Source organism: Telopea speciosissima, chromosome 4 (genome assembly GCF_018873765.1).
Source record: "Telopea speciosissima isolate NSW1024214 ecotype Mountain lineage chromosome 4, Tspe_v1, whole genome shotgun sequence".
Lineage (NCBI taxonomy): Eukaryota > Viridiplantae > Streptophyta > Magnoliopsida > Proteales > Proteaceae > Telopea > Telopea speciosissima.
In genome coordinates, this window is record NC_057919.1 from 13,336,129 (window position 1) to 13,475,926 (window position 139,798).

The 139,798-nt window shown below is 39.3% G+C and overlaps 15 protein-coding genes, 3 long non-coding RNA genes, 1 other non-coding gene and 1 pseudogene across 24 annotated transcripts in view; 8 read left to right on the forward strand and 12 right to left on the reverse strand.

Annotated features, from left to right (window-relative positions):
- Positions 1-579, reverse strand: part of LOC122657508 — a 620-nt gene extending 41 nt beyond the window's left edge. The window contains exons 1-3 of one of the 2 annotated variants that reach the window (XM_043852226.1): positions 346-579; positions 172-254; positions 1-102 (exon numbers count right to left, since the gene is read on the reverse strand). The exon at positions 1-102 is cut by the window's left edge and continues 41 nt beyond it. In XM_043852226.1, the coding sequence (XP_043708161.1) occupies positions 42-102; positions 172-254; positions 346-576 (375 nt within the window). In that variant the 5' untranslated portion in view covers positions 577-579 and the 3' untranslated portion in view covers positions 1-41. Of the gene's footprint in view, positions 255-345 lie in introns of both variants that reach the window. The other variant, XM_043852227.1, reaches the window with a different exon arrangement.
- An 11,872-nt stretch (positions 580-12,451) lies between these two features.
- Positions 12,452-16,583, forward strand: LOC122657507. Of its 2 annotated transcripts, XM_043852224.1 has the most exons (11): positions 12,452-12,680; positions 13,357-13,418; positions 13,499-13,560; positions 13,644-14,386; positions 14,681-15,041; positions 15,157-15,232; positions 15,335-15,442; positions 15,531-15,659; positions 15,759-15,815; positions 15,902-15,979; positions 16,119-16,583. In XM_043852224.1, exons 1-11 carry the CDS (start codon positions 12,539-12,541, stop codon positions 16,239-16,241), a joined length of 1,941 nt encoding a protein of 646 aa, XP_043708159.1. In that variant the 5' UTR covers positions 12,452-12,538; the 3' UTR covers positions 16,242-16,583. The 2 variants fall into 2 exon arrangements, with proteins under 2 accessions (XP_043708159.1, XP_043708160.1); XM_043852225.1 differs by lacking the exon at positions 15,902-15,979.
- A 13,183-nt stretch (positions 16,584-29,766) lies between these two features.
- Positions 29,767-46,462, reverse strand: LOC122657509. Of its 2 annotated transcripts, XR_006332318.1 has the most exons (3): positions 46,341-46,460; positions 45,973-46,162; positions 29,767-29,778 (listed from the first exon to the last, which is right to left on the reverse strand). It is a non-coding gene; the product is annotated as an uncharacterized LOC122657509 (long non-coding RNA). The 2 variants fall into 2 exon arrangements; XR_006332317.1 differs by lacking the exon at positions 29,767-29,778 and having other exon boundaries at positions 45,904-46,162; positions 46,341-46,462.
- LOC122657506 (adoMet-dependent rRNA methyltransferase spb1) lies at positions 36,969-58,108 on the forward strand. The gene is made up of 11 exons (XM_043852223.1): positions 36,969-37,526; positions 50,196-50,243; positions 50,330-50,485; positions 50,593-50,639; positions 53,773-53,929; positions 54,037-54,098; positions 54,772-54,958; positions 55,040-55,129; positions 56,323-56,468; positions 56,559-56,688; positions 56,953-58,108. Exons 1-11 carry the CDS (start codon positions 37,053-37,055, stop codon positions 57,973-57,975), a joined length of 2,520 nt encoding a protein of 839 aa, XP_043708158.1. The 5' UTR covers positions 36,969-37,052; the 3' UTR covers positions 57,976-58,108.
- A 1,991-nt stretch (positions 58,109-60,099) lies between these two features.
- Positions 60,100-61,668, reverse strand: LOC122658902 (annotated as a pseudogene).
- A 5,605-nt stretch (positions 61,669-67,273) lies between these two features.
- On the reverse strand, positions 67,274-68,877 carry LOC122658903 (isoflavone reductase-like protein). The gene is made up of 5 exons (XM_043854057.1): positions 68,574-68,877; positions 68,331-68,468; positions 67,892-68,132; positions 67,607-67,810; positions 67,274-67,465 (listed from the first exon to the last, which is right to left on the reverse strand). The coding sequence occupies exons 1-5, from the start codon at positions 68,751-68,753 to the stop codon at positions 67,299-67,301; spliced, it is 930 nt and encodes a 309-aa protein (XP_043709992.1). The 5' UTR covers positions 68,754-68,877; the 3' UTR covers positions 67,274-67,298.
- A 1,301-nt stretch (positions 68,878-70,178) lies between these two features.
- On the reverse strand, positions 70,179-72,956 carry LOC122658900 (phenylcoumaran benzylic ether reductase Betv6-like). Its single transcript, XM_043854054.1, has 5 exons — positions 72,670-72,956; positions 72,359-72,493; positions 71,077-71,314; positions 70,616-70,819; positions 70,179-70,396 (listed from the first exon to the last, which is right to left on the reverse strand). The coding sequence occupies exons 1-5, from the start codon at positions 72,850-72,852 to the stop codon at positions 70,203-70,205; spliced, it is 954 nt and encodes a 317-aa protein (XP_043709989.1). The 5' UTR covers positions 72,853-72,956; the 3' UTR covers positions 70,179-70,202.
- A 4,722-nt stretch (positions 72,957-77,678) lies between these two features.
- Positions 77,679-84,554, forward strand: LOC122658899 (transmembrane protein 53-B). 3 transcript variants are annotated; one of them, XR_006332505.1, is made up of 5 exons: positions 77,679-78,437; positions 78,780-78,882; positions 79,415-79,620; positions 80,158-80,561; positions 84,060-84,554. XR_006332505.1 is itself a non-coding variant. In XM_043854053.1 (4 exons), exons 1-4 carry the CDS (start codon positions 77,737-77,739, stop codon positions 80,420-80,422), a joined length of 1,275 nt encoding a protein of 424 aa, XP_043709988.1. In that variant the 5' UTR covers positions 77,679-77,736; the 3' UTR covers positions 80,423-80,768. The 3 variants fall into 3 exon arrangements, 1 of the variants encoding a protein (XP_043709988.1); XR_006332506.1 differs by lacking the exon at positions 84,060-84,554 and adding an exon at positions 81,832-82,253; XM_043854053.1 differs by lacking the exon at positions 84,060-84,554 and having other exon boundaries at positions 80,158-80,768.
- Positions 84,555-85,240: 686 nt separating this feature from the next.
- Positions 85,241-85,480, reverse strand: LOC122658905. Its single transcript, XR_006332507.1, has 2 exons — positions 85,421-85,480; positions 85,241-85,333 (listed from the first exon to the last, which is right to left on the reverse strand). It is a non-coding gene; the product is annotated as an uncharacterized LOC122658905 (long non-coding RNA).
- A 13-nt stretch (positions 85,481-85,493) lies between these two features.
- On the forward strand, positions 85,494-102,247 carry LOC122658906. The gene is made up of 3 exons (XR_006332508.1): positions 85,494-85,553; positions 86,387-86,392; positions 102,236-102,247. It is a non-coding gene; the product is annotated as an uncharacterized LOC122658906 (long non-coding RNA).
- Positions 88,141-89,147, forward strand: LOC122658904 (syntaxin-112-like). The gene has a single exon (XM_043854058.1). It carries the CDS (start codon positions 88,181-88,183, stop codon positions 89,078-89,080), a length of 900 nt encoding a protein of 299 aa, XP_043709993.1. The 5' UTR covers positions 88,141-88,180; the 3' UTR covers positions 89,081-89,147.
- Positions 91,382-93,511, forward strand: LOC122658897 (pentatricopeptide repeat-containing protein At5g66520). The gene has a single exon (XM_043854051.1). The coding sequence runs from the start codon at positions 91,510-91,512 to the stop codon at positions 93,373-93,375; it is 1,866 nt and encodes a 621-aa protein (XP_043709986.1). The 5' UTR covers positions 91,382-91,509; the 3' UTR covers positions 93,376-93,511.
- On the reverse strand, positions 93,373-98,728 carry LOC122658901 (putative glucose-6-phosphate 1-epimerase). Its single transcript, XM_043854055.1, has 10 exons — positions 98,598-98,728; positions 98,115-98,228; positions 97,679-97,792; positions 96,891-96,942; positions 96,161-96,298; positions 95,955-96,053; positions 95,336-95,433; positions 94,098-94,205; positions 93,895-93,976; positions 93,373-93,593 (listed from the first exon to the last, which is right to left on the reverse strand). Exons 1-10 carry the CDS (start codon positions 98,663-98,665, stop codon positions 93,528-93,530), a joined length of 939 nt encoding a protein of 312 aa, XP_043709990.1. The 5' UTR covers positions 98,666-98,728; the 3' UTR covers positions 93,373-93,527.
- Positions 101,261-101,344, reverse strand: TRNAL-CAA. Its single transcript has one exon. It is a non-coding gene; the product is annotated as a tRNA-Leu (tRNA).
- LOC122658898 (laccase-11-like) lies at positions 101,807-103,957 on the reverse strand. Its single transcript, XM_043854052.1, has 6 exons — positions 103,847-103,957; positions 103,607-103,758; positions 103,287-103,531; positions 103,079-103,207; positions 102,041-102,964; positions 101,807-101,955 (listed from the first exon to the last, which is right to left on the reverse strand). Exons 1-6 carry the CDS (start codon positions 103,949-103,951, stop codon positions 101,825-101,827), a joined length of 1,686 nt encoding a protein of 561 aa, XP_043709987.1. The 5' UTR covers positions 103,952-103,957; the 3' UTR covers positions 101,807-101,824.
- Positions 103,958-106,152: 2,195 nt separating this feature from the next.
- On the reverse strand, positions 106,153-107,727 carry LOC122658991 (putative pectinesterase 11). The gene is made up of 5 exons (XM_043854159.1): positions 107,526-107,727; positions 107,268-107,421; positions 106,908-107,096; positions 106,438-106,673; positions 106,153-106,345 (listed from the first exon to the last, which is right to left on the reverse strand). The coding sequence occupies exons 1-5, from the start codon at positions 107,690-107,692 to the stop codon at positions 106,153-106,155; spliced, it is 939 nt and encodes a 312-aa protein (XP_043710094.1). The 5' UTR covers positions 107,693-107,727.
- Positions 107,728-123,969: 16,242 nt separating this feature from the next.
- Positions 123,970-126,348, forward strand: LOC122658876 (tubby-like F-box protein 5). The gene is made up of 5 exons (XM_043854017.1): positions 123,970-123,989; positions 124,168-124,571; positions 124,683-124,770; positions 125,172-125,304; positions 125,390-126,348. The coding sequence occupies exons 2-5, from the start codon at positions 124,188-124,190 to the stop codon at positions 126,060-126,062; spliced, it is 1,278 nt and encodes a 425-aa protein (XP_043709952.1). The 5' UTR covers positions 123,970-123,989; positions 124,168-124,187; the 3' UTR covers positions 126,063-126,348.
- A 61-nt stretch (positions 126,349-126,409) lies between these two features.
- Positions 126,410-128,356, reverse strand: LOC122658992 (proteoglycan 4-like). The gene has a single exon (XM_043854160.1). The coding sequence runs from the start codon at positions 128,354-128,356 to the stop codon at positions 126,563-126,565; it is 1,794 nt and encodes a 597-aa protein (XP_043710095.1). The 3' UTR covers positions 126,410-126,562.
- A 5,676-nt stretch (positions 128,357-134,032) lies between these two features.
- LOC122658375 (CBS domain-containing protein CBSX3, mitochondrial-like) lies at positions 134,033-135,794 on the forward strand. Its single transcript, XM_043853305.1, has 6 exons — positions 134,033-134,108; positions 134,482-134,744; positions 134,826-134,907; positions 135,244-135,317; positions 135,406-135,466; positions 135,588-135,794. The coding sequence occupies exons 2-6, from the start codon at positions 134,493-134,495 to the stop codon at positions 135,728-135,730; spliced, it is 612 nt and encodes a 203-aa protein (XP_043709240.1). The 5' UTR covers positions 134,033-134,108; positions 134,482-134,492; the 3' UTR covers positions 135,731-135,794.
- Positions 135,795-136,220: 426 nt separating this feature from the next.
- Positions 136,221-139,798, reverse strand: part of LOC122658376 (anaphase-promoting complex subunit 10) — a 9,565-nt gene continuing 5,987 nt past the window's right edge. The window contains exons 7-8 of the mRNA XM_043853306.1: positions 136,425-136,529; positions 136,221-136,342 (exon numbers count right to left, since the gene is read on the reverse strand). Of these exons, the coding sequence (XP_043709241.1) occupies positions 136,273-136,342; positions 136,425-136,529 (175 nt within the window). The 3' untranslated portion in view covers positions 136,221-136,272. The remainder of the gene's footprint in view (positions 136,343-136,424; positions 136,530-139,798) is intronic.

Sequence of the window (139,798 nt, forward strand, 5' to 3'; positions counted from 1 at the left end):
AGCCAATTAGGTCCACTGCCAAGAAAGTAACACAACAAAAATTACAGCCACAACTCAGAAACTAAAAGGGTTACAGCACAAAGAAAGAAGAAGAAGAAGAAGAAAAAATGATGAAGCCAATCTGAAGACACAAATCACTGTGTTGGGCAAGTCTTTGGTAAAGTTGAACATGCTTCAAACTTAATCCCCTTCTTAAGGAAGACATCGGTAAGAACTGACTTTGACTGCAATGATGCCCTTAACAAATCCAAACCCTGTTCACACAGTAAAGTTCATTGTTAGAGAGAGTAAAAGAGATGCAAACTTAGAAAGAGGAAAACCTTAGAGAGAAATAGAATCAAATACCTCTTTGGTGCCCAAATGAACGACACTATCCTCCAAGGCTCCGATATCCTTAACATCACACCTATTAAGAATGGCAATACTAGAGATGGTGGACATTGGCTTCACCTCCAAATCATCAGTAATCATGTAAGTTACCACCTCCTTCACATACCCTCCTCCTCCAACAGCGCAACCACCACCATTCGCCACTGTCGAGCCTTGTCCCTCAAGAAAATTCAACGCATGCGCCATCTTCGCTCCACAAGATTTACACGAAACCCCTTCCACGCTTGTCACATAACTCGCACAAGACGAGTAATTACTACGCTTAGGACAGCCATAATAGATGGGCTTCATCGGCTCATTACTCTGCGACTCGCCATTGCCTTCGGAGTCACTCTGCATAAGCTGCATTTGCATTTCATTGCCGCAAGAACTAATCTTGGGCTGTAAAAGCGGGGATTTATCGACGTTTGGTTGCATGTAACGGCTGTCTAGTTTATCTACGCTGGAATAGAGATTGCCGATGCAGCCAGTCGTGGTTTGAGTTGGGGTGAGGAGTCTTACCACGGTGCCCACAGTCATGGTGAGGAGGCTGAAGAGGAAATCCACGAAGTCCTTTCCTGATTCGGCGAAGAGGACCTTGTTTCTCTTCTTGTCTACCAGAAGCTTTAAGCTCATTGTAGTTGCCATCTATGGACGGCTTGTTGTGAGAAATCAGCTCACCAGGAGGAATTATTTTGGGTTCACTTGATTGATGCTTTCCAGGTGTTCGACGAAGGGAAAGTTGCAGAGAAAGCAGACGCCGCTATGACCCATATATATAGTAATATTCATTCATTGGTTATTTTGGGTTCACTTGATTGATGCTTTCAACGTGTTCGACGAAGGGAAACTTGCAGAGAAAGCAGACGCCGCTATGATATATATATATATATATATATATATATATATATATATATATATAGTAATATTCATTCATTGGTTATTTGGGGTTCACTTGATTGATGCTTTCAAGGTGTTTCGACGAAGGGAAAGTTGCAGAGAAAGCAGACGACGCTATGACCCATATATATATATATATATATAGTAATATTCATTCATTGGTTTGTAATAAGTGCTTTTAAAACGGATAGTTTTACAACGGCTAGTCTTATGCCACTATTAATGCTGTTCGATACACTTGAAACCATAGTCAGAGCAAGTTAGTAAAAAGTTATGCTTGTAAAAAGGGAAAATATCATCCCCTCGCCTCTAAATATCCATAATATCAATCCAAAAGATAATGCCTTCCCTTATTTTTTAAAAATTCTATCAATCGTACCCTAAGTGGCTAACGGTGTTAAATTAGTAATTCAAAAGACAATATTACCCCTTGGAGTTAAAAAAGACTTATGAAGTGGGATCCACCCTTTCTTTATTCTTCTTCTTCTCGCTCTCAACTGACTGAGACTCCCATTTTCTTCATTCCTGCACATTGTCGAAACCCATCCCTTTCCCTCTTTCCTTCCACAACTAGGGCTCTCAGTGGCGACGCTTTTATCCATTCCAGAGAAGCAGCAAGCAGCATGGCAAAAAGACCAAGCTTGTGCACCTCCGAATAAGTAGCAACTTGTAGAAAAATGTTGGAAACAGAGAAACCCCTCTCTCCTTCTGCGTTAAAAAGCTCTACGGGATTGATTTTGAAACCCCTCTTTCCCATTGGGAAAGTTCATTATTGGGGCAGGAATGCAAGAGTGGGGATGAAACTCCATCATCAGCATATCTATGCACTGCAATCTTTTTAAGAGTTTTGGTTTCATTGCAACTCCATCCATGTACAATCAGTCCTTAACGATTCATTTCCTTTTGGGTAATCTGTGTGATCAACTCTTCTTTTCTTGGGGGGAAGAATTCTAAGGTTTAATCAAGGTTTCAAACCTTTCTTGGTTTTTAAATTTCACTAGGTTAATTGGTTAATGGGAAAGAGGGGTTTTAATTCATGAATCACGATTCACTTAGCAGTTCCACATCAAAAGGAATTTTCGTTGAGGCTGCCTCATGATTCATGAACCAGAGTCCCTACTCCACCCTATAAATCAAATCAAATCAAATAAATAAACAGAGAACATTAAATGAAGAAAGTTGTTATTTTGCTAACAGAAAAGTTCCAAAATATCTAATTCCTTCTACCCACAAAAAATCCTACTCTTAAATGATCGTGACGACCCTTTTTGGATTTCATTGCCTTCTCTACAACGGTCGGTCGTGGCTTCTCTGGTATGTTTTCTTTCTCCCAATACACCACCTTCATTTGTGGCTTCTCTGGTAGGTTTCCATTTTTCCTTTTCCTAACTTAGTTTCTGATATGGGTTCCTCTTCTTCCTTCTATCTACCGTTTTTAAACGAACATTCCCTCCTATCTCAAACGATACCTTCCATTCCATTCTAATAGGGGCAATTCCCCTTTTCTGTGTAATTCGGTTCTTTAACCAGACTATGTTCTAGCCCTCCCCTTTAGTTTGCCATTTCTCACTCTTATCGGGGGAGGGGCATTCGATTCCCTCGTTCCAATTGGCGGTTCGGAAGCAATGGCTTATGTGTTGATTAGGATATTGGATGAATTGGGTTCTTGTTGATGGATTTCATGGGTTTTGGTTGTAAGTAGATAGATAGCTCTCGTGGGTTAGGACAATTTTCTCTCGACGTCGAACGACGACGAAGCAGAGGGTTTCCATAGTCGTGATGGGGGTACTGGTAATGAAACTTGGGTTAGATTTTCTTCTTCCAACCAAGGTGGAGATGGTGGTTCTTCGGATGGAGAACCTCAGGATGCAGATGGGGTTCGCAGAGGGGGGTGGTGGTCGTGACGGATGGGTGACTGGAATCTGGGTCTGTTGAGAGCAAGGAGAAGAAGAAGGGTAATCTGGGGTTTTAGAAAAATTAGACATGCCCACGCCATCACTTAATGGGGTTTTGTAACGGTTAGGGTTCGGTTGATAGAATCTTTAAAAAGTAGGGGAGGGCATTATCATTTTTCAAAACTTGAGGATTGGATTGATATTTTGGAAACTTAGAGGGGAGGGGGATGATATTTTCCCTTGTAAAAAATAACAGCAGCCCAACCTACCTCGTTAGAATCATCGTTAAAGCTGTTATCAGAAATTAATAACAGTCCATGCGGAGGGATTAGAGATTGAATATGCTCAAGGGGAGTGGTAGGGGTGTCAACCGGTCGGGTTCGGTCGGGCCTAGACGGGCCTCACCAATTTTATAGGCTGCACCGTGTCCGACCGTTTAGGTGTTCGGGCTTGCATTGGGCGGACATGGTACTGTTTAATTTCGGTCGGTCGGTGTTCGGTCTTTAATCGGGGCAGCCTTAATCAAGGTAAACGGGTCTTAAACGGGCCTCGGTCGGGCTAGTGACCTATTTAACTCTAAACGGGCACTAAACGGGTACTAAACGGTGTGGGCAGATAATGTCCTCCTAGCATTGCTCAAATTTAAATATTACAAATGCAATAAAATGCACAACTGCCTTGAACACGAGCGTAAATACCAATCTGTCTGGGTTCATTCACTTGTTAGATTATGGTAGAAGTTAATTAAAGAAGCCACCTTAATTCCAAATGTAATCCTCATTAGATTATAAGATCCCATCATAAAACAAACCCTATGAGGAAACGTGTTAGATTGAATCCACAAACAATTACTCAAAGACTGAAATTTTGATTTTGCGAGACTGAATAGAAAAAAGAAAAAAAAGAGGTGGAATTTGGAAGGTTAATTAGGGTTAATGGTTTTTTTTTTGGTAAATAATTAAGGTTAATGGTTACTTAGTCATTTAGGAGGGTTAGGTTACCTAGGTCGTTAGGGAGTTGGAAGTTGGAACGTTTGCGTTTGGGTCTTTTCTCTTTTGGCCGTTTGAACATGGCTGTGCCTTGGGGTTGGGGGTAGAATAGGTAATAATTATCTGGCTTAGGGGGTCGGGTTTAAACGGGGCAAAAGGGTTCGGGCTCGGTCGGGGCTTTAAACGGGCGGGTCGGTCAAGCACCCGACGGTGCCACCTCCAGCACTGGGAACGACCGTTTATAAACGGGTCGGGCTGAAGCCCGACACGTTTATTAATCAGGTCGGGCTGGTTCGGTCTTTAAGCGGTCGGGTGCGGTCGGGTCTGCCGGTGCGGGCTTGGCATTGACACCCCTAGGGAGTGGGGTTATCCTGGATGGTGTTTGCAAGAGGTACGTCAGAAACAAAAGAAGATGGGAGAAGATGCAGGTCCGAAAACCACTTAATTATTAGGGAAAAATACATTATCACCCTTAAGGTTTGTATTAAATCCAGAACAACCCCCTGTGTTTTTAAATTATACAACCACACCCCTGAGGTTTGGTTAGTTGTTACAAGCAGGCAAGCAGCCTCACTCCGGTATATCATTCCCGTTAAGGGGTATGGTGGTGGTAATTCATGACTTAAAATAACTAATATAGCCTTAGTTGCTCAATCTTTTTATTTTTTTTTAATTTTATTTTAAAATAAACTTAATGGGACCCACCCATCACCATCCCTCCTTCTTTTTCTTTTTCTACGCAATCCCACTGGCCCCACCACCTCAAAAAAAATTTGGGGATGAATACTTGTGAGGTGGAGTTGCAGGTCAGCGATGGAGGCAACTTCAAATTTGGGGATTGTGTTTTCTTCTTCATCTCTATTTAATTCGTTTGTCTTGTGTTATTTTCACTCGGATTGGTTTTGGAGACGAACAACTGATCTTGGATCAAATAGAACACAATGGCCGTGTTCGTGAGCTTCGCTTGCCCCTCGTCTACAACTCTCTGGCCCTCTCTCCGATTGTCTCATTAATCTGCAGGTACGCTACCAGTTGGCATCGATAACCTCTTCAAGTTAGAAGAGATGAGGGTGGCGAACCTCTTTTCACGGAGAAGTCCCCAATGAGATTCAAAAGTGCAGTTTGTTAAGCGTTCTTGATCTTGAAGGGAACCGTTTCACCGGAGAAGGCAGAGAGATTCCTGCACTCAAGAGACTTATGGGTTTGAAGGTTTTGTCTCTTGGGAGAAACTCCTTCTCAGGTCTCATTCCAGCGTATCTTGGAAGTCTTTCAGAGCTAGAAAACCTAAATCTGGAACGTAATAACTTCACAGGGAACGTGCCAAAAGAGCTGATGTGATTGAGAAATCTAACTATTTTGGACTTGAGTGACAATAGATTATCTGGTGAAATTCCTTCCAACATTGGAGACGTGAAGGGTCTGCTGGTTCTGAATATGAGTGGTAATGGTTTCTTAGGGAGGATCCCTAAGAGTATTGGGTCACTTATTCACTTTTGCAGCTCAGAATTCTGGATTTCAGCAGGCGGAACCTCTCCGACGAGTTACCTTTAGAGCTTTCCAGCTTGATGGGTAAAATCCCAGAGCACAGAGACGAGAGCAGGCAGAAATCCAGAGGTTGGAACGGCGGTGCAAGCAGAAATCTGAGAGTAGATCGATGTCGTGTGGTGAGATTTTGGTTTTAGAGAGCAGATCGTCCATGACAGGAAACAGAACCATCTGGACTTCGTTAATGGATTCATGGTGATGGGTTCTTGGTGGAATGTGGTGAAGTGAAGGTGGGAGATAGGTTTTTTCTCCTTGTCCAGAAGAAGCAATGATTTTACCCATAAAAGTGACGCTCTCTTTGTCAAAGCATTCAAACATGGAAGCGTGCTCGATGAAGGTGGAAAAAGGGACCCTGCAGAAGCCTGGTGGTCTGAAGCATGAGAAGTCGACCAAATAGGTTCCAGGAGGTTTTGTAATGAAGCGTTCGAAGGAGAAGAATGCGAATAAACAAGACAAGGGAAGCAGGTGGGAAATGGGGTTCCAATTGTATAGGAAAAAACAAGCTTCCATGAAAATCGCAATTAAGAAAGTAGAAATTCTAATGAAACCGAAAAAAGAGATTGTAGATGCTCCCTCTGAAGGTTATGGGGAAGATAGTCCAGGGAGTAATATGTCTGAAGAATCTGGTTGAGCTTGGAACAAGTTTCCATGAGAGAAGAGTAGAGGTAGACGGATGTGACTGTGGATTGTGGAGTGTGGAGGGTTTCTTTTCTTTCCGTAAAAGTGAATATATTTTGGAGGGAGGAGGTGGGAGGTTAGGCCCTGTGGCATTGGTAATCGCTAGGACACTGGAGTTTCCGGAAAGAAAGAGGATTTTGTAACATAAGGGTTAAAGGGTAAAGTTGGAATTTCTCACTGAGTATTAACGGGATATTAGAAGAGGATAAAGTTAGTATTTAAAATGTATTATTTAACACCGTCTATTCACCGTCCACTTAGAGGGTGTGATTGTATAATTTAGAAATACAGGGGGTCGTTCTATATTTGATACAAACATCAGGGGGTGATAGTATAATTTTTCCTAATTATTAATGTCTTTGAGTAACTTGGTTGGGTCTAGTGTGGAGTTGTTATAAATTATTGTATATTTGTATACTTTAAAGACCAAATAAAATGACAAGTGATGTCAAAAGTTTGTTAGAAAAAAGGTTTTGTTTGGATGAGAGGAGGAAGTAAAAAGGTGAAATACCAAGCTAATGAGGAATTTAGCACGTCTCTAGGGAGGCGTGCACCGAGGGTGCTGCCAGGGGCATCCAGCGGTTGAGTTGTGCCGGCACAGCCCAATGGCTGGCAGCACCTTGGGGGTTCCTTGCTCCCTGGAGACTATCTTGATCCAATGAGTGAGGAATCTTGGAGGAATTCTATTCTCAGGACCAAAAATCCTACTGCCCAAATCCGCTTAAAGAAGGGACAAGAGAGGAAAAGGTGCCAAGGGTTTTCCATATTATCCTCCCATAACACACAAGAGGACTCCATATGGAGAAATTTACTTAGGATTGACAGGGTTGGGATACCATTATTCAAGAACTTCCAACAAAAACCTAGAAATTCGGGTGGATTTTGACTTGTCAAAAGAAGTTCTAAAACTTCTAGTAAAGAGTTATGGTGAGATACCATCCATCATATTCTACTTTTAATCTCCACCACATCAAAGTTTCTTTCTTTACAGATTGTTTATTTTCCTCCCATGCATGCATTAATTTATGGACCATGTTTACTTTGCATGGTCGTGTATGTATAGGGTCGTAACTCTCTCTCTTTCTCTCTCATTCAATGGTAAAAAACATGACCATGTACGTAGACCACCGTGCATAAAACCTTTTGCTTTAACGTATTTTTAATTCTAACATATTTGGTTTCCCTGTTTGTAGGATTCTTTCTCTTATTTTTTGCATTTCATTTTCTTTTATGAATACGTTTAAGTTTCTTTTTTTTATGATAAGATGTTTTCTTGTTTAATGATTTTAACCTCAAAATTTAATCGATTTAAATGGTTAAATTCAAAATCAAACTAAATGGTCTCGTTTTTTAAACCAAAATCTGATTCAGAGTTTAATAACCATTTAAACTTGATTGGTCAATTTGTTTACACCCAGATTTCGCTCCACTCCTTCACGATCGAATAGAGGCACTCGGCCATGGGGTGACTCGACTAGGTGGATTGACCGAAGCACCATGGCGCCTTCTGGTCAAGGTTGGGTTCATCGGCTAAGAGGCAGACGATTAGCATCAAAGATAGTTTTTAGGAGTTAAGACTTGGAAGATGTGCTAGCCCGAACATGGCGGGGATAGTGGCTGATGAATAAGGAGACCGTTTCTTATGGTTACCATTACCCTATAAAATAAGCAGGAGGAGCAAGAAAGGGGACCAATCAAACACATACCAAAACCTGCATTTACTTATTTTTACTTTCCTTTACTGTTTCCGTTTCCTTTTCCACGATGGTGTGAACCTAAGGTTTCTTGTATTTTGCTTTATGCACCCTTATGATTTGCACTGTACATTGTTCACTACGAGTAATTTGAAGTACAATTGCAATCCATCTTCAAGTCTCTCTGTTCTATTATCTTTGAGAAATCCTCAGAATACTGGGGCACGAGTAAAACTCTAGATTGTCGCAACGTAACAGGGTGTCCTATTCCCATTCTAGCCACACCTCGTGTTAAATCCGTGCCCAAAACCCGGTTTAAAACTCGGTCTGACCACCGGTCTGGTTTGAACCTTTTATGTAGAACCGGGAGCGGAGTACGCTCGTGAACTGTGGACCATGATACTCAAGCCATCCCACAAGATTGTTGACCGTGACTCTAGAGAAGTCGTCGAGGATAGGTACATCGACAGAGATAGGGGAAAGTTTGTCTTCGATGGTGCATTCCTAGCATTTCCTTATTTCGAGGATCCGCCCGGCCCTCGCCCGGTGTACCCGTTCCCACTTATAGATGATTGGGAGTAAGTTAATATCCTAATAACTCATGAGTATAAATACTAGAATGGGCTTAGGACCTGATGTTCCTTCTAATCATATTATGGGCCTAGTAGTATAATGGGCCCAATAACTTAAAATGGACCTAAAGACCTAAGACAACCAAACATGACTTAAGACTAAAGTGAGGTAAATAGGGGTCAATCCACTATTCACCTCACAATAGAAAACCTAAATCGTGGAGAGGAAAGGAGAGAAGGAAAGAAAGAAGAAGAAGAAGAAGGAAGAAGGAACGAAAGAAGAAGAAGAAGAAGGAAGAGAGGTGGAACCCAAGCTTACTCTCCTACATTGGTGAGCATTCTCTCTCTCTCTCTCTCTCTCTCACTTCCTAATTTATAGACCTAGGGTTTGGACTTATGAGCCATGAGTGCTTCATCTACCCTAATGGAAAGGCCATTAATGGCTAATCTTTGAAGCTTAGTTATAAAGACACCTAATCCTACCTTGAACCCCCCTTTCACCCTTTCTCCATTTATGAACCCTAAGTTGGGGATTCACCTCCATTTATGGGTTTCACCAACCCTCATGGAAGACCATAGAGGTGTGGTTTGTGGGTTGTTAAATAACATTGATTAAAGCCCCTTTCAAAACCCCAATACCCAAACCCATGAGTTTTCTTTCCATATGTATTTTAATGAAGAAAAACCTAATCGATCATGGGGTTTACAAACCCATGTTGGGTGTGTGCTATGGCACCTTGGTTGGAGTTATTCTCATGGCCAAAGAGACCCCTAAAAACCCCTAAGAATACCCCATTTTAGCCCAAGACTTTGGGGCTGCAAAACCATTCTCGGAATGGCATGAACAAAGAAGACGCACGTGGACAGGCACATGCAAGTGCGGTCCGAGAAACTAGATCTGCCGGTGGGAAGTCCGAGAGGGACAGGCACATGGACAGGCACATGCAAGTGCCAGTCCCTGAGAAAGATCTGCCGGTGGGAGGTCCGAGAGGGACAGGCACATGCAAGTGCCAGTCCCTGAGAACCTAGATCTGCCGGTGGGAAAGTCCGAGAGGGACAGGCACATGGACAGGCACATGGACAGGCACATGATATAGCCTTGCTGTATGTGCCGGTCCCCTATTTTAGCCTTGTTTGATAACTTATGGGGCCCAACTCTTCTAGCCCTAAGGCACTAATCTCTCCCCACGTTGTACACTCTCTTTAGGTTGACTGACCCGGCTCGGGGGCGTATTAGTATACGTGGGACAGTGTACTTGGCATCGAACGCCGATTTGAAGAGCTCCGATCGACGATTGGATCGAGAATCGGTGAGTGAGTTAAGCAAACGTCTTAATTTATGGAATGTTTGTGTGTCGTGTCTTGCGAATGTCATTCATGCATGTGTGCTATAATATATAATTATTAGTAAGATATAGGACGATATAAATGTTTAGATATTGATAGGACTTTACATTCTTGTCTTGCGATATTATTTATTTTACTGCACTATGGTGCGAATGGTGTTGGATTTAGTTATGGGACTCGGGTGCGGTTGGTCTTGGACCGAGGATTCCATAATATGGACTCACTCATGGCATGTAGATCTAGGGCTTGAGCGGGATCCAAGTGCGTGGGTGCTTGGGCTTGAGATTGCCGTACTTGAAATTGCATTAGAGTTGTCCATTGCATTAGGTGGAAACGGGATGGTGACCGACCGACGCCTTCGGTATTCACATCTCGTACTTGTATACGTACGTATGGGCTAGAGGGGCGAGAGGATAGCCGTGACCGACCATATTTGGTATCTATGGACTAGGCCTCGCCTATGCACATGCGTACCTCACTCATACAATAGGTGAATGCTGGCTAGGATAAATGTTTACCCAGTACTATGACCCTTACCGACAGGGGGTTAGGTGTCGGTCAAATTCGTGGGTTCCGACCGTTATTCGGGTATACCCACCCGGGAAGTTCGGGCGCCAACCGTATTTTGGGCCGAACGCCAGGACGGGATTTGACTCGGGGGTTTGTGTATATCTCTTGGTGGAGCCAGTGCAAGAGGCTTCGGCCACGACTCGGGTTTGTCATCGCCGGTATACCATCCGTTTATGGTACCGATGTCGGGGATGCTACCTAAGGTGTTGCTATAGTACTATACCTGACTTAGTTGTGTGTTAGGTGGATAACAATAAAACTATACATCATCATTCATTCATGTAGCATGATTGTAAATTGTATGTGATGTACGGTCTACCTTGGTGGTATGGGACACCTTGGTATCCGTCCATCATGTATGGTTTGCAGTCAACCTCATTCATTATTATTATTGTGTATGTTTGTGTGGCTTAGCCACTCATTGGGCTCGATTGGAGCTCACTCCTCGAGGAAACATATTTTTAGTTGATGCGGTACATTCGAGCAGAGTGGCACACGCATCGAGACTCCCGAGGTGGTTACGTTGATTGGTGGGCTCCGGAGATCGTGGAGCATGGACAGTGTTCTTTGCAATGTGTGTTCCTTAGCGGAGACGGTGACTTATGGCGGTGGCCATCTTTTGATGCACTTGATTATTCATTTTGAATTATAGGTGTATTCTTTTGATTCCTTTCATGATAGATGTATTATTTATATAGTAGGTAATACATAGGTCCTGATTAGAACGAATTGTACTTGAAGGGGTAAACTTGAATAGATGATATTTTATATGCTATCACCTAGCTTCTGCTAACTCTGATGTTATTAATATTAATCCTTCTTTTTTTTTACCTATTATCTGTCGTTGTGAATGAGTAAGTCTTGGGTACTGCATCAGTGATTCTGGTGGTTGGAGAGCGTAGTTGTATGCTCCGGTTGCATTTCCCGTGGTTCAGGGATGGGGGTGTGACACCTCGTTGGCTGAAGGTTTTTTGGCACAAACACAATTTAGATTGAAATCGGTTAAGCTCAATTTCGATTCCAATCGATTCAAAATGACCAATCCATGTTGAATTTCTTTAAGGTTCAGGCTAATTAAGGCCAAAATAGATTGGACATAAATCCGAATCCTTATTTGGAGTTTAATAACCATGATCTCCCTTTGATTGCAAAAGAAGTAATGCATTGGGACTTTGGGAGTTCATGAAACTTATGCAGCCATGGTGGGGTTCACGATTCTGATGTTCAATACGATGCATAGGTGTTAATTTTTTCTTGTTCTTTTTTCATTTTTAGAAGAAAGAATGCCACTCAGTTAGGGGGTGTAAATAAATAGCCGAAATCCGTTTCTGTATCCGTGTCCATATCCGTTTAGCACTATTCGAATCCATTCGAAAGCTAAACGGATACCGATACAGATAGGCTATAGCTATCCGAAAAGTTATATTTACATGTAAACGGATAAAATATTCAATCCGTATTCATGTCCGTATCCGTTTAGTACTATCCGAATCCATCCGAAAACTAATCGGATGTAGATGGAGATATAACACTATCCGAGCTAAATCCGATCCATTTACATCCTTACACTCAATTGCGTCAAACACGTTAGACACAAGGGTATGCAAAATGACGGTCGTAACCCTAGTTCTTCTTCTTCTTTGTTGTCTTATCCCTTCTTTTTTACTCGCTTTTGTCCTGTTCTTGTGGGCACTCGTCTGCCACTCTGCCAGCTTTCACCTTGAAGCCGTTTCTTACCCATTTTAAAACTAATTTACAAGTATGTCCTTAAAGATTCTGTTTTCTCCATCAAATCTCCTTTGTCCGAAGAAGGCCGCTCCAACGGCTACTTTTACAGACAATTCTCGCCATTTAAACCTCCTCAGTTACTCAGTCAATGCGAGCGAAAGGAGGAATCAAAGCGTCTCTCTCTTCTTTCTCACAGCTAACATTTCAGATCGATCAAAGCTCAAAAGCAACAAGAAAGCTGGTGGGAGGATATGGAAAAGCATCAAGTACAACAGTACGACAAGAATGATGATGATGAGTTCTATGAGAAGATTGAAGCGCCTAAGTTTGTGGATTTCACCGTTCCCGATCTACCTCTTCTCGACGATCGTTCCTGGTTTTGTTTGCGTATCGGTGAGTTATCCATTGCTGTTTGGTGTCATTCAGTTTGTTCTCTCCTTTGAATCTCGGGGTATATTATCGTCTTTCTGTTACTGTTTCTCTACTAAAGTTTTGATTCTCTATCCTTAAAATGTTATTTTTCTTTTTTGGCATACTTTTACTTATTTTAAGTACTGATCTAATGCATTGTTTGCTTAAATCTGTTAGAATTTAGGTCGAGCTCTTCTGTATTTTCTGCTGCTCAAGTTCCATATGAGCTTGTTTTGATTTGATCTCACCGGGAAAAAAAAAAGACTGTTCTTGCAGAGTTAAGTCTTCGAAATGTGCTTCCCAAAATCCCTTTTTTTTAAGGGAGTGGCTGTGAGTAATTCGTGTTTCCCACCTTCTACCATGATTTTCTGAGTTTCAGTCTTCTGGACAACAAATCTTTAGGTTCACTAGATTGACTTGAGTTGAGATCAACTTATTTTCGTGTCTGAGTATTGAATTTAGTTTGGTATTCTTCTTTATCTATACAATCCGGAAACTCACTTCTCTTTCTTTAATTTTTTAAGGTTTTTATACTTTTCTTTAGATTTTAGATTGTTTCCCAATTTGTTTTGGGTGACTTGGGTCTGATAACAGATTTCGCTTTCCAAGTTCAAACTTTATGTCTGAGTTATCAATGAACATGTTAATTGTGTTTCAGGTTGCAACCAAAAGCATGAAGACATGGATCCTGATGCTCTGTATAAAAGTTTCGTTCTTCGGGTTAGTTATTTTATCCATTCCTTCTACTTACTAATGTAGTTGATGCATCATTTAATACATAACCTTCTCGAATTATCCAGGTCATGGCAGCAAGGAGCCCCAACTTAAAACTTGAGAAGGCATTAAGTAGACAAGCTCCATGGTATGTGAAGCTTTCAGAATTCAGGATTTTCATTTTTTTCCCCTTAGTTTTTTTTATTAGTTATGTCGTCTCTTTTTTAACAGGTCAAAAACTAAATGCCCACAATCAGCACCAGCAAAATCTTCCAAGAATAGAATATCAAGATTGACTGCAATCGCATTGGCTTCTCAAAAGATGGGTGACAACAAATTGAAAGTTCATCCTATATCTAGGCTTAAATCAGCTTCAATTGTTAAGGCTATGATGCAAACTTCTGTTGCTGCAAAGGCTTTGACAACTCCTACGTATAAAAAGTGCCTCCAAGGTCCAGATCCCTTCCGTAGTGCTAAGAACCCAAAAACAGCTGTTTCATTGACAAAGAATAGAGTGGTCTCAAAGGCCCTGATATTCCACACGCCAAAGAAAAATGAAAGGGTGAAAAATTCATTAACAGAATTACGTGCACAAATGAAGAAGCTTGATATAACCAGTCGGCAAAAGCAGGGGCGTTCACGTATTGTATCATCGAGGTACAATACTTGCAATAATACTAACAGCAAGGTCCCTACTTCAGATCCTTTGAAAGCACATTTAAGTGCCAAAAAGTTAAAAAGCCAAGGTGAAGTTTCATATGTTTCTCATGATTCCAAGGATGGCCAGGCTGTAAAATCTTCAAAATGTCTGAAGACCAAAACCAAAGCCAATTTACCAAGATGTAAGCAATACATCACGCCTCAGGAACGTATTGATGACAACACTAGTGACATGGAGATTGATGGAAAATCAAAGGATGGCTCCTCAGAAGTGTGTTCTGTATCAGGTAGTTCCAGAAATATTGAAGAACCTGGTAATGACAAGCCCCTAATCACCACAAAGGCTTCAGAAAATTTAGATGCAACTCCTACTCAAGAAGAAACAACTCTGATTGGGGAGAATTCGTTAGAAAGTTCAAGCTATGTAACAGCCTTACTTTTCAATTTGAAGGAGAATTTGAAAGAGAAATGTCCGGAAATTCAAACTTCAAAAGCAGGCAATACGAGCCATGAGAGAAGGGGGGAGCATGATGAGGATGTAGGATCAAGGGATGGCTCCTCAGAAGTGTGTTCTGTATCAGGTAGTTCCAGAAATATTGAAGAACCAGGTAATGACAAGCCCCTAATCATTGCAAAGGCCTCAGAAAATTTAGGTGCAACTCCTACTCAAGATGAAACAACTCTGATTGGGGAGGATTCATTAGCAAGCTCAAGCTATGTAACAGCCATAATTTCCAATTTGGAGGAGACTTTGAAAGAGATATGTCCCGAAATTCTAACTTCAAAAGCAGGAGATACAACTCATGAGAGAAGGGGAGAGCATGATGAGGATGTAGGATCGAATTACAAGAATAGGAAAGATCTAGAATGTAATATTCCCAAATGCCAAAATCCCAATGTAGCAGGAGTTGAGAATTACACCATGGAAAGTGATGATAAAGAAAATGCTTCAGTGTCTTTTGATAACAGGTTTCAGCCCCACATCACTGCTTTCTCCATTTATATTGGAATTAATTGGAGTTCTTCACTTAAGTTACATTTTTGTGCTAACAATATACTCTTGTTTGTTTCAAACTGACAACAGGGAGAATAAAGTGGATAATAGCCACTCTAAACCGAAGATCCTAATCAAGAATGAGGCTCATGACAAGTCTCAGAAGGTAATTAATTAGATATACATATTTGTACACTGTTGTTTCTACAGATGGATAGTTCTTTCATCTCAATATCTTGTTATCCAACTGCATTTGATCATGGTGCAGCTCATTCGAGAGCATGGTAAAATAGATTGCTCTGCTTCTGCTCCTGCTGCCCAAAAGTACAAGAAAACAAAGCCAACAAACCCTAAACCTTTCCGACTACGGACTGATGTAAGTGAAACGTTGCTAGAAAGAATCCATTTGTTAGTAAGAAGTCTTTTTCAGGTTGTATCTGATGACATATGAAGCTCTTATATAGGAAAGGGGAATTCTTAAGGAGGCAAACCTGGATAGAAGGTTGCATCTTCTTGATCCTTTCAAAGAAAATGCAAAAGTTAAAAAGCTACATACTGGAAGCTTGCATAGAAGGCATATCACGCAGACTCGAGTGAGTTTCTTATCCTTATTTGCATCCCCCTCCCCCTTCCCTTTTCTCCCTAACCGGATTAGTAGAAGTATATATTGATTTTTTGGTTCATGATTTCAGCAAACTGAGAGGTCACATGGAGGCAACCAAACTGATTCAGAAAAAAGAGTTCAAAAGGTTCAAACTCAGAATCAAAATCTCACATGCTCTATCTAGATTGTGTGTTGCTTAAACTGATAAGACAATGTGCTTTGCCGCAACAGCTGAAAAATGTATACCTTAAAACATCAAAATGTGCAACAGAGACAAAGGTGGTGTCAACCATTAGACAACAAGATAAGGTAACAACAGAATTACTTTTTCCTCTTTGAAGAGGAATTATTTAGAGGTTGATCAATCTGAGACAGTTGAAACCTGACACTTAGACTGCGCCCTTAAAACTTATGACTAATTCACCTTTTTTTGCGGTGCCATTGTCAGCTGGAAGATGCTAAGGAGAGAACAGGTCGAAAAGCAGAGAGCACCTCGAAAAAGACTAAATCACCTTTTTTGCGGCCTCAAAGGTTTGCTTTAATGTCTATGTTATGTTATCATGGAATGTGAGAAACTTCAATCTCCACTAGGACTGATCTAACCATTCTCTTGTGCTTCTGCCTTCGTTTCTGTTGCCAGGATGATGGGCCCAGCAAGTAAGGCAACAACTGACAATGGCATCACAAACACCATCATCAGTAAACCAACAGCTATAAGGTCATGTTCGATGGGTAAAAGACCTGCAACAATTATGTAGGAACCAAACTTTCACAGTGTTCATGTACCAAAGAGTTGCACAAAGAAGCTGTCCGTGGCAATCGCTTCATAATTTTTTTTGCATCTTTTTGTCTTTCTGTAATTTATAGTTTATGCTGTTCAATTATTTCATTGAATTCTCTTATTTCTGTTTCCTCAAATCAAACAATGTATCTCACAAGACTGCTTCATTTTGTGTGCTCGATTGAATCATAAAGAAATCACATCTAGTCGTTGGTTCAAGTATCTAGGAACAAAGTCTAGTACGATATAATCTTAGGGAAAAGTGCTGGGCACACCGTTGGTATACCGTAAGCTAGCGTCTGCTGTGTCTCTCTCTCTCTTCTCCCTCTGAAATTACTCCCTTGCCCCCTCCGGTATGATGCTCTGTCCCCCCCCCCATTGGTGTCACCCACTAGCTTACCACATGCGGGCGGTGTGTGCCTATCTATCCCTCTCCCTCAATCTTATTTGAACAAATATTGATGTTCAGTTTCTCAATAAAAAGGGGTACTCTCGATTTTGGCTTGGCAAAGAGAAACATACTTTGTAGGCATCCGTATTTTGCAATACCTTATTTTTACCACTTGCCAAACTCGGATTGAGCTGAAACCTAAAACGTGAGCAGAGAGGATCTTGGGGTATATACAAAATTTCAGCCCACCTGAACTATTGCCACATGGCAGTTATTGGAGGGCATGCTGTTCTACTACATGCTGAAGGCATGCCAAGGCCCAGCTCCTAAAGTTCAAAAGAGCTGCAAAGAATCAGCCTTCTGACCACAATCAAAGAGATGACCTTTGACCACATGAAATGAGATGCCATCCATTAGATTGTTGACCAAGAAAGAGGCTTATGGAATGCCTACAACACACCCTGATGGGTTTGACAATGCTGTGTTCCTAGAACCGTGGTAATTACTCATTTTCCGGTGGAGATATTTCTTACCCAATTCTCTCAGGCCATCTGGTTGCAAGGGAAGGGATTTAGTTGCAAAATAAAGAATTTTAATAATGATATTTAGAAGGTTTTAGAGTTTGCTATACATTCATATGAGATAAATGATTACAAAAGTTACCACTTTAGTATTAATTTGTTTTCCCCTCCTTTCCCTTTATTGGCCTTGCAACGAGATGGAGCCTCAAGTCTTCTACCGATACCTAGGTGGATATAGACAAGAATCGTGGAAGAGTTCCTTGACGATTAATTCGGAGGGTTTCTTCCATCAAGGAAAGCTTACTACCAAGAGTCAGCATGGTTGGCACACGCAGTCACTACCCAACCTATTGATGGTAGGTTTCACCCCACATGCATTTCACTATGCTTAGTTTTGTTGGATGTAAAATAATTGGGAAAAAGGACTCTATCCAAGAGCGTGGTTCCTGCACCTAGACACCTGATGGGGCGAAATGACCGCCCGACCCCCCATGAAAGGCAGAAATCCTGTCACACCCCCATCCCTGAACCACGGGGAATGCAACTAGAGCGTACCAATACGCTCTCTAACCACCAGAATCACGATGCAGTACCCAAGACTTACTCATTCACAACGACGGATAATAGGTAAAAAAAAAAGGATTAATATTAATAACATCGAGTTAGCGAAGCTAGGTGATAGCATATAAAATATCATCTATTCAAGTTTACCCCTTCAAGTACAATTCGTTCTAATCGGGACCTATGTATTACCTACTATATAAATAATACATCTATCATGAAAGGAATCAAAAGAATACACCTATAATTCAAAATGAATAATCAAGTGCATCAAAAGATGGCCACCGCCATAAGTCACCGTCATGAGAACACACATCGCGACAACACTCTGGTCCATGCTCCACGATCTCTGGAGCCCACCAATCAACGTAACCAGCCTCGGGAGTCTCGTACTCTGTGCCGCTCTGCTCGAATGTACTGCATCAACTAAAAATATGTTTCCTCGAGGAGTGAGCTCCAAGCGAGCCCAATGAGTGGCTAAGCCACACAAACATACACAATAATAATAATGAATGGGGTTATTGCAAACCATACATGATGGACGGATACCAAGGTGTCCCATACCACCGAGGTAGACCGTACATCACATACAATTTCAATCATGCTACATCGATGAATGATGATGTATAGTTTTATTGTTATCCACCTAACACACAACTAAGTCGGGTATAGTACTATAGCAACACCTTAGGTAGCATCCCGACATCGGTACCATAAGCGGATGGTATACCGGCGATGACAAACCAGTCGTACTGGAAGCCTCTTTTGTGCCGGTCTCCACCAGAGATATCGCAAACCCCGAGTCAAATCCCGTCTGGCGTTCGGCCCAAAATACGGTTGGCGCCGAACTTCCGGGTGGGTATACCCGAATAGCGGTCGGAACCACGGATTTGGCCGGCACCTAACCCCTGTCGGTAAGGGTCATAATCTTGGGTAAACATTTATCCTATGACATTCACCTATTGTATGAGTGAAGTACGCATGTGCGTAAGCCGAGGCCGAGTCCGTAGATGAAATACGATCGGCCGGCTATCCTCTCGCCCCTCTAGCCCATAGCGTATACAAGTGCGAGATGTGAATCCGAAGGTAGTCGGTGGTCGCCATCCCGTTTCACCTAATCGATGGACAATTCTAATGCAATTTCAAGTACGGTAATCTCAAGCCCGGACCCACGCGCTTGGATCCCGCTTAGAAGCCACAGATCTACATGCCGTATGGTGAGTCCATATTATGGAATCCCCAGTCAGCAACGCGCCGAGTCCCATAACTAAATCAACACCATTCGCCATAGTGCGGTAAAATAAATAATATCATGAAGACGAGAATGTAAAGTCCTATCAACATCTAAACATTTATATCGTCTATATCTTACTAATAATTATATATTATAGCACACATTGCATGAATGACATTCGCAGAGACCACGACACTGCAAACATTCCATAAATTAAGGCGTTTGCTTAACTCGCTCACTTTGATTCTCGATCAATCGTCGATGCGGAGCTCTTGAATCGGCGTTCGATGCCAAGTACACTGTCCCACGTGCTAATACGCTCCCGGCAGGTCGGTCAACCTAAAGAGAGTGTACAACGTGGGGAGAGATTAGTGCCTTAGGGCTAGAAGAGTTGGGCCCCATAAGTTATCAAGCAGGCTAAAATAGGGGACCGGCACATCAGTGAGCTATATCATGTGCTGTCCATGTGCTGTCCGTTGCTGTCCCTCTCGGACTTTCCCACCGAGATCTAGGTTCTCAGGGTGGCGCTTGTATGTGCTGTCCATGTGCTATCCCTCTCGGACCTCCCACCGAGATCTTTCTCGGGGCGGCACTTGCGTATCTGTCCATGTGCATCCATATGCTGTCCCTCTCGGGCTTCCAGCGCAGATCTACTTTCTCGGGGAGGCGCTTGCATGTGCTGTCCGTGTGCCGATCTTCTTTGTTCATGCCATTCCGAGAATGGTTTTGCAGCCCCAAAGTCTTGGGCTAAAATGGGGTATTCTTAGGGGTTTTAGGGGTCTCTTTGGCCATGAGAACAACTCAACCAAGGTGCCTAGCATACACCCAACATGGGTTTGTAAACCCCGTGATCGATTAGGTTTTCTTCCATTAAAATACATATGGAAAGAAAACCCATAGGTTAGGTATTGGGGTTTTGAAAGGGTCTTTAATTTATGTTATTTAACACCCCTCAAACCCACACATCTACGGTCTTCCATGAGGGTTGGTAAAACCCATAAATGGAGGTAAATCCCCAACTTAGGGTTCATAAATGGAGAAGGGTGAATGGGTTTAAGGTAGGGTTAGGTGCTTCGTAGTTAAACATCAAGGATTTGCCATTAATGGCTCTTCTAATTGAGTAGATGGAGCGCTCGAGGTGTGCTCAACCAATTCAAACCCTAGGTAATAGAATTAGGGAAAGAGAGATGAGAGAGAGAGAGAGAGAGAGAGAAAGAGACTCACTGAGGGTTGATGATGATAGCTTGTGCTCCACCATACTTCTCCCTTCTCCTTCCTTCTTCCTCTTCTTCTTTCTTCTTCTTTCTTCTTCTTCTTTCTTCTTCTCTTTCTTCTTTCTTTTTCTCCTCTCCTCTCCACGATTTAGGATTGAAATGTGAGGTGAATAGTAGTTTTGGGTCTTTAATAACCCATCTAGGCATTAGGTCTTGTTTGGTTAGTCTCGAGTCCTTAGGTCCATTTGTTTAGGAGCTTGTTTGGTTAGGTATAAGCCCGAGGTCTAGTTTAAGTCATTGGGCCATTGGATCCACTTGGGCCCATGGCCCGTAGCCCATGTCCTAAGTTCTAGTTACGATTAGAAAAAGACTAAGCTCCTAAGCCCAAGCCCATTCCAGTTCTTATGCTTATTAATGGTCATGCATAGGCATGAATTATTCGGATAGTGACTTACTCCCAATCATCGTTAAGTGGATAAGGGGCGATTCAAGTGCGGGCCCGCGGATCCCTATCATAAGGAATTCGAGAATATGCTTTCGTGGGACGATTTTCCCCCTTTCTCCGGCGGTGGATCTTTCCTCGAGGACTTCCCTGTTTCGCGGTCGACAATCTCGTGTGATGGCTTGAGTATTATGACCCACGAGGTTCACGAGCGTACTCCATCTTGGTTCTACAAAGGTTTAAACCGGACCGGTGGTCGGATCGCGTTTCAAACCGGGTTTTGGGCACGGATTTAACATCCTCCCCACCTTATAAGAATTTCGTCCTCGAAATTGAGGCGTACCTAGGTATCTGTAGGTGAGGATACTTGACCGCACTTCGCCTTCTCATTAACGAGATGCCCCTTTAATCAATGAGATTGCTCCACCGAACTTTATCAAAAGTTACGATTCGATTGTGAGGATTGCTGTCCTTATAATCAAAGTTCTCTTGAGTAGCTCTTCGTGTGTCAATCCATGACAAGGCGATGTGGCTTTTTAGTCTTGACAATATCAATGTAGGGGTGTACTTTCTCACATCATTACGTAAAATACATTAACACACTTGCCCTCTTTGTCGAGCGAATTACTCCCTTAGTTGGCGGTACTCGCAGAAAACATAATCGGCGTAGCTCTTCCATTTAGAATAAGCCGCCATGATTCGGTCCCTTATCAAATCTACTTTTCCACAAGTGGCTTGTATCAATTCGGACCCTAATATTCTTTGCTAATCAACTTCCTCCCAATATAGTGGTGTTCGGAAATTTCTATTGTCTTTGTGCTTTGAGCGATTGTCATACCTATAGTAGTTTGGTAGCCGTTGTTGTAAACAAACACTACGAGTGAGATGTGCTCATCCCGACTACCCTTCATATCAATGACCAAGCCACGAGCACGTCCTCAGGGTCCGAATAGTCCGCTCGACTTACCATTAGTTTGTGGAGGGAGAACCGTACTAAAATTCAGCGGTGTACCCATAGCCTTACGAAAACCGCCACAGGACTTCAATGCAAGCTCGGGATCACGATTAGAAATGATATCCATCTCCATGTAAGTGAGTCGCATTTTCCATGTATAGCTTATTCAACTTGTCCATTGGATAGATCTCCTTTATTAGGATAAATGTGCTAACTTGCTAAGTCGATCAACAATGACCCAACGACATCAATACATTTAGCTATACCGGGCAATTTAGTGACAAAATCCATAATGATGTATTTCTCTCGTTCGGGAATAGGAAGTGATTACAATAGTCCATATAGTCGTTGCCTCTCCATGCCACCTTAACTCGCTCACCATTGGGTACACATAACCTATCCCTGAACCGAAGGGCGTTATTTTCGGACAGGTAAAATCTGATTCCTCCTGCATCTCTTCTGAATGTCATCTATCAATTTACGTAACTCCACATTGGTATGTTGGGCTTCCTTAATCTTCTCCGATGAGGGTTGTCTTGTCGGAGCGGCAATAACATAGTAGCATCATCAATTAACACTTCCCCCATTCTTACGGCTTCCTCTATAAGGCTCTCATTGGTATTAGAGTGGAGGAAGGGTTTGTGATTTCCTACTAAGTGCATCTGCCACCTGCTGGCTTTGCTTAAATGGTATTGGATAGTGCCGGATAGAGGGGTTAAAACTATGCTCGACTTCCGCTCGGGACTGCTTAGTTATTTAGCTTAAACTAAGTTGTATGGATTTGTCCTCTAATAGTTTCCACCTTACATAATGGTATAAATCAATTCCGGTTTAGTTAATATAAAGTCCAGTGTATATAAGGACCCAGTGAAAATCAAACTACGAGCTTATACTTACTAGGAATAGAGAGATGCAACTATTTCCATATACTTCGTCCGATGTCGTACTCCTAAATTTTGGGTTGAATGACACAAGGCTGTACTACTTTGCTTACCTGGCTTTTCTATGAGGACTTTCACTTCCGATCCTCAATACCTAACTCGACTTTAGAATGAATTGGAATATTGATGGAATCCCCTACTGTTCGCTCCCGATAACGGAGGGACATTGAGGACCCATTACTCACTCATATCTATTGTTGAGCAAGGTTTTGTCGAATCATTGATTCAATTCCTTTTTGTTCTTTTGCGCACAGCTACACTAACACCCGATATAATCTTGTTCATCGACTTAAATTGCTAGATCTATCATTCTCTTTCAACTACATGATATAATCCATACCTCCTAGCATCCGTCCTAAATTATCCTTTCTAGATATCCATCGGTTCGTGGGTGTATAGACATATCGAGATTTAACTACGTGCCTATATATATATTGTTTTTCACCGTCCCTTGAATCTAGACACAATTACAGGGTTTCCTGTTAGACGAGGTCCTGAGCGTACCAGGCCCATACACCAAGCCAATCCCAAGCATTCGGTAGATTTACCAAAGTCCTAAAAATGGCTCTCTGAGAGACATGTAGGGCCATAGGCTTACCAGGTACTTAGGACCAATACTCAAAATTTCTAGGTGGTTCCCAAAGAAAGCCGGGCGGTCGCTGAGGATACGAGAAAAATGAAAGATAATTTCTCCTAATCATTAGCCTACATACAGTCTGCGGAGAGTCTCTCATGATAGCTAGCTTTTTATGGTTAGGCTAATCCCAATTATCATTATATTTTACATCATTGTTATGACTTTACCCTCATAAACCTTAGTATATATCTTCTTCCTCTTTTTTTTTTTTTTTTTTTTTTTTTTTGTAACTCCAGGGTTTAGTATGTAGTTTCTCATCTTTTCTTCATTTCTAAAGCTGGTTTATGTTCTATGGAAGTCCCATACCTTTATTTGTATTATTAAAGCATGTTATCATCAAAATTTATATATTCTCCTTGTTCTCTCGATTCTTGTTTGTGGATAAGGTTTTAATATTTAACCCTAATTTAGAGTAAATCGGGTCGTGTGAACACTGAGTTAGTCCATAAGGTAGAGCATCGCTACGATACCAAGTTGTCACACCCCATCCACGAACCACGGGAATGCAACTAGAGCGTACCAATACGCTCTCTAACCAGAGAATCAGCGATGCGGTACCAAGACTTACTCATTCACACGACGGATAATAGGTAAAAAAAAAAGGATTAATATTAATAACATCGAGTTAGCAGAAGCTAGGTGATAGCATATAAAATATCATCTATTGAGTTTACCCCTTGAGTACAATTCGTTCTAATCGGGACCTATGTATTACCTACTATATAAATAATACATCTATCATGAAAGGAATCAAAAGAATACACCTATAATTAAAATGAATAATCAAGTGCATCAAAAGATGGCCGCGCCATAAGTCATTGTCCCTGAGAGCACATCGCGGACAACGCTCTGGTCCATGCTCCACGATCTCCGGAGCCCACCGATCAACGTAACCAGCCTCGGGAGTCTCGTACTCGTGCCGCTCTGCTCGAATGTACTGCATCGACTAAAAATATGTTTCCTCGAGAGTGAGCTCAATGAGCCCGATGAGTGGCTAAGCCACACAAACATACACATAATAATAATGAATGGGGTTATTGCAAACCATACATGATGGACGGATACCAAGGTGTCCCATACCACCAGGTAGACCGTACATCACATACAATTACAATCATGCTACATCGATGAATGATGATGTATAGTTTTATTGTTATCCACCTAACACACAACTAAGTCGGTATAGTACTATAAGCAACACCTTAGGTAGCATCCCGACATCGGTACCATAAGCGGATGGTATACGGCGATGACAAACCAGTCGTTTGGAAGCCTCTTTGTCCGGTCTCCACCAAGAGATATCTGCAAACCCCGAGTCAAATCCCGTCTGGCGTTCGGCCCAAAATACGGTTGGCGCCGAACTTCCGGGTGGGTATACCCGAATAACGGTCGGAACCCACGATTTGTGACACCTAACCCTCTCGGTAAGGGTCTAGTCTTGGGTAAACATTTATCTAGCCAGACATTCACTCTATTGTATGAGTGAGTGCGCGTGTGCGTAAGCCGAGGCCGAGTCCATAGATCCGAAATACGATCGTGGCTATCCTCTCGCCCCTCAGCCCATAAGCGTATCTGAGTACGAGATGTGAATACAGAAGGTAGTCGGTCGATCGCGCCATCCGTTTCCACCTAATGCGATGGACAATTCTAATGCAATTTCAAGTACGGTAATCTCAAGCCCGGCGCCCCACGGCACTTGGATCCGCTTGAAGCCCTAGATCTACATGCCTGAGTGAGTCCATATTATGGAATCCCAGGTCAGCGACAACGCCCGAGTCCCATAACTAAATCCAACACCATTCGCACCATAGTGCGATGAAAATAAATAATATCGCGAAGGCAAGAATGTAAAGTCCTATCAACATCTAAACATTTATATCGTCCTATATCTTACTAATAATTATATATTATAGCACACATGCATGAATGACATTCGTGAAGACACGACACCTGAACATTCCATAAATTAAGGCGTTTGCTTAACTCGCTCACCGATTCTCGATCGATATCGTCGATGCGGAGCTCTTGAGTCGGCGTTCGATGCAAGTAACTTGTCACGTGCTAATACGCTCCGAGCGAGTCGAGTCGACCTAAAGAGAGTGTACACGTGGGGAGAGATTAGTGCCTTAGGGCTAGAAGAGTTGGGCCCCGTAAGTTATCAAACAAGGCTAAAATAGGGGACGGCACATACAATGAGCTATATCGTGTGCTGTCCATGTGCACTGTCCGTGTGCTGTCCCTCTCGGACTTTCCCACCGGCGAGATCTAGGTTCTCAGGGTGGCGCCTGTATGTGCTGTCCATGTGCTGTCCCTCTCGAGACCTCCACCGCGAGATCTTTCTCGGGGGTAGCGCTTGCATGTACTTTGTCCATGTGCTGTCCATGCTGTCCCTCTCGGGCTTCCGTGAATCTACTTTCTCGGGGACGGGCGCTTGCGTGTACTGTCCATGTGCCGATCTTCTTTGTTCATGCCATTCGAGAATGGTTTTGCAGCCCCAAAGTCTTGGGCTAAAATGGGGTATTCTTAGGGGTTTTAGGGGTCTCTTTGGCCGTGAGAACAACTCCAACCAAGGTGCCATAGCATACACCCAACATGGGTTTGTAAACCCCGTGATCGATTAGGTTTTCTTCCATTAAAATACATATGGAAAGAAAACCCATAGGTTAGGTATTGGGGTTTTGAAAGGGTCTTTAATTTATGTTATTTAACACCCCTCAAACCCACACATCTACGGTCTTCCATGAGGGTTGGTAAAACCCATAAATGGAGGTAAATCCCAACTTAGGGTTCATAAATGGAGAAGGGTGAATGGGTTTAAGGTAGGGTTAGGTGCTTCGTAGTTAAACATCGGGTTTGCCATTAATGGCTCTTCTAATTGAGTAGATGGAGCGCTCGAGGTGTGCTCAACCAATTCAAACCCTAGGTAATAGAATTAGGGAAAGAGAGATGAGAGAGAGAGAGAGAGAGAGAAAGAGACTCACGAGGGTTGATGATGATAGCTTGTGCTCCACCATACTTCTCCCTTCTCCTTCCTTCTTCCTCTTCTTCTTTCTTCTTCTTTCTTCTTCTTCTTTCTTCTTCTCTTTCTTCTTCTTTCTTTTTCTCCTCTCCTCTCCACGATTTAGGATTGAAATGTGAGGTGAATAGTAGTTTTGGGTCTTTAATAACCCATCTAGGCATTAGGTCTTGTTTGGTTAGTCTCAAGTCCTTAGGTCCATTTGTTTAGGAGCTTGTTTGGTTAGGTATAAGCCCAGGTCTAGTTTAAGTCATTGGGCCATTGGATCCACTTGGGCCCATGGCCCGTGGCCCATGTCCTAAGTTCTAGTTACAATTAGAAAAAGACTAAGCTCTAAGCCCAAGCCCATTCCAGTTCTTATGCTTATTAATGGTCATGCATAGGCATGAATTATTCGGATAGTGACTTACTCCCAATCATCGTTAAGTGGATAAGGGCGATTCAAGTGCGGGCCCGCGGATCCCTATCATAAGGGAATTCGAGAATATGCTTTCGTGGGCGATTTTCCCCCTTTCTCGACGGTGGATCTTTCCTCGAGGACTTCCCTGTTTCGCGGTCGACAATCTCGTGTGATGGCTTGAGTATTATGACCCACGATTCGGCGTACTCGCTCTTGGTTCTACACAAAAGGTTTAAACCAGGACGGTGGTCAGATCGCGTTTCAAACCGGGTTTTGGGCACGGATTTAACAAATCCAGTCCTTGTTGATGCTTCAGTATGTGCCCCCAACCACACTCACGGACAGAAAACTCTTCCACAAAATAATTTATAGGGAGAGAGTTCCCCATGCAGTCAATGTGGGGGGAATCTCCCATGTCACACCAATTGTGGCAGAAATAAACTATTGGCGAGTAACAGCGTCAAAACATTGATACCCCTTCTGGGTACGAGAATATCCAAGAAATAAACACTTAACAGCCCGAGGAGATAACTTATCAAGCCCGGGGCAAAGCACATGAACAAAACACTGACACCGAAAAACACGAGGAAGAGAGAAAATAGCCCGATCAGGAAACACTATTTTGAAAGGAATTTGATTATTTAGAACAGATGAAGGCATATGATCAATTAAAAAACAAGCTATCAACACCGCATCTGCCCAATAGAGTTTGGGAACATGCATATAAAACATCAAAGAACGAGCGACATCTGACAAATGGCGATTCTTGCGCTCGGCCACACCATTTTGTTGGGGTGTATAAGAGCAAGAAGTTTGGTGAAGAATGCCATTGTCAGAACAAAATTGAGAGACCTCACGCTGAATTAATTCAAGGGCATTGTCAATACGCAAAGTTTTTAAAGAAACACCAAATTGAACTCGTATTTCATGATAAAACTGTTTGAAGACAGATACAAATTCAGATCGATCCTTCAAGAGGTACAGCCATGTCATCCGAGAATGATCATCAATAAAACTAACAAAATAAGAAAACCCTAACCGACTTTTGACCCTACAAGGACCCCAAATATCCGAATGAACCAACTGAAATAAAGAAGTACTCCTAGACTCTGGACTCATAAAGGAAAAACAGTACGATGATGCTTGTCAAGCTCACAAGCTTCACACTCGATACGGGAGACAGACTTGCAACTGGGAACAAGGTGTTGCAGCTTAGATAGAGAAGGATGTCCTAGCCGATAGTGCCAATGTAAAGGAGATACGCCAGGAGAAGTAGCAACCGCTGCAGTGGAAAAATGCTATGGATGTGGAGATGGAGGCTCTCATCTCTCGTAAGACTTGGTCTTTGGTTGATCTCCCACCTGGTAAGGATCTTGTTAAGTGCCGTTGGGTGTACACAGTGAAGTACAATCCCGATGGTACTGTGGAGTGGCACAAGGCCCGTTTGGTTGCCAAGGGGTTTACCCAGACCTATGTGGTCGACTACTTTGAGACTTTCTCTCTTGTTGCGCGGCTGGATTCATTTCGTATTTTGTTTTCTTTGGCTGTTTAACCTTGACTGGCCCCTTTTTCAGATGGATGTGAAGAATGCTTTCTTATATGGTGACCTGCAGGAGGAGGTGTATATGGAGCAACCTCTTAGAGGTATGTTGCTCAGGGGGAGGATAGTGTCCGAGTTTGTCGCCTTCATAAGGCAATTTATGGACTGAAACAGTCTCCCCGTGCCTAGTTTGATAAATTTAGCAGTGTTGTTGCTAGTTGTGGATTTTCTCAGGGCTACTCTGATCACTCTATCTTTGTTAGACGACAGGGGTCTAATGTGGTCATCTTAGCAGTATATGTTGATGATATTATTATCACTGGTAATGATGCTTCTAGGATTGCACAGGTGAAGACATATCTATTTGACAATTTTCAGATTAAGGATTTGGGTAACCTCAGGTATTTTCTTGGCATTGAGGTTGTTCGCAGTTCTCGCGGTCTAAGCTTGTCCCAAAGGAAGTATGTTCTTGATTTACTTGATGAGACAGGTATGACGGGTTGTAAACCTATTGATACTCTTATGGATCCTCATGTCAAGTTTGGTGCTTCTGATGACACAGCCTTTAGTGATCCACACCAGTATCGACGCCTGGTCGGTAGACTTATCTATCTTACAGTTACTCGTCCTGATATCTCTTTTGTTGTGGGTGTTATCAGTCAGTTCATGCAGACACCTAAGCAAGTTCATTGGGAGGCTGCGTGTTGTATTTTACGTTACCTTAAGGGTGCTCCTGGCAAGGGGCTTGTCTATCGCCGTCATGGACACACTAGCATTGTTGGATTTTCTGATGCCGATTGGGTTGGTTCTGATGGTGATCGTAGCTACATCTACTACTGGTTATTGTACTTTCTTTGGTGGTAACTTAGTTACTTGGAAAAGCAAGAAACAGACTATTGTTGCTCGTTCCAGTGCAGAGGTTGAGTACAGAGCTATGGTTCACACAGCTGCTGAATTGATGTGGGTTCGTTCCTTTACTCATGAGCTTGGTTATTTCAGTGATCAGCCCATGGAGATGTACTGTGATAACCAGGCTGCTATCTATATTGCCAACAACCCGATGTTTCATGAACGAACCAAGCACATTGAAGTTGACTGTCATTTTGTTCGCGATGCTGTTCTAAAGAAGTTGATTACTACTCCTTTTGTTCGGTCCCAGTTTCAGCTTGGAGATATGTTTACCAAAGCTTTGTTTCGCCCACAGTTTGCAAGTGGCTGTTCCAAGCTGGATCTTGGTGATGTCTACGCTCCAGCTTAAGGGGAAGTGTTAAGATTATCGTGTTTAGGTGCTTGGGGTTATTTATGTCTTTTGTGGTTCTTTTTAGTTAGTTCTAATTAGTTTTATGTCTCAAGGGTATTTTGGGGTTTTCTATAGTAATTCATTAATGTTTTATTATAAATAAACATTTCTCTCACGATTTAGTTATTCAACTAAATCGTGAGAAGTCTTTTCTCTCTCGGTTTTACTCTCTCTTCTTTTCTCAGGTCTTCTTCTTCTTCTTCTTCTTCTTCTTCTAGTTGTCTTGCTACAGGTTAGGTTTTAGATTCAGTTCTGCTACATAGTAGATACTACTTAGATCTTATGATATCTTTCCTTTTAATTTAGTTTCTTATTGTACAAGGCATCCACTACATGTGTGGGCCGCTTTTATTTCCTTTCTATTTTCTGTTTTTCCTTCTTAGAGTTGCTACAAGCATTTATATAATGTAGGCCTTAGACTCTTAGAGCCTGCACCCACGATTTTGAATAGATAAATGAAGCTTGGCTTCGTGCCATTGTTTGCTGTGAGATGCTATTGTGGTTAGTGAGAGATTGACCACAGTAATAGGTGAGAAGTCATGGTCATAAACCCCTTTCTTCCTTCCATCTTCTCTCCTCTTTCTCTTCTTGGTTTCTATTTTCAGTACTGTTACAAGTGGCTGATCAGTGAAGAATCGACTCCTCCATACAACACTGTTGTCGCTGCTGTTTAAAGTTGAAGTGGTGTTCCCATCGATCCATTACCAAGGAGGCAAGGACTGAGATTGAAGGCTTTTGTCATACCTGCGGCACTGCCCTGTTGGGCTCCTACTGCAGCAAGCTAAAGACCCTCCTAACTCCTGATCTGGCCAACAGGTTTGCTTGATGTTTTGAGAGCAAAATCTGCCCATTGGAGCCTGCCCTCAATACCAGTCTCAGCCACATCCAGTGGTTGGATTTTTGGTTGGTATGTAAGTGGCTTATTTTTCTCTCTTGTTTCTAATTTCATCTTTAGGTTATTGTGACACATCTAGCCATCAAGCCTTGATGATTTTCTGAAGTAATAGGTCACATATCAGCCTCCATCAATATGAATTATGATTCCATCTGTTGTTTCTATGTGCTGGTACTGTAGGTTTAATATTTAGTAACTACTTGCCAATTCTGGTTTGGGTTTATAACTTGTGATCCAACCATCAGTTTGAGGTATTCTAACTGAAGATCTATGTGTTATCCTTAGTTATTATTTCTGAACAGCAAGTTACTAATTACTTTCATCTACTGTAACTATCAATCCCACCGTTGGATTGTGACCTTCTTTTGGGATAAAAAGGACTGTTCCTGTAAATTTAATCTTGACCTAATGTTAAGTCTAATCCAAGCCCTCTTACTGTGGTTATTAATCCCTCTATATTTCTGTACAACAATAACTGACAATCCTACTTGTGGATAGGAATTTGTTTACTGTCTAGTGAGCATAGCCCCATTGGGTATGATACTCGCTGTTTAGTGAGTCTAACCCCATTAGCTGATCTCCACACCAAGGCTGCTTGAGAACAGAACTTCCATACCCTCCCCCATTGGACAACTGCTACCTTGGTTAAAAGAGGACTACTACCTTAGACCTGCAATGCTTTCCATTCATTTACCAAGCCATATCTACACTCCATGCTTGGCACAAACACTCCAGTTCAGTACCAAATCTAAAAATTTATATTTGCATGGTTATGGCTTTATTGATCAAACATATTCTTCTAAGGCCAAGACCACCAAATTGCTAGGCTTGGCAATATTAGTACCTCAACTACATGAAACTACATTCACACCTTCCACAGGAAGTCCCTTAAATACCTACAGAGGACTATCGATTAAATTCCTGTCACCAATTAGGACTTTAATTAGAATTTTAACAGAAAAATAGTCCGAGAAACACATCTTCAGAGATCTAATCCACTCAGAAATCTTTTAACATAGTGATAACTCCCTCGTGTGATGGGCCTTGGGTTCACTTTCTTACGCTAAGTGAATAGGTCTCCCCAGGCCATTAATAACGCCCACATATTTTTTTTAGGGCAGAAGGATCTCCTTCGTTAGAATCTTCAATGCTAACTTCAACCAGAGCAGAACTGTTGTGATATTGTATTATTTGTCATAATAGGACCGGGGATTCCTTTAACTACCTGACAGTTGATTCCATAGAGGAGTCAACACCTTATTATAATTATATGTTTGGAAAGACCTATAATAGGGCCTTGACCATGGGGCCTCTAAAGTAGCCTTCTCTGTTTGCATTTATTCCTAAGAGAGTGAGAGAGCAAGTAAGAGTAGCTGGTAATTGAGAAGCTGAACTCACCCATGGACATAAGTACCCAAATGAACAATGTAAATTGCTAGTTTCTTGCTACTTAGTACTACAACAACACAAAGAACCTCCACAGAGAATCGCATGAGAACATATCCCCAAAACAATACAAGCTTATGATCTTCCATCACCTCTCACAAACGAATAGAATCTCCAAAACAAATGTGATATCTGACCATGCCTTGCTTAGTAAAAAATCATCTGCCAATTCATTTGCACTTCTTGGTTGCCATTGAAACTCTAAAGTTTAAACTGACTTGGCCAGCAAGATGTTGGATGTGCCTTATTGATAGAACATAGCACAATGGCTCCCCACCCCCTTTAAACATGGTATCCATATAATCATGTTTGCTGAAACCCTTCCATGATAGAAAAGTTCAATCCCTGTCATGAAAAATCAGTCGAGCTCTTGTAGAGTCTCCTTCACCAATAAGCCCTGGAATACTGCAACCATCCTTCCATCCCAAAGCCTAACTACTCCCCAATACCTGAAGGGCTGGGGTTCCCTAAGGAGCACTGATCTATTTTCATTTAGTAATTCCTTCGGGGGAAGGAAACCAGTTTACTATCTTCCTTGGTTTTTCCCCCTTTTGAGAAGAGAATTGGGAACCAGTCTATGCAAAGCTGCTCTGCGGAGATTAAATAGATCATCAGCTAATGCCCAATGAACAACCCTGGATTTGATTTTATCAAAATCAGCGTACATAATGTCTGCATGTTTGTTTTGAAACAACCTATTGCTCCGCTCCTTCCATATGCTCCGAAAGGTTTATATAGATCATGGTTTTATTTATTTTATTTTTCTTTACCGCTGGTAACGATTTAAGTGGTAACCAAATCAAACAAGAACAAAATAAAAAACTTCAGTTGTTCACATCACACTTTTTTAGTTAAGTAAGCTGTAAATCTTACCCCAAAATTGCTGAACATTTTGAGGATAATCTTATCCTTAGTATCTCCAACTTCTGGCAGAGTCAAAATGAACGGATTGTGTAGAACAAGCTTCTTTAACTTCTGAACATCGGCACTGCCTGCAATTCAAGAAAACAATAAAAATTATGTAATAAATGAACCTTCATATGCACTGAGAAGAAAGAAATAGAATAAAAATTTTGCAAGATGCTCTCAGAATGAATGGGACGCCTGAAAAAGTTCCAGTTTTTAATTTTCCTGATTATTTCAATCAAGGTAACCTTATATGAAGCAGAGGAAGTAGTAGGTCATCAGATCAAATTTATTTACACCCACTTACCATGCTTTTGACTAATGAATTAACCAATTCAGTGATTTCTTTCCTTTCTTTTTTTTTTTTTGGGGGGGGGGGGAGGGGTGTGGTGGGGAAGAGGGGAAGGGGATTGAGAGAATATGATTAATAATTAAATAATAAAAAAGAAAAATTATAATGCCTGAAGTGCAATAAGTTACAACTTTTTAGTAAATCCTGCTCAACATAAACAAGATATCAGCTGTACAGGAACTATAACATCCTTGCAGTACCAACGACGCACACACCAATAATTATCATATTAAATAGTACTAAATGTGTAGATTAAGCAGTAATTGAGAATGTGATCTATTGATGTGTGGGTACTTACAGAATAATATGATAAAAGTAAAAGAATAGTATATTATATTGACAGTGGGCTTTCAAAGCAGAAACAAAAAATTCATCAAAATCAATGATGGGTACAACCACCCTCCAACTACTAACTAATAAATCCTCAAATATATTTTTATATGACCAAGATACCCAGAAGAAATCATTAAGAAGGAAACTTGTTTTGATTTTTCTAAATCATGGTTGTCATAACATGGCCAGCTAGATCAGGTATCTTCCCCATCTCCTATGGTTCTTCCTTGAAAAACCTAGGCCAAGTAGTGTGATTGTTCCATGCCTCCGCTCGCAAATGCCTGGGAGAGCTTTCGTTTTGATATTCTTCCTCTGGGCTCTGCTTACTATCATCACCCCAACCCTTATTATATTGTCTGCATCTACAAAATCCATTTTGGATCCCAAAGGTATGGATAATAGAGAGAGAGAGAGAGAGATGATCTCTGTGTTTTGTGGGACTCATCATCGGCATTTCCATGCAAGAAAAGTCACTGACCATGGATTTTCTTGTTTCCAGGTGAACAAAGTGGTAGAATGAAGCCAAGGAGAATGATGAGCTATATAAATGGAGAACATTCAAGAACAAAATTGGAAGCTCCGGCATTGGAACCAGCACGGGCACCGCACCGGCACCGGCACTGGCACTTACAAGCACAGGCTTTATGATACAATTAGCGCATCTGAAGTCTGAACACTTGAACAGAGGTTTTGATGGGCAAAAAAGAGCAATAAGAAGGGATAATGCAGAGAAGACTGTAAATAACGTTTTATAAGTTTGGAGAGAGTGTAACGGCTTCATCTGTAAAACACAGGGGGAACTTCTTTCACGAACTAGTTTTTCTCTTGCCATTAAAATAGGATGGTAGATCCTCACCTTATGGGTTTTCTGGAATATAGATCTCTGAGTATAATTGGGAAAGAAGAATGTCGCAGACTCCTCTGACAAACTTGTTCTTATTTTTTCCTTTACGCCCGAGGTTTTAAAATGCGAAATCGGAGATGGAATCGGACAGTGATGAAGAACCTTAAAATCAAATCCTCAGATCTAAAAAACAGGGAATTTCAGGTAGGGATGTAAACGGATCGGATAGATGTGATTGGATTCGGATATTTCCTAATCGGATACGGATACCTCTAAACAGATTTGAATGTGGATCAAATTTGGATTTTTGACCATCCGTTTACATTTCTGCCTTGTGTAACCCAGACCTTCCTCCCCTTAGCGGATACAATTCACTCTCAATCTGTATCTCTTAGATCATGTTCTCTTTTCCTCATATTCGAGAACCTCCCGTTGAATCTTCAAAAACCCTCAAGAATCATTATTTATTTATTTTTTTATTATTAAGTATTTGAATTTTTTGTTTGGATGGATTTTTATCAGAGTATTTGGATTTTTTCCAGATATCTCTAAACGAATCGGATCGGATTTGGATTTTTGGATATCCATTTACATCCCTAATTTCTTTCTTTTTTTGGGATTAAGAGCTTGTATAATAAGGGGGGGAATTAGGGGATGGGGATAGGCCCCAAGGTGATTTGAACTCATGACCTCTTATTTGAGGAGTTGGTCTTTTGCCAACTGAACTCACCCCTTGGGGTTACATCCCTAATTTCAGGTGTTTGGGTATGAATTGGCCACAATGGATTGGTCAGAATTGGAATCAATAATCCTGATTCACCGATCTGATTCCTGGTTTTTAGAATCATGTTATCTCTTTGTTTATAGGTAAAGGTATGTATGAGTGTCAAAATCTAGTCAAACTGACCGAAACCGATTTATTGGGCTGCAACAAGACCAATTGGATTCTAAGGCTTGTTTGTTTAGAAGGTTTAAACCGAAACGACAAACTGTATAATAAAGGGTTCGATTTTGGTTTTAAATGAAATCGTTTAATAAATGGTTTGGTTCAATTTGAATCATTAAATTGAACAATAACTTAACCACGTAAAAATCATTAAATCGAACAAGAACCTAACCATTTAATAAACCGTTTGCGAACTTATTGTCTTTTTCTTCCATTTTTTTTTGTCTTGTCTCTTCGAGTTCCATCATCACAAAATGAGACCGAAATCTTTTAAAAAACGCTAACAAACTATTTTAAGGACTGTTTATGAACTTATCACCTCAATCTGGTAACAAAATCAAACTGAAATTGTTTAAATCCGTGAAAGCAAAAATGTTTACGAATTGAAAAACTAAGGATGTTAACGGATATTCGAAAATCCATATTCAATTCGCGTTTATATCCGTTTAAGAGAATTCGAATTCATCTGAAAACTAAACAGATACGGATATGATAATCCCCCTCTCTAACCGATCATTATTTGATTCGTTAGCCATTCGACGGTAAATAAAATGTCTGAAATATATATTTGTGTTTGTCTATCGATTAAGTTACCTTATTGGATTTTGTTTTCTTATTTTTATAATTCTATAAGTTAAAATAATATGATTTTTTTTCTAGATTTTCTGTTGTTTTACGCACTCTGATGCATCGAATCACATATCTATTATAATAAAGGGTAAAAGATCTCTACTTAGTTGCATGGTCTCTACACAAGTGTCTAGGCCAATAGAGGAGCAAACCTGAGTATTTACACAGGGGGTAGAGGCATCATTTCACGATGTCCTGTGAGTGGGCGTAGGAAACACCACAAAGTAGAGATCTTTTTCCCTAAAATAAATACAAGATAAAATCAAAAGTAAAATAAGTAAGAAAAAATAGTTGTTGAACTCTTAAATCTTGACCCTAACTCTCACATCAACAAAGCGGTAAAAATGTCAATGAATAGTAGAGAATTCGAATTCAATCCGCGTTCATATCTATTTAGGAGAATTCATATTTAAAAAATCATTATCTCGAAACTATTGAAATCCGTTTAAAAACTAATAGGATATTATCCGAATCCGTCTAAATATAATCATACACAAATATGGTAATGCCACTACTCAATCGGATTTGATTCGTTTACATCCTTATGAGAAACCAATCTGTATAATAAATAATTTTGGTTCTACAAATATTTTTTTTTTTTTTTTGAGTAATTGGTTTCACAAAATAGAACGTTAAAACGGTTTGCTTTTGATTTCTACCTACTACACTTTATAACGGAAAAAACACTTAAACTGTTTAACCGAAACCGTGATGTTTAACACCAGTATCAGTTCAAAAGATGTCAAATCGGAAACTAGAACTAAAAACGATACGGAAATTGAATAAAAAAAAGCGTCCGTAAAAAATAATTGGTCCAAATTCCATTTCTCTAACATTGTTTTTAAACTTGGTTCAGTGTAGTTCCGGTTCTAAACGAAATCGATTGACTCACCTACAATATATTTTGTTCCCAACTCTCGGTCGGTCTGTATAAACCCTAGCCTGTTTTGGTATCTGTTATTGACTTGCCTGTGAGTATAAACCCTTTGCCTGTTAGGTTCGATTCGAAGCTCCATACTCTCTACTCCGTGGTGTGCTTTCTTCTTCGAAGGGCATAAACCTCCCTCCTCCCTTTCTGCAATTCCTTTGCCTTAGAAATGGGGAAGGTGAAGGGGAAACATCGGTTGGATAAGTTCTACCATCTTGCGAAGGAGCAGGGTTACCGCTCTCGAGCGGCGTTCAAGCTCCTTCAGCTCGAAGCCAAGTTCAGCTTTCTAGGTTCGTCCCATTCGGTTCTCGACCTCTGCGCCGCCCCTGGTGGTTGGATGCAAGTCGCCGTGCAGCGTGTACCCGTTGGTAGTTTTGTCCTTGGTGTCGACCTCTTCCCCATCAAACCAATTCGTGGTGCAATCTCTGTTGAGGAAGACATCACTACGCAGAAGTGTCGCTCTACCATTAAGAAGCTGATGGGTGAGCACGGTTGCAGGGCGTTTGATCTTGTGTTGCACGATGGGTCTCCCAATGTGGGAGGAGCTTGGTCACAAGAGGCAACCAGCCAAGCCGCCTTGGTCATTGATGCTGTGAGGCTGGCCACTGAGTTTCTGGCGCCCAAAGGGACCTTTGTCACCAAGGTATTGAAACATGTCTTGATAATTTGGATTTGGGTCTGTTTGTGAACTCATTTGGATGTTGTAGAAGACGTTTTCAGGTTCCGCTTTGATAACTCATTGTTTCATGTTGAAATTGGTTGTTTTTCATTGTTCTATAAAAATTGCGTTTATCTGTGATGTTCAGTGTTCTTTTATCATTGTCGTTATATGTTGAATTGCTTGGATTGGATCTCCCCGTGATATTTTGTTTTGCTTTGGAATCCAATATGATGGATGCTATTTGGATACTACGCTCTGATGGGTTGGCTAGCTCTGAGTTTGTGCTTGTGGATGCAAGACTCGGGTTTTTTTTTGGTGTTAAGCGACATCAAACATATTGACATTGTTTGGCAATCAATTTCAAGCAGTATGTCTTTACTGTACATGCCTACATAAAAAATCGATTAAATTATTGACAATGGAGATTTCTCTTTGCAGTTGAAATTAGGGGTTCTTTGTGGTGAATTTTCTTGTATCATAGGCACCCAAATCTGTACATAGAGTTAGGTTTAACTGGTTCTTTTCATTATATTAACTAGACTAGAAGAACACTTGACCAAAATATGGAAAGATAGAAGGCAAAGGCATACTGTACATTTAACAGGGTTTGGGTTTGAGTCCACAATGCATGTGTTACTTGGGTGGGTTGCAGTTGAACTGCCATGACAAAGTGGCTTGCCTATGGTGTCCACCCTCCCCAGGTCAACCTTAAAGATTGCAGATTCTTAAGATCAGGAATGAGAACATGGTTGAAGAATCTTTGTAGAAATCACAAAGAAGTTTGAGAAGGAAACAAGTAAATCGATACTAACTGCTGCTGTACATTTTTTTTTTGTTCTTTATTGTTTTTTGGGAAAATTTCGCGGACACCCCAAAAAATCTCAAAATATCATAGACACCCCTTACTTTGTGGCTTTATTTCGACTTAGTCCACTCTGTTATGTCTGTGCAGTTAAGTCGCTGAAGTCTTTTATAATGGCGAAATTACCCTTACCACAGGGTGAACTTCCCATAACACCCTTAAGGGTAAAACCCAAAAGTACAAACCATTCTCTTCATTGTCTTCAATTCGTTGGTCTGTAGGCGGAAGAAGCAAGAACTGGGTAAAGTGAAGATGAACAGAAAAAAAGAAGATACTGTATCCGAGGTTTGAATGAGTACAGTAAAATCTATTTTCCGCTTGGAGATTATCATCTATATCTTATTGTTTTGCACACAAAAAAAAAAGAAAAGAGGCAGATCTGGGCTGGATGGCCTGCGGCCAAGAAGTTGCAGATGCTCCAGCTATGCAAAACCTTCTCCATGTCTGCCTAACCGGCCTGATCTTTCCCAAATCTGGGTAGAAGTCTTCTTTGACAAAATCGGGAAATCAGCTTTGGGACGAAACCCATCTGCTATGAGACTAACCATAGCCCTTCTGCCCTTTTTTCCCCGCCCTATATGACTAAAAGATTTTCTAGAACCAGTCCCAAGGACATTCTGTGCTCAAGAACAGACTCAACCCAACGCCATCTGTCCATTGGCAGCAAATACTTCGCTTATACACAATAATTTTATTAAAAAAAAAATTTAGTTTTCAATATGGGTGAGTCCCTGATTTCAGATCTAAAAGGAAGCCTAATGGAATCTAATGGTTGTATAGGATTGTTCACAGTTCAAACTAAGATGGTCACATGGCTGCCCGCGAGAACCCTTGTGTCTGTTTGGCCGTTTGGCCAGCGGCTGTTTTTTTTTCTCCTACCCCTCGCATACCCCATACCAGCAGCCCAACCCATGGCAGCGGCAGTTAAACCCATCGCAACCCGCGGCTGAGAGGGCTGCAGGCTAGCCTGCGGTTGCTTGACAATCGCCCAAGGGCGGTTCGGTTTTTCTGCCAGTTGCAGTCCGCGGTGACCTGCAAAATCTTAAGTTGATATTTTGAGAATTTTAAAAAAAGGGAAGGAAATTTCCAAAAGAAAAATCGCACAAAGAGAAAGTTGTTCGTTGCGGGCTTTTAGAAAGTTGAAGAAGATGGGAGCATGGGATTCCATCCTTTATTTTATTTATTTAAATAACTGCTGGGGGTTAAAATGGACATTTCAACTTTGGGTGCTAATTGTGCTTAACGTTAGGGGAAAGGTTGATATTTTGAGATTTTTTTGGGGTGTCCGTGATATACGATATACTTATAGGGGGTGTCCGTGAAATTTTCCCTTGTTTTTTTAATACTCTTCTTCTTGATCCGTTGTTATGAGGAGCTTTGTAGTACTTTGGATTTGTAAACTGGGGAGTTTCATTACCACATTTGTACGTCATGGATAAAGAGCTGCCTAACAGTTTAGAATTTGTGGACTTGGGAATTGCATCCCCCTTTTTTTTGGTAAGATCTTTTTAATAATGCTTATCAGTTATTTTCCATGTACTATGACAATTCTACTATTATATAAAAGGGCGCTTATGGAAGACATTGAAAATGAATTTTCTAAACTTATCTTATAGATTAAAGTGTGTTACATAAGAAAGCAATTGAATGCATCTCCATCATCCACTTTACTTCAATATATAGTAATGTAGTCCTAGAATAGGAAATAATCCTACTAGGAGCCAAGTAAAAACAAGGTCTGGTCAAGCCTGCTGTTTGGGGCTGATTAGGGCAAAATTAGGGTTTAGAATGGGAATTTGGGAATGGGGTTTATATGGTTTTATTCTGCAGGTTTAGGGGGTCATTATGATATAAAAATATCTGGATTTGAAACAGTTTTGAATTCCTGCAGAAATTAGGGTTAGGGTTTTGGGTTTTGTAAATAAGAAAACAACTAAAATCTAGGTTTTTAATGGGATTTAAGGGCTGGAACCAAGGTCGAGTGTTCAGATGTATGGGAGGGAAATTTGATCCTGATATGGGGGGGTTTTGCTGGTCAGAAGAGGGAAACCTGGAAATTTAGGGTTTTGGGGTTTGTGAGGAGCAATGGGGAATTAGGGTTTAGACTAATCAGATTAGCCTCAAAGCTGGATCGAGTGTGAGGGTTATGGCAAGGATGTCATGCCTGAAATTGGAGGGGATTTGGGTAAAAGGGTAGGGCTGGGCAGAACTTAGATGTTCGAGGGTTTATGAGAAAAGACAGAAATTAAAGGGAGATCGAATGGGGGAGGGAAGGAAACTAAAAACAGAAATTTAAATCTCAACTTACTATAGGATTCCACCGGCTGTAAATTGAGGGATGAAGGATGAAATCTCCTTCGAAGAAAGACCCTCCCAGCCGTCACGGCGTAAGGAGTCGCAGGATTCCACCCATCCTTCCACCTTGATAAGCCCAGAAGGATGCAAACACTCTTGGAGAGCAAGGAGCAGCAAGCAGCCACGAAAAACACTTTTTTAAAATTCAAATCTGTTGTGGGGGAGCCTCCCACGATTCTACTATTTATAATAATAAAGGGGGGCCAAAGGCCTTACAAATAATCAATCTAAAGCAAGTCCTAGTCAGACTAGGAGTGGGCAGTCCTAATCTGAGTCCTAATAATAAAGCATAAAACAGAAATAGACTTATACTCTGAATGGGAGTATAAGTTAAAACAACAAACAATTAAAATACCTATCCCTCTAAAATCGTGGAGGGGAACTAAGAGAAATAAAACATAATAAAAAGACTGTTTTGCCCTTCCTAAAAAAACTAAAAAAACTCTAAAAGGCTCCAACGAAATTCAGCCTAGTCAAGGCTGCTCTTCTTCTTCCTTCAGGGTTTCTTCTTCTTCTTCTTCCTTTTTGGAGCTGCATCAACTCTCCCCGTCTTGAAAGCATTCATCCCCGATGAATGGTTGGAGATCACAGAATGGTCTTCCAAATCAGGGTCGAGTTGCTTGAGTTCATCTTCAGCGGATGGTGCAATCTTGTATGCGGACAGCAACTCTTTGGAGGATGAAGAAGAGTGCAGTGCTGGCTGGACATCAGCCTCTTGACGAACTACATGAACACCTTGTAAATCTTCATCATCAAAATAATGTTCATCATCGTCAGGGGGAAGTGCATGAATGTGAATGCCGCCTTGGTCTGCATCTTCACCTTGAACTTCTTCTTTTTCAACCACGTTGAGAGGCTTCTTCTTATGTGGGCAGTCCCTAGCAATATGTCCCTTGTCTTGACAGTAATAGCAAGTAAAGGGGTCATTTCGGCCCATAGGAGTCTTGCCCTTGTCATCCACATGTGGGGGAACAGCAGGACGAGAAGTGTTGCCTATAGAGGAACCTTGTTTTGAGGTGCTAGTGTTGATTTAGGCTGGCTTGGAAGTAGAACCCGGTTGTTTACATGAAGTTAATAGCTCCTTTGCTTTCAAGGCCTTCTCAAAACAATCTCGAACATCTACAACATCAACCACTCCAATTGTCCTGTTGATCTCACTTGATAGTCCCAATCTGAACCTGGAAAGCATTTGGATGCCCTCCTCCCTAATGCCAGTGCAAGAAGAAAGAGCATTGAATTGCCTCATGTACTCAGTTACAGTCATGGTTCCTTGGCGGAGGGAGTTGAATTTATCCTGCATCTGAGACCTGAAGTGCCTTGGTAAGTATTGCTTGCTCAGGTCATATTTCATGTCTTCCCAAGTGCGGGGTGCAGTACCGTTGAAGTCCATCTCTCGTTCAGCAGTTCTCCACCACTCACGTGCAGCTCCGACAAGCTTAGCACGGATTAACTTCATTTTCCCTTCTTTAGACAGATCATACCAATTGAAATAGTCTTCTATTGCAGCAAGCCAATCATAAAACACCTGAGGGTCAGAGTTACCATCGAATTCTTTCAGCTCAAGCTTCACCTTTTGGTTGCCTGTATGTCGTCGATTATTACCCTGGTCTCCACTGAAGTAGGACATCATATACTCTTCAAAAGTGGGTTGTCGACCTCTATCTCTGTCCCGGTCTTCTCTATCTCTGTCTCTGTAGCCTCGGTGATGATCTTTGTGTTCCCGAGAAGGTTCACGGGCATATCTAGGTCTGTCTTGACGATCTCTATAATAATCTCTATCATCCCTGTCATCTCGGTCAGTCCTGAATTTGTCCCTGTGACCTATGTGTCCATCTCGATAACCCCTGTAGTCATCTCTAGGGCTCCCATCTTTGTCAGGCAGCCTCTGTATCGCAGAATGGGGTTGGTACCTGTCCTCTTCTATGGACAGATCCTATCAGGAGGGATTCTCTGCCCTTCCAAGTGTTGCAATCGAGTCAAGATTGCATCAGTTGTGGCCTTCTGATCTGCAGTGAATTTTTGGAACATTTCTAGCATGGCTGCCATAGGATCGGCTGGTTGAGGCAGCACCGGATTGCCATGTTCATCCATGGCCCTGATACCAAAATAATGTAGTCCTAGAATAGGAAATAATCCTACTAAGAGCCAAGTAAAAACAAGGTCTGGTCATGCCTGCTGTTTGGGGCTGATTAGGGCAAAATTAGGGTTTAGAATGGGAATTTGGGAATGGGGTTTATATGGTTTTATTCTGCAGGTTTAGGGGGTCATTATGATATAAAAATATCTGGATTTGAAACAGTTTTGAATTCCTGCAGAAACTAGGGCTAGGGTTTCGGGTTTTGTAAATAAGAAAACAACTAAAATCTAGGTTTTTAATGGGATTTAAGGGCTGGAACCAAGGTCGAGTGCTCAGATGTATGGGAGGGAAATTCGATCCTGATATGGGGGGGTTTTGCTGGTCAGAAGAGGGAAACCTGGAAATTTAGAGTTTTGGGGTTTGTGAGGAGCAATGGGGAATTAGGGTTTAGACTAATCAGATTAGCCTCAAAGCTGGATCGAGTGTGAGGGTTATGGCAAGGTTGTCATGCCTGAAATTGGAGGGGATTTGGGTGAAAGGGTAGGGCTGGGCAGAACTTAGATGTTCTAGGGTTTATGAGAAAAGACAGAAATTAAAGGGAGATCGAATGGGGGAGGGAAGGAAACTAAAAACAGAAATTTAAATCTCAACTGACTATAGGATTCCACCGGCAGTAAATTGAGGGATGAAGGATGAAATCTCCTTCGAAGAAAGACCCTCCCAGCCGTCACGGCGTAAGGAGTCGCAGGATTCCACCCACCCTTCCACCTTGATAAGCCCAGAAGGATGCAAACACTCTTGGAGAGCAAGGAGCAGCAAGCAGCCACGAAAAACACTTTTTTAAAATTCAAATCTGTTGTGGGGGAGCCTCCCACGAATCTACTATTTATAATAATAAAGGGGGGCCAAAGGCCTTACAAATAATCAATCTAAAGCAAGTCCTAGTCAGACTAGGAGTGGGCAGTCCTAATCTGAGTCCTAATAATAAAGCATAAAACAGAAATAGACTTATACTCTGAATGAGAGTATAAGTTAAAACAACAAACAATTAAAATACCTATCCCTCTAAAATCGTGGAGGGGAACTAAGAGAAATAAAACATAACAAAAAGACTGTTTTGCCCTTCCTAAAAAAACTAAAAAAACTCTAAAAGGCTCCAACGAAATTCAGCCTAGTCAAGGCTGCTCTTCTTCTTCCTTCAGGGTTTCTTCTTCTTCTTCTTCCTTCTTGGAGCTGCATCATATTGTTAGGGGGCTCCTAAGAGCTCATACAAGAAAAGGAAACAAACTGAAAATAGAAACTTAAGCCTACTTTCGAAATCTGAAATTAGAAACTTAACAGAGCTAAAGTTTCTTAATAGACAACCACAAAATATCTAAGAGAATAATTCTAAAATAGAAACAAAATTGAACTCCGGAATCCCCCAGTTAGGCAAAATTGACTCTTCTAATAAAACCTCCATGCAATCTGGTCTTGGGCCCCACAGGATCTCCTAGAAATATTCCCACCAAGGCAAATATGGGGCTGTGACACGGTTCACGTGAACAGTGTTTTGGTCTTTTCTTCATGTTTTGATCTACATCAGGACATTTTATATTTGCTACTTCAATTAGATTACAGTCAATTCCTCAGAAAAGTGAAATGTCTTTGCTTAATCGTGTTGAGTGAGTTTCTCGCATTTTAGGGTTATGTCAAGCATTCTATATTTGTATCATTCGTGGGAACTAAGGTGGGAGAAATATTATTTAATTAAACAATTTGGGACAATACTACATCTAAAAATGTTATAATCACAATCAAGGAGCAACTGAAAGTGATGCAATATTATATGCCCTCTTATATACTAAAAACCCTCCAAAGTATTATTGGAGCATCTAAACAAAAAAGTCCCTTTTCCAAAGGTGAAAGTGGTGGCGCAATGGCCTTGTTCCTTGAGCTGGCATAATGACTTTGATTTTTTTTTCCTGTTTATTTAAGGTTCTGTAAGTCATGATTGTAGATGCTCTACATGGAAGTTACTGAAAACCAGCTAAAGGGTAAACAAGTGGTCATTGCTTGAAGAACTGGTTTTAAATCCAACGACCAGTATTGATTGGGAAAGAAGATGTGTATTCTTTCATTTTACAGACTGATATGTCTTGTTTGCAACAATTGAGCACTCTCCTCACATTTCTTCTTTTATGGGAGGAGGTGATTCAAGTGCCTTTGAGAGTTCCATTTCTTTCTATGATATGCCTCTGTATCATCTTTTTTAAAAAAAAGAGGGTTTTTTACAATTATCACTCCAAAAACTTTGATATCTACTATTACCCCCCTAAAAACTTTCAAACAACTATTACCCTCCCCTGTTGCATATTAATAACTAACTGGCCCCCACCGTTACATTTCCGTAACGGAGAGGGTTAGTCGTGACTGTGTGTCGTTGTCATGGATTTTCTAGGACCAAAATGCCCTTTGGGGGTGGTAATTGTAAAAAAAAATAGCCACCCCATCACCGTCCCTTCTCCTCCTCCTTCTCCTTCTTCTTCTTCTTCCTCCTCTGCAACTCCAAACCTTGTTTTCTCCACTTGTTTTCTCTCCGCATCAACTCCTTAACGATTGGGGAAAACCCCAGACTCTTCTCGAATTAGAACAGGGGATGCAGAAGAGAGTAGACCAAAAAGAAAAACCAAATTGCAGGTCTGTGCTTAGTCGGATTTCCCGCTTGACATCTCTTCCTCCACTCTGCCCACACCATGTACCTGCCCTATACCATCTTTCCTCACCTGCACCGGATCTCTTCCCTTTCACCGTGATGCAAAGCTCTCTCCTGATTTTCTCGCTTCCATAGTGTTGCCGATCCGCGGTAGCAAGACATCAAAAAATGGTCTAAGTTTAATCGACGGAAACCACAGTTGGATACTTGGATAGGACCGGGTAACCCGTGTGACGCGTAATAAAGATCACCATTATCATCATCGGCAGTAGGTAGGGAATGGATTCAGATTACAGAAAAAGAAAAGAAAATGTATAAAACAAAAGATTTCTCTTTTCCCAACCTCTCTCTTTTTTTCTTTTTGGGTTTACGGAAGAAATTGAAACATTTTATTTCTAAGGGGAAAGCAAAAGCAATTTTATACAGAAGCAACGGAGACAGCTATCTCTTTCTCTATCTTCTCCTATTTCTTCAATTTTCCTCGCTAATAGCCTCTAACAACTTACAACTCTCCTCTGAAAATCCAAATAAAGAAGGGAAAAAAACCCCCAAAAATCGAAAACCAAACGAAATGTCTCTCATTCTGAATCGCTTTCCATGCTTCCCATGGCCTTCAATCCTCTTGGTCTCTGCTTTATCAGGAGGAACAAAAATTCACCAAAATAAACAATCCACCGACTAATGAAGAGGGGAAAACAAAGAAACAACAGAGACCCAAAAGATTTTGGAATCCGGACACTCCCCCCCTTCCCTCTCTTTTTTTCCCCCTCTTGTAACTGTAGAGAAGAGATGTGATCAATTCCGTACCTCCTTGGATGTCTTCTTTTCCCTCACTTCATATCTCTCTTGGCATAGATCAGAGAGCCATGCACCGGGGCTCACTAACTGCGGAAAATCCACCATATTCGTCCATCGTCCACAGCAAAATGAGTCAAAATCAGAAAATTGGAAAAGGGATGGGCCTTGTACCCGAAGGCCTGATTTTGATGAATATTATTTCATTATCATTCAATTGGGATGCTTCTAGATTAGGACCTCAAGTGGAGAAAACAAGGTTTGGGGTTGCAGAGGAGGAAGAAGAAGAAGGAGAAGAAGGAGAAGAAGGAGGAGGAGGAGAAGGGACGGTGATGGGGTGTTTTTTTTTTTTTACAATTACCATCCCAAAAGTGCATTTTGGTCCAAGAAAATCCGTGACAACGGCACACTGTCACGACTAACCCTCTCCGTTACGAAAATGTAACGGTGGGGGCCAGTTAGTTATTAGTATGCAACAGGGGAGGGTAATAGTTGTTTGAAAGTTTTTCGGGGGGTAATAGTTGATATCAAAGTTTTTGGGATGGTAATTGTAAAAAACCCAAAAAAAAAAAAAAGTTGTCTTGCATTTTGCATTATGTGACTGAGAGCTCTTCACTCCATTCAATCAACAAATCCCCTCAAGTATGTGAAAGACCGAACATAAAAGGGCGTACTGAGTGCACAAGGCTCCCGCCGCTGCGGGGTCTGAGGAGGGTCATAATGTACGCAGTCTTACACCCGCTACGCTGAGAGGCTGTTTCCCAATTCAAACCCATGACCAGTAGGTCGCAATGGAGCAACCTTACCGTTGTGCTGAGGTCCACCCTTGAGACAGCTCAGTACATGTTAGTTCTAAATATACATTTAGTTCATCCAATGTTTCTTTAACTGCATTGTTAGATATAATTATATGCTACCTGGGGATAATTCATGACTATCAAGAGTACATCACTATCAGAATTGGGGCCACCCAAGAAAAATTTAAGACTTGTGAGCAATAAAGGCAAAATGGGACATAATGAAGAGATAAATCTCTTCAATCTTGTGATCAACATTCGGAGAAAAACAAAACTAAATTTAGTGATATAATGAGCCATAGAGATGAGAACATAACCTAACATTCATTCAATAAAATTTAAAGTTCCTTAGGAGTACCATTATAATGATAAAATAATAACCACAGTGTTGTAGGGTAACGGCAAGGAAAATGTGCACAGATTGCATTAAAATTGAAAAAAAAAAAAAGATTTTCATAACGTATTAGAGGAGGACATCTTAGAAGTGAATATAAGCTTAAATGAAATCAAGAATGGGCGATCAACTTGGAATCTAAATAGAGGCAGTGATTGGTGCTTAATATTAGTCTATAACTATATAGCTCTCTCTCTTGATAATGCTTGTTTTCTATGGTGGATGGAAGTATTAGGGTCCTGCATCTTCAACTGTCTGGCTGCCTTTGGGGTGATCACAAAATAATCAGCTATCACTTAACTCAAGTATGGTGCTATGTATGATCTGAAAAATATCCTATGATGTCTCAGTTGTAGTTTGTCGGGTCAGTTAATCTATTTGTTTTGTAACAACCTTTGAGACCAGTATGCCACATCTCTCAGCGTTTATCTATAATTTTCTAGGGCTAGTATTCATCTTTTGCATTGACGCAATGACTATAACTTTACCTTGCCCATGTAAACTATGATTTTATGGAAAACTGGTGGTAGACTTCCTCAGTCAGGCAAAGAGTGAATCATTTGTGCAGGGTATCATTCAGAATCTTAATTTATAATAGTCTTTAAAGCAAAAAAATGAAGCATGGAATCCTTTATATCCAAACTCTAAGGCAAAAAATCACAGAGTATGATCTTGTAGTCTATTCCAGCCCCCCCCCCCCCCTATATAGCCTATGTAATTCAAAAAAGTTCTTTGGCTCAAGTTGTACAGCACTTAGCCACTTAGTAACAGAATGTGAATCCAGCATATCCAAGAGGTGGTTCTTTGTACATACCAAGCATTTCAATGGTATCCCATTATAAGCCATTACTCATGAGGTGTTCTGTTTTGTGGTTAACTAATCCCAATTTGTATTGCTTATGATTGAGAAGTCCAAAAGTCAATTTGTGTCATGAATAATCAATGCATGCAAGAGGCACCGAGGCATTGTTCTCTTTTGTTGACATTGTAACCATTCTATAGAGGGCATTTATTCTTTCAGAGAAACGAATGCTAAGGCCGCAAGTTTTTTGGTTTTCTTCTTTCTCTGTCTTTTAATGTATAACAAATCTTTTATTTTGTTACCATACAGGAGGGACATACACTGAACAAATATGTTTCATACAAGTACGGCTCTGCTGCATTTCTTTCAGGATAGGTCCTTACTAATTGATGCCAAATAGGATATCTGCACAAAATCCTTTCTGAGAATCCAGAATCTTAGGGTTGATCCAGCCTCTTTTATGTTCCATACTGTGAATCTAGGAAGATATCTGTATGGCATCTAAATTCTATGATGTTTATTTCAAAAAGAAAGACAAATGCATCTGGATGCAAAAGGCACCCACATATGTGAAAAATGAAACTCACCAAGGAGGGAAAGAACTTACATGTGGTTCTTCATTGTGGGGATGACCCTTCGATAAGTTGACAATAGCTAAAACTGTTCATGTTGCTATGCCAGCATATGCTACTTTTTCCCATTTTGCTGCTTCATGAGCATAAGGAGTGAAAGATTGAATGCTGTTGTCCAATGAATCTGACATATATATTGTCGGAAATTGAAATAGGAAAACTTCACTTGTAGTTCAATATTCTTCTTGCATTCCAAGCCTGAGGGGATCTGTTAAATGATTATTAATGGTATGCATTAATAGGTATGTGTAAACAAGACCTAGTATGTATCATGTATGGCTTTGAATAGAGCTGATTGGATTATAAGGATCCATGCGACCCCATCTAGTTGGGATAAGGCTGAGTTGTCGTTCTTTTTGTATTTGTCTTTACTGTACGCTGAAGTATATGTACTTTGTATTAAACCTTGTGCTTGGTTCGTGTAATGGGAGTCTCCAAATGTTGATCTTATCCAACTAGTATACAGCAGCCGGATTGGTATGTTGAATTTGTGAAAAATTCGAAGGCTAGGCTGTGCATAAAAGTATCGTTAGTATGATATATTTGTTTTTAACCTTTCTAGAGTTAACCACAAGAATTCGATATTAGTTTCCATATAATATTATGATGCTGGATTATTTCACACATCAAGAGACATTTGATTATGCTTTGTTATTTTTTCCAACATCGACTGCAAATCTTATGCATTTGGTCTAATGTGCATGAATGGAGACTCCCATGAATATGAACTGTTTACTTTTTGTTTTTTAAAGTGTTGGTGGGTGTGGGTTTGGCTGGTCTTGGTTGAGTAGGTGTCTAATGTCTAGTTAAGGTGAGTTTGATTTAGGATTTTTTTGGGATACCATTAATAGTGAATCAAAAAGTTCACCAATTTTGTGATCAATATTATGTGTTCCATTTTCTTTGAGTCTTTGGACGTAGATTTTATAGTTTGAATAATTTGAATTGTAAGATTCTTTTGAGGTTTGTTTTCCTTTACTTGGACCGGACAAGGTCTTTTATATTAGTTTATGAGAAACCTTCTCTATTTGTTTTTCTTGTTGACTTACTGTCCTCCTCATTCATTGCCTTGAGCCCTTGTGCATCTTAGCCTCTTTTTCTCTTCCGAATAGTTTTTTTTTATTTTAGTTTCCTGCACTTCTCTTTAACTGTGGCTGAGTTCACATGACCATTTTCCAGCTTTATCCCATTGCAATCTCTTAATGTCTCTAAATAACCTGCCTATGTATAATCTGGTAATAGGTTTTCAGATCACAAGACTACAGTGCTGTGCTCTACTGTTTAAAACAGGTAAAATTTATTTTCTGTGTACTGAAAGTATGCTGGTTTCATCTCTCTAGTTGCGTTAGTATCTGACAACAGATCTGTCATTTCAGCTATTTGACAAGGTTGAGGTCACTAAACCTGTTGCCAGCCGTTCATCATCTGCAGAAATCTATGTTGTGGGGATAAGCTATAAGGCTCCTGCAAAGATTGATCAGCGTCTTCTTAATGTGGGGCATCTATTTCAGGGAGCTGTTGAACCCCCCAAGGTAATTTATTTTAACAAGTCAGATATGTATGCACATGTGTGTGTGGGTTCGTAATGTTTTCATACCGTTATATTAACTTTCTGGTATCTTGAAACTTCCTGGTTTAGGTCGTGGATGTTCTTAGAGGAACAAAGCAAAAGAGGCATCGTGATGGGTAAAATCTCTTTCCTATTATAATTTTCGTTGGGATAAATTGTGTGGATAACCTAATTCTTGCATCAATAATTTAATAAATTTAAATGGATGTAAGAGCCTCATTGATTTTTCTCTTGGTTGGACAACATCAATCTAATAACAGTGAATACATACATTTAGGATATTCGATTCTTCTGTGATATTCCCAGATTGACACTGAGAGGGGGGGGGGGGTGTTGTGTGAATTAGTGGTCACAAAAATCCTTTCCGAATATAACATTCCCAACACACTTGCAACACACCCTTGGTATTCCCAACAATGACAACACTGTATCTATCAACACTGACGTCTTGGCACTCACAACTGGCACAAACACATAGTTGCACAACTACAAACATTGATACACATGGGCACAAACACCAACTGGCCGGGGCACCTCAATTTTACCAGTCTACAATTTTGTATGCCCTCATGCCTCGCTACCACAATTAGTCAGGCCAACCAGGAGGTGCTCACCCATCCTGTCATTACCATAGCAGATGGCACTCCAATATTAAAAAAAAAGAAAGTAAATCACATGCACACACTGACACATGATATTTGTGGTTCGGCAGTGTGCCTACAATCCATAGAGTAATGATCTAACCGACCTCAACGTATACTAGTCACTACAATGACCCAGGAACACCCTATCCTGCTTCAACTCTTGCCTACACAAGAGCAAGGACAACAATCCCAATGGTGTATTTCAACCACAGCAATGACTCAGGAGCACCCTCTTCTGCTTTAACCCTTGATGATCACAAAGGCTAGGACAACAATCCCCAAACCCTAGACAAGTTCCCACTTGCTAGGTTTACGATATGCAATGTAAAATAGCAATTAAAAGTTCCCCCGAATTACAAAAGAGAACTAGGTCTTTCAACAATAAACATTACCTAGAACAATAAAATTTGGAACTTGCAAATGTGGATTACCTCTACCTGTGTGCTGATTACTGCTTCCCCGATGCTTAGAAATCAATACAAGTGCGCTATGACCATCAATTCAATCATCTCAGTCATCAAAAACATGGTAGCAACAACTTCTTCTAAGGTGTAGCAATAGCTATGTACTTCGAGTGCTTCAACCAATCGGCATACAGGAGATGGCAATAGCTCTTGCTTAAACTCAGATCTTCAATAGACTGCAGCAATGTATCTTTAAGAACAGTAGGAACAGCTACACTATCTCAGATATTTCTTTTCTCTATCTCTCTTCTTGTACTGCTGTGACATCATCAAACAACTCCAGATCTGATTGCTTATTCTCAGATTTGTCTCCAACTGCTTTTGATAATCTCTCTCTGTTATCTTCTTTTAAGTCTTCAGTTGCAGCATCTATTGAACTCACGAACAGTACTTCTCTCTCTTCAGTTTTGCTACTGCAACATCATAAACTCAGACACTGTTGCAGCAAGCATCATATAGCAGCAACTGTGATGGCAACCACCTCTTTTAGATCATAGCAGCAGCATCATCATCATGCAAATGATTCATCCTTCGTCCTTCCTCACTCTCAGTTCTCTCAAAGTAATATTCAACTCGGTTTCTCTGATTTGCAACCGGAGTACTCTCGACTCTACCTCAGAAAGACCTTTTATACATCAAGATATATATGTCGGCAGCATGAGTGAGAGAGGAATTCAGCAATCAACTTCGTATCCTGTGCTACCAGTAGGCTACTGTACTGCCGAGAGAGAGATGTAAAGAATTCCAATTCTAGAGTATATCTCCTCATAACACCAGCCTTTCTTTTTATTATTAATCATCCACGGCAGCAGCTTAATCGCATGTTGCAAGTCCACTTGGCAACTCGTAATGGATGGAACCACAGCTCCTTTGGAATTTCAGAAAGAAAATTGCATCTCCCTTTTTTTTGGCTGTCATGTATTGTTACACTTATTCTGAAATTCCTCCTTTTCAAATTGTCCAGCCATCCATGCATAAAGAGAATCTCAGATTTTAAATGCATGTAGATAAAGTAACAGCAAATCCACAACAATGATCGCTCCATCCAAGATCCATCTTAAAATTACCGCACCCAAAGAGTCCCAACTCCTCTAGAAGACAATCTGAAAAAGACTTCCCTCTTTTTCTTTTAAAGAAAATAGCAACAATAGATCCTTAAGATCTCGGGCTCTACTGTCTTGTGTATAAGCAACCATAGAACTCCAAATACTACTAGAACTCGAGCTGTACAGACCATATCTGACTTTGAATTCTTGGGTTTCCTTGATACAGCAACTGTATTTGCCATTAAATTAACAATCCCCAACAGTAGTTTTTATCGGTTGTGGCAGTAAATATCTTTGAGTTCAGCTCTTAATCCACGCAAGGAAAGCCGATTCAAATTTAGATACAATTGCTGTCCAGGTTCATATAAAAGTGAACTGCCTTACTGGAATCGTGTGTGAGAGAAAAGAACTCAATAAATCCCACCTTATCCGAGACTTACTCTTACTCAAACACCCAAGAGAGAGTTCTTCACTATATAAAATTCCTCTGCTGTCCGCGAGAAACAAGACTTCACAATATTGAGGATTTCAAAGAAATAGATCCGCAAATTTTTCTTTAAGAGTCACAGTAGCCATGGACTCTTCTAGAAAACCATATCAGCAAGCAACTTATCCATATCAATGCATGAACCCGATATTTGATGCAACAGTTCTCTATCCTCGCATGTAGATTTCACCAACCCATCCGTACTGCCAACCTGCCAGTTCCCAGTTGCCACTTTCCCTGCCTGCTCTATCACACCTTACTGTCTGCACACACATATGTGCACTACCTGCCTGGACTGCCATTTCACTACCAAGTTGCTCCTCAACTGCTATCTGACTGCTATCTGACTGTTGTCCAACATCTGTGACCACTGTGTGAGTGCGTCTGGCGCTGACTATGTTGACAACAATGACAACACCAACTCTAGTTGATCAACATTCTGATAAATAGATCTTTTTTTTTAACTACCTGACAATTGAGAGCATCAATAGTGACAGTAATTTGCAGTTCTTGTATTCTCTATGGACTGTAGCTCCAAAAATGATTGGGAATTTATGCATTCCATTATTATTATAGATGTCTTTGTTAAGGTTAATTCTTCACTGCAGGTATGAGGATGGCATTACAACTTTAAGGAAGGTCTGCTTGGCTTCAGATTTTGTGTGGTCCGAGTCTCCACTTGAAATTCTCGGTTCAGTTACTTCTATATCCTTTGATGATCCAGCCTGCTTGTCCATAAAAGACCACAGTTTAACAACAGAAGAGGTAGTTTTTTTTTTTTTTGTTTTGTTTTTCTTTCTGGCCTTATTCTCGTTGTTGTATTGTCATTTGTAGAGATTTCAACTGATTATGGGGCTGTATAATATTTCCAGATTAAGTTACTTTGCGATGATCTGCATGTTCTGGGAAAGCAGGACTTCAAACAGGTTTTGAAGTAAGTTGTATTTCTTTGCTTGAACATGCACACACTTCCTCCCACACATCTGAGTTTCTTAACCATTCTAGTCTTTGATAGGAGTCAAACTTGGTTTGTTAAGATATATTTTTGATGCTCAGTTGTGGGGAAAAGATGCCAACTTGTTAAGAGGAAACCTATTATGGTTTAGATGATGTTATAAGTGGTCTGCCAATGAAATGATGGCCTTGTTGTCTACATGAAGCAAAATCTGACTGTCATTTTGTGGGTCTTATCGGGAATGTCTACCTTGCCAAAGTCTAATTTATCCGGTTCAATTTCTTGATTGTTTGACAAAGAGACAATATTATCCCCTGTGAAGTTGGTCATTGAATGGTAGGGACATCTGATTTGGGGTTTTCTTTGGCCCTGAGATCAGGCTGTACTTGTTGACCAGTCACACCAGTCCCATCCTTGTGCTAACGTGGTACAAGTCCAGCCTCTTGGTTTGGGTGCATGACATTTTGGTTTATGTTAACCACATGACTTAAAATAAGAGAGGAGTTGTGGATTCTATCCACCATGTGTATGGAATGTAACGAATGCTATTAGCATGCCTTTCTTGTTTTGTATTTGATAATATATGTTAGATCTTTTTTGTGCATCTAAGATATTTTTAGGTAGCATCTTTTCATGTTTGTTTCCTTTGCAGATGGAGAATGCACATCAGAAAGGCTCTGTCCCCTATGCAAAAGGCTACTGCTATGGCCACAGATGTTGAAGATGACCATAAGGAAGATGATGATGAGAGGATGCTCAATGAAATGGAGGAGTTGACATATGCTATGGAGCGCAAGAAAAAAAGAGCTAAAAAACTTCTCTCTAAAAGACAAGCTAAGGTTTATAATCTTGTCCAAAATAATTCCCACCTTTTTTGGTTAGAATGGCTTCTTTGTTGAATGGTTAATGTAAATTACCAGGATAAAGCACGGAAAGCAATGGGGAAGCAAATAGATGCACTAGAAGATGGATATGTTGATCAAGATTTGTTTGCTCTTTCTTCTATTAAGGTTTGTCTATTCTTTACTTCATTCTATCTGGTACTAGTTTCCTCTCCCTCACCCCCGACCGAAAATGTTTGACCCTGGTTCTAGGTGACCATTATTATACCTGCTGCATGCCAGATTAGGTGTGGTTCAAATTTTATGGCAAGTAGGGGCCAGGGACCCCTGCACACATGTCAAGTTTCAACCAAAACAGACTCAGAACATGGTGAAATAAAGCTCTGAAAATATTTTAAAAAAATGGTCGAAAAAATGCTGGAAACAAATGCACGTCTGAAAATAGAAGGGAAAATTCCAATAAATGGGGGTATGTGTTGGAAATATGTTATTAGTCCTGAAATTTGACAAGTGGCTGTCCAAACCAAATTCAGTATCTATTCAATGATTGGGATTTGCCTCATCAGTCATCACCTTGACACATGGCAAAAGTAGGTGGGCCATTTAAGGGCTTTTTGTTTTTTGTAAATGTATTCTAGATAACATGATAACGTTATAATAAGTCTAGGCCATGCATTTGGTTATGGTAATGTTATATTCTAGATAAAATGCCAAAGTTCCAGTGAACTTCTCAATATAGGATATCGGCATTATGTTGCAGAGGATTATCTGTTACATTTGTGTAAAGCTGGGTTTACAAGCAACTTATAAATATGTGCGGGAGTTTAGGTAATAGTTTGCATTCCCACCCCCCTGATTTTAACTTTTATTTTCTGCCCATGTGTGTGCACATTTACTCAATATACATAAGCCTGAATATTTCTGTGCATAATAAGTGGAATATAAAATAGATGTGCATAATAAAGCAGATACACGTAAAAGTTACATAAATGGTTTATTAAAAATTGGTGAAAGCTAGAGATAACTTGCCTTATCCCGACTACTTCAGGTGGGCTAGATGAATCCTTCTGTATTATTTCACTTCATAGGGTAATGTTTACTGTTGAAGAGATGGAATGATATAAGTTTCATAGTAGTAAATCTTTTGGAATGTTTTCACCAACCGAATGTGGTCTTGTAACATGTCCAAGTTTCAGAAATTTCACTCTTTTTTTCATTCCTCTAGAAAAAGGCTTTTCTCACCTTAATTGCTTCTCCAGCTATTTCTACTCATTAAAAATTGTACATTCATGCTTGTATGTATCTTATAGTTATGTATTAACATGATATTATCCTAATTTACTTTTACCATTTCTCTTCAGGGAAAGAAAGATCTAGTAGTTGTGGATACCACAGAAGCAGATGATGGGAATGGTGGCTCTGGGGATAGTGAAAATGAAGAAACTCCTAATGGTGGACGCCTAGAGAGTCCACCTACTGATGTTGATTCTGATGAAGAACAGAGACGGTGACTTTATGATCCAGTTATCCTGCTTTAGGATGATAGTTATCAGTAACATGTACATTCTGTGACTAAGTGATTCATTGTTCTGTTTAGGTATGATGAACAACTAGAGGGGTTCCTTGATGAGGCTTATGAGCGATATTTGATCAGAACGGGAGGAAGTACAAAGCAGCGGAAGCGAGCAAAGCGAATACATTCTAAAGATGGAAAAGAATCATTGGAGGTATGTGGCGTAGAACGTTGGCAATAATGGGAAGGTTCTTGTTTTGGAGACTTGCATGCTTTCACTGTGTAATTGGAACCTCTTGCTTCCCTTTAACCTGCGTTTGGGTTTGCAAACATTTTCCAGATGGTTTGTTCAGAGAGAGAGAGAGAGAGAGAGCTAATACTTTTTGAGTACCCCTCTATATAGCATGATGGGTTGATTAATGCTTGTTGAGTGCCCCTCTATATAGCATGATGGGTTGATTTTTCCTTTTGGCTGCAGGGTGGTGAAGATGATGAGTTAGTTAATTTGGGTGATGAGTCTGACAAAGAACAGAGTGATAATGAAGGGAACCCTCTTATGGTACCTCTTGATGAGGATGATAAGCAGACCCAGGAGCAGATTATGGAGAAGTGGTTCAGTCAGGATATATTTGCTGAGGCTGTAGAAGAAGGGGCTTTAGATAAGAATGACAGTGAAGATGAAATGGAGGAGGATTTGCAGGAAGAAAAGCTCCCAATCCCTGGAAAGGTAAAAAATTTAAATCATCTCTCTGCTGAAACAAAAGCCCCTAAACTCCGTGGTTCCAAGGTAGAAGAGGATTTTGAGATTGTACCTGCCCCAGCTACAGACTCCAGCGATGACTCATCCTCATCCTCTGATGAATCAGAAGAGGAAGATGATGATAAAAAAGCTGAGATACTGGCTTATGCAAAGAAAATGCTGAGGAAGAAACAGAGGGAACAGATGGTTGATGATGCTTATAACAAGTACATGTTTGATGATGAAGGTCTGCCATCATGGTTTTTGGAGGAGGAAAAGAAGCATCGCCAGCCAATTAAGCCAGTGACCAAACAGGAGATTGCAGCAATGAAGGCACAGTTTAAGGAGATTGATGCCCGTCCAGCCAAAAAGGTCGCTCAGGCCAAAGCACGTAAAAAGCGTGTTGCCATGAGGACTCTTGAGAAGGTCCGCCGGAAGGCAAACACTATTTCTGACCAGACAGACATCAATGAACGGTCAAAAATGAAAATGATTGACCGACTATACAAGAAAGCAGCGCCAAAGAAGCCTCAGAAGGAGTATGTGGTTGCTAAGAAGGGTGTCCAAGTCAAGGCCCCTGGCAAAGGAAAGGTTCTAGTTGACCGGCGAATGAAGAAAGATTCAAGAACTAGTGGAACGAGTAAGCAAAAAAAGGGTGGTTCGAAGAAGGGCAAGAACACAAAGGGTAAAGTATCTGGAAAAGCTTCAATGAACAACAGAAAGAAAGGAAACAAAGGAAAGAAGGGTAGTATGCGTGATTGAGCTTGTGAAGTTGTGCGGGAATGCAAGCTATCATCTCACCCTCATGTGGGAGGGTTTCTTGATTACTCTTTTCCTCTGCTAAGTAATTTTGTGATAAATTCCTCTTGGTTGATAAATTATTTTGATGTGTCCTCTTATATTATCCATTTCATTATCTTTCTAGTCATTGCTTTTAATGTGAATTGATCATAATTGTGTATTTTTTAGCCATTCATTGTTTTGTATCTATTTTAATGCCCATGTAGTATGTTGCCTATGTTATGCCAATTAGGTATGTTGACCTAGGGCTTCCCTTTTCGGTGACATTGGCCGAGGGCGACCACCCTTGGATGCAAACTGATGGAATCACATTTTTCTTGTTTTTGTCTGAATTCAAAACCTTTTTTTTGAAATTTATCAAGTAGTTGATCTCATGATTGATAGGGTTCATATGGTAAAAGGGAATTTGCTTGACTGCAACTCTGCAAGTGTCTTAGTGATAAATGTCTTGGTTAATCTAGGAATCTTAAAAGATTTCAGAACTGACAAGGCCAACCAGAGGAGATGAACAAGTTGATCATCTTTGGGATTAACTAATAGCCATCACTAAATGCCTTAGGAACCTTCAATTTTACTGGGCAGAAAAAAGAAGGGGCTTCTACTATCAATTAGTTACTCTTCCAAACTCTTGGACGTATTGTTAATTTTTCAGAATGTTCATCCATGTATTTCTTGAAAGATGTTCACATGCAAAGGTAATACTGCATCCACTAAATCATGCTCGACTGAAAAATCAGAGTTGAGCTCATCTCTAGGGAGGCGTGCGCCCAGGGTGCTGTCAGGGGGCATCTAGCAGCTGAGCTGTGCCACCCACATCTCGGCACACGCCTAGGGATGTGTGCAGCACAACCCAACGGCTGGCAGTGCCCTGACAATTCCCTGCTCTCTAGAGATGATCCTGATCCGAAAAATCATGGTTGTGCAAAAGCAGTTGAACTAGTCTATGATTAGTTGATGGTCGTACCTTGGAAGATTCAGATGTAATTTTGTGTTCCTGGTGATGTTTTAGCTTACTATTTATTGAATGGTCCAGGTCCTTAGAATAGTTCCTACATGTTGCAAAAATGATGGTGACCCCATGATCTGTTTGTGTTGGCAATTGTTGATTTACTTAAAAGGGATTGTCTTATTGACACTCTTTAAGGTGTAAAATAATTTGTAATTTTATTTTTTTTCTCTATGGTAAGTCACTTTTAAATATTTATGAAAATTCGTTTTTTTATCTTTTACTTAAATAACTTTTATGAATAAGAAATAAGGGGCAATCAAGATCTAAATATGCCTGTGGAGGAGGTGTCATTAAAACATTTCTTTTTTTAAATATATTATGAAAAATATTTGGAAAATGGAATTTCACCAGGTTTCGCAGAGCACGCAGTCCCTGCACCTTCATCAGGGGGAATTTGCTGGAATTTCAATACCAATTTGATGTAACAAAATGTGACCTTATTATGTGCATTAGGGGAATTTGCTGTTAATGCCTTGTTTGTTTTACCGTAAATTTCTTATTTTCAGGCATTTTTTTGGAAATTATATTGAAACAGACAATATAAAATCTATTTTATTTTCGTCCCTTTCATCGAAACAAATGGAGCCTAAGGGATTCTTCGAGGCATGTGATGGGAAGTGAGGTTTATGCAAGGTTCTAAGAATCGAAATGGAATCGGTGATGCCAATCCATATTTCTGTCGATCCGGAGTGGCTGATCCTTTCAAGATTTCTGAGTTCAGCCGATTCCCGGCCTATTCCGGTTGAATTGGATTCTGTGTAATTTGAACCTATGGTCTCTATCCATACAAATTTTCATAGGTTTCGGATTCAATTATAAGTACAGGGATGGTAGATTTTTGGGTCTTCCTAGATATTGCTGAGTATAAATTTATACCAATCCTTCATTAATGGAGGAAAGTACACTGGTGACACAAGCGTAGTACAGTAAGATACAGACGTTGCTACATCATTCCTTCCATATCCCCAATCAACTTATCGGGTTCAGCTGAGCAAGAAACAAGAATTGACAAGAAACACGAGCAGAAATTTATTCCAAATATACCATACAATCTCTCTCTTTGGTTGCTTATATTTTCACCAAGCCAAAGCTACTGTGGGGGAGGATTTTATTACAAGCAAAAATTTCTTCAATCTTCAGACTAGCTGATTTAGGTATTCATCCACGGTTGTGTATTTCATGTCTGAATAAAGCTCAGAAGCCTCCACTCCAATAGTAGGAGTAATCTCATATCTTGTGTTGTCTCCCTTGATGAAAGCCGAATGGCAAATTGACAACAAGAGATTTATCGGATGATAAGAATCTGCAGTAGCAGAAGATGAACAACTAGAAATTAGAAAAGAATAATAATCTTTCATTGTACTGGACTATTTGATAAGCAGTGAAGCTCAATTGTCAGGAATTTCAAGGAGTTATGATCTGAAATGTTTTGGTTTTGCAACTGACCTTGGATTATCTTAAGAAGCTGCTCCTCTGGAATGTAAATCTTTTCGAGGGACTTGCCAATCTTCTTCTCCCACATGGAGACAATGTCATTAAAGGAGCAAATGTTGGCTGGGGGTTTAATGTAGAGGATCTTGTTCAAGGTTCTTGGGTCATCCACTGCTTTGATGGTGTAACTGGCAATGTCTTCCTCTTTTACAACAATTGCTGCAAAGGGCATATAAGATTGTAAAAAGAAGACTGATGGAAGAACATGAAATCTCTTAACTAAACAGGTGGTGCTGGGTGGTTACCTTTGGGAATTCCATCCCCTAAGATCATGACTTCGCCTCTTGGAGGAGCTGTGGCATGCATTTGTCCCAAGTTATACAGGAAGTATCCGGCGAAGCCGTAAGAACAGACATAAGTGTATGGAATCCCTTCAGCCTCAACAGCTCGACGGATCTGAGCCTTCACTCTGAAAGCGGTTGCTGCTGGATCCACTGCTCCATCGCAACTGTCTGGATCATTTCCAAACTCTGAAGGGAGAAATCTCTGCAAATTCATCCATTCTATTTTGGTGTCATCAATGGTTCTTCCAATTACTCTGAAATAAAACACTAATTGGAACCAAAAAGCTATGGGAGTAGTATATAAATCTAGAGGAAACCTTAATTCTGTGCAGGAAAGCTTCCCACTTGAACAAGCAATCCCTGAATCATAGACCCTTTCATAAAACCCATACATGAGAGGGGGGGGGGGGGACTGGAGAGAGTTTTGAAGAACCTACCTTCACGGTTCCAGCTTCTTTGATGGCTGCAATGATCTTCACCTGGTCGGCAATCTTCTCTGTTCCCACGGTAGAAATCACAACATCAACTTGCTTGATTGCCTTCACCAAGCTTTCATGGTCGTAAATATCTCCCTGCATAATTGATCAGAAGGAAATTAATACAAAGGAATTAATTGATCTTTTCAGTATTCATCCATTAGGTGCTTTACTTACATGTAGAAGTTTAACGCCGGAGTTCTTGAAGCTCTCAATTAGTTTCCCTTTCTCAGGATCAGACTGTGCTTGCTCTGATCAGAGCAAAAGTTGGATGTCCTGCCTTCAGGCTTGCCTCAATTATGTATTTACCGATATAACCAGTTCCTCCGATGATCAAAATCTTGCTTTTCTCCGCCATTGATTGAGTCGAGACTTTCCTTCGCAACCTGGAGAAGTAAAATTCCCACTAGTCTTGGTATTCCCCAAGAGCAGAGAGGGTCATATTTAAAACTTCAAAAAATGCCTGATTTGGTGAAAAGTTTGACTTCTTGTTCTGCAAGTTCAAGTTTTCCTGGTTTGAACAAAATTCCCAGTTGAACTCCACCACTTTGAACTCCCTGCAATGATATCTGAACGTGATTACATTGATTCTTTTTCAGCTATAAATGTGCTTAGATCTTTCAAAAGAATGGAAACAAAAAAAGATCTATCTGGAGAAACTAACACTAGAAGATATTTCTAATGTTCATTGCTAAGGACAGAAGTTAATGATGAGATTCATTGTTATGAAAAATCTAACAATGTCACATCAACACTTAACAGACGGATGCTAACGGCAAGGGTTAAATAGTAATATTTTTCAAAGTACAGGGGAGGAAAATGTAAGGTGGGAAAACCAAGGGGAGGAACGTGTAATTAGGGCAACGTACAAGGGAGGGGTATGTAATTTTCCCTTTGTTTTTGTTTTTTTGGTGCAGTTGTCAAAGGCCTATTGGCCATCATGGCCCCACAAGGAGGCAAGAGAAGACCCACAAGGGATCAATATGGTACCCACATGGGCTCCGCTTTTTGGAAAGCAAGTAAATGTGGACTTGGTGTTGCTAAGGAGACTTGAACCACCGATCAAGCTCTTGACGCAGTTCTCCCAAGGGAGTAGCGAACCACCAGGGCAAGCCCTGGATCGACTTGTTCTAAGAGTTCAATTATAAGGTTGAATAACCATGGATGAAGTGATTCTCTTGGTTTCTTATAAAGTCCAAAACCTTAAAAACTGTTTTTTTTTTTTTTTTTCCTGAGGAATAATTTCACTTTCTCCCTTAGAGTTTTCCTATTATACAGAATCTCCCTTAATTTAACTTTCCTGTCCTAGTCATCGCCGAGGGTTTTTTGATATATGATGATAGTTTTGAGCCATCATCTGGCAATGCAAGTTGGGCATCAATCTTGATATGTAACTCTCAGTTTGTTGTGGCTTCGGCTTCAAGAAATCATGATTTTGTAGAATGTCATACGAATCGAAAATGCGGGAATTGTTTCAAGGGCTGCAGGGAGCAAAGGAGCAAGGCTGGCCAACGGTGACTATTTGGGTGAAATGTTAGCAGACGATTGAATGGATCACACAAGATACACAAGAAGGACAGCCATGGAAAATGCTTAATATCTTGCTCGATAGTTCGATATTGATTTTAAGTCTTTTGATGCTGTAGTCATTGATCACAAACAAAGTAGGCATGTTATTGTAAGGGTATTTATGTAATATCCCTTCATATGTTCTAATATAATCCTACTTGTGTTTATGCCCAGGCTATGAGGGGCAATCTAGTAATTAGTCCATCTGACTTAAACCCTAGTTTCTTTATATATACTAGCTGGAGGCAGCAGTCTGGGTATTCCAAACTAGATACTCAGGGTATAATGCTTTAAGCAACCTTGTGCTTAAACCCTAACCCTAACAGTTATTTCTCTTGCCCATAAATGGGCTGCTAACGGGAAAAAAATCCTCTACAGTGTCCTAATCTTCCACGTGTTGAGCTTTCATGCCCACTGCAGTGCACCTCAAGATGCTTGGGCTGTAGAGGATTTTAATTCCCGCTAAGGCTAGAATGGAACAGTTGGGACTTGGGATTATATGTTTTTAAATTTCTTTTTTTTTTCCTACTGATTTTCAATAAAAAAAAAGTACAAAAAAAAACTCCCACAACTTTCTAAATTAATGACTAGTTTATTAATTAACCTTGTATGTTAAGGAGAACAGTTTTCCACTTGCATGGGCCCATCTGATTTGATTCATCACCCCTGTATGTTAAGGAGAACATGTACTTCTCATGCTTAAGACTTTCTCAATTGGGTGTTGTTCGCACCTTCATCATCAACCCTCACCAAATTAAGTAGAGAGAGATTTGTTATGGAATTGTGGGGAATGTGGGTTTGAGCATCTCCATACCCACGTAGTACCCGTCGCCCATTTTTATTTCTTCTATAGCATCACCATGGCTATAAAGATATATAGGGCAAGAGATCTCTACTTGGTCGCATGGTCTCTACACAAGCGCTTGGGTCAATAGGTGAGCACTCCTGGGTATCTACCCAGAGGGCAGAGGCGTCATCTCACGGTCTATGAGAGGGAGTAGGAAACACCACCAAGTAGAGATCTTTTTTCCTTATATGAAAATAAATTATTCATATAGGAAAATAGTTATCTTTTTTATGAGAATTTGTACACGACATGCGAGAAACATCTCTTTCTATTTCTTATTGAAGAAAGGGTTCCATCCTATATAGTGAAGCGATATCCCATATTCTTTCAATACTCGTTACTTATTAGTAAGTAGTAAGTATTAGTACTCACTCATGATTAATAAGTAATCCTAGTGATTGAATCTATATGTTTATTCGGACAAGAAATGAAATATTCAAATTCTTTTTCATTGACTATTCATCTATTATAATTTTCATTCAAATAGGGGGGCAAGAAGGCTCTATGGAAAAATGGTGGTTCAATTCGATATTGTTTAGCAAGGAACCAAATTCAATCAAGGCTAAGGGGGGGTTATTTTTCCTGACGCTAAGTCATCGGAATCGAAGAATGTGCTAATGGAGCAGGAACAATTTTCAGATGATATGGACCCCCAAGAGATGAGCAAAAACTGAACATTGCTTGGGGCTTGCACTTTGTCCCGCTTGATGGACAAATTCTTATCTCCTAGTTTTCTTTCTCTCACACACCTTTGCCCTCTTTCACCAAAGAGGAAAGAAGAATCTTCCAAGTGAACAGAGAACTAAATTTCCATTAGATTCATTAAGCTTGCTTTGTTGCAGCAATATAATCAGTGCGACAGTGTTGGAGAGAAGAAAAAATGGTAAAAACCTCTCTAATTCGATCACCGAGCAGTCGGACAACTCTTCAGTAACCTAGGATGACCCCTTCGACAAGGATAGAGTCGATCACGTTGATGATAAACACCAAATGCGGCATCACAAACTTAAAAATACATGGAGAACCTTAAGGATAAACTGATTTATTCAAACAAGATCCAAAAAAATAAAATAATTTATATGCGATTCAGATGTTAAGATGCTAATACCAAAACATTTGAAATATACTCTGTTTGAGTTAAAATAATACCGCAAGCGTACGGGTCAATCGTAGCTACGGGTCGAACACGAGGAGATATACGCCACTTTATTTAACTAACTTAAAAGTAATGCAAAGTGAACCAAATTAAAGTGTTAAATTAAACTAATGAAAATTAATGCAACCTACTCATAAGCATCTAATAAAATTAAGGGATTAAATTGGCGTCCTAACACATGAGCATCTAACCTATGAAAATAACGCAAATTGAAAGGAATAAAAATGCAGCCACACATAATAACCACATAAAAAGGAATAAGGGAATAAAAGTGCATCCACAAATCACAACCATATATAAAAAAAATTAAAAAAAATAGAGGGAGAAGAAGAAGAAGATAGAGAGAGATAGAGGAGAGGGAGAATGAGATTAAGGGCTTAGAGAATGAGATACCTTGATGTGCTTGAATACTTGAATAAACTCACCATGGCTTCCTCTTCTAAATCTTCATGTCTTGTCATCAACATAGGAACTTAGACTAGGAAGCTTTAAACTAAAACTATTACAACCATTAAACTAGACTTATGAAATCAAAACTAAGAACTTGAAATCAAAACTAAGAACTTAAGCCAAAAATAGAAAAAGAAGAGAAAATTTCACTAAGTGAATGAAGTAAAAAATTACACTAAAAAACTGAATTAAAATTGAACTAGAAACTAACTAAAAACTGAACTAAAAAACTAACTTCTTACAACCCAGAGGGCAAGGGGTATTTATAAGGGGAAGAGACGAGAAGAGAGAAGAGGGAAGTGTAGGAGAAATATTCCCTAAGAAAAGAGAATATTCTCTTCTCCTTCCTCTTTTACAATGCCTTGAATCCTAAGAAAAAAGAAAAAAAATAGAAAGAAAAAGAAGAGAAGATTGTTTACATAGACCTTCTATTTCTAGAAAAGTAAACTTCCAATTCTAACAAGTGCTTCATTTTCTTTATAGATATCTTCTCCAAGCAATAAAATCAAAGCATCTTTGATTTTTCAACTTTCCATAGGTGAGAGAATATCTTTCAAAATAAATCTATCCCAAGTAGAATTTCAGAAGTGCCCTTGAGAAGTTGGAGGAGAGAGAGAGAGTAAGGGTGATGACTAGGATTCCTTCAAGAATAAATAAAATACCCATTCTGTCCTTCAAAAAACGTGGAGCATGGGGTGCTTATATAGGCCTCACCATTGTGTTCCTTGCGAAAAATCACCCAAAATAGACCCAAATTTCGTCCAATTTGGAGTTCGGGAGCCCAAGATATCTCAAGTTGAAGTTGGACTGTCCAGAGCCCTCCAAATGGAATCTTTCGGGTACAAGAAATATAACTTCTAATAATTGTGTTAAGACCCCTAAAATCTGAACTTTCGTTTCACTTTGTCTCCAACCGACTGTCAATAATTACAAATAAACCTCTATAGACCATTTTCGTGCTTCGTTACGGAAATAGCCGTAACTTCTTCGTTTCAACTCGGAATCAAGTGCCGTTTGAACCGTTACGAAGCTGACTCGATGGGCTACGCATCCAAGCCATTAACACCTTTAAACAGCTTAAAAACATTTTCTTAGTATCATCTCCTCCATTTTCACAAGAATTCACCTAAAACTTGAAAAGCACAAGAAAGCACCGAGTAACTCTGTCCAATGTGGTAAAATGTATGCTTTATGCCCTAAGATTTCACACATAAATGTGCTCATCATACTCCACTAAACTTAGAAGCCATAAGCTGAGAACCTCTAAAATCAGTTTATCCTCTTTAACACAGGCTGGACCATATAATGTCACAAGTAATTAATTTTTGTTTTTAAATCAACAAGGAAGGTATGTTCGAACTTTTATGGTCTGAAATTCATATGAGAGGAGCATTCTCTTTCTAGGTTTGTCATATTAGTAATAAGAATTGCAAGAAATCAAGCAACTCTAAGGTCTTAAGAATTATTGGAATAATTCATCCAAAGCATAGCAAATATACCATATCATTCTAATTTATCAATGAACTTTATTCATACATCAACACGTATGAGATTTTTATTTCAGGAGGGGCTGGGTGGTAATTTTGCATGCTCCTGTGTCTAGGTGTAGGAACCACACGACCAAATAACGTTCTTTTTCCCTATATATGTAAGTATGAGTATACCCTTTGTGGGAAAAAGTGAAAAACTGTAATTTCCACACTTCCATTCTAATTTATCGATGCAACTTTACTCGAATACCAAATATAACATATCCCCTTTGTGCGAAAAACTATTACTCCCACACCTCCATTCTAATTTATCAATGCAACTTTACTCGCATATCAAATATAACCCATCATTCAATAAATATTCATGCTCCTATGCAGCTTTATATGAATATAATTACATGCACAAATATTGATGGATCATGTATCCGACTGATATATATTATACAAAGAGCATTTGTCTCTCTAATAGTCAACCGGCTCGGCAAAATACAAGCAAAAAATTTCTTCAATCTTCAGACAAACTGATTAAGGTATTCATCCACAGTTGTGTATTTCACATCTGGATATAGCTCAGAAGCCTCCACTCCAGTAGCAGGATCAATCTCATATTTATTGTTGTCTCCCTTGATGAAAACCGAATGGTCAATTGACAAGAAGAGATTAAATGGATACTGAGACTCTGCAGTAGCAGGAGATGAAAAATAGAAATCAGAAAAACACAATAATCTTTCATTGCACTGGACTTATTTGATTATCAATGAAGCAAGAATATGTCTCTTTTGACATGAGACTTATCTGAAATGTTTGTTTTGCAACTGACCTTGGATTTTCTTGAGAAGCTGCTCCTCTGGAATGTAAATCTTTTCTAGGGACTTTCCAAACTTCTTCTCCCACATGGAAACAATATCATTAAAAGAGTAAATGTTGGCTGGTGGTTTAATGTAGAGGATCTTGTTCAAGGTTCTTGGGTCATCCACTGCTTTGATGGTGTAACTGGCAATGTCTTCCTCCTTTACAACAATTGCTGCAAAGGGCATATAAGATTGTAAAGAAGACTGAAGGGAAAACATGATATCTTTTTATCAAACAGGGGGTGATGGGTTACCTTTAGGAATTCCATCCCCTATGATCCTTACTTTGTCTGTTGGAGGAGCTGTGGCAGGCATCTGTCCCAAGTTATACAGGAAGTACCCGGCAAAGCGGTAAGAGCAGACATAAGTGGATGGGATCCCTTCAGCTTCAACAGCTCGACGGATCTGAGACTTCCCCCTGAAACATGTTGCTGCTGGATCCACTGCTTCATCGCAACAGTCTGAGTCATTTCCAAACTCTGAAGGGAAGAATCTCTACAAAGTCATCAATTCTATTTTGGTGTAAATAGCTCTTCCAATTAATCAATGAAAGGAAGCACTCAATTGGAAACAAAAAGATATGGTAGTATGTAAGCTTCCCACCTGAACAATCTTCCCTCAAGTCATAGGCACTTTCACAAGACCCAGACATGAGGAGGGAGAGAGAGAAAGAGAGAGTTTTGAAGGACCTACCTTCACGGTTCCAGCTTCTTTAATGGCTGCAATGATCTTCACCTGGTCGGCAATCTGGTCTATTCCCACGGTAGATATCACAACATCAACTTGCTTGATTGCCTTTACCAAGCTTTCATGGTTGTAAATATCTCCCAGCATAATTGATTAGAAGGAAATTGGTCATTAAATTTCTCAGAGAAATACAAAGGAATTAATTAATCTTTTCTATATTAATAATCCATTAGCTACTTTACATACGAGTAGAATTTTAATGCCGGAGTTCTTGAAGCTCTCAATTTGTTTTCCTTTCTCAGGATCAAAGACTGTGCTTGCTCTGATCAGAGCGAAGGTTGGATGTCCTGCTTTCCGGCTTGCTTCAATTATGTGTTTCCCGATATAACCAGTCCCTCCAATGATCAAAATCTTGCTTCTCTCTGCCATTGATTTGAGTCGAGGCTTTCCTTGCAACCTGGAAAAGAAAAAATTGAGGCTTTCTGTGAAAGAATTTGAGAGAAGATTTCCAATATTCTTGGTATTTCCATGAGGCAGAGAGGGGTCATATTTAAAACTTCAAAATCCCTGGTTTGGTGAAAAATGTTTAACCTGTTATGCAAGTTTGAATTTTCTGGTCTGAACAAAATTCCAAGTTGAACACCACCACTTTGAATTTCCTGCAATGGTAATCTGAAAGCGACTCTAAAAAAAATGAGAGTCTGGAATAAACTACCCCAAACCTGAAATGATAGACTGAATAGTTTAGCAATGCACGGCATGGTTTTAGTGCTCGGTATCGGAACAGATATTGGTAACCTGCAAAACCGATACAATACTCATATGGTATCGACCTGGATCGGCTGTATTGGACAATTTTGCCCCTGATTTTCCTTTAAAAATAGTTTTTTTAAACAGTTTTACCACTTGTCTGTACTGTGCTACCGATACGGTATCGGCAAGGTGTCGGTATCAGTGACTAACAAAACCAGTACATATCACCCGATACGATACCGATACCTCAAACCATGCTGCAAGGACAAAATGCATGGGCTTGTGTTTGTGTTTGGGCTTTATGTCAAAAAAAAAAATGATCACGCAACAAATGATGATTGGTGGCGGCATTGCGACAAATACCATGGGTAGGAAAAACATGAGGATAGGATATTTTAATAAGGATAGATGATGTCATCACTTATCCCATCCTTATTAATAATAGGGAGAAAGAACGGAATTTAGCTCGTCTCCAGGGAGCCCAGCACGCCTAGAGTGCTGTCAGCCGTTGAGCTGTGTCGCACACATCCCTAGGCATGCACCAAGATGTGTGCAGCACAACTCAACCGTTGGATGCCCCCTAACAGCACCCTGGGCGCACGCCTCCCTAGAGACGATCTGATTCGAAAGAACGCGTTGTGGCCTGCCTCTACTCTCAGACATCAGGACGCGCAAAATGATAGGTGCACCTCAAGTGATTTTTGCCTTTTTAAGGGGTGTGCTGTTCATTTCACGCACCCCGTGTTTGGGCACAAGGGCACACCACAATACGGGAGGTGCGAGCGGGTGGCGATTCTTTTCCCTTTGTTAATAGTTGGAAAATCAAGTTTTAACTCAACCATTGAGTTGAAAAAAATAAATAAAAAAATCTTATTAAGAATCATGAAGATTTATCCAAGATTAAAAAAGATTAAAAAATGAATGATTAGACCAGATCTTAGTTAGTCTGAACTTTATATTGGGTCAACAACCTTTCAGTTGATCCATCCATTGTCTACTTGATATCAAATCTCAAAGGGCTACACATAACTTCCTATGAAACCAAACAAGAACCAAAGATTGTCTCCTGCACTCCAAAACAATCCCACATTTATATACTAGTACAGTGCAGCCCAACACTGAACACTATTTTGAAGAAGAGTGCGAAGACTCTCCAGCGAACTGATTGAGGTATTTATCCACGGTGGTGCATGGTACATGAGGATAAAGCTCAGACGCCACCACAGCAATTGAACGATCTATCTCGAAGTTGGTATGGTCTCCCTTCACAAAAACCGAATGTCCAATCGCCAACATCATATTCACCGGAACAGGAGCTTCTGCGTTAGCACCAGAAAACAAAAAAAAAAACAAAAAAACAGAAAATATGGAATCAATATTAGCCACCCACATGCTTGTATCACTCAAATTGTATCATTATCTTGTTTCACAAAACTCGAGAGCAGATGGAATTGTAGGTAAATACTGTGTTAATTCTCCTAGTTCAATTCATCATCTTTGTTTCTCAAAAGCAGAGATAAACTTCACTGTTCACTGACCTTGGATGTTTTTGAGTACTTGCTCCTCTGGAACATAGACCCTTTCAAGGGTCTTGCCAATCTTCTTCTCCCAGAGAGACACGAGGTCATTGAATGAATAAATGTTGGATGATGACCTGATGTAGAGGATCTTGTTCAAAGTTCTTGGGTCTTCCACAGCTTTAATTGTGAAGGTGGCAATGTCCTCCTCCGTGTTGAAAATTGCTGTAGATAAGAAGGAAAAGCAAATTATTTTTTATTTAATAAAAATAAAATTATATCCAAACATTTTACATTCTCCAGCTCTACCCCTCCTAGGAAGTGGAATCATAGCAGAGAATGTAATAACCAACTACAGGATTCATTATGTAAGACCAATTAATGCCATTTCTAAACTGTTCTACAGTATAAACATGAATCTTAATTTATTTGCAGATAAGGTTGTGAGATATAAGAGAATATGTATAGTTTATTCTTGATACCTTTGGGATTTCCATCTCCTAATATGACGACCTTGTCTCTAGGAGGTACAGTGGCTCCGGGCTGTGACAGATTAGAAAGGAATTTGCCAGCACAGAAGTTGGAAGAGACATAGGTGTAGGGTATCCCTTCAGCCTCAACAGCCCGGCGGATTTGAGCCTTGATCCCAAACGCTGTCTTTGCAGGTTCAACAGCATGGTCACGATCCACATCATTCCCGAATTCTGATGGGAAGAACCTCTGAATAATAATAATTCAAAACACAGCACAATAATCATCATCCTGAACTATTGAAGGAATCCCCACTCAACCATAACATAATGAAACATTCCAATAAGCAATGCTGTAAACGTTCATAACATTTCCAATAAATTGACCCTCAACCCATCTTGGTTATAAAATTTCCAATAGGCAATGCTGTAAACATTCATAACATTTCCAATAAATTGATCCTCACCCCATCTGGTTCATAAAAATTCCTGTAAACATTCATAACATTTCCAATAAATTGGGGAGCCTCAACCCATCCGGTTCCTAAAATTTCCCATGAGGAATGCTGCAAACATTCATAACATTTCCAATAAATTTGGCTTCAACACATCTGGTTCATAGAATTTCCAATAAGCAATGTTGTAAACATTCATAACATTTCCAATAAATTGAGCCTCAACCCATCTGGTTCAGTCATTATCTAACAAGAAGTTGGTAAAGAGCAAGAGCAGTAGTTTGGCAGGTGAAATTCTTTGGCCATGGCTCCTCGTGGTTGTTGACTTGGGTTCCCAGCAACGAAAAAAAAACAAACGATGGTGGTCAATTCATGCGAGTGTTTTACAGATTACAGTCCCCGTAAGAATGAGATTATGGGACTTAGGAGTTTAAGGAGTAAGGATCCTAGGATATTAACCAAATACTGGAAAGTCCAACAATAGTTCTGGAAAAATCTTGTTATTGCCTTCTTTCCCCCCTAAAGATAAATCAAGAATGTCTAAAGAAAATCAGCTCATTTTTCCAAAATAATCTTCAGGGTTCGGTGGTGACAGTGACAGATGAGCCACCACCACACGAGATTCTCCAGTAAAGAGGGTCATGGATAGTGGAAAATGTGACAACCATTTTCTGAAAGAGAAATGACTTCGAGTGTTCCTCCTCTATTCTGATCCCCTGTCCATCATAGAGAAACTGCAATGTGTTGCAGAAGTCTTTCTTCACAAGAGTTTGTACAGTCCAACCTCCAACCATTTTGTACTTGAGAAAAAGAAACGAAACACAGATAAATACTTTTACCTTCACGGTTCCAGCTTCCTTGATGGCAGCGATGATCTTCACTTGATCTGCTAACTGCGCGTCACCCACGGTAGAGATGACCACTTCAACCTGCTTGATCGCCTTCACCAAGCTCTCGTGATCGTAAAGATCTCCCTAATCCAAAGAGCCAAAAAAAGAAAATGAAAGAAATCCTCTCTGTAAATCTATGGTCATTCTTCTCCTTGAAACCCTGTACCAAAAATTAATAAACTAACCCTTTTTCTTCCCAGGAAAGAGCGGGAAACATCCATTCTAGTATTATTTAATTAAAGTTTCTTGATTATACTTACGTGGAGTATGGTGACCCCAGCTTTCCTAAAAGCCTCGAAGAGCTGGGCTTTGGCAGGATCAGAAGCGGTGCTCTCCCTGATCAAAGCGAAGGTCGGGTGCGCAGACTTAGCGCTCATTTCCACGATGAACTTCCCGATGTAGCCAGTCCCTCCGATGATCAATATCTTGCAATTCTCAGCCATTGTCTGTTAATCGAAGATATTACCTTCTTCAAGAACCAAAAAAGAAAACTGGTAATGGCGGTCGGAACTCAGAATTTCAGCGACGATTGATCTTTCAGGCGGTTACAGAGAGGACGACGAAGCATTAAGCAAGGCGTAGTACTGGTTTGCGTCTCTCGCTGTTTGCTCTCTACTGTTTTATAGAAGAGGGAAAGAGTAGAGCCGTGGAGGCCCAGATCCCTACACTCGATAGTAAAACAGATCTTACCATGCTTCACATACAAGATAAATATTCCAATCGGATGGTCTATGAAATTATGGATTTTTCCAAAATTTGTTTCCCAGCCATGTCCTTCCGATCATGTCTGGATCCTCGGTTAAGAACGTGGTCGCGATATCAACGGCCTATATTCAAAGCTTAAAATGGGCTGAGATTGAGAACCTTCTAGAGCGTGAAGCTCCCTTGGATGATTGGATCATTGGTAACCATTAACCAACCACGAACAACCACGTACTCTAGAGACAACACTGCAATCGGGTTGAGGCAGTGAAGGTCGTGGCATTAGCTCGTCTCCAGGGAGCCTAGCATGCCCAGGATGCTGCCAGCCGTTGGCCTAGGCGTGTGTCGAGATGTGTGCAGCACAGCTCAACCACTGGATGCCCCCTGGCAACACCACGCTTATTTGTGTCTTTTTGAAGGGTAGAGGACGGATGGGTATCCTGTCACATTAAATGACTCCCTTAACCCTCAAAGGGAGGAAGAGAGAGATAGACACATAAGATGCTAGCATATGGTATATCGCTAGCATACCCAGTCTTTTCATTATTTAGTATTAGATGTATTTTTATTATTTTCAATACATATATACAATACATAAATACCTATATATGTATCTTACGTTTAATTTTTCTTGTGGTTTTGATATCATCAAGTGTTGTTAATATGTTTCATAATTTACTTTTATCATTTTAGGATATTTTTTAAGTTTTCATGCATACAAGTGCATTTCGAGCATTTATGTAATTAATTAATTTTGAATTTTTATGTTATTTGCAAGATTGATTGATTAAATTCTCTATTAAGATATTGCCGTGGTTGTTTATTATATTTGAATATAAGTTCATATTATTTTTCCATCATTAATAATTCTTAGTCAGTTAGTTTTTTTTTTTTCATATTTAATGTTTAGAATGGCATTTATGTAAATATTGTTTGTTTATTGTTTTGGGTTTTAATAGTACCTTAATTAGTTATATATATGTTATTTGATCCATACTAATTCAGTTTTGTAGCACATGCGTAGATGTAAGTTCTCATTCTTTTTTTTTTTTTTTTTCCTATTTAAATTCTCATGTAATCTTATTCTAATTTTTTATGTGGTGCATATGTTTAATTTAGAACATTTATTATTCATAAAAATATTAAATAAATAGGAAGGCCTGTTTAACCGAATAGACTAGAGTGCTTAATACCTTCCTTAGTCTGCAACATGACTCAAACCTAATCTCATGGTCGGGCCGAGTTCTAATAGATAGTTAAGTTTCATTTGTGGGACTTAGACCCTAATCTAGGTAATGACTCTCTAGTCTTTATCTTCCAAAAGGAATAAAAACATTGATCTCATGATAGGTGTTTGCTTATAAAATCTATTCAATTGAACCTATCATGATTATTTGGTCCAATATTGTTCGCATGACCTATGATCGATTCAGACATCAACCATTCCATCTAAATGAGAGTTCGATTCGGACAGGGAGAGCATAAGGGGGAATAAAATGCCCCTATTTATTGAAGCCATCCATGCAATCAGATGACTTAATATCAAAGTTAAATTTTATCTCTTTTTTTACTTGATTTTAATATCACAATTGTTGTGATGTTTTAAGAAGTCACTAGACAAATCAAAGACATTTATTTTCACGGTTTTTTTCCCCCATCTAAATCGTCTATTTGCTTAGAGTTTGGAAGAGTGCACAATAATGACTAGAGTCCTCATACACATACATGGACAAAAAAAATGTATACCAATACATGAGGGGTATTTGGTTGAATTAGATTCTAAAAGTTGACACATTTATAATAGAGACCATGTCCTCTCTATCCAATCGTCAAAATGAACACATCATTTGTCCACATGGTATAATAGATGTCATGTGGAAAAGTAACAGACCATTGTGACAATAAAATATTTCACATTTTATTAAGTCAAGAAAATAAGGAGAAAGTTTAAAGAAACACCCAAGAATCTAGGGTTATTATTACTCCTTTCCAATTTATTGAATGTCCGAATTACCCCTCATTATTCCTTAACATCCATCCTAAAACCGTCTCCAAAAAATAATAGTTGGTTATAGAAACTCCTAAGTAGTTACAATCCCCCCACCCAACTAATTACGAGCCAAGAAAATATTTTCTTGGGTTGGACACTTAATCGGGACAAGTGAAGGCTGGGGTGTAATTGGGGCTTGGATGGGCTATCCATGTCCTGTGCTTGGGTCCACAAAACTATTCCAATTTGCCAACTCTTCATCCGTGGGCCGTATTAGGAATTTAGGACCATGGATCGTAAACTCGATCGAAACCTGTTGAAACCGTCGAGTTGTCTCGGTTTCGACAGGTTCCGAGAAGAGTTGGAGTGGAACTTTTAAAAATCCGGTAATTCGACCTGGTTTCGACCATTTCGGTTAGGTTTCGACCGAAACTAACAGTTTCGTTCGAAACCAGGGCCAATTGATATGCTTTTTCCTTGGTTTTTGCAATACACAGACCAAGCATCTTTACCTTAGACTGCAAAACCATATTACACTTTGTTATCTTTCTTTTTCCCATTCAAACCAACGACAATCTCATCTTCTTCTGTTATTCTGTATTTTTGCTTCTTCTTCTTCAATCCTATGTTTTGGAGCATGGTCACCTCGTGAGGATCGGATACTTACTACCTGCATTAACACTCATGGAGAAGGGAAATTGAGAGATCTCCCTAAAAAAGCAGGTTTAATTTCTTTATTCTTTGGTCTGTTCTGTTTTGTTCTATTGCACCTCTTTAATCGTCATCACTACATATATATATATATATATATATATATATATATATGAAGCTTATTGTCATGGTTTCGTAGGTTTGAAGCGAAATTTACCTTCGTCCCATTCTTGGTCTTCCCCTCATGAGCCTTTCCTTAAAATCAATTGTGATGTAGCGTGGGTCAAAAATTCTGGTAAAGGAGGATTAGGGATCATCATCAGGGATCCTCGAGGGAAACTAATACATGCCTATTCATCGGGTACCACCTGTGATTCTAGTTTTTATGCCGAAGCTCTTGCTATCAGAACTGGTCTTCTTCAAGCTACTAAACTCCGGTTATCTCATATTGTGGTGGAGTCGGATTGCTCTAGCCTGATTCAACAAATCATTTCGAGATGCTTCGACTATGAGATTGATGGTGTGGGCTTTGATATCCTCCAACTTCAAAGCTCATTTGTTTCCTGTTTGTTTTGCTTTATTCCAAGGTCGTCTAATGCTGTTGCAGACTCCTTGGCCTGATTGACCCTGTCGGTTGAGTCACCGATGGATTGGCCAATTTTCTCTTTATGGCTTTTGAATCTATGTGAGAAAGAGGCCAATGCTTGTAATGACTCTGGTTTTCGATGAATTTTATTTCTACAAAAAAAAAAAAAAAAAAGGTGATGCGGGAAGAGTTGCTGGCTGCGATGGTTCATGGTTGAACTACCTGAGACTAGATATCAAGAGAGGCAACATTTCCAAAGAAGAAAAAGTGTTCATCATCAGACTTCATAGGCTACTCGGTAACAGATGACTTAATTAATTACCTTTCTCTTCCTCTCCTTTTTGTTCATTTTTTGGCCCCATTATGAGGAAAGCAAAAAGGGTGGTGTTTTCAAGACAAAGCTGTGACTTCTCTTTCGTTCTCTTTTTTTGGCCCCATTAATAAAACCTAGAAAGTTTCTTGAGGGTGGGGTTCTACATAGATGTGGACATGTGGTGATATAAGCCAACAATAGTGAATTGATCATATTACCCCTACTAATATTATTTTGTGGCTTATGATATCTAGTATCTCTCGCCTTCCATTTCAAGAGTATCATCATATTGTTTTATATACACCATAGTGCACAAGGGTTATTATTTCTTCATTTGTTTTAGGGTTTTACGTTGAAAACAGAAAATTGGTTCTCAATTTGGGTGTCCTTGATCTAATGGTATGTAGAAGAAATTCAGTTGGCATTCTAATATTATGTATGACATCATCTCCTCATTTGTCAAGTTTTTAGTCTAAGGAGACATCAAGTCAACATGATTGTATGTACATATAGGCTTTGTTTGTTATATATTCTTGGAATGCATTCTTTGCTAATTTTGTATTATAAGATTGATACAAAATCAATCTAAAATGCATCGTATCAATGTGTGCGTTAGTAAATTTGGGTCAATAACCATAAATATCATTTTCAGTGATTTTTTGGTGAATATAATTCATGGATTTTGTTTAAAATGTAAAAAATAGATAACCTGTAAAAAATAGAACCTAAAAAATCTTGTTTTGGAGTCCAAACCTTGGTCTCTCAAGAAAAAAATTCCTAGATTTTGACCGATGGTCAAAATCGAGACAGACTTTATTTCTAACTGGTTGAACCATTATCAAAACCCACGTTTTAGAACTTTGTTCAGGACCACTGAAACTGAAAGCAATCGTCTCGTTCTCGGTTGTCAGACTCACTCCTCCCAAAAGTTCTTCGTCTTCTAATATTTTCTTACCAAAGGTGATTACGAAACATCTTCTGGTGCAATTTATAAATGTCGCCGTGGCTCTGCTGTTAGAAGCTCTTTCTCTCTCGCTTCAGTATCTTGGATTCTTTTCTTGGTCGCTCTCTCGAACTCATCAGTCATGGAGGCATCATTGAGGATCTTTAACTCATCCACTCTCAATCGCCACTTCTCTCATTCGTTTCTCTTCAGACATTCTCTGAGATTCCCTCCAAGCACTTCTTCGTCACTATCAAACCTTTCACGCAATACTAATGGACATCTACCTGCAATCACCTTCCTTCCGAACAATATCGACAATATCAGAAATCGCTCTGTATCGTTACGCATTCGATCTTCTTCATCCACCGGCTTTCCGTCTTCGTTCCCTTCTCCTAATTTGAAATCGCTAGGGTTTTTCCTTTCTCTAGCTTCATCTCAGTTTTCTAATACTCGTGCTTCTGATGAATGTTCCGATCGAGTCGTATCTGATCCAACGAAAAACGTTTTCGCTTGGAATCGAGCTCCTGAAGAAGTTACCAGCGCCGATTTTGGCTTTGTCCGAGACCGAGGGCCTGTTTTCACGGTGGTGTTGTTAGGCTGGCTTGGAGCTGAGCAGAAGCATTTGAAGAGATATGTGGAGCTGTATAATTCCAGAGGCATCCATGCGTTGACATTTGTCGTTCCGGTGCGAGAGGTGCTAGGATTTGATTTGGGGAGGAGAGTTGAACAGCGGATCTCGGCGTTGGCGCAGGAGATCATTTCTTGGTTGTCGGAGCGCGTAGAAGATGGAAGGGAGCGGTGCTTGCTTTTCCACACTTTCAGCAATACCGGTTGGCTGGCGTACGTTGACTAAAAACTCTTCTGCAGCTCTGTTTCTTTTCTCACGTTTCCTTCTATACATTACTGGTATTTGAATTCGCGTTTCTTGTTTTGTTAATAATAAAAAGTTTAAAATAAATGTGAATGAATTATATGGTTGGATCCCAAAGCATGAGAACAATGAGAAAAATCTCCGGCTAGACTCGTCATATTTCACACCATGCTGATTTGTTCCACGGGATTGATTAGAAAAGGATATTGCTATTAAAGAAATATTGTGGAGGTACTACTGGGTAGTCTTTTTTTACTACAATATTGTGTTGTTGAATTGATTTTTTTTTCTCCTTTTTGGTTGTGTTCCAGCTATGGTGCCATACTCAAGAAGTTGCAGTGTAGGGGTCACCTAATTGAGAAGATTAAAGGATGCGTGGTTGATTCTGGTGGGGACCCAGAAATAAACCCTCAGGTTTTGGATCTCATCTTCTCTGTTCCCAGACTCTTGAATCCTTTTGTATTAGGCATGTCTTGACAATTTAATATCCGAAAATTATAAGTGATACACGCCATTCTATTTCAAACAATCCGGGAATTCATTTTGTTTGCTTTGTCTTGCTGTTATTTTTGTTTTGGAGTCCCAATAGGTTGGTTGACCATCTTCTTCTATCAAGAGCTTTTACTATACTGTAAAAGTTGTTTAACTTTCTGGAGTTCAAGTAGATTAGTTGAAATTTGTTAGTTGATCAAATTTTTCTTTAAGCACTTTTTTTTGGTTTTTGACATATTTTAGACGCAGAGGACTTTTTCTTGAAGTACCCTTAAGAGGACACCTTTTGGATATTATGAAGTTATGATCAATCTATTATGATACTATTGTCACTTGTTGATTTACTTTAGAAATTCATTACTCTGTATTTGCTTCATTTTGTTGGCTTTCCTATTTTTTAGCCATGAGATATGCACATTTATCTTTCTGATACATACTCATTAATCCATAATAGGTATGGGCAGCAGGATTTTCTGCTGCAATACTGAAGAAGCGCAGCTCTTCAACATCTCCTTCAGTTAATGATATAGGACAAGAATCAGAAAGTGATAAGAGTGTAGCCAAGATGCCAGAAAAGGAGCCCCCATTTCTTGAGATGGCCCTCCTTTCGGTCTTGGTGAAGTTCTTCTCTGTTATTCTGAAGTTGCCAGATGTAAATCGGTAAGTAATCTGTTCAACTTTTTATAAATCTGCTGTACCTTTGGACGTTTGTTGAAGTGGATAATGGATATGTCGCACTCATTCACTGATATGAGTGGGGTGATTGTTTGATGCCATGGTTTTAGCTCAGTCTGCCAGTGTGAAGACACAGGTTTAAAAATGCCTAAGGTTGGGATGGAATCTAGTCCACCCCTCCTGGTAACTTGCAGAAGTGGACTCATACTGGGTTATGGCTCGTTTGTTCTCAGTTGATGAATAAAGATTGTAATAATGCTGACTCATGGGTTAGTGGAATTTCATCCCCCAATTCAGAAAGCAACATGGTAAAAGTGAGAAAGCAAATGGTGTTAATTCATATTTCCCTTTCTAAAAATTTCCCCTCTATTTCGGCCTAGCTGATAATGTAAGTAGCCTGGTTTTCTTATGCTGGGGTCACCTTAACATTTTTAGTTGAATAACTAGTAATTTCATGATATGAACAACACACACCTTCCCATACTTGACATGACTTCTTCTGGTTATTGATTGTTTCCACAGGAGGCTTACTGAGATCATTTCCATCCTCTCGAAGAACCAGCCTCCCTGTCCTCAGCTGTACCTGTACAGTACAGCTGATAAGGTCATTCCATTTCAGCCTGTTGAGTCATTTATCCAGAGCCAGAGGATGCTGGGAAGAAATGTTTGGTCCTATAATTTTTGCTCGTCTCCTCATGTGGACCATTACCGGAACTTCCCTCATATATACTCAGAAGTGCTTCATAAATTCTTGAAAGAGTGTGTTGCCGTGGTGTGCCAGACATGAAATTTTATATCGGAGTTGTGTGAAGCAGTTTGGAGGAACTGCTGGCAGTTCCTTGAATTTGCTAAAACAACATCAACGAGGTCTTGACAGGGCAATTATCTCTAGGGAAAATGTCTAATCTTGAGAACATATGGGAAAGGTAAAGTCTGATTGCCATGCAGCTAATGCCACATTAATTTAATATTCTATGTTGTTTTTTCTAGGAAACTTTTTATGCCTTTATGATTCTTATTTCATGTGTGTGTTTAGTGCTACCTCTCAGATAGCAAACCAAATTTCAAGGGCAAATGCCGTTCCAGGCTACAAACATATGTTTTAAAAATTTTCAATGCAAATTTTCTATTATTTGTGAATAAAATGAGTTGCCCCCTCATCTCCTTGTATGTATCAGGTTCCAGATCTGTAAATGAGATTTATGCCAGTAGGAGCCATTGCTGGGTCTTTATATTAAAGTAATCTTGTGATGTTCAATAGATTCATCACTTATATAACTGGTGACATTCATGGTGAATGTTGAGAAACAACAGTGATTTTTCTTCTTCTAAAATCTTGGGTTTAACAATGATCTGAATCAATGGCTGAAAAAATGATCTTGAGTAGAATTAGCAACGAGGTGGATCAGATCAATCCAGTCTAACTTTCTGGATTGACTGCAATGTCATGGTAAACGTTAAGCTCATTTAGGCTGCGTTTGGTTGCTTCCCTCACAATATGGGAAAGGAAACTCGAAACAAAATGGCAGATGCAATTGTTTGGTTGTTAAGTGGGAGAAAACGCAGGAAAAAGAAATTCAAGAGAATGCTGGTCATACCTGGATTCTCGTCTCCCTCTCACAGGGTGGGAATAACTAACTAAAATTCTTGGATAACCAAACAACAATGGTGAATTTTGTGGTATAGTTTCTCTTAATTTTCTCTGTGCAACCAAACAATTAGTGAAGGAAAATTCTTTTCTTCTTCTTTTCCTTTTCTTTCATCCGAGAAAGCAACCAATATGGCCTTAGTAGTAGCTAAAGAAAAGCTCATTGGCCATAATATTTTGTCTTATATTGCTTGCTCCCCCTTGCCTAACTGTTGGATGGGTTCCGCACCCAGCTGCAAGTCTGCAACTGCTTGAATTGGGAATCCATCAAGATATGTGAAAAATACATCCCTACCCTCCTGCAGTGCACTGTAGTCTGTAGCTAGAGGTATTACAGTGAGCTTCTAAGAGCTCCAATGGGGACTGAAAAGCTTGAATTGGACATTCATACGAGTAAATTTATTTTCATGACTGAGTGGGAAGCATCAATGACCCATTTAGAGAATTTGCCTTGCATTGGAAATTGTATGGATAATATCCATCGCTGACATGCATTGGTTTTGGTAGATTCAGGAAAAATGTTAACTATATATTCACTTATATTGCAGTTTATTTGTGACTGAGATGATCAGATAGCTGAGAAATATCCAATGGTCATGTAGAAGCCTCTTCTTAAATATTGTTCTTGGTTAAAACAGTGGCATGCTTGGCCAGCCACAATATAGAAGACTCAGAGTTGTTGCTGACAAACCAGGAGAGGTTTTTGACTGTCCCACTTTAGGCTTAGAGGTCCTGATAAATTCCCATGCAAAATGAAAGTTGCAGAGGCTATCCCCTGAAGCAGCATTGCAGTCCATAGAGCATTATCACCTTAAAATTACTTGGTTACATCTATGCTGAGTGTTTTATCCCAATTTCCTATCAGACCTGACAGTAGTAGGTGACGACAGGTTTAAACCACCTTGTCCTACAGTGTTTTAATCTGGACCATGTGCATCAATCTCTTATTTGTGTTTCACGGACTCTTCTAGGTAGAAGTATCTATGCCAGCTGCCCCTGATTCTTCATGAATTCTGTTGAGACAATTTTGATTTCCATTCCTGTCTATATTTACTTGCTGCTGCCAAATGTTTTGCATCTAGTGCTCACTGAGTTGTTTCTTTTCCTACAGCAAGTTTCTAGGTGATAAAGATGGTAATACTTTTTCCTTATTTTTTCTTCTTCTGCCAACTCTTTGTTAGACTTTCTGATATGCACCAGATTCCGAATTAAACACCACCTGTATCATAATGAGTTTGATGTCCAAATTTGTAACAATGGCCCCAATTAAATGCCATGGCTTTAATGATCTTATGGTGCCCAAACCATTTTCTATATGTATCATAATGCATTGCACACAGTGATCCTATGTCAACACCCAGTTTTTAGTTAATCAGTTTGCATGAGACAGAGACAAACAATCCACCCTAATTGGTTGTTTTCTTTTAAGTTCTTCCAGTAAGGCTGAATAAGCCCAAGTTTACTCCTAAAGATGAATCTAAGAATAAGACCACCATCATCCTAAAATATACAAATTATACCCCCACTTATTTAGTCTATTTCTAGATTGTTTTCTTGTCATGGTTTGAAACAAACAACAAATAATGGGTGAAATGTTCAGGCCATTCCTAAACATCATTAAAGTTGGTACACCAAATGATATTGAAGATACTTCCCTGGAAGATATGTTGTCCATTAGTACGTAAGTTTTAACCCTATAATCCTGCATAGGGGAGGCTATGGCATTCCTACCTTTGCACATTTTAGGATACCATGACTTGCACAAAATTCTCAAGTAGAGCAACTGCTGGCCGGTTTACAGCTGACAGGAAAATCGTTTGTTTCACTTGCTTGAGATGTAAGATGTTTACTGCCAACAGAGAATGAGATGTAAATATAACTATATAAGAGAGGCATTCTGTGAAACACAACTGAGTCATAAAAGCCTAGATGCAATGCCACCTTTTATGTTGTGTTACTTTGTATGTACATCAGCAGAATAACATTGTGTAGTGGGTTTTATTTAGTAGGAAGTCTGGTGTTAGGTATGGTGTTGTTGGAGACAGTCTCATTTAGATAGACTCTAAATCTGTGCATCTATTTGTACTTCTGTGTTTTATTCAATAAAATTTACTTCATAAAAAGGGGGCAGTTCCCAGAAAATCGTGTCGACCGAATTTTAGCTTTGCTGATGTCTACTTTTACTGCATTTTTATTTGAGTAGGGAGGGAGGGGGTGTATGACAAGCTCATAATGAATGATATGCAGTCCCTTGATGAACAATTGGTTGGAAAGTTCGTCATAATTAGAATGTCCATAAACCTGGAAACAGTTGTAGTAGCATTTATGTATTTTTTTTAATGGAAAAATTAAGTACTCTGACACTGCCCACCATTAAGTCAAATAAACAGTTGTTAGATCTAGGTGAGTTAAACCGTATGCTTGCATGTTAGGCACAAATTATCCATCAGCATAGGACCCCGAAAACAAAATTATCTGTCAGGATGGTATCATTAGGAACATTCAAATATTTCATGGATTATCTTCAGGTTTGCTCATTGACCAAGATTACTTTTTTCTGTTTCCAGGACCCTTTAGCTGGCCACACGATCAAAATTGTGGTAAAGTCACATTTTAGGTAGTCGTTTTCAGTTAACAAAGAGCTGTAGCTATTATTAAGAAAGGGTATCTTTATCCCCATTACCTGAACAAGTTAAGCAGTTGTCTTTATCCCCATTACCAGTAACAGTTAATCTCTCTTGCTCACACAGAATTTGATGTCTTCCTTTTGGCCCAGAAACCAATCTACTTAGTGCTTGCACTAAAACATTATGCACTGTTTTTGTGCCTGAGGCATATCCACAATGCCGCCTCTATGACACCTGAAGAGAAGATGACAGGCTATCTGATGGAAGCTCAATGCACCATACCAAATATCTGATGGACTTTTTAGACTTGTGGTGGTAAAGGCTACACAGTTGGACTGTGGGTTGGGAATTCCTTCACATCTTGTTAATCTCAACACCCAGCGACAAGGGGAGCTTAACAGGTGAAATGTCAATCGAAAAGAAGTGGACCAAGAGAGGCTTAATTTGAGTTTATACTTTCTTTGTTAATGTTTGTAATTATGACCATTATTTGGTAGCCTTTCAGTGGAAAAATTTCTCCCTCAAAAATGAAACTGTCCCCTTGATTCTTGAAAGCCAATGCAGTGCCTTACCATTGGGATATTGGATTTGATGCTGAAAGCAATGTAATTTGTTGAGAAAGAGAAGGAAAACTGCTAAAACCTAGAATGTGGGTGCACTAATGCCCATTCATAGGGTGGTTGGAGACTGGCTTTTGTTACTGCTGATAATGGATCTACTCAGGAGAATTTAGTAATCAGTTCCTAACATGGCATTTGATTAGCTTAAGGCATAATAGAAGGTGATGCAGCAGTTGCAATAGCAATGACAAAGGCCCTGTTTGGATAGTAGTGAAGTAAAATAAACATTTAAGTCATAAAAGTGTTTGGTTGGTAGAGGAGTTGATGTAAAGAGATGCAGAAACATTAAAGAGAAGATAAGAGGTAGAAATAATTCTTCAATGATATTTGGTTGAAAAGTAAATTTCACTAACTATTTAACCTATCTTGTTAAACTTCAGTTCTATTACTTGACCTGGTTTGCTTCTAAGTGATACTCTTGAACTAGATACAACTTGGAAAGGGCAGAAAAGAACCACTCATGAAACTCAAAGGTAGCAAATCCATTCATTATCTAATCAAAATAGTCCGACGTTCAGAACTCTTACAGACCAACCTTGTGTATATACACAAGATCATCATCTCAATATGATGTCATAACATGGCACTTTTAGCTTACTCTTTGCTGTACTTGAGCTAATCTTTGAGATTACATCTTATCTACAGTCTGAATGACTCATGCTATTCATTCAAGTGGGTGAGTATCTGTTTTAGAGGAACGACCGAAGTTGGTAATATTGTAATGTGATGCATATTTGTAGGAAGGAGCTTCTGTCAATATCACAGGAGGTTGATTCAGAAATGCCCAGTTGCTCCTAGTCCACCTGCAGATCCCAGAGACCAGAAAATTAGAAGTAGAAACAAAGGACCAAATTAAAAACTTTTGAGATTGATAAAGTAGTCTTACTCACAAGGCATTATTCCTTGTGATCGTTTCTAGATCTGTTTTAGGGTCCTCATTTGTGAGACTCTCCCTTATTTTGGCTGGAGGGAGTGAGTTTGATAGCTGAAGCTTTACTCCTGATTCCTTTTGTCCACTTTCCTGTCATAAATAATACAAACATTTCATGTTTTTTGATTATATGTTAAAATCTCTAAGACTTTAATGCCTTCCTATAATATTTGAGGAGCTATCTCTACTTAACAATCTAGGCTTTTGTGTTAGACCCTCCAATATAGTATCGGAGCCACGACTTATATATGATTATTCAAGAGTAGATAGATATACCAGACCTGAGTACAGGTCTCCTGCAGACCCGAAAGAGTATTCGTGAGGTGTTCTTCTTCCGTTCTCTTCTTCAATCTCCAGAAAGCATCGATTTCTCCATTGGTGAAGGATCTATTCCTCAGATGTTTAGCTGTTGAAATACCTGTTTGTCAAAAACTATTCTGGGGAATGCATGGCTACTGGGAAAGAATAAGAAGAAGGATTTGTACGTGAGCTTACCATATTTAGGATCTGGGACAGGTGAGTTCCAACCTGCCATTAGCGAACCCATCAGTGACAACACTAGCTAGCTAGCTTTCTACAATTGGAATTAAATCCTTTTGAGATACTTCAGATATACAAGGTGAGTTTGTTGGTGGGTTTTGTTCTTATCTTAAATAGAGAGGAGGTGAAGATTGAAGGCCAAATTGGAGCAGGTGGTCCATCAGGATGTGTAGGCTTCTTACTTGCATGTAAGTGTAGCCACAACATGGTTTGTATATTCTTCCTTGTCTTTCGTCGATCATATACAACAGAGAGTTCAAACAAATATCCTGAAAAGGGAGCCTAATAACATCAAGGAAAAAGAATGTAAATTTAAACCTAATGACATCATCATGCATGGAAGTGAGGAGCAGCAGAACCGACTCTAATATTCTCTCCGGATAAGGAAGGGGTCAGTCTTCTTTATCCTTTACCAAACATAATCACATTTATCTATATAAAAAAAAATCTCATATTAAAATTACTGCAAATCGTTATTTTGGTTTTGGGAGAAAGATTGCCACCATCCATGTAGATGTGTAAATTCCTACACACACTCTCTCATATTCCACCGTGGATTCTATACTCTCTCTTTTCATTAAAGCCTACTACTTACTATACAATTCGATTTCTCACCTCTTCGTTGGTGGGAAATTATATTCCAGCGTGTAGCGATCCTTCCCCCTTTGGTTTAACTTACAAGGAAAAGTTTTCCACCAAGCCTTTGTACTATTGTCTTACATTGATTTGCATTCTTTTCTCTATTCGATTTTGACAATGTAGGTTTCATGTGGATGATATTGTTTTTTGCATTGCTATTGGTATGTCGTGAGAGATTCCCCTTTTTTGATATTGTGAAAGGAATTCTTTACTAAAGAATTATGTGTGTGAGTGATCCCCCTGTTTTTTTTTGGTTGCGATTGGGGTTGGGGGGAAGGGGGGGTGGGAGGGAGTAGAGGATCCAATACCTAGGAAATTGTACATGACAAGTGGTTACTCTGCGCGTATGCAGTTGATCCGGACTAGAAGTAACCATTCAAGGGAGTAAGCTAGTCCACATGGCAAATGGAATTTATTAATCAAAGGAACTGGGCCAACCAACGAGAAGGCTTAGTCCAAAAGCACTCTTAACTAGACATAACACAATTCTACAGAAGAATATAACACCATGAACATTAGAGTGTATGGTGGTGGGAATCGAACCTGAAGCTTTTAACAACGGAAGCTTTTAACAACGGCCATGTTTCTCATTGATTTAGTTTTCTTTCACCCGCGGTAAAGAGAGAATCTCTTCAGATCAAGATTTCTTTTATTTACGATAAAGAGAGAATCTTATCATTAACTCTCACCCTTTAAAGTTCATGATCCCATATATCCTTTTCCAAGGGTCAAATGGGGTGGATGAATAGATTCTTTCTTCACCATGGGTGGAGAGACCGGAGGCTTCTACTAGCCACCGCACACTACTACGAGAGAAGTGGGTCCAGGCCGGGAGGCGCGTCTCTGCTGGACAACCCTCTGTGGAATAGCTGACGTTGACCTAACAACTAAATTCGCAACGGCTCTTTCTTTAAAATTTCAAATTTGAAACAGAAGAAAGGAGTGAGAAAGTAGCAAGGGTGCGAGCAATCGCGATCCTTCATGTCATGTTTTTAACTTTTAAAGAGTCCTCAAGAAGAGATTCATGAGGACCCTCTAATTGTTTCTTCTTTCTTCCTTCGATCACCGATCGCAAGCATTCCGTCTCAGGGAAAGGTCTCGTCTTCTCCGCTTTAATTACACAGAGTGACACAGCAGTAGCATCAGTTTCTTCAAGGTAACACTACGCCTCCCTCGTTCAATTCCATTCTTATACTCTTTGTTTCTGTTTCTGTTTTGTTATCTGAAACCCATTTTCTTCGATTGATCTTCATGAGTTCATATTATATTGTTGTTTGTTTAAAGTCGACCCTGTTTTCGTCTTTTGAGTCTTAACTGATCGTTTGATTCAGATCTCTTGAAGGAGATATTTGGATTGAAATAGAGACGATTTGAGGAGAGGAAGGATCCGGTTCTGGAAATTTCATATGCCTTTCCTTGTTTCTTATGCATTTCTTGATTCTTCCTGATTTCATAGATCTTCAAAATTTTTTATCCATCCTCGCCATTTTGACGCGTTTCCCCATTTCTGTGCAGCTTTTCTCCCTGAATAGCTGCAACGATGAATGATCTTATGACAAAATCCTTCCTCAGTTACGTGGAATTGAAGAAACAGGCGCTGAAGGATCTTGAAGCAGGGCCCGATATTGAGATGGGGCAGCTTGGCCCCCCGGACGAAGAGAATCTGGCCCTATTCTTTGAAGAGGTTAGTGCAATCAAGGCTGAAATGGAAGAGATCACTAATCTCCTCCTTGACCTTCAAGGCTTAAATGAAGAGGCAAAGTCGACTCACAGCGCTAAAGTACTTCGAGGGCTCAGGGACAGGATGGATTCGGATATGGTGACCGTCCTTCGCAAGGCCAAAATCATCAAAGCTCGACTAGAATCTCTTGATCAATCCAACAAAGCTAACCGCAACCTATCAGCGGCGTATGGAGAAGGAAGTCCGATTGATCGAACGAGGATCTCAGTCACCAACGGTTTGAGAACCAAACTGAGGGAGATGATGGACGATTTTCAATCCCTGAGAGAAAAGATCGCTTCAGATCACAAGGAAGGCCTGAAGAGGAGGTACTTCAATGCCACTGGCGAGGTTCCCAGTGAGGAGATGATCGAGAAGATGATATCAGGGGGCCAGCAAGTCCACCAGGTGTTTGAGGGAAAGACTGAATTGAATCTGGAGAATCAGGAGAGGCAGGAGGCCTTGAACCAGATTCAGAAAAGCTTGACGGAGCTTCATCAGGTCTTCCTCGATATGGCTGTTATGGTTGAGAAACAGGGCGAACAGATGAACAACATAGAACAGAATTTAGCTCGTGCAGGTGACTTCATCAATGGTGGGACGAAGCAACTCATTAATGCTGACAAGATGAAGAGAAAGAGAAGGAGATGGGTATACTTGGTTTGGGTTCTACTGCTGCTCACTGTCTTGGTGTGCCTCATTGTGTCTCTCTGGTCATGAGGAAACACAGTTTTTAACTGCTGAGAATTTTAAATGGTATTTTTCTTTTCAGGCCATCAGTTTGCCTTGCAGTGTGAGGGGTTTTTGTCTGTAAATACATCTAATAGTTGTACTCTGCTGGGTGATTTTTCTTTTGGCTTTGAATGTCAACTGTGATTCTATACTTCTTTCCAGCAGTTCAATGGAGATTTGTTTCATCATCTGTGTTCATGTTCCATAGGCAGTTAGTTACACATTAAAACTAACACTAGGATGTTATTTTTAGATTCCAGATACTTCAGATTTGGATTTAAATTCAGGTCGGCCATGAACAGGATGAGATAAATTCATAGCTGTGTTCCTGTAGGTTTTGCAGCCTAAAAGTGTGTTTACAAAAAGGTTAGGGAAGAAGACTACACTCAACCATTGCCAATTTGCCACATTGCCACCACGAGATGCAGACCTCTAACCATGGGAAGTAAGGGCGTACTCAGTGCACGAGGCTCCGGGGAGGGCCATAATGTAGAACCCGTGACCATTTGGTCACAATGTGGAGCAACCTTTACCGTTGCACCAAGGCCTGCCCTCAACCATGGGAAGTAAAGGCAAGCAAATAATAGATACCTCATTTTTTCCGAACCTATGTAAATGAAATTTTGCCTTATTTTCGTTGTTGACTTCACTAATATTGTTTTTAGGGTCTACATTATGCCTAGTGAAGTATAACGCTTCACTATTTTCCACATGACAGTCATGGGTTAGTTCATGTGATAGAGGACCAGACTAGCATCTCATTGGTACACCTTCAACTTAAAATGAGTAAAGGAAATAACTAAAATTACAAAAGATGCTGTTTTGATAATTTTACTAAAACTTTGGATTAAAATTTGAGCAATTTTTCTTACTTTGAACTAAAATTTGACCATTGAGATATGTATGTGGGTTGGGGATGTGGGGTTTTGTATCACATGGAATAACCCATGTACTACTGAGTGCCAAATATTGAAGCATTATAATTTCATTAGGCATAGTGATGATGCGTTTGGAAACAACCTCCTCTGCATGGCAGGGGTAAGGCTAAGAATCGTCGAAGCACAAGCTCATTTCATTGAGCTGGTAGCAGGAGAGAGGATGATTTGGTTGATATAGAGGGAGATCCAGTCTATGATGACGATAGTGGTGATGAACACGAAGAGGGAGAATTGGAAGACTATCGCCTCAAAACCTAGGAAAGGCTCCTAGCGCGAAAGACACTTGCCTTCCAGACCCTGCAGTAGTCGGGAGCCTCGTGCATTGGGTTGCTCTGCTATGTTCTCAAAAGTAAGAAATTTATCTTCTGTCTAAATATGATAACTTATGTTAAGATTAAGAAGGAAAGATGGTTAAGTCTTGTATATGCCATTGAAATATCTGGCCTTGTTTTGATTGTTATTAGAAACATCAGAGATACAAAAGTGACCAAAGACAGAGAGAGAGAGAGATAAAAAGTGCACTCAAAGAAGATGATGAAAGTTGGAAATATCTATAAACGTAGAAAGGCCGGGAATATGTGTTTCGATTTTCATCAAGGTGTAATCTGTCGGGATTTAAGAGGATATCCTCTCCATGCTGTTTCAAATCCAGCAGCGTTTTCTGTTATGGCAGCTGGTGAAGCCATGGCCATCTGCTCCTCATTGCTATATGCACTCTTAGAAGGGCTTGAGAAGGTGGTTGTTGAGTCAGATAGCAAAGACGTGATCTCCTACTTACAAAAGGGAATTACTTCTTCTCCATTGAGTCTGAGAGCTATATTAATAGATAATATCATGTTTTTATCAAGTTACTTTGTTAATTGTATTTTTACTTTTGTTCCAAGGGAGAATAACAGTTTGGTTGACTCCCTGACAAGGATGACCCTATTGGTGACGTATACCATGGTGTGGCCTATTTCCGATCCATGGTTGTGTGATTTGTACAATGCCCAGCCATGAGTTTCTCACGTTATCCTTAATAATATTTTCTTACGTAAAAATAATAATTTTGATCAAGGTATTACAACAAGGAATCAGGTCCAACCGATTTCGATTCAATCCAATTCTGTTCCAAATTTGCCAGAATCGGTTAAAAAAGAACCAAAATCGATCCGATTTCGATTGACCTTGCCAACTATTAAAAAAGGTTTAGATAGTTCGAGCTTTGTGGGATCAGCACGTTTGGGCCAGATTTGGACCGAAACCCATCTAGGCCCAGACTGCAGCTTGGTCACATCCATGGTAAACGCTTCATTGGTTGGGTCATTGGGTGCTTTGAGAGTTTGTCATTTTGTGAATTCTAATCTCAAAAAAATCTGGGGAGGCAATGGCTACTCTGTTCTTTGTTTTCTGCGGAATTGCGGATGATGAAGCAATGGCTCTCTTTGTTGACACCTTTCTTCAGCGTCTTAGAGCCCATACGTTTGCACGCCAGTTTCAATGGCACGTCTCCTCATGGCTCCTGCAAACAAGTTTCCTATGGATCCAAAGTCTCAAACTCTGTCGCTCTTAGAAACATGTTCAGGCATGGAGGAGCTGAAGCAAATTCATGCCCAAATGTTCAAGACGGGCCTTGTTCTGGACGCCATACCAATTAGCAGACTTCTATCTTTCTGCGCTACCTCGGCTTCTGGCGACCTCTCCTATGCCCACCTGGTATTCCAAGGAATCCAGAGACCCAACACGTTCATGTGGAATGCCATGGTCAGAGGTTACTCCAACAGCAATAACCCTGAAGAAGCCCTCCTCCTCTACCACCATATGCTCCACTTTTCTGTCCCACCCAATGACTACACCTTCCCCTTCTTGCTCAAGTCCTGCGCTGCTCTTTCAGCTTTGGAAGAAACCCAACAAATCCATGCACAGATACTCAAGACAGGCTTTGGCTTTCAGGCTCATGCCACCAATGCTCTGCTTCATGTTTATGCCAAGTCCGGCAGCCTTGAGTCTGCTCATCGCCTCTTCGATAGGGTGAACCAACGAGACACTGTCTCTTGGAACTCCATGGTTGATGGGTACGCCAAGAGTGGCGACATGGAGAGAGCCCGTGAGCTGTTTAACCAGATGCCTGCAAAGAATGTTATCTCCTGGACGTCCATCATCTCTGCCTGCGTTGGTGCTGGTCTATCCAAGGAAGCCTTACATCTCTTTCACCAAATGCAGAATGCGGGTGTCGAACCAGATAATGTTGTGCTGGCCAGGATACTTTCTGCTTGTGCACATCTCGGGGCTTTGGATCAAGGCAGATGGATTCATGCTTACATTGACAAAAGAGAAATGCAGATTGACCCAGTGCTCGGTTGTACTCTTGTAGACATGTATGCTAAGTGTGGTGATGTGGAGGAAGCTCTGAGTGTTTTTAGAAATATCAAAAAGAGAGGAGTCCCTGCATGGACGGCCATAATTACTGGATTGGCAATTCATGGTCGGGGAAGAGAGGCCATTGACCTCTTTGAGGAGATGAAGAGGACAGGAATCAAGCCCAATGTAATCACTTTCACTGGGGCTTTGACTGCTTGCAGTTATGCAGGCTTAGTGGATGAGGGGATTTTAATTTTCAACAGCATGAAGAGAGTTTATAATGTGTCTCCATCGATAGAGCACTACGGGTGCGTCGTCGATCTTCTTGGCAGAGCTGGGATGCTGAAGGAAGCCGAAGAGTTGGTAATGACAATGCCCATGAAACCAAACGCTGCCATTTGGGGGGCACTACTGAAAGCCTGCCATATCCACAGAAACTTTGAGTTGGGCAAGCAAATCGGCAAGATCCTGCTTGAAGTGGATCCTGGACATAGTGGCCGATACATTCACTTGGCAAATATTTTTGCAACAACAGGTGAATGGGATCAAGCTGTAAAAGTGAGAAGGCTGATGAAAGACAGGGGAGTCATGAAACTCCCAGGCTGCAGTTCAGTCAGCTTGAATGGTGTTGTCCATGAATTTTTGGCTGGGGATCGGTCTCACTCACAAGCAAAAGAGATTTATCTCATGTGGAGCAGAATTGCAGAGAGACTCAGACAGGAAGGATATGTCACTGCAACTAGAGATTCACTACTTGATCTGGAGGAGGAGGAGAAAGAAACAGCAATCCATCAGCACAGTGAGAAGTTAGCCATTGCATTTGGTTTCATTAGTACTGAGCCAGGAACAGTGATTCGGGTCACGAAGAACCTTAGGGTGTGTGAGGACTGCCACACAGCGGCAAAGCTCATCTCTAAGATTTATTCTCGTGAGATTGTCATGCGAGATAGGACTCGCTTCCACCTTTTCAGAGATGGAAACTGTTCTTGTAAAGATTACTGGTGAAGAAGAAAAAGAAATACCTTATCAATTAATCACCCATTATTATTGATTACATAAAACAAAATCAAGATATCATTAGAGGTACTTGAACATGTGCAAAATTTTTCTAAATTTGGATCTTCATGTTTTCCATCTCAAGCTAAAATAGCTTTGCTTCAGCTGATGCTAAGATGCTGCTCTGCTACCCATGACTGCTCGGGTTCAAGTTGAACTTTTCCAATCTGCAGGTGGGGATGCAAAACCATATTAATTACCAGAAGAATCCAGCAGACTGTCGTGTCAAATGATAGAAGCCTTTGGCCTAATAATAGGGATAGGGAATCATTGCCTGCCACAGTTCAGTGGGCATGCCACATCTTGCATGGGCGATTCACCAAAATTCCCTCCACGTCAAGGGAGATTGAAACTCCAACCAAGAAAATACGGTAAAACGTAATAAAGACAAATCTTGTGCCCATCATGGTGGAAAAGCAATAAACAATCGAATCAGGAAACAAAGGAAATTATCAAAAGATTCAATACCTTGGCATTTTCAACACAGACAAAATCCTTGTAGCAGTGTTCCATCGTCAAATGAGGGTTCCACAGAACACAATCTGACCAACTGCACAGAAAATAAAGGTGTACAAAAAGAGTAAAACACAAGATGTTTTCCCCTGTTTTCCTTTTATTGAAACATTAAAGGTTGAAAAAAGCCAAGAACATGGAGGGTTGCATTCATGTACTTGGTATTCTTAAGGGATATTGTGTCTCCCAATCCATTGTCAAGCTCTATCTCATTGGGAGCATTGAGGTAAACGCAATCCACAAATCCTGGAAAAGTGATCACATCCCTGAATTGTGAAAAAACAGTCAGAATCTACAGAGTAATTTCTTCTACATTTTCAGTAAAACATGAAAACATAGTAATAAAATTTATACTGTTCATACTTCAAACAGAACTTAGTGCCTCCGACATGAGTTTTTTATCCATTAAAATGATAACTTGCTTTGCTTGTAAGGTTTGTGAGTTGTACAGCAGACCTCAGTTATCTTCATTCACATACCTATGCCTATGAATCCTAAATAGAAGCACCCTAGACAGATGGGCTGAGACCTCTTTACAATTTCAGCAATGCTGCTTCTATATACTAAAACCAGGTCACTGCCCTTCTCTCACGGCACAAGGTGACAACCAAGCACAGTTTAATAGAAAGATGTCTTAATCCATACATAGCACAAACACTATATCATTTATTACATTAGGAAGATTCAGTGCAGAAAATGTGAGAACCTGATATTTCTAGAATGATGAAAATGACTAGCACCTGTATAGAGGAAATAAATGTGAATCCATCTTCTAGTTCTATTCAATATTTCTAAATGAGTTTTGATTTAGTTCCTTGTCAAAGTTGAACCTTCAATGTTATTTAGATTTAGTTCATTTTTTAACATTAGTAATACCACACATTTCTTATTGAACAAATAATGAAATAGAAATGCACGTATATACTGTTATGTGTTGAATTACCAAATAGAAAAGTATGCACACACTCATGGAAAAGGTTAGCTGCCCAGCCTAATTGGCCAAGCTTGATTATAATTAATCAACAGAGACAGATGAAGCGACAATTTCTAGGCCCCTCCCAAAACCATTTCCAGCTGCAAAAATCATTTTTCACATGTTAACTTTTCAGGCAATTTTTCAAGTATTTATTCAATTTTTTTATGATGGGTTGAATAATTTTTTATGAAATTATTATGAACTATGAGTCTCTTTAGTTTCTTTATGGAATTATTATGGACTATGATTATAAATTGAAATGGTTTCTATTGCAGGTACCAAGCAAATTCAGCCAGAAGTGTTTTCTGAGTAGTATAAAATGTGATCAATGCAGATTTGCCCAACACAGTGACCTTTTTGCTGAAACTGGAGCATATTTATTAGAGAAAATTGCAGACTCATAAGGAAGAGAGTACAAACCTATCCTCAATGTCCTCCACAGGATTATTAGGGTCTGGATCCTTGTTCAGTGTTTTGCAACCCTTGAGAGCTTTTACTGATGCCGCTGCTACGGATCCCTGCACAATAATTGGACAAGTTCGATCCAACCACCATTGAAAATTCTACGTCAACATCATGAATCACTTAGTGGTATAACAAAATAATCCACTACAACAACTAGGACACAAAACAAAGAGGCTACAGTATAATGATCCATTCTGATCTATATCTGTTATATCTATCTTGGATCTGAAGATATAGATCTGTTCTAAAGTTGGCTCAAATTCAGATATAGGGTTAGTAGAGTCTTTTTCACATTTTCCCCAAAGACAGAATGAAGCATAACTATCAAGATCCAACCAGTATCCAATTAATATTTTTGACCTTTTAGGTTTCAGTCAAAATGTGTCAGCTAGTATGGGTAATATTGGATCAGGATTCAGATACTGAATAGCCAATATAAATCTGAATCTAGATTTGGATCTGCATGGAACTGAGCCACATTCAACCTAATTCATGCCCTAACAGCAACCACGAATTTAGCATCCTCCTCCCCCCCCCCCCCTCTTCCACCGTGGAATGAATTTAGGATTCTTACGCTGAAGTAAGTGTGCAATGCAGTATTAAATGAAAAGGGCTTAGTATCTGTATTTTTTATCATCAGCTCTGTAGAAAGGCTCTTTGGATTCAATGTGACCTGCAAAGCAATTGACATTGCAAAAAAACCCTGAGTTTGGTTTGGCAGTAGAACAAATAATAAAGCAAAGAATTGGGAAGGTACTGAAACTCATTTGAAAAACTGACCGTGTATAAAGCTTGGAAGCTGAAATCCCACATAGAACGGCTGTAAGGACCATCCCTGAGTTCCAGAGTTATGATGGGATTTCCCTCCACATCAGAAAAATTAACAATAGACCAATTCATGTTCCTTGCAAACCCATGCTGTTACAAAAGAAAAAAAATAATACAATAGAATAAAAAGAGTATCGCCATAAATCAAAACAAAAATTGGAGATTGAATAACAAAGAGAAACAGAACGCTAGGACCAGCTTTCCAGAGACACAATCAGCATCATCTAAATGTAGAACAGTAATTCAAGTTTTCTATCATTATAACCATAAGAAAATGTCTAGAAATGGCATATCCAACAGAGGGAAGGACAATCTTTCCCAGAGATGCATGTTTTCATCCGGTAGAATATCATGAAAGGTGGAAACTAACCCCTTCTGTATCACATGCAGTAATATAGGTTTCTCAAGCCCACACTTCGGTGATTCTACATTTTCTTGGTGAAAATACCATCATTAGCTAGATCTATTTATCAATGGCCTTTGCTTTGGGTTTAGGTATCAATACAACTAGGGATGGACCCAGTGGAACCTTATTTTGATTTCATGCCTTCATGGGGTATAGAGCCACTCAATACTCATGACAGCACATAAAGTTCAATTATTGTAAAAAACGCAAATGAGAGGAATAACAATTATTGATTAGTAGCAAAGACTGGAAATAGGAAATGAAAGAGAACCACACCTGCTGGATTGGACCAGGTCCGAACTGTGGAAAACAATGTGGGATGCCTCCACTAATTTCAATAAAATATGGTTAGTATCAAGAAAAAACTAGGAAAATAGTAGTAATAATTTGAAACTTCAGCCTTCAAACTCAATCTGATCACAAATGCATCCCACATTGGATACGTTGGAGTGAGAAATAAAAAACCAGAAAGGCAGCAAAATAATTCAAATTTTCATGTTTCTTATTAAATTTATTAAGTTGGAGAGCATGGACAGTTGATAGTTGATATCAAAGTCCTTGGTTCAAAAGCCATTAAATTGATAATCATTAATCCACTTGGTCGTAAATCCACCAACACCAAGAGCACACAATGTACAAACACCATCTAATTCCCTAACTTAATGGGAAACGAACTCCACACACACAGACAGAGTCCATTGGATGAAAAAAAAAAATCCTTTCTGAACTCACTCAGATTTTTGGATGAAAAAAAAATCCTCTCCCACCCCCCTCCCCCTGTGGGAACAAATCAGAGAATCCAGATTTGATTGTTGTACCACCAGGATATCTTTTGTTTTCCCTTACAGGAAGACGAAGAAGAAATCCTTCTCACTCTCCGACTGAATGCAATCATCCAAAGCCTCTTCTAAAGATCATTGATTAGATCATCATAGAATACCAAATACTTTATAAATTTTATTAGTTGAAACGGTCAAGCCAATATTGCACACAAATCAAATGAAGATTTAAAAACTAGAACATGGAAATCAGTAATGGACAAGGATCAGCTGAAGTGCAAATACCTGATAGGTTTTTTACCATCAAATTTAGCATCTGGCCTAACAAAAAGGAGATCCTTGCCACTTGGAACTTTCCATGATGTGACACAGCCACCGAAGAGATAAATCTCAGCCTCACTGCAAACAAGAGATTCATTCTTGGTGATACCAATTGCAAATGATGATTTGAATAGTCAGTGCTATTTGTGATTATGTTCCATGGGTAGGACAATACTGCACAAGACTGATATTTTCCAATACAAAATGTGGCCAACTATCTTAATCCAGGAGAAAAATGAGTTCAGTAGGAACTTCAGGTGATGCATGTTTTTTTCCATTGGAATGTCTTATATCTAACTTGAAGTTAGTACTGTGCTAGAAAATAAGCATATGGGTTTTCTTCAGAAAGAGAATTGATGAGGAGGAACAAAAGAAATTGAAGAATCTCACAAACACGTACCAACCATTAGCTGACTTCAGCAAAACCTTTGGTAATTTCCCCTCTCCTTCTGTAAGTTGAACTCCCAAAGAAGATGCTTCTTGGTGTGCGCATGAAAGAGTAAGACCAGTAGATCTGTGCAAAAATCAAGTAGATGCGTATTATCAAACACAATAACAGCATAAAGCTACTGCATAAGGTGAAAGAACAAAAAGCCTCAATTTTTTCCATATTTTTTCAGCAAATAATAACAGACAATTAACTAAATCGATCCTGAAAAATTAGAGTGTACTTATCGAAACAAATTTAGAGAGAGTGTGTTGTGTAGTAATCAAAAACGTAAGCGGACCCAATATCACATTTCGTTCAGGGAATCATCAGAAAAATTGGTGAAAATTAAGCATCGAGATACTATCATGGGAACCCGAAGCAATGTGGTGTGATCTAAGAATCGAAAACTTGAAATCCCATACGGCAAATCAAATTGCAGAGACAAAGACTCACTGGTTTCGCCGTCTATGGTTTATGGAAGTCATGGGCAGAATTGAAGACACCATGGAATTCGTAGCCATCTTCAGGTTCTCTCTCTCTCTCTCTCTCTGCTTGTGGTCGGAATATTACAGGAAGTTAGCGTTAGATGGAGAGAGCTCCCGCCAATCGCCTTGTGACATTTCTAAAGGAAATTCGGCCTCTAATAACTAATATTTAATAATAAATTTTGAAGGTAATACCATGATGTTTTTTTTAAAATTCATGGTAACAAATTTTATAGTTGACAATTTAATAATAAACATTCAAAAAGTTGTAGATCTAACCTAATCTTCAATAATGAATAATTCTCAAAGTAATTAACTTGATCATCTCATAGTACTTAACTAGTGATTACTGAGTACTAACTTCTTATATCTATTGACTAATAATATTTAGAGTGTTCCAATATAATATTAGGTTATTTCTAACTAAAATTAGTCATACCTGTGCATAGCATATTTACTTTTTGGGAGAAAGAGCACCATCCGGCTGCGCAAGACATGCCATCCCTGGACCTTGACACAAGAGTGTGCAAAATGACCATTGCACCGCTGGTCATTTCCAGAGTTCTAGGGGGTGCGATGGCCATTTCGTGCGCCTTTGTGTTAGGGCACAAGGGTGGCATGCGCTATGTGATCGGGTGGCATTCTGTTTTTTTCTCCTTTTTCCTCCCTTTTTTGGTTGGATATATGCATCTCTGAATTATGTAAAGTTTTAATATTTATACTATAATACATGAATTATACATCCCCATTCTTTTATAATAAGATAATCAAAATGGTGATTTAAGGAGTTGTAACCTTCTTTAGATTACCCCTTATCCTATTCCCAAATGGAGGGATCAAAAAGGGTTCTCAAACTACTTTTAAAACTTATCATTATGCCATTATTAACATTAAGTTATAAATTTTTCGAATAAGCATGTGAAATGACATGATTTATCCTCGGGTGTTGAAGTAAAAGAGCAACAAAAGTAAGGTTCCAACTCTTTTTTTTACCAACATTAATTACAACATTATTTTTCCTACATTCTTTATAACAAATTTTCAGATAATTTTAATCTTAAAGCATGTTGACTTGAATTAAAAAAATGAATAACTACAAAGAAAGGAAAAAAAAAATAGCATGTTCATCAATTATACTTTCTTTATGTTTTGGTGAAGAACGCTCCTCTACCACTTTGTACCTATTTTTCTTGTTCTTTCCGGTGATTCTAGTTTTCTCACTTTGTGTAAAATTATAAAATATATAAATTTTAAAGTCAGACTTTGTATTTTGAAGAGACTTTTGCAATGTTTTTTATGTAATAAGATAAGAAATTCTAAAGTAACATTTTCTTTGAGAGTGAGAAAAAGTCTTTGGGAGAGGGTTTTCTTAACAAACGGGGTAATCTACATCCCCACACACAGATTTTGGGTATGCTAGCACCCTATATGTCTATCTCTTTTTCCCTTCTTTTGAAGGGTAAAGGAGTTGTTTCAAAGGGCGAAGAGAGAGATAGACACATAGGGTGCTAGCATACGATATACCATTGCCATACCAACCCTCTCACTATTTTTTTATCAACCCAAAAAAATTAATAAATAAAGTCATGCCAGGAGGCATAGGTTACGACGCTTGCTCAAAAGAGACTTTGGGATTACATTATGTATCACCAATTAAACTATTTCAAATTATTTTTTCTTTTCTTTGAAATTCTAATTAAAAATTGCTAGTGATGGACATTATAAAATCTTATTCAAAGCTATGACTCACTAATATTGAGAAACACATACACATCTTAACAACGAAAAAACTAAAGAAGCAACATCAATCACTTCTTTCCCAAACCAAATTGAAGAATGTCAAAGTTACAAAGGAATGTAGATTGCATTGCTCAAAATGGAGAAGTAGAACTTTTCTATGGAGCTTATATATTATTAACCATTTTCAAGAAAAAAATAAAAATTTATACTATCAATCCCCTTTAGAAGAAAATAAAAGAAGTATTATATACCAATCTCACAACTTTGTAGACTTTGGTAATTATGTTATATAAATGATCAAAATAAACTTGAATATGTATTTCTCATTAAAAAAAAAAAAAGATTCTTCCCACACCAGTAGTCTAGGTAACTCTTCCCTGTTTTAAAGATTTTTTTTTGATACACCAGAAGATAATGAGATTCTAATAAAAGATATGATTTATAAGAATTTTTTTTTTTTTTATCAATTTGAAATTTTCAATTGCACTTATTCCTCAATTCTTGCTGAGAATAGCTTAGCATAGGAGGGTGTTGAATATTATTAGTAGCTGAAACCTGATAAAAGGAGAAAAAGAGACAAGTGTTTCCTTCTCCTTCATAGAAAATATTGAACTGTCTTTTGTTATGGGGGTGGAGGGAAAGAGGAAGCTGTGGCCTGTGGCCTGTGGCTGTGAGGGAGGAGAGAGTAGAGGTAGTATATCTTATACCCATCTAACATGTGATGCCCCCACACCCTGCCTAATCAACTCGAGAACCACTCATATTTCATTGCCCACCAAAGAATATTCTCTGACTATTCTCTAAGTGGGTAAGTTGAATGCAAAACTAATTAGTTTTAATTTGAAAACTGTTTTCCTGTAGTTAAGGATAAATAAAAAAACAAAAAAATTATGTCAGAAGTGGGATTTGAACCCACGCCCTCTTTCGAAGACCAGAACTTGAGTCTGGCGCCTTAGACCACTCGGCCATCCTGACAGGAACCCTAAGATGATTGCTAAATTATATTACATTTGCTAAATTGTAATTATATTTATGATATCTTTGGAAGTCCTGAATATTTATGATTGTTACCTTACCAACTGCTCAGACGTAAACTGAGCTTTTTTATGTTAGACCACGCATATATATTGAGAATAATTTCTTCAATTTGTTGGGGGGGGCCAAAACACAGTAATAGAAATCCCATTTTCCAGCAAGCCAAACCCCAATAATCCATAATTCCTTATTGGAGTTTATTGTACACATGAGTCCATTCATAGACATCAAAACAATGTAGACAAAAACAAACACATCTCTCATCTCTGCTTCTCTTTAGATTGGGTTCTGGTGATTGTTCGAATTTGGAATTTAAATATATTCTCAACTTCCTTGGACCTGCAACTTCTGCAGGGGATAATAATTATAGATACAAACATAAAATAGAGGTAGCTATTACTGTGTTTTTCTCAGTTGTGATTAGCAAGAGGGGAGATCTTTTGGTGGTGGTAATATGGATTGATCAGGGCCTTGTCCATCTTCTACCAAGAAAGCTGTCTTCAAACCCCAACTGGTGTGGAGCTCCAAGTGGCAGTGCATGAACCAAACACCTAGTAAGAGTCAAGAACATCAATAAGAAACATATATAGTTCAGGATCACAATGTTTTAATCCCAAAAATAGTGTATAAGATTACCTGGATTATCAGCCCTGAACCTAATTGCAGTCCAACCTCCAGTGGGAACTCCTACAGTATTCCTCTCAGGAGGATCTACCAAGTTATATTTAGCCGGATCTTTCGCAGGGTCGAAGTTTCCGATTCCTGTTCCGATCACGAAGAAGTTGTAACCATGGAGATGGAATGGATGGGACTCAACAGTAAGAAGATTAGTGTCTTGAAGAAGCAATTCCACAGTAGAATTGTAAGCAATCTTACTGAGCCTAGTGCCTAACGAAGTCCCAAGGTTGGCTGTAAGTGGTGCACCAGTGTAATTGAATGGTGTGGGAGGACGGTCAGGGAAATCTGTCCTAAATACTCCATTAATGTTGAAATAATGAGCTTGAAGAAGCCCAATTTTGGGCATCTGGAAAGTGATGTTGTTTAAGGAAGCAGTGAGTTGTGTTCCATTCTGGCAAGTAAGACATGGGTTCATACCCAAACCAATGGTGTAGAAAAGATGCCGGTTGACATTAAGGGGCACATTTGCAGGGAATTGAACAGAGTTTAGACTCCTAAGCTTGCTGGTATAGTTCATAGCAAATGCAGTGTCATTGGGTAAAGGCAAATGAGGTAGGCTTGGAATTACAGTATTTGGAATGCCTTTGTATTGGACTATTGCAGTGGCGGTTTTGTTGTCTATGGTAAGTGGAACGTCCATGAAAGGCCTAGCGGCCATGAAGTATCTGTTTGGCATTTGGTTTGCTTGAATTAGGACAGTTGTGGTCTGGCCAGGTTCAATTAGTAGAGCTTCAGTCGTGAAGGGCTTGGTGTAAACTGCATCAATCTCCACAACAGTCATGTTGTGTCCAGAAATAGCGAAGAAAAGCTCGTCGTCAAGGGCAGCATTGATGATCCTCAAGAGGTATGTCTTCCCCTGTTCTACCTCCATTGCATAAGTATCTAAGCAAAGCAAATGGAATGAGTAATTAGGATGAAATGCAATGCAAAGCAAAGCAAAGCAAAGCCTTTTTTACTTTATTCCCATTTGGGCCCAGAGATTGAATGAGTTCTTACGTTTCTCAGAACATGGATAGAGTGGTCCTGGCTTCCCATTAATGGTATGTGCGTCTGATGCTCTTGGTGGCAACCCCAACTTGTTACCCTTTCTAACCTCTTCTTCAATATCTGTGTTCCACCATTCTCCTTCATAACAAGCAAAGTAAGATTTATAGAACTGTCCCTCTCTTGCTACAGCAATAAACTAATTGATTTATGAACTCACCTAAGAGTATATTAAACTCCCTGTGAGGTTGTGGGAATGGAAATGGAGTTCCTTGTTTTGGCATGATCACAATAGCACCATAAACTGTTGCCCTTAGCCAAAAGATATGAGCATGCCACCATAGGGTTCCTCTTTGGCCCGTAACGTTGAAATCGTAAGCGTAGCTATGTCCGGTCTTGATCGGACATTGTGTTATATAAGCTGGCCCATCTGCCCAACCATTGCGGAATTGCTTCAATCCATGCCTATAAGAGCAAATGAGTGTCTTGTGTGAGATAATTACCATAAGTTGTACTAGTATAGATTATGGATTGTCTTACCAATGAATAGACATGTTATAATGAGCAGAGTTTGTAACATTGATAACAACTCTGTCTCCTTCTCTAACATAAATAGTAGGTCCCGGGTACATTCCATTTACAGTGACAATGGGCTTGGCATGGCACAATCTGCTCACATTCTTCACTTGAATCTGGGAAAAAAGATAAAGAAGAAACAGAGATCATCACTGATCATAGAAATAATAGTAAGTGTAAATTGATCAAAGACCAAGAACTCACATCAAACTGATACTTCTTCAATGCAGCTTCAGCAGAAAAAGAAAGAAGCCCAAAGAAAAGGAAGAGAAAGAGAGATGATGAGTAGAAAGCGCCTTGTGTTGCCATTTTGGGTCAAAATATTTGAAACCCAATTAGTTTGTAGATGAGAGATACGGTTTGAATTGAAGGTTTTATATGTGTGTGTATACAGGAAGGTTAAGGTAGAGGCTATCAGTTTGTTAGAAGGGAGATGTTGTAGTTGATTAGGTTAGGGGATGTGAAGGGTTTGCACGCCCAGCAAGGTTGTAAGCAAATACTGATGGGGACTTGCATTTTTTTTCTTTTTTGGGAGAAGAAGGGTTATTGAGAAGCACACATAGCAACCTGAACTCCATTTTAGAAGAAGCTAATCACGCTGAGCTTTACCGTTAAGGGAAAGGAATAGCTTTTTTTTTTTGGCCTTTCTACCAAAGATGCTTTTCATTTAATTGAGGTTCTATTGCCAACAGTACACCTCGCCAATAGTTAACAGGCAAAGTGGTGGAATGGGAAAGCTAGAGAACACATATACATATGTATATTATCAATTCAGATCTTCTACGGCACAGCTGCCCGTAGCGGTCTGTGCGACGCAGACTGCTTCGTGCACGTAAAGACCACCTTACCCCTGCCCAAATGCCTTGCCCAAATGAAGGTAAAGCGGTCATTGCGTGCACGGCCTAGTCTGCACCCCACAGGATGCTACAGACAGCTCGTCATAGAGGATCTGGATCCGTATATTATTGGGGCAGTATATACATTTGTTGGTGGGAAGGAATAGTCATAAGGGTTGCTGTTAAGCCATGATCCAGAAATCCCGTTTCTTCCTGACCAACTAGGTAGCCCAGGAGTGCATTTGGGCTGGTCCAAAATCCGCCCGGCCCAGCCCGCAATAGCTGCTTTAAAGGATTGGGTTGTATTCTGGGCTGGGCTCAACACCAAACTTATGGACCTAAACATGTGGTAATAGGACTTACTTTCTGCACCCTTTGTTTCTTTTGTTTTATTTTTGGTGAAGAATTGTTTCTTTTGTTTTAAAATGAGGGGATTGCTACCAAACTGTGTGGGCCCTGCACTAGTGCAAGGGGTAATGCGAGTGTGGGTCGGGGCATCCAATAGGGGTGAAAATTTTCATTTCATGGGAGGTTTCTTTATCCCTTGTTTTAAATCAAGAAAATACCGTCTAATTACATGTAGGAGAAGAGAACACTATCTAGACGCATGCAGTACGGTGCCCTTGCGCCCAGACACTGGGGCGGGAAAAATGATCGTTGCAACCCCGGAAAATTCTGCCTTTCCATGGGGGTGTGGGGATCATTTTACCCACCCTTGTGTCTGGGCGTAGGGGCAGCGTACTGCACGCACCCAAGTAGCGTTCTTTCTCCCGTACAGGTACAATAAAGGAAAAGGAAATGAAGAGAAATTGAGAAAGGAAACTTTTGTAATTATGATTGTGTGAACTACTTAAAAACTCTTACATATTTGACAATTTTATTTTTCAGTTGTAATCTTTATTTTCCTTCCCAAATTCAAGACCAGAATTTCATTGAAAATTAGAGTAAAATTTCATAACTGGAGTTGGAATGATTTTGAGTTACTTACAAAGCCATGTTAGGTAATCATTACAAAAGTTTCTATTTTAGATATAATTTTTCGGCAAATGATTGACACATTGCCTATGTACCTTGGTATCTACAAACCCCCCCCCCCTCACCAATTGAGAGTCGCGAGACACTTCATAAAAAAGAGAACAAATTGCCAAATTCCCAAAGAGAACAAAGAGAGAATGTGCAAGAGGGGGAGGGGGAGGAGAGAAACTGAGAGGGTTGTATACCCTAACAGCCTGTACAACCTTTTATTATTTAATTACACTTCCTTTTCATTTATTTTTTGCAAGTTGCAACCAGACGAAGCCAGAAGAATATTCTGATAGCTTTCGTTCATAGACTGATAGATTACAAACTGAACCCACATCCCATGGATGGTGAGAGATCGACTTTGATAATTAAATATCATTGAAAAAGATCCGAGATCAACAAATTGGGCCATGGAGGCAATACATGGAAAAGTCAGTCAATCACTTCATTACATTGAATTTGAATTCCCATTATTTAGACACAAAGATTATTGTTTTGATACGATACAGATATAAACTCTCTATCTCAAGAGAAAGATAATAAATGAATCCATAGATGTGTGTAATCAAGAAAAAATTAATAAATAAATTAAAAAAAAAAAAAAAACAATAATAATGAGCCTAATATTAATCCAATTCACCGAGCTTTGAATTACTTGTTGGAGATAAGGTAAGAGGGTCTCCTGAAAGAGTTAGGTATAGGCCTAAGCCAATCCCGGCCACCAATCATGTCCTTAGTCAAGTAGGGTTTGACCTCCTCATCTGAAAGCCTTCTTGACCATTTAACCCTACCTGATGAAGCCGCTCCTGGTCCATAGCACTTGTTCTCCCCATAATACACACTACTGCATCAACGTTTCAGAGAGACCCACACACAGTCAGTTTGTTTCACACCATTCACAAACACAACAAATTCCATTTCAAGATCATATAATACCTATGAGTGGATGAACGACCCCAATCGTCCCATCCTTGAGGCAGTACAGAACTAGACATGTAAGTCATGGCAAACACCACCCTTGAGTAATCACCCCATGGCCTTCCTAACACACAAGTCCCCACTCCTGTGATCTTGCAACCCAAGAATGTGAACCCTGTGTTCTCTGAAGGTGATTCTCTTCGTTGTGCTGTTATAGCCCCAGTTCCTTCTGATAGGGAATGTAGATGACATTTCTGCAACCGAATTGCCACTTAATAGAATTTATTAGAAAGCTGTAAATTCTGTTGGGATATCCACGTATAAGGCAAAAAGAATAGTCTCACATCGAATATGAAAGGAGATATATGTTGGTGGGTTAATAGGTACTTGGGCACCCTCTCCTTAACGGCTAGCTTTTGAAGATGAAACCCAAGTCCCTAATAAATTCTGGAATTCTGAACATTCTGGAAAGATAGAGAGAGACTTACTTCGAAGAGAGAAGCAGCGTTTCCACAGATGAAATCAGTGGCACCTTGGATGTAAGAGTTATTGTAATAGTGTCTTCCGGTGTCATCAAGGAGGGTATCCTGATAAGAGAGTATCCTACACCCGTAAAATGCCGCTTTGTCCGCTGATACCCTTAATGCCACCGCTTTGTTGCCAGCCCCGAATGTGTTCTACAATCAATTAATTGTGATAACATTAATATCAACAACTTGTTGGGATTCCACGTGGAAAGGCAAAAGTAATAATCACACATGATATGTGAATAGCCCCGATGTAAAGACTTATAGGTACTTGGACACTCTCTCTCCTTACGAATTCTATCCAATGGAATGAGATAGTACCTCAATTGTGAGAGATCGGGCGACAAAGTCAGTAGCCAGTATAGAGAGAGTAGCAGAATCAAATATGTTGCCATAGCCACTCCCTGTTATTATGGTTGTACTCGCCTTTGATCCACTCAATGTTATGTAGGGTTTATCCACCACTACTTTTTCTCTGCATATCACAAGATAACAAGAAATCAACCTTAATTGTAGCCAAGAACAAATAAAAATTTAAACTTCATTTTCATTTAAGGTGAATTAAAGAGATAAATAAACCTGTAGATTCCTGGTTTAATCCATATGAAGACATTATCAGAATTATTAGATGGAACAACATCAATAGCATCTTGTATCTTCTTAAAATCACCATTTCCAGATTGATCAACCTTGATGAGAAGTGCAGTAGACCAATCTGTGGAATTAGTTGCAGCAGAAGTAGCCATGAGAGAACAGGAAACTATAGTAACCAAGAGAAGAACACAAGCACGAATTTGAATCTCCATTGTCGCCAAACCAATATTCTGTATTTGTAACTTCTTTTTGTATTGAAGATTGTGAAGAGATTATAAATATGGAAAGTAAGAAAGAAAGGAAGAAACACAGAGAACGATAGAATTGGGAAGAATTGAAACCATTTACCCTATATTTATATGGTCACCCTGCTCACAAGGTCAACCCCAAAACCAAGAGCTGGGCCGTTTTCTTCCAGGCCAAGTTCAAGCAAACATGAATCATTTACGTAATACACGTTGGATCTATTACAATTTTAAATTAATGAAGGCCGGGTACCAGTCTTCCAAGAGATGGCTTCTTACCTACTTTAAAACAAAACTTGATTTGATTCTTGATCACAATGTACGTACCATAGTAAGATTAATTGAAATTTAGACCTTTAAATATACTTGTTTAATGGGGGGTAATGATGATGAAACCATCGGATTGGATAAATAGAGGGTCTGGTTTGTTGGATAATCATGGGTTAGTGAACTCTTAATTGCAACTTCACTATTGCGTAAGCGCATAATGTGCCCTGATTTTTGGTTCTTGGAAGATGAACTGTAATGATTCGGTAGGTTTCATCTGGTTCATATATAAATTCAACTTTTGGGATAATAATTATGTTTGTTAAAAAGACAAATTTAAACGTATGTCAAGGGATCTGGTGCTAGAGTGACATTTCCTCCAAAATGTACCTAAGTCGTACTAGATGGATTGACATTAATTATGGAAAGGAATAGGATAATTTTTATTTTTTTTTGGAGGGAATATATATAATGGAAAACGTAGGCTCCCCCCCCCCCCCCAACTCACCATCCAGCCTGACCCCATGAAATAAAAAATTCCATTCATGTTGATTCTCATGTGTATGGTCTCATTGGCCTTGCACTAGTGCAGAAGTTACGCGACCAGACAACAATCTCTTGCCCATATATAATATATGGGAAACCAGCGTCGAGGTCCTCTACTGCCAAGCTGCCCCTACTGTCGTGTACACCCCGGACACAGCAAGGCAGCGAAAAGACCGCCCTACCTCTGCCCGAGCGGGGGTAAGGCGGTCTTTATTGCCTGCCTATGTCTGGGCTGTACAGCAATAGGGGTAGCTCGGAAGTAGAGGATCCAGATCCTGGGAAACCATACATAGAGCCGTACAAAATGACCGCCATGCCCTCAGGATTTTCCGCCTTTCCATTACAGTGTAACAGTCATTTCTTGTGACCCTATGTCTAGGCGTAGGGGCTATGACACGACTCAGTGAGTTGCTCCCTTTTGAGGGGCATTTTGGACACAAGGTGGCAAGTTTGAGGGTAAACATTGGGGACATTTGTAAATAGGGGGTTGGAGTAATGATTTAAAACTACATGGTCTATTGAATTTCTCTCATGAAATCAGCTGCACCATCGAGCAGATAACTTCCTCCATATACAATTTAAATAAAGTCCTAACCCTTATCCTACAGCTAATGGTTTAGTTGTAGCTACATCAAAGATTTTCTAGATCTTAACTAGTCCAATTTTTGCCAATAGATTTTCTCCATTTTCAGAGGCACACTAAAGTTGTCACGTAACAATTTTGATACCACTTGTTAGGGACTTGAGTAGAATTCATTTTAAAAAATTAATCATTAAAGAGAGCCAAATTGATCCCAACAGTGTCTATGTGCGTAAAAGAGAGAGAGAGAGAGAGAGAGAGAGAGAGAGAGATTTGCGTGTGATTATGCTTGGTTAGGCGTGGCTTGTGGTAAAAGGATCAAATGTTTGAATTTGAATGTTTGGCTTCTAACTACATGTGGCCGTCCCTTGCTTTGGCAGTAGAGACTTGTTCAAACTATTGAAAATGTATACATTCTCAAGGTGGGAGACATTGGAAAATATACCCTCCATAACCTAAATTGTAGTGCAATTAATCTTCATTATCTAACTTAAACATTAAGGAGTTGAGCGGCCAGAATCACCTGCTAGTTAGTCGTCATCATCAGCTTGAAGAGTTGGAGCGAATTAACATGGCATGATAATCGAGCTAACCTCACGAGTCCCTTATTAGAGGGATTGGGAGAATTGGGCCGGGCAAGGAATTGGAGGAGAGAATTTTTCATTCCCGACTACAGTCATTGGATCATTATTCATTTTCCATGATTTTCCGTATATGCTGCATGTCTTCTTCTTGGTTTTTCTTTTAACCAGTAAAAAAAATATATTTTTGCAGGAAAGAGATAAAAGAAAGAGATGACGGAGGTCACTTAGGTTAGAAGCTATGCCTCATATTATTTGGCATTAAAATGGAAAAAAAAAAAAAAAAAAAAGTAAGGAAGGAAGGAATGAACTGGGACATGAAAGCTGGAATTTGATTTGACGGGCAATAATCTATGTTGCGTAAGCTTCAATATAAAGAGCTGGAGAATTGGATTTGGAATCTGATTCCACGCCAACACCATATATTTTTTCATCTATGAACCGTTTAAATTACTTCTCATGCGCTGCCAACTCCATTTATTCTGATCGTCCCTTCTTCCCGGGATCAATCAATCTATATATATATATTAGTTTAGTTTTAAAGAAGTCGAACTTCACCTAATCTCGTGGAGGGGATTAGAATCTGAATGACTCAATCATTCAACCAAAGGGCATTCATTTATAGTCAAGACTCAAGAGAGGCCCATGGGCTTGGCCCATTGTGAGGACCTAAATGTACCACAAATCCATTGTTGAGAAAAGCCCATGTTATTTCATACAAGGTATGCTATTGGACAGTTTTTTTGTTTTTTTTGGTTGGGGGAAGGTGGGGTGTGGGTTGGATCTCTGCTTAAATATTTAAGGGAGAAAAAGAACCCTGATGAAAGGCAGTGTGGCCCCTACATCCAGACACAAGGGCATGAAATGACCATGCTGCCCCCTAAAAGGTGAAAAATCCTGTCCTTGATGATGTCTCTGAATATGCTCCCACTACCCCTTCACCAATGCAAGGGTCATGCTGCCTTTCATTGAACCCTCTCTCTCATTTAAGGAGAGGGTTTTCTGAAACTGACAAATGGGGGTGGAATCTCTCACATCACACCAATGATCGAGGGTGTGGCAATTGATTTCTTCAATAAGGGATCCACATTGTTAGAGAGAAGATAGAGAGTGTCACGAAAAAGACTTCTCATAGTGACATGGTGGAAAACTTTTTTCTGACATTTAAATACTTTTATGGGCACACGTTCTTTGTCCGGAAGCGCAGACTGCACCCAGGTACATGGGGCGGGAAAGGGGTGGGGTTTGCAAAAAACTTTATCCATACTTTTTTTGTTGTAGAATAGAAATTTTACAACAGAAAGACCAATTCAAGGTTCAAGAAATGGTTAAGATTGGTGCTAGGTGTGGCCCTCATGGAGTTGATAGGAATTTGCTTCTTCAATTGCTCTTAGTTTTGTGTATATCACTCAATAGCAAAGGGATGAAAAGTTCAAGGAACCAGTAAAACTCACGTTTTCTATTTCGTGCATTCATGACCTTATTGCTCTAGTAAGTAATTTTGTACACAGGAGATATATGCCCGAAATAAATTTTTTTTTTAATTGTAATTCCATCAGGTAAAACAAACTCTGTGAGGTGTTAACTGGTTGGGCCCAGTTGCTTTCAGATGGGCCTAATTGATCTCCACCAGTTTAAGATCTCACATCGTTTCTGTCCATTTAGGTAATCAATAGGCCATGGCATATACATTAGGGATGCAAGTTTGGCCCTATTGGCCCGAACCCGCATTGGCCTGCCCTGAGCCCGAACAAGGCCTGGGTTGAGATATTGGCCCTGAGGACGTGTCACGACTGAAAATTTCTAGCCCTGAGTCAGGGTTGGGTCGGGCTAGGGTTGAGGCCTTGGGCTAAGCTTGGCCCGGCCTGACCCTTTTTTAGTTATACTATAAAATATATATTGATATAATATATATATTATAAATTTTAACCGTCTCCCACATTTTGTTATATACTATATTATATATGAAGATAATAAGTGCTATGATACATTTTATTATAGTGTTATTTTATAGAAAATTGATAATTTTCTCTCTGGCCAATTCCAACCCATGCATTTCCTTCCCCCTCCCCATGATCAGGGCCAATCAGGGTCAGCCTAGCCCGACCCAGAGGGCGGGTCAGGGTTGGATTTTTCTGGCCCTAAGTTAGGGTTAGGTCAGAGCTGGGCCTTGAGTTAGGGTCAGGTCGGACCTGGGCCTAACTAAGGGGACTTAGGGTTGGGCTAGGGTTCCATAAAGCCCGGCCTAACCCAACCCTGTTGCAGCCCTAATATACACAATTCTATTTGGTTGGTTGGTTATCAGTTCATATATAATCAGGCTAATTGAGTAATTGGACTAAAAAAATAATCCTTACACAAGCTATAATCGGGCTAAAAATAGTCCTTAAACAGGCTAATCAGACTATTTGCATCCCTAAAAAATCATAGTGTAGGCATTAGTGAATTTTAAATTAAGTGCTACTTTAGTTTCAGAATTTCTTGGATTCCAAGTCTCCATACACCTTTTTTTTTGGGGGGTAAAGTATTACAAGATCAATAGCATAAACCAAAGTCTTCATACACCACCTTTAGAAAAGATTTCATTGAGGTGAGCAATGAACTCTGTTGCACAGTAGTCAGCGTCTAAACTATGAACTTTTTTTCTTTCAATCTATCTAAGCTTGTTTCATAAATTATTATTTTTCTTTTGGTAAAGTTCATAAATTAATTTAGGTCCCTCTTTTTCCCAGGAAAAGGAAGGGGAATAATAAAATGTTACCACTCCAATGAATGGTCAGAGTCATTTGATTCGGTTGATCCTTTTCCTCGGAACAAAGTGGACGCCTTTACTGAACGATACTATCTCTTGTCCTCTCATTGGTGTGATTTTTCACTTTGATGTTGTCGAAAATTTTGCCCTTTATTTCTAATATATTTTTTCTTTTTGTTTTTTCTCAGTCTATTGATTATTTATCAAAATAGCTTTGCCTTTTGACATGGTTTACTACTTATTAGGCTTTGGGAATTCTTACTTCTCATTTTTTTTTTCCATTATGGTTCTGTGTATTTAGCGGACAGAAAAAGGGTGGGAAAAGAGAAGTTATGGGTCTCGCATGTAATGGGATTAAAGAACATGAAAAAATAAGGAAAAAAAACTATGGTAAACAATAGAATTTTATATTTTTTTACTCTAATAAAGTTTTGTGTCTCATATGTAATAAATTCATTACCTACTTTTCTTTTCAAAATCCTATCCAAAAAATAAAAGGATTTTAGAGAAGACTAGGGTAAAATAAATGGTCTGCTATGTAAGTAAATATTTTCTTTAATTCATAAATGATTATCTGTTTAGTTTCTCCTCCTAAGTAATCAAACACTTGCCTTTTTTCAAAAAAATTCATGAAAAACCTTGTAATTATCTTACCTATTTATTCCTATCCCACTTTCTCATCAAACAAACGAGGCTAAAGAGTACACAACTACCAAAGCATATCTGAGTTTTTGATAAAAAGATATACGTGATCAATCATAGGTTGGTTTCCAAATAGTTTATAAGAACCCACGGGTAAACTAGATGACAAGAACAACTTGCCCAAGAAGCTAAAATAAGATAATAGGAAGGGAAGCTTAAGCCACAAGCCCACAACCAACAAAGAAAAAGCCTAAAAGGTAAAGGCTAGTTGCTTTCCATTACCTCCTTAATTCATGGGTCTCCAAGATTGTTGTTGCTCTCCAACAAAGATCTTCTTAGTTTTTAAATCGTTGATCTATTTTAAAGATCTTTGTTTGCAACAAAAGCATAAAGAGAAAAGAAAAAAAACCTAACTTTAACATGAAGTGCTTAGCTTTCTCCCTATTTGATACTTTTCCCTTATATACATATCCATTAAGAAATATTGTTCAATCTCAACCCTACAAATAGAGGGTCCCATGTTGAAAATCTATGATTGTTCTTATTTAGATTTTCTTCTTTGAAGGGTGCATGGGAGGGAGAGACACTTAGTTAGAGGAATTATGAAAATTTACAAATTAATATCATCTAGGAAAAACTGGTTCAATGAATTTTAGATAAAATACCTAGTGAGGTTAAAAAAGAACTAATAAACTAACTCAAAAAAGGATGACTTACATTTCAAAGCATGAGAAACACAAAGTCAAAATCATCCTGTGAAACCAAAAGGCTAGACAAAGCAAAGTGACTAGGAGATTATTTTTTATACGAATTTCATTCTCCTTTTGCATTTTTTGGCACAATAGATTTTAGAAATTTCTTTTTTTTCCCCTTTTCCTTTTCCTTGTGTATGCATTTGTAAGGAATATATATGAGTTACTTGTCAATATATTTCTTTGTCACGTATGTTGATTATTCAAATTCTTATGCTCATAGTAGATCGTGTATATATATGGTTCATATGATATGTTTTTAGTTGGATGTCACTGTATTATTTAACAAAAATAGCATGATCTCATCATAATTTATCCTAATTTCTTACCTTAAACTATACTATAAATTGTTATCTTAGAAATTGTGGAATTTGTCATACAACTTTTTAAAGATGAAAAAAAAATGTGATTGTTAAAAATGTAAAACGATGTTTTACTAAGATTGTTACAATTATTTTTTTTTTCAATTTTAAATTTTTTATGGAAAATGTTAAGATTTTAAAAAATATGTAATGTATTATTTCTCTGGCTTTCGTATTTTATTTTTTTTCCCTTCAATTATTTGTTGATAAGTTGAGGAAACTAATCCTATAATAAAGTTACATTAATAACCAAGGAAATAGTCCAAAAAGACTAACATGATCACAAAGTATAAGAATCACATACAAGTCCATATCAACTTATCAATGAAAATGCTAAAGATAAAGACATTGATTGAAAGATGAGGACTTTGAGTTGTGATGCAAAATCAGTTTTCCTGTTGTATTTTTGCAAGCTTTATGAATGGCATGCCAGTGTACACTTGTTTTTAGCTTCATATCCTTTTGAGGTTTTGCTAATTCAATTATTGAACTAACATTGTGATCATTGTAATTTGGATGGGACTTTTTTTTATACTTGGTATTATCGTGTTTTTTTTATATTTTTAATATTAATCTATTTTTCATATGATCAGGAGAAATGTGAAACTTATTATACAAAGAAACTCTGGAGCATATGTTGTTTGGTGAATGATCTTTTCCATGATTTTTTTTGTTAGTCCTAAAAAGAGATTCTAATTCACATGACCCAATTATGAAATAAAATTTTTTTAATTTTATTTTAGGGGTATCAAATAATTTGTAATCTTATTTTTATGCCCTTATAATATGATATATTTCTATTTAACCCCCCTCAAAAAACAAAAAAAAAGTATAATACATTTCTTTTCTTAGTAAGGGCAAAATCCCTCATTTCCTATATTCCATCGAAAAAAAACATGCGAAATAATAGTAACTCTTGACAATGATATAATGATAGGCCGTCTTTCAAAATATTTTGAAATTCTTTTTTTAAGACTTGATTTAAAGAACTTTTGAAAATAAGATAAGAGTCAATCAAAAGAAGATTATATGTTTTAAATACATATATAGAGGTGTCATTCAAATAGTATCAATAAAAAAATGCATTAAAATGATATAGAATTTGATTCTAATATAATCATCAAGGAATCCTCACATTAAAAGAATAATTGGACCAAAAACGAGTTTATCAGTTTGCTATAAATAATTAGTTGGATGATAAACATGGGTTTTGAAATATGCAAACTAATTTAATCACAAAGCTAATGAATAAAAAATAAAACATATTACATTTATAAGGCTTCAATTAATAAATGTAATTAATATAGAACAAGTACCCTACAAGTCATCTCTTGGAGCCAAAAATTAATGGGCATAAAGAAACACAGGTTCATCATTCCAATAACTAAGGTCTAATTTGGTACGATTTCTATTTTAGTTTGGATTGATTTTAGTGAAATAGTCAACAAATAGATTTTTGGTTAAGAAAAAGAAATTGAAATTGTTTCATTGCATCAAATATTTCAAGAATAATAAATTCATTTGGTAATTCAATTTCTGAGAATGATTCTCCATATTTCTTTGGGAGAGGGTGTTGGTGGCAGTGGTGAGACTATCAGAAGAAGAAGTGTGGTGTTTTATTTTAACATGAAATTACTGTTTTGCCCATCAAATTATTGATGTGAAAAAGCAAGAGTGAATGCAATCTCAATTTCGAACTTGAAAAAGCTTTTTACCTATTTCAGAATTTCAATACAATTTAATTTCTAATTCATTGAAATAAGGTAAACAATCAAACCAAACAATTTTAGGAATAAAAATCATACCAAATCAGGCTTAAATACCTAAATTTAGGACATGAACTTACTATCCTCTATCCCTTTCATTAAATGTAAAGTAAAAAATTAGAGGAAACAGAGTTTCACGCTTCACATGAATTTTTGGGAGAAAGAACGCTACCTGGTCACGTGTGGTGCGCAGCCCCTGCACTCAGACACAATAGCATGCGAAATGACCGTCACACCCCTATAAAAGACAGAATTTTGAGGACATTGTGGTCATTTCACGTAACACTGTGTCTAGGCATAAGGGTCATGTGCCACCCACGACCAGATACCGTTCTCTTTCTTTGATTTTTTTATTATTTTTTTCTCACCTACTCTGATAATATAGATCCCACATGGATGATATCTCTTTCAAAACACCCATTAGTGTGGCATGCAGATTCCTTTCCACATTACTTCACCTTCAACCAAAAACCTTACCAAAAATGTTTCTTTTTTCTGTTTTTTTGTTTTTCCCTTACATTTTGTTTCACAGCTCATCTAAGGCATACCTTACTAATAGGAGCTAGCCTCCATGGTTCAAGTAAACAGAATCGGCTTCATGATTTTTAATTCTATAATTCAGTAAGGATCGGTTAAGAATCAATTAGAATCACACGAACCTTAAAAATCAAGTATAAGTAAATCAATCCAAAGCGATCAGAATCAAAATTAAGATCAATCGGTTCAGATACAATTTGACCAGGTTCCAGTAATTAGAATCCCTATAACGAATCCCTCAAATCATGGTGGCATCGTAAGACTCCCTGTGATAGTTGTTGTCACAGCCATGGATCAAGAACTCGGTCGAAACCTGTCGAAACCACCGAGATATCTCAGTTTCGTAGGTTTCCAAGACAAGTTGGAGGTGGATTTTTAAAAGTGTGGGATTTCAATCAGTTTCGATCATATTTCGACCGAAACATGGTTGAACAATCGATCGAAATATGGTTGAACCACCTTGAACCAAGCCTATATAAAACCTCATCTCGACCGAGAAAGGCATATCTCGACTTCATTTCGACAAAAACCCCCTTCAACTCAGCAGTTTCGATAGAAATCCCTCCAACCAAGGTTTCTCCATGTATAAAAGAAAGTATCAGATTTTGATCTGGTTTAGATCAAAACTCAATTTCAGCCAAATCGAAACCTGGTCAAAACCCGAGCTCTTGACCCTTATTACAGCATAACATTCGTGAGTAAGAGAAACACTAGTAGGATGAGGACACAGAAATACAACCAAAACCACCAGCGGGGTGACTGGATTGTGCTGTTGTCACTTTGTCGTTTAGTGGTTGCAAATGTACGTAGGATGAATCTAAATATCGATGAGCTGTAAGTCTGTAATTACCAAGAATATGGGAACTAAATGTCACGTCTAATCGTCACGACAAAAGGCAACACGAACAACATAACCGAAAGTTCCAAACCCAATTCTCCATCGTGTAGGCCGATTCAGAAGACTTTGACTTGACTGTTTTAAGGAATCGGTATCATATCGGCGAAATCAACCACCTCATGGGTAGTGAGTGAATCGATACAGATCAGCCGATACTGTAAAAATATGATTTTTGTTATGAAAAAAAAAAGTTTTAATCTAAAATTGGGCCGATAAGGTCAATACATATCGGTATCGATATTGATATATATCTTTAGCAAACGATACCATCATCGATACTGTGAACTAAATCCATGTTATTACCCGTCCTTTGTAGGAACCCTCTTTTTTATTTTGTGGGGAAAAGATGATTTTACATTTTTTCATAGTTTAATAGTTGAGGAATTCTTTAGATAAATTATACATCATATATAAAAAAAATTCTCAATCAAACATCATATATAAAAAAATTTCTATCCCAGCCTCAGGTAGGAAGGTTAGGGATTACTATCCTCGTTAAGTCCCTATTGCTCAGCAATGCAGCAATACTGGTGTGGATGTCTGACACATGGCAATTTGAACATCCAACGGTCTGAGCTCAACATAATCAATGAGCTCGAACTGTTGAATCTCTAAATTACCACGTGTCAGACATCCACACTAGCACTGCTGAACTATAGGTAATTGAAGAGGATAATTTTCCGGAGGGTCAGTCCTCATTAAATAAGTTCTATCTTGTATCCCAACTAATTTGGATGACCTGCTTTGATATCCTTCAAAAGGTTTGGGCTAATTTGGACTCAATCAGTTCCATTTTTAGAAAAGGAGGCTACAACTTCAAAAGTAAGTGGGGTCTAGTCAATTGGAAAACTCTTTGTAAGCTGAAGTCTTTAGGGGAATTGGGATTTAGATAGATGAGAATTCATAATAAAGCTTTACCGTTAAAAGCTGGCTTATCTACTTTTGGGAACTAATGGGTCAATTAATTTTAGGGAGAGGAATGAATCTGCACACTAAAAGCAACGAGGGGCATGGGATATTCAAGAAGAAGGAACAAGGGCTGTTTCAGCTCCTCATCTTCACTCTCTCTTTTCTGAAGGTTGGAGACGATAGAGCAAGGAGACAGAAGTTAGAATGTTTTAAGACAAACTGTGAAAGGGTAATATAGTTTTTTCCCATCACTTAACAACCATTTTTTACGGAATGGGTACGGTTGATAGAATCTTGTTAATGCAGGTGAGGGGAGAGTTATTACTCAATACCCAGGGGAGGGGTTTGTCATTAGAGCATAATCGAGGGACGGGGGAGTAATTTACTCTATAAACATTTTATTATAGTGTTATTTTACCTAAAATTGATAATTTTCTCCCCGACCCAGTCTAGCCCATGCATTTCCCTTACCTCTCCCCATGATTAGGGCCAATCAAGGTCAGCCTGGCCCATCCCTGAGGGGTCGGGTCATGGTTGGATTTTTCAAGCCCTGAGTCAATGTCGGGCCGGACCTGGGCCCAGCTAAGGGGACTCAGGGTTGGGCTAGGGTTTTATAAAACCTGACCCGACCCGACCCAACCCAACTCTGTTGCAACCCTAGTTAGTACCCACCACTTAGAGTTCTGGAATCTTCAAAATTCCATTTCCAAGGAGCCCCAGGGGAATTGCTCAGTTTCTACTACCCAGCCGCATCCACAATGGTCTCCACCTCCACCAGGCTTCATTAAAATTAACATGGATGTTTCCTTTGTTGAGGGTAAGCCCAGTGGTGGCTTAGGCTTCGTTGGGAGAGATTATCTAGGTGCTATGGTCTTTGCAGTGTCTGATCACTACTTCATGTCGTCGATCCTTGGTGGAGAAGCAGAAGCTATCAGGTCTGCTGTGTTGTTTGCTCTTCAGAGGGGACACCATCGCTTGGTCATTGAATCTGATTCGGCTGAAGTTATTCGAGCTATCTCTCAGCCTGAGATTTCTACACCTGTCAAGGATATTAAGCTCTTGTGTGCTCCCCCTATTCTATGCTCCTTTGTGCATGTTTTTAGAGTTGTTAATGGCTTAGCCGATACTCTAGTCCGGAAAGGCCTTTTCTCTCGGTTAAGGACTATATGGCCTGATTCCACTCCTTGGCTTCTTCATCTTTGCCATGAAGAAGCCTCGGCTTGTAACCGTTCCCCTGCTAAATAAATTCCCCCTTTACCAAAAAAAAAAAAAACAACAAGAAATTTAGAAAATCCAATAACCAAAAGGCTAAAGGTTATCCAGACCAACACTTTATTCTTGCTATGTGGAAGGTGATGTAGCAATTTCGATCATATGGATTTATTAAGTAATGGTCTAGATTGGTGACATGTCAAATTTCATATTTCAAACTTTAAAAAATTATCATGTAATTCTTCACGTAGTTTCATGCATTCTCTTACACTCTTTTGTGAACCCTAAATTCTCAATGTTTTAATTGTCACTTAACAAACTTTGATTGAGCTTAAATTTGATTTGAGTGGAACACCTAGGGGGTTTACTTGTCTACAAAATTTTAGTCATACCCAATGTGCCATGTCGTATAACTTGAGAACTAATCTAGGGATACCCTCTAGATTGCCGAAGTAGAAAACCCCTTTCAGAGCTAGATTCCCCCCTCTCTCAAAGTAATTACTTTCAAACCCTAGTGCATTCAAATTGGTTGTCCATAAAGCATGTTCTTAAGAACAGGGAACTGTCTTGGAATTGACCCGTTAAAACCTAAAACCTATTCGGCTCAATATTAAATAGAACAGTTATGTGAGCTGATTTTGTGATCGATTATTAAATGTGGAGGGATAATTCTGGGATGCTTTACTGTCGGATCCCGAATTACAAGATCAATAAGGAACCGGTTGGAATCGAAACTATTAGAACCCGTCTAAGATACATATTTTCTTATTTAGGGTTTGTTAGTACTTAATATTATAACTTATTTGAGTTTTTGAAACTTTGAGTTCCCAAAACCGTTAAGTAATCGGAACCACACCGTTCCACTATTATGAGACCGGATTCCAATTTCATGACCATTTTGTATATGTCCCAATCATGGGATTAAACCCTCATGAGATTGGAACCGATAAGGAACCGTTGTGATTACCTAGAACCATCCCATTTGACACCCTTGATTTCAAAAATCCTACATGCTCACAATAACATTTACTAACAAAAAAAAAATAAAAGTCGACTCCCAAATGTTGAGAACGAGAATAAACTCAGACAAAGGATTGGAGAGGCAAGAGACGGAATCTTTTGAGAAAGTGTTTTAGAAGACCACTGGAATGAAGGAAACAATCAGAGTGGTGCGACCCTCATTAAGTCGAATATCCACACCATCAATAGAAAAAGTTCAATATTATGGTCCTTACTCCTTTTACTATAAGGAAAATAGAAGAAAAAAGATTAAATTAAATCAAAACTAAAATGGAAACCTTTTGTAATCATCACCTACTATGATTATATAGCTAACACCAACGTATTTCGATTTTCGTCATTAAATTTTACTACATTTTGCAATCAAATTTTATAGTTTTAAAAAAAGAAAATAAAGATTTCATTTGCAAAATATGATCATCATATATAGTTAGTGAGAGTTCAAGGTAGCTAAACAATCATTATATTATAAAAGTTTTGCCAAAAGCTTTTATTTATTAATTTTCCTTAAATTGATTTCGCTTCCCTTGCTTTCGCTTTACTTACAATCAAATGAAGCCTCAAAAAATTTTCAAGGTAAATTGGCTAAGTGATTAAATTGTTTAGATCAGAACCTTCGGGCCTAGATGTGTTGATGCATTATGTTTGGATAAACATTACCAAAGGGTAAATTGGTTTTTTTTTCCAATGAGAAGCGGAAAATTAATTAATAATCCAAAAATAGTACAATATCCTGAATATTGATTGGTGAGAGTTTCCTAGTCCTAACTTGATAAGCTAAAATATGAGCCGATTAGATATAATGTCTAGGCTGCTTCATAATAGTTACAGAACCAAATAAACTAAAGGGTAGATTGGTTGGTTAACACTGACTGGAGATACAATCCATCATTTGAACTCTATGGAGGGCTTATTTGGCCAAAAAAACCATTGGCTAAGTATACTTAGACCTTTTGATTACACATATGTCTAAGTTTGGGACCTATTTCAACCATATGACCTGTATCTTGAAACAAAAGAAATGCTAGCACTACGAAATGATTTGCTCAAACACTCTACTAATCCATTTGTGGACTTACACTCGCACCTTGGAAAGAATGAAAGTTAGAAGACAATCTTTTTTTAAGGTAAAGGTTTCTTCGTTTGCAGAGACTATGTAAACCTACTTCATGTCAATTGGTTTCCTAATGTGGCTAGTCAACGCACCTTTCATCCAAAATTCAAAGTCTTGTATTTCAAGTCATAGTTGAAAAATCAGGTTTTGACCGGGTGAGACACCCAAATCGAGTGGAAAAAAAACAATGAAACCTAATCAAAAGTCATGAAGATTTGTTCATAGTTAAGAAATGACTAGACCAGGTCCAAGTCCTTTTGAATTTATATTGATTCAGTGTTTTTGCCCAAATTATGTGAAATTCATGGAGTCTGGTTTTTTTTTTTTTTTTTTAAGTAATTTATTCATAGATCATAAATGCAGCCTACAGTTAAACAAAACCCTAAAATATTTTTTTCGTTGTCTTCAATATTAGTCCTTTTTTTTTTCTCATCCATAGAGGAACCAACTAACCATAGCTTCAATCCCTACTCATTCGAACAAGAAAAATAAGAAAATATATTAATAAAAAAACATGATTAACCAGTTTGACTCGTCCAAGTCACTAGATTTTAAATATGACTACTTGAATAAAAAAAACCTTATTTTCCAACTATTTCCAACTATAATTTCATCATAGAAACAATTTTGTTATTTAACATAAAAGTTTGAAAAAAATTAATATTTACAACAAATCTACAAAATAGGGAGTGCCAGAAAGGTAGATACTTGAGGCCATGAAGACAACCTTTATCCGAATAGGGCTGTTTTTTTACGGTTTTACCCTTTTTTTTTTGTTTAACCGCTTTTCCCTGTGTCCAAACTCGAAACTCCAACCAGGAACAACCGAGCGAAAACAATAATTCCAGTTTTCCTACAGCTGAACTGAAAGAGAAAAAGGAATTAAAAAGCTGTCAGTGTTTGGCTTCATTAAAGAGGCCAAGCCTCGTGTCCAAAATGTTATCTTTATCTTTTTTTTTTAATTCCTTTTAACTCCCTTACTCTATTATTAATTTTATCCTTTTTATTTTTTAAAATAAATAAAAAAATAATTCAGAAAAGAAAAGTGGTTTCTTCCCTCTGAACATTTAAAAAAAGGTTGGGATAACAAAAGCCTACCATAAATAGAGATCAACCAAATCCCACTTTCAAGAATTTATCAAAAAAAAAAAAAAAACTTCCAAGAAGGAATCTCTTGGACAAAACTGCCACGGTGGCAAAGGCTTGACCGTCGGGGTTAGGAAAATGCAGAAAAATAAGGAAAAACCATGAATTTCAATTTTAATTAAAAAGAAATTAAAAAGGGGGAACTGAAATAATTATATAGGAGGGAGAGGTTTAAGGAGGGTGGAAGAAAGGGAGGTTGGGGATCTGAGTTGAGGCGTTTGGTATAGTGGCGGCAGCGGTGGTGAAGGAAGCGCGCTGCTGCTGGTTCTGGTGGTTGCCGGCCGGCCTTCCTTACATGGATTAGGGTTTTGAAAACAACGACAGAGAGAAAGCAAAGCGGAAGACACGGTTGGTCCTTCTTGAGTTACTTTTGACCGTGTTTTTTCGATCTGAAAAAAATTTGTTTTTCTTTTTTTTCTTTCACTACTCTGGACGTTGAATGCTTTGATCTCTCTTCTCTGATCCGGAACTTTTGGATTCGCCTGTCCTCTGTTGTGAAGAAGGAGAAAGTAGTTGTTTTGTGACGCCATCTTTGATTTCGACGTCAGGCGCTTTTCCTGCACTCTCAACGGGGAGACAAGGGAAGAATTTTTTTTCCTCTTGGGGTTTCTCGTGTACTACATTTTGAGTTTCTCACTGGGGATTCGGTTCAAGTAAATCATTGAGATTGGAATTATCGGTGGATCAGAAATCTGTTTTTGGTTGTTGGACCTGCATTTCAGTGATTTGAGTTTATCGAAAATTTTCATTGATTGTGGAAATATCTTTTTCACTTAAAGGATTTCTTGAATAGCGAATATTTGAGGTAGATTTCCGACGACATTGTGCGGCATTCACTTCTAGAGGCTCCGTTACCTTTCGACGGTAACATTTTCATAGGATGTAGACAAGAGAAGCAGGGAATGAGAAAGGGGTTGCTTTTTCCTCATGATAGCTGAAGAAGGGAAACGTAACGTAGATCTCGCATTAATGCCATTCTTTTGAATGCACGAACTCTGTTTGATGACTGGCTTTGCAGGGCATGGAATTGTTCTCGTTTTCTACTCCATCTGATTTCTCCATTAAGTTTGAAACTTCGGATTCTCGTTGAGATTTCAGACGATAGTCATATCGCCACCAGGTAAGTCTTAAGGGAAATGAAAACTTAAATCTTTTTCTTTTAATCAAAATTCAGCTTATGTGATTCTTGTGCGGCAGTTTCCTCTCCTAGATCTGCCATATCTCATCTATAGCTTTATTTTTACCTAATCTATTTATTTACTTGTTTAGTTTTAATTTTCGGTTTGGAATATTTAAAGGAACAATCAGTGCGGTTCCAATGTCGTTCAAAAGTATTGTTCGGGAGCTGAAAGAGATGAGAGATGGGATTGGGAACTTGTCGCGGAAACGGATAGAAGGGAAGCATTCACACAGCCGCACTAGATCGCACATCAACTCTGACGGTCGTACCAAATTGCACGTCAGCTCTAATGGTTCTTGTTTTCCTGCTGAATCCCTTCAACAGAGCCGTTGGGCGAACCTGCCGCCGGAGCTGCTTCTGGATGTCATTCAGAGGCTAGAGGCGAGCGAGACAACGTGGCCTGCGCGGAGGCATGTGGTTGCTTGTGCCTCTGTTTGCAGGTCATGGAGAGAGATTACAAAAGAGGTTGTGAAGACACCAGAAAAAAGTGGGAGGCTCACATTTCCTATATCTTTGAAACAGGTGAGTTTTGTTTACTTATCTTCTACGGCTCTATCCTTCCTGGTTTTACTTTCTCGGTTTCATTTCTGTTGTCCCGATTCCTTGCTGATTTTATTTCTTAAACTTTGGTAGCCGGGCCCGCGTGATTCTCCGATGCAGTGCTTCATAAGAAGGGAGAGAGCAACTTCTACATATCGGTTGTATCTTGGTCTGACCCCTGGTTGGTATTCTCACAAATTATTTCCATTTATTGCATGGGCCTGCAGCGTTTACTTTGTTATGTTTACTTCTCCGTTTATTAGATAGTCGCATGTGATTGGAGTTTGAAGTGCTCATTAAAAATTCTAGATATTAACGAAAGGATTACCTAGGCACTTGCTACATATAGAAAGAGGGAAAGAGAGGGAGTTGCTAACCCTAAAGATGCATTTTGCACTTCCTGTTAAATATTGAGACACCTTCATCTTGGAGTTTAATATTTTCCTGGAGTCCAGGAACTGTGATATGATGGTTCCAAGTTCCAACGTTTGATTTTGCAGAACTTTCAAAATTCTTTGTTCTGATGAAAATGCCACTGGTCATCTAACAGTGTATGTTTTTGATGATTTGAATGAAAATCAGCTATGTTGGGGGAGAATGGAAAATTGTTGTTTGCAGCAAGGAAGACCAGAAGGGCAACAAGCACAGATTTTGTGATATCCTTGGATGCAAATGATTTCTCCCGTGCAAGCAATACATATGTTGGAAAACTGAGGCAAGTTTGATTTATAATTTTTGCAATTCTTGAGTGCTGCATTCTTCCATCATGATCCCAATAATTAATATACATACATTTCCAGGTCAAATTTTTTAGGGACCAGGTTCACCGTTTATGATAGCCAGCCACCATATGACGCTGCAGGCCAATTAAATAGCAGGCCCAATCGAAGAATTCATGCTAAGCAAGTGTCACCAAGAGTCCCTGCTGGTAACTATGGTGTAGCCACAATCTCCTACGAGCTTAATGTTCTTCGCACTAGAGGCCCAAGGAGGATGCAATGCTCCATGCATTCCATCCCTGTTTCTGCAATTCAAGAAGGGGGATCTGCTCCAACACCAACTGAATTCCCACACTCCCTTGAGGAGCCATTTTCTTTCTTATCGGTTTCTAAACCCAAGGATCCAGTTGTTGATTTCAGCTCAATGAGCCTTTCAGAGCAACCCTCTTTAGTCCATGGTACAGGGGAACCACTTGTTCTAAAGAACAAAGCGCCTAGATGGCACGAGCAGCTGCAGTGTTGGTGCCTAAATTTTAGGGGACGTGTTACTGTGGCCTCAGTTAAGAACTTCCAGCTTGTGGCAGCTGTAGAGCCTTCTCACCAAGTTTCAGTGGCAGAGCAAGAAAAGGTAATGCTGCAGTTTGGAAAGATAGGCAAGGATATATTTACCATGGATTACCGTTATCCACTCTCTGCCTTCCAAGCCTTTGCAATCTGCCTTAGCAGCTTTGACACCAAACCAGCCTGTGAATGACATCCTTTTCTGTTACTGATCCTTGTTATGGCTCATTTCCATAGAAAGTCAGTTGTAAATATTTTCAAATGAAGGCTCATTAATATCTCCTGTTAATCATCACTGAGTCTCTTAGCTGTGCATGAATTAGTTGACCTGTTGGTGGGAGAGTGCCCACAAAGCAAGCCTTCTAAGCTTCAGTCCTATTTAATCTGTGGATGGGAGTTATACTGTAATGCTCTTTCTGAAGTTTTGTACTCTATCACTACCAAATTATTTGATATTTAATTTTGCATAAATTTGGTTATACCCATTTAATTGCACTAGGCTGTCTTTTTTGTGGTATACCATTGTAGACCTTGTTGAAATAGATCTAAATGTTCAAAGAGAGTTCAATACATGCAACCAATACACCTCTTGTGCTCCACACAAGCCACAACTGATGGAAACAAGATAATACATGCCAAAGAGGAAGGATGTTAGCATACTTCGGACTATGAAAATTATCATTATTCATGTACCTATACTTCAGTTTGCTTGTCTTTGTCCTGTTTCTTCTCACAGCTGTAGCGGCAACCATGACGGCGTGGCTTTTCAAGGTTGTTTGGGTCGGTGTCACTGGATTCCAAGAAAAGGGCTCTGAGGCACCGTCTTCTGACTATTGGCTCGTGAGTGAGCTTCTGAGCTGGGGTTATTTCAGTACTCTCACTTTTGTCTTTCGTATTGTGAGAGAAAATTAAGTGAACTCCAGGATTTCTTTCGCTACAGGAACTGCTTAAAATAATTGAATTATTGATACTCTGCACATTGCTATTAATGTATGCTGAGGTTGTCGTGTCTTCTCCCGTCTTTGGATTCTCCATCCTCCTCTGAGAGCTACCTTCTTCATCTGTGGTTGTCTCGGCATTGTCGTACTGATTGAGTTTATAGCCCCTATGAATGTGAACTGATCCTTCTCCTTTTGCTGACTCAGTTCCTACGTGCATGACAGCTCCTCTATTTTCTCCAGCCAGGGTTATAACAGTTGCTTGATTTCCATCTATTGCCTGTTTTGGATCTCCCATGGCCAGTTTGTTGACTAACTTTGAAATGTCGTCCCTGATCTCTCTTTGCAAAATGCCTTGGTCACCAAGAAATATTGTCGATTCTGGGCGAGATTCACTGCCCATACTCCTTTCTTTTGGGTATGCAGTAACCACTTTGCTCTCTCTGTCTTTAGAACCAGTTTCTGTGGTTTGCTTTCCTTCTAGAGCTGCTTGCTTCTCCAGCTTCTTTTTTCCATCTTGAGGTGTGATATTTGGCTGCCCTTTTGTTTTTGTTCTCAATCCTGAAGCCACGCTAATGAGTTCTGTGATTGTCCTTTGCTTTGGTTCCTCGTCAGCTGAGGGTTTGGGCTTTTCCGCTCTCTTTGGTTCTAGGCTTGTTTTCTGTTCTGCTTTGGTTTCTTCTGCTTTTGGAGATGTCTGTTGCAGGAAAGGTGTCTCTCGAACTTCTCTGGAAGAGGATGTACCTGCCACAACTTGGTCTAATGCTTGGGATGGGTATTTTACAGCCTCATTTGACTTAGTTGTAGCTCTTATTTGGTTTTTGATTTGGGAGGTAGAGGCAGGTTTAGATGAGGTTTCTACCAAAGGTGGTGGTTTTTGGGATGGTGGCTGAGGCAATACTGGCTCATCTTGGGCAGAGGATAACGTTAATGGGGATGGGGGCTGAGAGGCTTTTTGAGATGGCATTGACGGATGGGAGTTGGCTTGAGTTGTTGGTAGTGATATTGGTGCTTGTTGGGTAGGTGATGAGGGCTGGGAGGCAGCTTGAGCCTTTGGTTGTTCCACAGGGGCTATGCGAGATGGAGATGGGGATAGTGGGATTGTTCTAAGAGTTTGTTGAGGAGCAGTATGGGATGGAGATGGAGGCTGGGAGGCTGTATGAGATGGTGATGGAACATCCTTGCTAGGTGGTGATGGGGGTGATGAAGCAGTCTGAGCTGCTGGTTGAGGTTGAGATATACGGGATGGCGATGGGGGCTGGAATGTTTTCTGTGATTGAGGTGATGGAGGCACCTTACAAAATGGTAGAAATTTAGCAAAAGATGATGGTGAGGGGGGGGGTCGGAGTTCAGGCGTGTTAGGAGGAGTGTGGGGTTGTGAACGGGATCTTCCTCGACGCTGAAACAGTGATCCTTGAATTGGTATTTCAGCAGCCTGTGTGGTTGGGGGTTGGGACTCAGTTGGGCGTCTGGTAATGGTAGGTGCTGGGTTCATCAGCCTAGGCATCGGGAAGCGGAAGGACCGCCGCCTGCTTGTCCGTTCAGCCATAAGTGGTTTGCAATTGAGCAACTTTGCCTACGGTGGTCTGAGAGTGAACGTGTGGTATAAAATAGGTTTGCTTCTGATACCTTGAATTTGGTTTTGAGTTTGGCATCTTTCTTTTTTAGGCCAAGGCAGTGGTTGCGTCTATCCAATTAGCATTTGTGAAGAGGCAATGCTTACATCTTTAGCTTTTGTAGAGATGAAGTCTTATTGTTTGAGTAGAACAGAAGCTTGGATTCTTTACGTGTCCTCCTTAGACTAATCCAATCTCTTATTTCAGTAGGTTTCATTCCCTCCCATGTACTCAATCCACATTTCTCTTGCTTGCATATCACTCTTCTTTCCTTTTTTTACTCAAAATAAGATTTTTTTTTTGTTCTTATTTCTTCACATGGTATTCGTCAAGGAAATCCTCTTTCATCTTATTTATTTTATGTGTTAGGTCTTTTCTTCTCAATTAACTTTGACCTAGATTCAAAAAAGAATCCATGAAATTGAAATCTCTTGTAACGGTGATCCTATCTTCCATATGGCTTTTGCCGACGATTTCATTCTACTTGAAATAGTAACTCTTCAAGAAACTCGAATCTTTTAATGTATCCTCAATCCGTATTGCCATTTTTTTTGGGGTTAAACCATCAATGTGGTGAAATCTCGGGTTTACTTTAGAACTAATGTGACTTTTGGTATTAAAAGGCGTGTTAGGAATCATTTTGGTCTCTCTCCTCTCACATTTCCTCATTTGATTCTTATCTTGGTATTCCCTTATTAGGGACCGCCTAAAGAAAACTCAATGACAAGATCTTTTTTTCAAGAGTCGATTCCAAACTTAGTGGGTGGAAATCTCACCTCTTAAGCATTGTTGGTAAACAGAATCTCATTCAATCTAACTTGACAGCAAAGTCTCAATATTACATGCCATACTTTCGGTTACCTGAATCTATCCTTAAGGATACTGATTCCACTAGCCGTAAAATTTTCTAGGTTAAAGGCGACAAATCTTGATTGTTAAAACTGTTAAATAGTCTACTATTTGTCAATCCAAGAAACTAGTGGATTGAATCTTAAATTGTCTTCTCCAATGATGTTCTTCTAGATTTGGATCGTCTGCGGCCTGGGGTTGCACGGCCACCATGCTGCACGCAATTCTCAGGTCACCACTTCAGCACATATGCCCATCCAATGGTTGAGTATCGAGTTTCTTTCAGATTTGAATTTTTTAGCGGAATTTTTTTGGGATGCGACGGTCATTTTGCATGCCATTGTGTCTGGGCGTAGGAATAGTACACCGCATACACCCACCTAACTAGCATTTTCTTTTCTTTTTTTTTTTATGGATAAGTCTATGTAACCACGAGTATAAGTCATAATTATGAATTTTTATCCTCTCAAGTGTGGTGCACTGCATCCGACGGTGGCTATGAGACTGAGAGGATGAACTTTAAAGGTGCACTGCCCAGTAAGGTCATTGGACAGTGCACTGCACTTGAAAAGATAAAGATTCCATAATTATCCTACATGACAGATAAAAGACAAAACCTATTTTCATGTGGAAAAAAAAAAAAATGAAGAATGAAGGTAACTTCTCTATTGTCTAAAATACCTTTATTGCACAAGGTTTCGAGTCGACAGGTATCAAGCTTAATGTAACCAACCGTAGTTACATTAAAATAAAAACCCTTCTATTTTAATTTTGAAAAAGCCGAAGATGGAGGGAGGGGGTTACATGGACATAAAGTCCTAAATATCCCAAGCATAGGCCTTGATTGGTTGTAGCGAGATCTAAGAACCTGGGAATTGGGTTTGAATTTGACTTCAGGTCCATCACATTGAGTATCTTATTCCACTTTTACACTAAAAAGAAAGCGAGAGGAGCTGAGAGGTCTAAGGGAAACTTGGTAGTAAGCACCTACCTCACATTAAGCATCTTTACTTTCACTTTACTTCTAAAGGAAATCCACAAATTCCATGGGAAACTTCGAGGCACTTTGATAAAATTGAGCATCTTACTTCACTTTTATATTAAAAAAAAAAAGAAATCAAGAATTCCATGGAAATTTCATGGCACTTAGATCACATTGAACATCTTCGTCGATTTAGATTTTAGCCAGAGGCAGTCCCCATAATATATAGCCCATCTTCATCTCCACTTCCTGTCCTGCATTTCATACTCTCTCTCTCTCTCTCTCTCTCTCTCTCTCTCTCGTGTGTGTGTGAGAGAGAGAGAGAGAGAAACTTAGGGCTTCTGATTATTATTTATCATGAGTTAAGCTTAGTTCTTGATGGTAATTTAATTTAATGTGTACTGTCCAAAGGTAAAGTGTGAGAGGTTTGACAAGGAGAACTGGAGAAGGGAAGGTGTGATGATGGAACTTACTATCTCGTTAATCTGAACGAGTATGAATGAGGAGTTATATAACAATCCAACACTGAGCACCTTTTCCCTCTCTCTAGTTTTCCTCTCCAAAGGTGTTCAGTGTGTCAGCTGTGCTCACAACAACACATGAGGCATAGGATTAATTGGAAAGTCAACTCAGCAGTCTGTGTCAGAAGGTTTGGGGGGGGGGGTGGATTCAGGTCTTCTACGGCTAGTTACCCTGTCCTGCCTGTGCTGTGCTGGGACATAGGGTTACGTGCAATAATTGCCTTATCATCACTTAGGTAAGTGTTCGGATAAGAGTAAGACGATCATTTTACATAACCCTGTGTCTGCACAGCACAGGTAGGACCGGATAATGCACCGTAGAGAAACTGTTTTGGGGGTGGAGGGGTTCAATAAAAAAATTCATATATAAGGTAAATCTTCAATTATGATTTAAGGTTGTCAGATATTGTTTTTGCCTTTTTATGATGGGTTTGGGGGCTTAAGGTTATAAATGAGCCTGGTCTAAGTAGTGACATTTCAATTCAAACGAACTATTACTCTTGCAACCTTGATTTTGACTTAACGGGGCATTTGTCTCCTTGGGTTTAGGTATGCTTTGAATTTAGCTTATTGTGCTTGTTTATGTTTCTTAACCTATGTCATGATCCTGGGTGGGTTTCAGATCTTACAGTCTGGAGACATCAATAATATACTTCTACTTCTCTGTGCCTGTTCAAGGGAAAAGTGTAATAAGAGAGGTTGGATATATAAGGAGAAGGGAATTAAGGTGCAATGATGGAGCTTAATATCTTGTTAATCTGAATGTGTGAATGATGAGGGATGTACAATCTTGTCAATCCATTCGCTGAGCACCTTAATTTTCCTTCCTCTCTCTCTACTCGTTTGTCCATTGGAAATACCCTTTTTCCCATAATTTTTTTCTTTCTATGAATTAAGAATGAATTGAGCCAAACAAGGTATTTGTTGTTTTCACATCTGATGTGGGATACTAGTGCTCACGCAGAGATGATGAAAGGAGACAACATGGACGGACTGAAAAGCATAAAGAGGAAAACCCAACAACACATGACAACACCCTTGAAGATGTTACAAGCTTAATTTAATGGCCTTGTGGAGTGGAGTCTGGAGTCTGGACACAATACCAATAATATACTTTTACTTCTTTGTACTCCTGTGCTACAAATGACTGATGTCCTTGTGCAGAACTCGACTTCAAACTGATTTCTTTCACTCCTCGAGATTGAATGAGACACATTGTTGGAGTAGCTTTTGTGAAGTTTTGTTCTCACACAAATAGTAAAACAGTCGAGATAGATTGGATGAGACACTAACTCTTTGTATCACCTTTATCTCTACCCAAGTAGTACTTCCAAATAGAATACTTTGATTAATAGAGTTGGATGTACAATAATTACAGTGGCTGTGGCAAAAAATAAAAGAAACAGTGGCTGTGGCATTTGAAAATCTGTTAAAACAAACACCAAAGAAACATGCACAGAAAATAAAAACAGAGCACGATGACACTGAGACTTAATGTGGTTCATACACTAATACGATGTACTACATCCATGGGCAAAGCTAAAGATGTTTCACTATGTAATGGAAGAAAGTTACAATAGAAATCTCTCAAATGCACCCAAAACGGCTGTTGCTTCCCTCTTCTCAAAACTCTAACACGAAAAAACCCAAAAATCTCACTTCTTTATAACAAGATGGGTAAAGAATATGAATACTCCTCCATTGGATCGGGTCAATCCCTCTGCTACCATAACAGCTCTTTGGGGGAAAAAAAAATTCATATGGGTCAATCTTCGAGACGGATGCAAGAATTTGAGACACATAACAAAATCCAATAGCCAAATTCTTCAGCACGTATGCCGAGATTTGACTTTTGTTGAATTGGGAAAACAAGATTAATGTAAACCCATTACCCTTAGAATTTGTTTCGGTGAGAATTATCCTGAGAATCAACTTTTGCGTTTTCGTTGAATGGGAAAGCAGCAAGATTTAACAAAAAAAAAACAAAAGTAGACCCATTATCCTGAGAATCAACTTTTGCGTTTTGTTGAATGGGGAAAGCAGCAAGATTAATGCAGACACATTATCCTGAGAATCACTTTTGTGGTTTTGTTGAATGGGAAAGCAGCAAGATTAATGCAGACACATTATCCTGAGAATCACTTTTGTGGTTTTGTTGAATGGGAAAGCAGAAAGATTAATGTGGACCCATTTAATTGGGATATTAATTAGTAAATTTAAATAGAGTATTTAAATTAGTAAATCTAATCGCATCTTGCACGTGTTGAGCTCTCAAGCCCGAACTGCAAGGCACCGCAAGATTTAGGCACTGCAAAGGATTTTTTTTCCCAAATAACAGTAGTTGTGACATCTGGAAGAACTATCCGCACCTCCAAATAATTCCAGAACATATACTGCATCAAAAGTAGTATGGACTATGGACCTCCCCTTTTTATTTCATTTGGTATGCGAGCATGGATTATGTGTATAAGAGAAATCCTATACATAATGTAGAAAACAAATAGAAAGAACAATCATACATTCACACAATGCAAAGATTTACATGGTTCAACAAGGTGTCTATGTCCATGAAGAGATGAGAACATTCTCACTAAAAATGGAGAAAAAGATTACAAGCTCTTTTCCTCACACCTTTCTATGTTTAAAAAGATTTCCCAGTTACCCTAATAGTACTCATCGCTAACAATTTATAAGGAAAACAAAGAAATTTAATTTCCTAAATTACCCCCATATAAACTCTAAAAATTGGGCCTCAAGCTCTACAGGCTTTTAACGACCCTTCAGAGGCAGCCCACAACCCAATCCATAGAATATAAGACATCAACCCCCAACAATATGGAGTATATGGAGTGTGAACTTGTCTATATGATGGATTGCATTTCCATTCTATCCTGATGATTGAGACCAGTTTTTTCCTTTTTTGCTCACTGACTCTTCATGAGTCTTTTCTTGGTCTAGAGGGTTTTATTTTGTGTTTAACTTAATATGATTGGCAAGGAATCTCTCATCAGAACCAGATGATACAGCAAAGGTTTCCAACCAATCCTCCTCCCCTTTAATGTTGTAATTGGGATAATGGGTAGTTGGGCACAAGAAGCCATAAGCATTACAAAGTCAAGAATCCCAAAAAATACCTTCCCTTTCTCTATCATTCAAGAAAAGAATTTAACAAACCTGGATAAAAACCAAAAGAAGAGGAGGTTTGGTAGTACGACAAATAAATGCTTTCTTACTTTCCCTTTGATTGAAGTACACAGGTTCTTGCCTCTTGTATTGAACATTGCCATCCGGAGAAAGCTGCCTCTGTCCTGGATTCTCTCCCCTGCTCTTGAGGTATGTTTTACTTCTTCATGAATTTTCTTTCAGATCGAAATAATCTTTTACAATGCCTTGGAGTTCTCTCAAGTCTCAATAACAAACACCATAATCTTTTGAGACAAAATAAAATCAGATATATATGATCAAAGATATCTATGAGATTCTTGGATCTTAAACTACTTGGCTGCTTCATAGTAATTCGGCATAAGCTATAACTCTTACTTCTTCATAATGTTATGCTAAAAATCAACTGAAGGGGTTTGCCCACAAAAATTCCAAATTGACCAATTCTTCAAAATTTGGGATGCTCTTGATAGACAGTTTCTAACCCATTTCTAGAGCATCTGTTGGAAATTGACTTCTGTAACCTATATTCTCATTTGCAGAGACTCATCAAGTATGCAAGGAATTGCTCGAGTTGTACAGTCACGCCGCCATACACTTCAGAATGTAATTCTAAAGCACCCAAAGGTGCAGTGCACAGCAGTTCAACCTAATGTACTTTCACGCTGTGAATGTGTTATATCTTCTCCTACCATGCAACACAAAGGTATAGAGAATACAACAGTAGCAGAAGTTCTTACAACAAAAGGAGAAGACTCTCTGCTCTGTTGCCATACTGACGACACTGTTTATGATGCTGTGAAGAGGGTAACAATGAACATTATTACTGAATATGTAATTGTGTGCCAACTAAATTAAGTTTGATTTACAGCAAGAGGCAAATTGCAGATGGCAGACAGTAATGTTGGATCCTTAGTGGTTCTAAGGCCGGGGGAGCAAAAACTGATTGCAGGAATAGTTACAGAGAGAGGTAATTGCTACTCTGACTCTTAGAATTTCTGAACTTTCATAGGAACTGCTTCACAAGTTACATAGTGAAATTCATCATTTGCTTCTTCCCTTGCCCCCATCTCTGCAATATCATTAACAATCAGGGTTAACAAGGTCAAAGCTGACCAGATCAAACTCGACCTTTGACTGAGTTAAAAGTGAGCACATTCAGTTTCTCTAAGACCCAAAGAAGCTTTGTTGTGAATAATTATGACTACAATCAACTCAGCCTAAAGAACTTTATAATTTACTAAAAATGTGAGCAATGAACATCAAATTGTTTTGTTTCTTAATTGTTGGATGGTTGGCAAAGCAGACTACCTGAAGAAGATAATTGCACAGGGAAGAGCATCCAAATACACAAGGGTTGCGGAAATTATGACTAATGAGGTTATTTCTTATTTGCAAACTAATCTCATTGCAATTCTTAAACTATTCTTCTAAACCTGTATTTATCTTCTCATCTCTTCCATCACAGAGTAAGTTGATTACAGTGAGCTCTGATACAAACATTCTCCATGCGATGCAGTTGATGACAGGTTAGTAAAAAAGTATGACCGAGGAAATGTTGGTATTTGGGCTTTTCAAACAACCAGCTCTATTGCTAATCTGATTGGGAAACCGAAGGTTACAAAATTAATGACAGTTCTGTGTTCACAGATAATAATATACGGCATGTGCCTGTCATAGATGGAAAGATAGTAGGCATGATTTCCATCGTAGATGTTGTTCGGGCAGTGGTAGAGCAGCAAAATCAGGAGGTGAAGCGTTTGAATGATTTCATCAAAGGAGATTACTATTAGTATTTAAAACATCTCTCTGTATCTCGAGCTGTGGTTTCTAGAATCGGACATTTATAACCCAAAATTACAAACTCAATTTACATCATGCATGCAACCCAAACATAGGCAAAAATCTATCTCCAGCGCTTATAAGCTCTTCAAACAATCATGCAGAGGTATCTGATATGGATTTAATCACTCTAACCTCATGGGACCCACTCAAGTCAAAGGTGAGATAGCATATACCTGTCTTGATGTCTGTAAGCATAATTAAGCAAAAGCAATAGATCACATGACATGGAGCAACAACACTACCCACGCATTTTCCGTAAAATGTTGTCATTGGTCTCTTAAAGATGGCCAATTAATTGTAATAAGATGGATTGGCTTCATGAGAAATTATAGAAAACATGGACCATGCTATCTCAGCAAGCATATGAACCCCACCCCCGGTATCAGACACAGAGAATAGGTATATATGGACATCCAACATATTTAGTAGAATCTTTTGGCCACTTGTTCCTCTACCAGCTAATCTCATCATGCATATGATTTCATAATTCTCATCTCACACATGAATATGTAATGAACTCCCTTGAAGTGAACTGAAAGGGTTGGTGAGGAATAGGGTTCCTGTCAAAGAACATAACAAGAACCAGCTTAGTTAAAATAGTTTGCTATAAATGAGCAAGAAACTTCATAGATCATTACGTACAGGCGAGGCCCATAAACTTTGATCTGGCGCACATGGGTATCCCTCCCATTAAGGTGGTTGGATAACACAGAAATTTGCAGCATAAAGGTGTTAATGAATGCTTCCCTGCAACAGAAAATGGAATACATAACTGAAGACATTATCATCATTATGGGTTCTTTGGAAACATACATACAACAAGAACATTTAAATTACGGACAATATTCAAGCTACTCAAAAAAAATGAAACAAATTTTTTCCAAGTTAGAACTACGAGTTCAGGAATAAACCGCACCAGCTGCTTAGAGTAGTTCAATAGAGTTCCCAGGAAAGGGTAGGTAGGAGCTGGAAGTTGTGTACCCCCCCCCCTCCCTCCTCACACCCCCCACCCGCCCCACCCCCCCCCCCCCACCAAAAAAAAAAAAAAAAACAAGAGGTTGGTGAGGCTCCCAATAATGTTACATAGGCCACATGATGTTTCAGCACGCTGGTCACCAGGATAGGGCAATCATTGGGTTCACTCCTTGACCACCCTATCCCAACTATAAAAGCCAAGACAATCTAGTTGGTAAAGCACTTAACTTCTACTCAGTTCCCTAGACAGTGATTATATTGTCGATCGCCATCCCAAACCTTATCCCTTCTACTCTCGTGAAGATTTTGACTGCTGTCCTGATACATCATTTGGTATTTTACTGCCATTTTCTTTTCTAGTGCCAAAACACCTCAATTTTGTCTTGTGTTTCCTGGTATCTCTAAGCCTGAAAGCAAAGAGTTTCTTGGCTAAAACCATACTGCCACTCTATCTAGCCCACCCAAACTTTATGTCCTGTACTCCACTCATCTCGTGGCATTACTAAATAACTGAATGCAAGGCCTTTTTACATGCCTTGGCATTTTCCTTGTAGGGCAAGATATCCAGCCACTCAGAACAAGCAAGCCACCTTGCTCGAATTCTATGACACATCTCTTTGCCTCATTGCTCCCAGAGATGCACAGCATCTATGAGGACATATTTCTCCAAACCTTCCAAATAGCTGTTTATGTAAACAGAGCACCACAGAAGGCTTTCATGTGCTTCCTTTTGGCATCAAAGTTAATTTTCATCATTCTTGTATTCATTACCTTCTAACTCAATGACACTAGCCAACTACGACAACAGGACTTGTAAATTTCATACAGGCATGTTTACCAGTAGGCTAATACTGTGGCAGATTGCCTACAGAAATTGGGTCACCAATCCTTTGAAAGGCTACTTGTCTTTGATGAAATGCCATATTCTCTCTCTTGTGTACGTTCACGATTGTATGGGTATATTAACAAAGAAAATGAGGTATGAACATTAGTTAGTGAAAATAATTATTTCATTAGTTAAAAATAAATTAAAAAAAGCAACTTTCCATTAGTTGATTGCATCATACTCCAAATCCACCATCAAATTAGAACGGGATTAAAACGATTATCAAACATTTAAGAAGCAATCTCATAGAAGTTGTTAAACCCACCCCTCTCCCCCCCCCCCCCCAAAAAAAAAAAATCATTAAATTTAGTTGTTCTCATTTTCATTTATTTTAATATAATTTATTTATTTTTGTAGAAGTATCAAACCCAAAAGCTTAAGCCATTAAGTTTAGAGGCCCAGTTGGCATAAGAAATCAACCAAAGGTCCCAGACTTGGTCGGTGTGGGATTATTCCGAACACTTTCCCCTCACGTGATGCCCTTTTTTTGGTTGGCAATACATGGGGCACGTGTGGTCCCTCTTTTGGGTTGCTGTATGCAGATGTATCATTAACGTAGTGGGCTTGATAGCTTTGATATCATGTTGAAGTATCCAACCCAAAAGCTTAAGCTATTATGTTGAGAGGCCCAACTGGCATATGAAGTCATCCATGATCCCAGAGTTAGTTGATGTAGGATTATTCCCACAATTTGTTCAGCCTGCTTCCTAGAATTTACATCATCCTTTTGGTTTGGAATGCTCCAGAAGCACAAGGACAGTACAAGGTCTAAAAAAAAGGGCGTACTCAGTGCACGAGGCTCCCACCACTGCTGGGTCTGGGGAGGGTCATAATGTATGCAGCCTTACCTCCACTTCATGGAGAGGCTGTTTCCAGAGACTCAAACCCGTGACCACTTGGTCACAATGGAGCAACCTTACCGTTGCACCAAGGTCTATTCTACCAAATTATAACAGCAGAACGAAGAATCAAAGATAATGTCGAAGCAACCCTGTTCAATTGGACCCGGAAGTAGGTGAATTTTTTTATTTGAAAACTAATTATCCCTCATTGCCGTAGATCCTCTTAGGGCTTTCAAGACAACGAATTAGTGATGACAGTAGACTTTAGAGTTTAGAGAGACATAAAGCATCCAAGATTTATGAAAAATAACACACATTAGAACAATAAAACAGGATCAATTTCACAAAATCAAGAGAGATGTTGAGCAACATATTGGAGCTTAAGAATTGATTCACAATTTGGGAATCTGATTAGCAGTAGTAGGAGAAAAAGGGGGGGGAAAGATCCACCAACTATTCTAAGGAGAAATACGTGACTTAAGTTCAACCATCTTTGATCTATCAAGAACAGCTGTAGGTATCAATATAAAGAGAAGATCGCAGCCACAAACTGTAGGAGAAGAAAGAACTTTTCTCTGAATAAACTGTACCTCGTACCACTATCATTCAACGCATGAATAACAATGACAACCAAGCACTAAGGACACCTATATTAGCCCTTCATAGACTTCTCCAACTACAATTTCTATTAGGACTCCAGAACTAACAAGGAGAATCATTCAACGCATGAATAACAATGACAACCAAGCACTAAGGACACCTATATTAGCCCTTCATAGGCTTCTCCAACTACAATTTCTATTAGGACTCCAGAACTAACAAGGAGAAGTGTCTAACAAGGATAAAAATTTCCTAAAGCTACCAAACAGGTATATAATATAATAGTCAATAAAAACAATTATATATTTCCACACTTCTCAGCTATATAACTGGCATGCCCTTCCATGGGGTGTCAAACAAGCTCTTCACTTCTTAGCTGGAAAAAGATCTCTTCATAAAATGACCACAGGGTGCCAAGTATTTTTCAGGCTTGAGCTGTGAGATCTCTTGCAGTTGCCACATAGACATGAAGTGCTAAGCATTTTGGTTGAGATGGATGAATAGCTTCTAAGATGCTACCAATCACACAATCAATCGAAAGACCTCTATGCATTTCATAGGGCCACTCTTAAATTCCATATAAAAGGGTATGACTTTAAAAAAAATAAAAATAAATAAAGTACAATAAAGATGAGATGCAAAATGTTCGTTATAAAAATTCAAGGAGCCATATAACACAATCTCATGCACAAGTTGTGGTAGATCCTTATGTC

Coding starts and splice junctions, on each gene's coding strand:
- LOC122657507 (XM_043852224.1), top strand. CDS start 12,539: ATGGAAAAGCATCAAGTACAACAGTACGACAAGAATGATGATGATGAG. Junction 12,681..13,356: donor CTGGTTTTGTTTGCGTATCG/GTGAGTTATCCA, acceptor ATTGTGTTTCAG/GTTGCAACCAAAAGCATGAA. Junction 15,443..15,530: donor CTTTCCGACTACGGACTGAT/GTAAGTGAAACG, acceptor GCTCTTATATAG/GAAAGGGGAATTCTTAAGGA.
- LOC122657506 (XM_043852223.1), top strand. CDS start 37,053: ATGGGGAAGGTGAAGGGGAAACATCGGTTGGATAAGTTCTACCATCTT. Junction 50,640..53,772: donor CAAAAGAGGCATCGTGATGG/GTAAAATCTCTT, acceptor TCTTCACTGCAG/GTATGAGGATGGCATTACAA. Junction 54,099..54,771: donor GACTTCAAACAGGTTTTGAA/GTAAGTTGTATT, acceptor TTTCCTTTGCAG/ATGGAGAATGCACATCAGAA.
- LOC122658903 (XM_043854057.1), bottom strand. CDS start 68,753: ATGGCAGAGAGAAGCAAGATTTTGATCATTGGAGGGACTGGTTATATC. Junction 68,469..68,573: donor ACTCCGGCATTAAAATTCTA/CTCGTATGTAAA, acceptor TAATCAATTATG/CTGGGAGATATTTACAACCA. Junction 67,811..67,891: donor AGGGGATGGAATTCCTAAAG/GTAACCCATCAC, acceptor TGCCCTTTGCAG/CAATTGTTGTAAAGGAGGAA.
- LOC122658900 (XM_043854054.1), bottom strand. CDS start 72,852: ATGGCTGAGAATTGCAAGATATTGATCATCGGAGGGACTGGCTACATC. Junction 71,315..72,358: donor AGGAAGCTGGAACCGTGAAG/GTAAAAGTATTT, acceptor ATTATTATTCAG/AGGTTCTTCCCATCAGAATT. Junction 70,397..70,615: donor AGTACTCAAAAACATCCAAG/GTCAGTGAACAG, acceptor GTGCTAACGCAG/AAGCTCCTGTTCCGGTGAAT.
- LOC122658899 (XM_043854053.1), top strand. CDS start 77,737: ATGGAGGCATCATTGAGGATCTTTAACTCATCCACTCTCAATCGCCAC. Junction 78,883..79,414: donor ACCCAGAAATAAACCCTCAG/GTTTTGGATCTC, acceptor AATCCATAATAG/GTATGGGCAGCAGGATTTTC. Junction 79,621..80,157: donor AAGTTGCCAGATGTAAATCG/GTAAGTAATCTG, acceptor TTGTTTCCACAG/GAGGCTTACTGAGATCATTT.
- LOC122658904 (XM_043854058.1), top strand. CDS start 88,181: ATGAATGATCTTATGACAAAATCCTTCCTCAGTTACGTGGAATTGAAG.
- LOC122658897 (XM_043854051.1), top strand. CDS start 91,510: ATGGCACGTCTCCTCATGGCTCCTGCAAACAAGTTTCCTATGGATCCA.
- LOC122658901 (XM_043854055.1), bottom strand. CDS start 98,665: ATGGCTACGAATTCCATGGTGTCTTCAATTCTGCCCATGACTTCCATA. Junction 97,793..98,114: donor CTGAAGTCAGCTAATGGTTG/GTACGTGTTTGT, acceptor TCTTGTTTGCAG/TGAGGCTGAGATTTATCTCT. Junction 96,943..97,678: donor GATGGTAAAAAACCTATCAG/GTATTTGCACTT, acceptor TATTGAAATTAG/TGGAGGCATCCCACATTGTT.
- LOC122658898 (XM_043854052.1), bottom strand. CDS start 103,951: ATGGCAACACAAGGCGCTTTCTACTCATCATCTCTCTTTCTCTTCCTT. Junction 102,965..103,078: donor CTATCCATGTTCTGAGAAAC/GTAAGAACTCAT, acceptor TGCTTTGCTTAG/ATACTTATGCAATGGAGGTA. Junction 101,956..102,040: donor GTTCAGGGCTGATAATCCAG/GTAATCTTATAC, acceptor GACTCTTACTAG/GTGTTTGGTTCATGCACTGC.
- LOC122658991 (XM_043854159.1), bottom strand. CDS start 107,692: ATGGCTACTTCTGCTGCAACTAATTCCACAGATTGGTCTACTGCACTT. Junction 107,097..107,267: donor CCCGATCTCTCACAATTGAG/GTACTATCTCAT, acceptor AATTGATTGTAG/AACACATTCGGGGCTGGCAA. Junction 106,674..106,907: donor ACGCTGCTTCTCTCTTCGAA/GTAAGTCTCTCT, acceptor ATTCGGTTGCAG/AAATGTCATCTACATTCCCT.
- LOC122658876 (XM_043854017.1), top strand. CDS start 124,188: ATGTCGTTCAAAAGTATTGTTCGGGAGCTGAAAGAGATGAGAGATGGG. Junction 124,771..125,171: donor GTATCTTGGTCTGACCCCTG/GTTGGTATTCTC, acceptor AATGAAAATCAG/CTATGTTGGGGGAGAATGGA. Junction 125,305..125,389: donor ACATATGTTGGAAAACTGAG/GCAAGTTTGATT, acceptor ATACATTTCCAG/GTCAAATTTTTTAGGGACCA.
- LOC122658992 (XM_043854160.1), bottom strand. CDS start 128,356: ATGGCTGAACGGACAAGCAGGCGGCGGTCCTTCCGCTTCCCGATGCCT.
- LOC122658375 (XM_043853305.1), top strand. CDS start 134,493: ATGCAAGGAATTGCTCGAGTTGTACAGTCACGCCGCCATACACTTCAG. Junction 135,318..135,405: donor CGGAAATTATGACTAATGAG/GTTATTTCTTAT, acceptor CTTCCATCACAG/AGTAAGTTGATTACAGTGAG. Junction 135,467..135,587: donor TGCGATGCAGTTGATGACAG/GTTAGTAAAAAA, acceptor CTGTGTTCACAG/ATAATAATATACGGCATGTG.